The sequence below is a fragment of the Marmota monax genome, unplaced genomic scaffold (assembly GCF_021218885.2).
Source record: "Marmota monax isolate L192 unplaced genomic scaffold, Marmota_monax_Labrador192_F-V1.1 WCK01_AAM20220418_F8-fsc00013, whole genome shotgun sequence".
NCBI classification, from domain to species: Eukaryota; Metazoa; Chordata; class Mammalia; order Rodentia; family Sciuridae; genus Marmota; species Marmota monax.
Window position 1 is genome coordinate 18250140 of NW_026692202.1, and position 134547 is coordinate 18384686.

The 134547-nt window shown below is 36.4% G+C and overlaps 1 protein-coding gene across 2 annotated transcripts; it reads left to right on the forward strand.

Annotated features, from left to right (window-relative positions):
- The first annotated feature begins 9188 nt into the window (after positions 1 to 9188).
- Map3k7 (mitogen-activated protein kinase kinase kinase 7) lies at positions 9189 to 72052 on the forward strand. Of its 2 annotated transcripts, XM_046431255.2 has the most exons (17): positions 9189 to 9652; positions 24358 to 24468; positions 27524 to 27589; positions 28063 to 28108; positions 28864 to 29002; positions 32097 to 32221; positions 35970 to 36098; positions 37817 to 37947; positions 39761 to 39842; positions 42339 to 42469; positions 43337 to 43466; positions 46035 to 46115; positions 52421 to 52485; positions 63273 to 63378; positions 67461 to 67522; positions 68348 to 68463; positions 70110 to 72052. In XM_046431255.2, the coding sequence occupies exons 1-17, from the start codon at positions 9533 to 9535 to the stop codon at positions 70288 to 70290; spliced, it is 1821 nt and encodes a 606-aa protein (XP_046287211.1). In that variant the 5' UTR covers positions 9189 to 9532; the 3' UTR covers positions 70291 to 72052. The 2 variants fall into 2 exon arrangements, with proteins under 2 accessions (XP_046287211.1, XP_046287218.1); XM_046431262.2 differs by lacking the exon at positions 46035 to 46115 and having other exon boundaries at positions 9190 to 9652.
- The last annotated feature ends 62495 nt before the right edge of the window (positions 72053 to 134547 follow it).

Genomic DNA, 134547 nt, shown 5'->3' on the forward strand with positions numbered 1-134547 from the left:
CTCAGTAAATCACCATAGTTTGATGAAGAAATGAATAAACTGTTCACATACAGATACTCTACATCCCACTTGCTCTGAGCTCTGAGTTTTAATTTATTTTTTAAAGTATACTCAGACAACCCAGCCAAGAAGGGATAGTTTTGATGCAGGGCTTTTTCCTTTGTAAGAGATAGATACATTTTTACTGTAAAGAATCAGAAATAAAAATAATAGATTAAACCCTACAATTTTCTTTAATGCAACTATATAGATAATTGAAAGTATAAAGGAAAAAAGCATCATGAATTGAAGAAACACAGGCGTCTTACTTCTTCCTCTCTACACATACTAAATCTCTCACATTCTTTCTCAAGATTTCTCAATGGCATCTCAGCGTTAAAATTTTAATGTAGATTTCACATCTTATTATGGTCCTATTGTTAAATTTGGTTACTTTCAAAAATAGTTTTAATGCCTGTTTGATATGCTTCAATTGGAAGTGAATTATCAATTCTTATAATATCTATTTCTTTATAAATTAAGCTGAAGACCTAGGATATAATGTATTCTTTGTTTTCCAAAGGGGATCAATCCCAGGCTTATTAAAGTTGATAATGAGTTCTTTAGAAAAAGTTAGAAATCAATTTTAAGCAGGAAAGTTATGGTAAGCAACATTATATGAAATTAAGACCAAAGATAACTCCATTTTTGCTAGTTTAATAAATACTATATATCAATTAAAATATGCTATTGTTTTTCTTTTAATGAAGATGGCTTATATTGATTAAGAAACTTGTGTGAACTGTCTGAATGTATGAAGAGGTATAGAACTTACTCTCATTTAGATTGATCTAGAATCGCTTAATTTGGCCTCAAAATGAAATTTCCCTTTAGGCTGTAAATTTCATCCCATTTGATCAAGATAATGACATACTAACCTTAAGCAACTGTCATTTATCAAGAAAACAGAAGTATTTATTACTTCTGTAAGTGCAAGAAATTTAAAGATTTAAAACCCTAACAAAAGCTGAATTATAATATTTGCTATTTTTCATTCTCTCCCAATTACCTATTTCTACCTCACACCATGCAGTGTAACAACATTGATTTGATGCACTCAACTACATTCCTAAATATCTCTAAGCATTCATTCCTAGGGATTAATTAAACTCACATTCTTTTTTAAATTTATTTATTTTGCATTACAATTCTTAATATACCATTATACAATAATTTATCATATCTCTGATTATATATAAGGTATGTTGACACCAAATTCACATCTTCATACATGTATTTTGTATAATGATGAGGGTCTAAACTCACATTCTCTAAAATGTTTTACTCTACTTAAATTTCAAATTTAAACAAAGATTTCAACCAAAGAATCTTTTCACCTTACTCCCAAAGTTTTAAATATAGTTGACCTTAAGTCAGTAGTAAATAATCAGATAAGAAAAGAAAGGGATGTATTATTAGGAAATCCACAGTGATGCAACCCTTAATTACTCAAATAAATGAACAGAAAAGTCTCATTTTTTTCTCAAAGGGATGGATATTCAAAAACATTCTGCCAACAAGTAAGTTTACAATTAGTCATTTGTTTAAGAAACCTGAATATGCCCTAATATGTAAGTTGATCATCTGATAACTTAATAGAAATCTACATCTAGAAATTTAGCTCTAAGCTTTCAGGCAAATAGGTTTTGGTGAGAATCCTCTAGAGATTATTCAAGTGAAATGTCTTCCTCTGAATATAAATCCAGCTGTTGTCCTATCAAACAATGAGAAGATCAAGTTGATAAAACAATTTTACAGGATACTAATGTGTTCTCCTATACCTGTATCAATATCTAAACATACCACAGTGTTGTTGTTGTTGTTGGAGGTTTTTTTTGTTGTTGTTGTTGTTGGAGGTTTTTTTTGTTGTTGTTGTTGTTTTGTTTTGTTTTGTTTGTAGCAGAAATTGAACTCATAGGCACTGAGCCACATCCCCTGCCCCTTTTATTTTTTGAGGCAGGGTTTAGTAATTTGCTTAGGTCTTGCTAAATTGCTGAGGCTGGTTCTAAACTTTTGATCCTCCTGCCTCAGCCTCCCCAGCAGCTTACAGTATGTGCCACTGTGCCAGGCCCTATACATACCATTTCCTTCAAGCATCCTTTTGTTTATCTACCTTATTATTATTCTCCTCAATTTAAATGGTCTCCCTTCTTCCAGTCCCTCACTTAGGACTAGTAAACAATAGGCTCAAAAAAAAAAAAATGAATAACCAACAATAAAAATTAAAAAAAAAACAACAATAGGCTCTTTAGTTCATATAGTCACTAGTGGTTTTGGTAAGCGGGAATTAAAAACCTAATCATCCTTTGAAAGAACCAATAAAACCAAATTACTGAACTTACAAAACCTAAGATTATAGCCAAGATCCAAGTGTTCTCACTAAGATCCCTTGGCCCCATGAACACAACTGGAAATAGTCTTCAAGCTTAATCAATAAAAATGTATTTCCAACCAAAACAGAATCACTAAATGCAACTTTCTTCTTTTAAACAATAAGAAAATGGGCCCCAAATTTAAATGTAATCAAAATTTTTGGTTCTTCAAAATTATTCAAATAAAGACTTATTAAAATAAAAATTGCCACCAATACACCCCCAAGCATTCTTAACTCTGACTGGATTATTAAATAGAAACCAGTTCTGCATTGGTCACATTTGAGACTTACTGGATCAGAATCTGCAAGAGTAATTTTCACTAACTTACCTAAAGGTTATGGCTAACTTTGTTGAATCATTTAATCTATTTCTATTTCTCTATATAGTATTTCATTCTTATTAATACTTTTGAAGGCTACATATTTTCTACATAATTTAATATTTCATTTCATATACACTAAAAAGATTTATAAATGTATTGAAATTTTAACAAAACTGATGATTCAAATTCCTACTAATGATGCAAACAAAACATTTCAATACTGATAGCAATTTAACATAGCTCATTTAGCACAATACTTAGTATAAGCATTGTTAATTAGGTTTTAAATACTAAAATTTTATCAGATTATTTTTTAATTTAACAATTCAAGCTAAAGCTATCAGCATGGGTTTAACAATCTGTGCAGAGCCAGACTTCTGTACTTCAGGTAGGCAATTCCATTAAGTAATAGTTGTCATAATTCCACTTCCTGAATGTCTTCTACTACTTCTAATACTTCTTCAAACATCTGAGCACTAAGTATCAATTTCCCAAACTTATCAAGTGTGAAGAAACAAGTCAATATTGAGGGTCAAACTAAAACACTATTTAGGGATGATTTTCTCATTAGACTATTTCTTTTAACTTTTAAATGCCTTGGGGCATAATTAAAAGACCCTGTTACTTTTCCTGTACTCTGTGTTAAAGTTTAAGTGTGTTATATAATTGAATTGATTAACAATTTTTAGAAGATTAATTAGCATCCCAACAGAAATTTAACAGAACTTTTCATTAATACCTTAATCTTTTTTTTTAATACCTTAATCTTGATAGTTCCAATTTCCCTCTCAGAGCATTTTGAATTCCCAGAGATGGCTTCTAAATATGGACCTCTATTTACTTAATGGAGCTTTTCACCACTGAGAGTAGCTCTGTGGGGTGCTGAGGAACTCAGAAAAAGATGTGAAATGGGCTGCTCATGAACAAGAATGCAAAATAGGCCCTCTTAGCATTGCAGGTTTTAAGCACAATATCCTTTACCCTGATTGCAACTTCAGCAGAGTGGAGTGGTTGGTTTGTTGAAATAATGAATAGTAGATGGCATCCATTTTAGTGGAAAGTTTTAATTTGTGATTCCCTGAGGCTGTGTGAAATGAAACACCCCTATTTATTCCTGAAAATGAAGCCAAATTGCTTCTGGAATTTCTTCTGAGGAAGATCATCTAAAAACACCAATTTGATATATTAGTCTGTGAAATAAAACATTTAATGAATGCACTTTTGTAGTAAAGAACACTATTTCCACTAAGGTTATTTTTATTTTGAAAGCATATTCTTATCTGATTAAGTTTCTACATTTAAAAACTAATGCTGGGGTATACCATGATGTCTAAGCTTGCCTCAGAAGTTCAGTAAATAAAAATCTGTCTAATTTTCCACATTTTTAGTTAAAATACCAATTATTTCTGAAAGCAATCATTAGTGCTACAGTAAAACTTTCCTATTATATTTCAGCAAGCAAACTATCAAGTGGACTATATAGCAGTAGGTATTTGGGAGAAGAAAAACTAAAGTTTCCCCTTGGAAAATCTAGGAAGAAAAAGTATCCTAAATATTAGTTATATTAAGATTGGAAAGAGATTCAAATTGGCGATGAAAACAAAGCAATTTTAAAACACTCAAATACTTTAAAAATCTCCATTACACATAATAAGTATGCTAATTGTATATCAATTTAGCTACTTATTAAAATTTCTCCAAACAATATTACAGAAAATATTTGGTTAACCAAATCATTATAGCTGAAATGAATTAAATAGCACTTACTTAAAACAGTAGATGCTTATTTACTGCCTAAAAAGTTAAATGTCTAGTACATTACAGGTGCTTTTCTAAATCCTGAGGGAACTATAAAAAACACTTACTATTCTTACCCCAGCAGAACTAACAGCCAATTGGCAGGGTTGAGGAGGGAGTAGAAGGACAGAAAATAAACAAGGGACAAAATAATTAAATAATATGGTATCAAGTAAAGATACAGAAATAAAATAAAAACTGAGTTGTGAAGAGAAAGTAAATAGGAAAAAAAGCCAAAGGGAGTATAATATAACTATCCCAGACAGTGACTGAGCTGAGACCTATTTAGGAAATGGCAAACCCAAGTTGGGAATACCTTACCTGTAACTCAATAACACATAGAAATGAAATCAAATACAAAACAGACCTCCTAACTTTTATGGGGCCCAGGGCAAGAGTACAAATAAAGGTCTATATACTAAAAGTCTAAATATTTATAAGTTCCAAATGAGATAACAAACTGGTTAAGGAAATGCAGTCCCTTCACCAGAAGCAGTGAGATGAGCAAAGATGGCCTCCAACTCCGGATTGATCCCCCACCCTCCTACACTGGGCTCAGTCTGTACTACAAAGGGCCTTACACACCCACATGTGGGCACCCCAACTTACACCTTCAAACTCATTTACACACAAACACACACAAAGAGAAACAAAGGTTAGCCTTCCAGAAGACAGACTCAGAGAAGAAGCTTGCACTTAAAATCTTGAGGCTGTTTTATTAGGTACTTCAGGGTTCTACAAACCCTGGAGCATGATTTCCTTATGCTCTCATCCCATGAGGAATATCATATAGGAGAATCAGAGATGGCTATTTTAAAGTGTAAGGCTAAGAGCAAAAACCCCTCTTGTTAAAATTAGTGGGCAATATAATACATGCAAAGTCCCCAGCAAGTTTCTTCCCCCTTCATTAATTTACTTAAGCCAATCCCCTCCCCCCAGACTACAGACTCCTAGTATCTGTTATAGAGAACTGTTTTCCCCATTATCACCTCTCAAAGAAGGAAAAATGGATAAGTAGCAATTATTTCACATTTAATTAATTTCTACGAGCCAGTCACTTTTAATTTGTACCAAAACCTTTGATGTAGGTATTAGGTAGATAAATTAAAGTTGAAAGTTTAAGTAATTTATTCAAGATACATAAAATAATAACTATCATTAGAGTTAAAAACTGTGCTTTAAAGATAAAGCACAGAAATTCTAACTGCAACTAGTTTACCACCCCTCTTCAAAGAAGCAAATTAGAAATGTTTCATAGAAAGGAAAATAAGATAATCAGAGAAACAGAATAGCTTTTTCATAAAGACACCATAAAAACATTAGATTTAAATACAAGGTGTTCATGTCATAATATAGAAAATTTAGAGACAAATTTCATGTCCAACAGAAGACAATTAGATGAATGACCCATTGATATCCTGACGTGTTTCCACTCTTCTCACTTCCAAAGACTTACCCCTCCTTTTTTTCCCAATCATCTTAGATCTTTCCCTTGCCCCAAACAGTATCACCTCTAACATAACAAATTCAAACATCTCTCCCTCTAATTGCAACCCCAGGTTCACTCAGTTTGCTCAGAAAACTTTCAAACTTTCTTATGGAGGGAGTGCTGGTGCATGCATGGCAAGAACTCTTTAACACTGAGCTACATCCCCAGCCCGCTCATCACACCTGTTCTTCAACCACATCCACCCCGCTGACTTGTCTAACTTTTTTCCAGTCCATTACACTTTCCCATTATCTCTTCAGGTTTGCTTCTATAATCTATCATTTCAACTACACTCTTGCCAAAACCCTAAATTCTCTTACTTCAATGGGGTTTAGTTCATATATCTTTTACCTCCCCTTAATTATCAAATTTCTCCAAAATTTGTCCATATTACTATCCTCATTTTCCTCACCTTTCATTCACTTCTCAATCCAACTCACCTAGTTTCTGTTCCCATAAGCCCCAGTCAAGGTTATGAATGACTTCTGAGTGTCTAAATCCAATAAATATTATTCAAATTTTCTCATACTTAAATTCTTGCAAGTACTGTATTTAACACCAAATCACCCTTTTTATCTTGGCCTCCACATCATAGTTTGGGTTTTTCACAAATTTTATAAACAGTGCCTTCACCTTAACCCACTCTTAACCATTTTATTCCTTAAGGCTGTGTCTTAAGTCCAATTTTTTCCTCATTTATAGACATTTTTCTTCAGTGATCTCATGCATTTTCATAGCTTTAATTATCATCAGGATGTCAGTATCTGCTTTTCTACCTTCATCTTTTTCCCTAGGATGAAGTGGCAATTTAATAACAACAGTTTGGAATAGAAGTATAGTTCAGTGGTCTAATGCTTACCCAGAGTACAGGAGGTCCTGGGTTCTAAGCTCTATCACTTCCCAACAACAACCAACACTTAGAAGTTTCTCTGGTACCTGTAGCTCAACATGTCTAAAACTGATTTCTTCATTCATTCCTCTCCCATACTGGCTTGTTTTACTTCCTTCTGTAAAAGGCAACCTTCCTACCCTGAGTCGCACAAGTAAGAAATCTGCAAATTATACTTTCCTTTACCTCCTTCCCCATATCTGCATGTCAGATCTAGCTTTCATCCTTAATTCATGAAAGTTACAGAAATTAAAGGGAATGCAAAGTCAAAATTGAGGTGAACCAAAGGGTTCTAGCTCCGCTCCATTGTTTTTCTGTTTGAACATTATTATTTTGGATGATATTCAAAATCATGTAAACAATTCATTTTGAAATGCATTTAACAATCAAAAAATAGGTTTAAGTATGTATAGATGGATACATGGTAAAGCAAGTATAGTAAAATATTAAAGGAAGAATCTTGGTAGATATATGAGTGTTTACTATGAAATTCTTTCAACTTTTCTGTACATTTGACATTTTTAGTAACAAAAAGTTTGGAAAACTCAAGCAGAAATGCATCTTGGCTGTAGTGATTAACCCTTTTGTTGGAATTCTAGTCCTAGCCTGAAGGTATAGTAAATTCATTTTATATTCCCAAGGAAAAGGAGGATTGATAAAATTTGCCCAAAATATATTACAAAATTTTTATATCCTTATCTCCCACTTGGCAGCATCCACTGTACTAAGACTGAGGTGTTAAAGAGAAATCTGAATGGGCCTGCAAAGTGATAGTTTAAGGTAAGAAGTGACTATCCTAGTTTGGAAACCGAAAAGGAATGATAGGTAAAAATGATTATCCAATTGATTTAACCTAATTATATTTGGTTATTAGTACACATCATTTCATATGCCCTGTTTCTCACTTGGACAACTGACTAGGTGACAGCATCCTTTAGTGAAATAGGAAACTCAGAAAGAGGAACACATTTGTGGAGTGACTTTTTAGGTGTTTATGTTATATCTGAATAGAGATATCCAACAGGTCCAGAATTGGGGACAAATCTGAGTACTGAGAAAAGACTGGGGGTCATCATCATCATAAAAATGGTGTAAGAAGCCAAGATCCTGGGCGAGATCATCCAGACAGGCTGTGTATAGTGAGAAGAAATTATTCCTTCTTTTATTCTTTTACCCATCTATCAAATTGTCATTGTTACAGGACCTACAAATAAAAAGCTACACTATTTTCTAATACATCATAATTTTCGGATTGCCAAATACAATGACCTATTTGCAAGCCCAAATGTGTTTAACTTACTTTCTCAGAGCACTTACTTGTTTGTTTGGCTACCTTTTCATTGGCAAGCTCTCTTATGGTGACATCTTGATCACTATTCCTCTCCCTCCCCCATTTTCATTCACCTCCATTTTAAGTCGCTCATTGAGACTTAGAATTTGACATTTGCAGAAATCCACCCTTGGTCCATTGATCCTTAAATCCTCATTTCTAACTCAATTTTTCTCACTGGTTTCAGGTCAAACTGACTAAAGTATAATACCTAGCTCAAAACTAAAAAATGTGCTGGTTGTACAATATGGGCAATACTATCCACCTTGGATAATAGTATTGTTCTAGCTTGTGAGGATCAAATGGTTTAAACTCTCTAAATCTACCTATCATGTCCTGAAGACAAAATATTGATTTGCAAGCCTATTGATAGCGCTAGTATGGTGCTACACACACGTAATCCATAACTTTAAATGAACACGACAAATTACGATAAGTGGTACTTTACCCACATGCTCTTGTGTAAAATTTCTAATATCAAAATACTAACTTCTATCCGTGAGCATTCAGCTTCCATAGTGTTACTCAGGTTGCGTGCGCTGACTCGCTTTTAAAGAGTCTCTCAAAGGATCGGGGACTAGCTCAAAGTGACAGACAAAACTGCCTCCTTCCACGTATACCAAATTTGGGGAAATATTTGAGGTTTCTCAAAAAAAAAAAAAGATTCGGCTGCATTTAGGACCGAAACTGAAAAATACGCCACAAAAACATCTGCAAGCGAATCAGAGAAAAGGAAGTTGAAAGATAACATAGTTCACTAAGCACAGACAAAAATCGGAGGTTTCATCTTTCCCGCTGGTTCCTAAAAGACCAACCACAAAGACTTTCCGTCCTGCTCCTCTCCACTTCCGCTCGCGCACTTTAATTGCGTCACTATCTCAGATCTCGCGGGATCACCCTGTTGCGGAGGCCCTTTTTAACAAGGGTCTCGCGAAACTTGTTCTACAGGTCCAAGAGCTAGCCTCTCACCCTTGTCCACCCTATCTCTCAACCAGTTCTTCTTTTCTCTTTCCAAGCCACAAATTACTCCCCTCCCCTCATAGTCCTCCTCCTGTTTCCGATTTCGTATCGGAACCGGAAGTGTGGTGGGCGGGGCCCGGCAGCAGAAAACGCTGCGGAGCCGGAGCCGGGACACGGCAGTGGCCGCTGCCCAGTCCACCGCCACGGATCGCGGGGTGGCAGGGCTTTGCGGCCCCAGGCTGAAGGTCGGCCCGGAGGCGGCTGGGTACGGGTCTCACCCGGATTGTCCGGGCGGCACCGTCCCCGGCCCTCCCGGGCGCCGCGAGGGATCATGTCTACAGCCTCCGCCGCCTCCTCCTCTTCCTCGTCTTCAGCCAGTGAGATGATCGAAACCCCTTCCCAGGTTCTTAACTTTGAAGAGATCGACTACAAGGAAATCGAGGTGGAAGAGGTGAGCGAGGCCGGTCACCGAAGTGCAGGTCGTGGCCTGCCCCCGCTTCTGCAGGGTCCAGGCTCTGAAGGCGCCTCCCTGATCCCTTTAATTCGAGGGGTTCATCCAGTAGCCCCCACAGCCTCTCGGAGATGAGGACTGAGATTAACTGCTCGTTGGTAGTTTTCCCCCTTTCTTTGACACTCTTACTAAGTTTGAGTTTGATACTCTGGTGCCTGGATTTGGTTCCCCTTAAATAGAATGAACTGGTGAGAGTGTGGTCCACCACTTCTCACATCTGTAAGTATTGTAAATTCAGCGAAGACCGTGGCCATTGTGGAGTTTCATTTCGCTAGACCTGGTGTTCTTAAGGGCCAAAGATTGTGTTGTGTTGGACTTCTAGTCCAGTGCCTGCTATTTAGGGATGCTCAATAAATATTTCTTAAATTTGTGGATAATCAAGTCTAATAAAATGTTCCCCGCAGTACCAAAATGGTTCTCAGTTTATCCGATACCATAGGGCAATACTAATAATATTAATTAAGTGTTCTTTCTCCAATTAGGCCAATTTTGATGAACTTTACCGTTAGTAACATAAACTAGTCTATGATGAAAAAGTGTTTCAGGTAGCATATTCTAAAAGAGATAACTAATGATTATAGTGACAACCAGAATTTTGCATCAGACCAAAAAAAATTGAATCCATTCTTTATTCTGCACTAATTTATTTTAGAAAAGGTAGTTCATTGTATCTGTAATGTGTTGCCACTTTTCAAATTCACAGAGGGGTATATGGTTCTGAGGATCATAAAGTTTAGAAAAGTTTTTTTAAAATGTAACTTTTTTTAGGGCTGGGATTGTGGCTCAGCAGTAGAGCGCTTTGCCTAGCACGGGCGGGACGGGTTAAATAATCCTCAGCACTACATAAAATAAAGGCATTGTGTTGTGTCCATCTACACCTAAAAAATAAATATTAAAAAAAAACTGTAAAAGATGTAACTATATTTAAATACACTTTAGAATTTGTTAAAACTTTGTAAATAATTTCATGCAGTTACCATTTATTATTTTTAAGTTAATTCATATTGCAAGTGTCATAGGGCTGGTCCTAGTAAAATAGTATGAACTCTGAGTTATCTTTATTTTAAAAATCTAAAGTTACTTTGCAGTAGCAGCAGATTAAAATTAGTAGGCTAATTAGCATTAACAAATACATTATTCCCCGAGCATGTTTTGGAAGAATAATGGATTACTGAATTACATATTTTTATCACATAGAATACCTGTAGAGAACATTGTATTCCTTGAGAATATTCTCATCTTACAAGGTAGTGTGGTGAAAAGAGCAAGATTTGGGGCATTAAAGGTAGGTTCAATATATCATACATGGTGTGCGATTTGGGAGCACGTTTCTTAACTTATTTGAGCCTCTTAATTCCTTAACTGTAGCTTCCTTAACTACAAAATAAGGGTAAAATTTATATTTTGTCTGTATAGCGGATCTGATTAAACAGTATATGTATCATCCTACACAGTGCTTGACACATATTAGAAAACAGTTCCAGTGAGGAACAGTGACGTGCTGTAAGGTTGTGTGACTAAAAGACAACTTGTATTTTGAAGAAAAGAAAATATTTTTTGGTATCTTTTTTTCCTCTCATTGAGGCTATGTTAAATTCCTTTTTCATAAATGGATTGCTGATCCAGCTTTCATGGCTAACATTCTTTTTTAAGAATAAAAATTCAGTGAGTCAGAATACAAGAATTGCAGTTTTTAAATAAGCATTTACGTCTACTCTCTGGTGAACTACTATGCTTGGAGACTACTAATAACTTGTGCTTTACCAAGTCATTTTACAAACTTACTTCATGGCTTATTGAAACCTTAGTTTTTGCACACTACTTTCTAAAGCTTTTTATATTCTTGCTTAATGAAAGTATGTGCTGAAGAGACATTTATCAATTTGATGCTTTTCCTCAAAAGCCACTTCACTTCTGGTTAGGTTTTTGTTTCCAAGACTCTTTTTTTGGTTCTGTGTTTCAACCATCACCACTGCCTCATGTATTTAAGACATTTTGGGAAGAAGAATTTTGTTTTTAGATGACATTTTTTTCTATTTTTAGGTAGTTATTTAGAGTTTTTTGGTTTTGTTCTCTTTTACTTTTTAGTACCCAGTTTATTTTCACATTGCAGATTTATTTCAGATCTTTCTGATGTTGAGACTATGACATCATTTCTATCCTATTTTTCATTTGCACACATTAAAAGTGTTATATAATCCATGGTGCACCAGGGATACTCTATTTTTCAACTTTAGATTCTGCTTCTAGGTTAAATTATGAATAGGAAAACAGATGACTAAAAACAAACAAATAAAAAAAACAAGCAAAAAGTTTTGCATTACTTTCAGTATTATATATGTTCAAATGTATCACCTTTTAAATTAAAATCATATACTGTATTTCTCAATACTATAATTGAATCAGCATTATATCAACATAATTAGAAACTAAAAAATTCCAACCACAGGTCAATTATAATCATTTAGTAGATAAAAATATTCCTAAATCAGCTGCTTTTAATCACTGCATTCCTAATATTGTGGCTCAGTAATATATTGGGCACTTTTAAAATTCAGTTCTATCAAATTTATGTAAGTTCTCAACCTCAGGAATTTACCTACTTTTTTTTAAAGTCGTTCCATTTTTATCTTCTTAGATTTGAGTGTAGAGAGTGTTAGAATTAATTGTGAACTGTGTACATTGAGGATAAGGTTGCAAGAAGTGATAAAAACAATGTAGTATGGTGAAAGGTTGCTGGACTGGGCATTTAGAAAATTTTGATGCTATAGATTCTGCCATAATATATTTCTGTAACTTTGGGCAAGTTCCCTCATTTTGGGGGCCTGTGATTTCTCTTATAAAGTAAAGGATTGGACAAGATCATTTGATATCTCTTCCAGTTCTCAAATGAAAACACGTTCATTGTTTCCAGTGTTTATACTTTGTTTCCACAGTAAGCTTAGAAATTCTTTGAAAACAGTGATTATGATAGCCCATGAAACATAGTTGGTGACCAACTAATTTTGGATAGACAGGTCAAATGAAATCCCCATTTTATAGGTATTAACAAGTGGTCATGAAATTTTATTTGCCAAAGGCCATGTCTGTAAGTAAATGGTAGGACTGAGGATTGAATTTGAGATTTCTTGCTCATGAGTCATATGCTCTTTCCACTGGATTTACAATGTCACTTTAGTTCTTTCTGATGTACTTGATAATGAAACCTTACTCTGGGAATAGAAATACATAATACTCATTTCCTTTATAGTAGTTAGTCCCAAGCATTTAACAAGCATTCTCTGTGAACAATACTACTGAGGTTCTGTGGAGCATGAATAGAAGAATCCTAGGATTCTCTTAGAAATATCTGACTCAGTATGAGACTAGAATAAACAGAACTGTTAGTTAAATTTTCAGAACCATGAACTTAAAACTATGAATATGGTGTAAATTGAGCAGATAAACCATAATTTAAAAGTTAATTGCAGAAACCTCCATGGAGTGGAGACAAGTTTTAAACTAGGGTTTTGAATAAAGTGACCATCATCATGGGTTGAGAAATTCACAAAGAAGTGTCTTTGCATTTTTTCCTGTGCCCAGAGTGAATGTCTTTGTCTCCTCACTATTCAAGGACTACCTCAAATGTCCCTTCCTTAGAGAAACACTCCTCCTGCAACTAGATCTTTTCATATCTGTTATTTTTCATGGCACTTACAGAAACAGAAATTGTGTATCCCTCTTAGCAAAATTCACATTTGTAACCTCAATGCCTAAAATCTAGAAAGTTCTCTGTAAAATATTTGTTGAATTAGTAAATAAAATTATCACACCATAATTATGACAATTAAATGCCTATAGGGATCTCTTATATCACATATAATAAAACAAGGGTTAAGATGTGTTATGTGATTTGACTAAGGTAGCATTTTCACTGGAAATGAGATCTGGTTCTTATTCCAATGTTGATTCTATTATATTCCATTATACTTGTGTTTAACAGAGGTAAAAGATGCAGTCAAGAGCCAGGTGCTATGCATAAGCCAAGTATTGGTGGACCTTTACTGAAATACTAAAACCCTATATACAATGGTTGCTTTGTAAAAAAGACCCAGAATGTGGATCACAAGTATAGTGTATGAGCAAGCATATTGGACACTTACAATCACTAAACATGTTCTTAAGTCTTATGAGAAACACACACGAAAGTTTTGTTTCAAAAGCTAAAACTTACTGGGAAGAGGAAATGTAGAAAGAGCTTGTACAATGATGTAAATTTTATTGGTTTAAATTATAAATGTATGAGCAACTAGAAAAAGCCCTCAATTATGTGTGTGTTTATATATATATATATATATATATATATATATATATATATATGTGACAGTGATCTGAATAAGCTGAGTCTGTAGATTTGTTAGTCACTATTTAATGCTGGATATATAAAATAATCAATAAATTCTACCATGTGAAACTTAGTGAACACTGATTTCAGTAGAAGTCTGGAATGGTTATTATGGTAAAGAGGTAGCTTACAGAGATAATTTTTGTGTTATACATGTGTAGCTTAAAAGGTAACCTGAGCATATTATTTGAAGGAAAGGCCTATTCAACAGGTCAGAAGTTTTATGGCAGGCTTTAAAAGAGTACATGGAAAATTCAAAAGAAAGAATAATCACCCCTTTTATGTTATCAAATCTGTCTTGTCAGCAGATGGCAGTTCTTCTGTCAGTTTATTAATAGATATTGAAGTTCTGAAATAGTTGGAGGCCCCAAGTCCTAACTAATAAATGTATGATCTATGCTTGTTCTGTCATGTTCCAGATTTCTAGCCAAAGTCATGACAACATAGCCAGGGGTCCATTCACATAGTCCATATAACAGAGCCAAACCAAACTGACAGCTATAGTCACTGAACTAAAAATTTAACACAAACTGGGGCAATTAAGATGAATTATTTAATAGCAAATTAAAAGCACAAAGGTATACATCCTTTTCCATTTAGTTTAGTTGATGTCTTTTTAAAAAATCTAATTTCATGAAGGAATGGAGTAATCTTTTATCCTGAAGAAGTCAGTTTTTTAAAAATTGCTTTCTTAAAGTAATTCTGATTTTAGTTTTTGTTCCTTACAGTAGTAATTACATTAAAACATTCTTACACCATCTCTTATATTGCTATTATATTTTTATTAAGAAATTTAAATCTGATTTTTTTTTAATTTTTGATGAGACTAAAGTTATGAATCCAAAACCAAGAAGACTAAACCATGGCAGGGAGGGGGAATGCATATCATAAAAGAATTAATCTAAAATATTTTAACTTAGAAGGAAATATTTCTTAAATTGACTTTTATAGTCAACGTCCTCTTTGCACTCCTCTATTCTATTTTTTACAAGAATATCTGAAATATTTATTTGTAGGTGTACCACTTTGAATGAATAGTGATCTGAATAAACTCAGTCTGTAGATTTATTCAAGATACTTAAAACTTAGATATTTTTCATTTTTACACTCTTTTTTTTTCTTTTAAGAGAGAGAGAGAGAGAGAATTTTTTTTTAATATTTAGTTTCTTAGTTCTCGGCGGACACAACATCTTTGTTGGTATGTGGTGCTGAGGATCGAACCTGGGCCGCACGCATGCCAGGCGAGCACGCTACCACTTGAGCCACATCCCCAGCCCCATTTTTACACTCTTGATAAAATTAGTTTTGGGGAAAACAAGTCATTCAAAATAATTGTTACTGGTAATGTTTCAGAAATACATTATATTATTCAGATAATGAATACAATCCAGAGGTATATTTGATTTGTGAATTTGAATTAGAAATTTAGTTTTAAGTAAAATGTACTTTTTTCAGTATTTTATAATTTGAATATTATGTTTTTCATTGTTTGTCTCAGTTGGCCAATGCTTACTTAGTAGTGACCCTGCTACTCTCTTCTCTTGATCTCTCATGTCAGTAAAAACATTGGATTGCTGTCTGCAGTTTGTAACTTTGACCTATTTCTTCTCTAACAATGTATATAATTTCCTTACATGTTTCTTGGTATGACATGTCATAATACAGGCAAGACAATTTCTCTGAATCTGATATTCTCTACCATTTTATATTCTCAATGTAATAAGTAACTATGCTACCAAGCTATTGGTATTTAATTTTTTTTCTTAAAAGTATAGATTTTTAAAAAACAAAATCAACACACTTGTAATGTTTCCAATATCTACAGAGTGCTCTTAGCCCAAGAGGGCTAGAATACAGACAATGGTGGACTTTCTTCTTCAGTAAATCCTATTACAGCAGTCATTTCCATGGTTTTGGTTATTTCCCAGTAGTAAAGCAAGACACTTACTGTTTTGGGTATGTGTATGAAATATGTATAAGACATGCAAAAATAGATCCAGTATTTTTAAATAATGGTAGATGTAATAACAGTTAGCAAAACTTATAGTTCCATAATATTGTCTAATTATGTCTCAAGTTACAATAAATATTTTCCAAATACAATCATGCCAGAATATGAGGATTGGCTTGATTAAAATAAGCTAATATGCTGGATGCAGTGACACAGGTTTATAGTTCCAGGCTGAGGCAGTAGGATCACAAGTTCAAGAGCTGACTGGGCCACTGTAAATAAAAAGGCCAGTAATATTGCTTAGTGGTAAAGTGTGCCTGAGTTCAATTCCCTGCAAAAAGGGTTTTTTTGTTTGTTTGTTTATTTTATAATTTGTAAATCTACTTTATCAAAGTCAAGTGAACTTCTATATGCTAAAAGAAAGGGACAGAAAATGAAGTCAGTATTTGACATGTTAGACTTGAAATACCTGTAGAACCTTGGCCTTTCACTTTTAAATATATCTCCATCTTGGGTAAAACTTTTGGATGGAAAGAAGATTTAAGAGTATGAAGTCATGAGATTAAAGAGCACATTGAGAAAAAAAGGACCAAAGACTGAGCCCTAGAAAGTATCAGCATGTAAGATTTGGACAGAAGAAGAGGAGTTAGTGAATAATGCTATGATGGAAATATTTCATAATTAATCTTCTGTTGATTATATTGTGGTTGATTCTGATTTTTTTTTTTTTTTGATACTGCAAACTAACATGAACAGTCCTTTCATACCTGTCTGATTATTGCTTAGAATTAATCACAGAAGCACGATTTCTGGATCAAAATGAATACACTTTTGGTTGTATCTTAACACATATTACTGTAATCTAGGGATTTACTAGGCTAGAGCCTCCAAGATGGTTCACTCTTTTCTGGCTCAGTGGTGCCAATATCTGCTGGAGATCACTTGATTCTCAACCATACACTCAGTTGCTCTCCATGTGACCTATCCTTATCAATTGGGCTTCTTAGATCACGTGGCTGGGTTCCAAGAGGAAGGAAATGGAAGCTGCTAGGCCTCCTCAGCCCTGGTTTTGAAAGTAAAACATCACTTCAATCACACTACTGATTAAAGTAGTCCTTGGCTAGACTTGATTCAAGGGAAGAAGATACAAACTCCTCAACTGGGAAATTGCAGAGAGAGAAGAAATTGACGGTAGCCATCTTTGGAGATTACCATAAGCCCGTTATTTACGCCTTCTCTTAACCCCAAATTGCTTGTTTCTTTAAAAATATGAGGTTTTTAAAAAACCCTTTTCTAAACTATTAAAAGTCTAATTTGAATATAATCTTTTGAAAAGTTGCTTGTTTTTGGTAGTAATATACTTGTGAGTAGCTTTTTCTAATGCTTCCTTTGTATAGGGCACTGGACTGAAGTTTGTGGAGCCTCCATTATTTTGGCTTCATGAGACATATCTGAAAACTGATTGTGGTTTACTGATTCTGTGATATTGAATAGATAACTTCAATTCTTGGAGCCTTGGTTTTCTCCTAAGATGGAAGTAAAAAATCTAATATATTCATAGGGTTCTGATGAGACTTAAATTCTGTCACATTTGTGAGTGCTATATGGTGCAATCAAGGTTTGTTTAGTTACTTAAGAGTTCGTTCTTCAGTCATAAATATTTTCCTTTTTTTTTTTTTTTTTTTTTTTGTATCAGGGATTGAACCCCAGGGATGCTTGAACCCACTGAGCCACATCCCCAGCCCTTTTTTATATTTTATTAGAGACAGGATCTTGCTTTGTTGCTTAGGGCCTCTCTAAGTTGCCATGACTGGGTTCTAGCTTGGGACCCTCCTGCCTCATCCTCCCAAGCTGCTGGGATTATAGGCGTGTGGGGCCCTTCTTTTCCCTTTTTACTGCCCAGCATGATGTCTCGGCACTTAAGAAAACTTATGTAAATAATACAGCAAGAGAAGGAGGACTCTTTGGTCTATGTGAGGGCTTCCACTGGAATATTGTATTATGCTGTTGATGTTGTAGCCTAATGCGTGGTTTACCAAACATCATAATTACCTGGAGGGCTTGGGAAAACACACTGTTGAGCCCTACCTTTAGACTAACTAATTCTGAGTAGGAGCCTGATAATTTACATTTCTTACAAATTTCCAGGTGATGCTAATGCTTTTGAACCAAAAACTGCCCTTTGAGGGCCACTGGCTTAATGCTTTCATTATTCTTATAGCTGCTTTATTCCGAAAACATTTTTTTTTCCTCTTGGTTTCTGTGACAGTCTTATGCTTTGCCATCTGACTGACTGTTCCTTCTTAGTATTTGCTAGTTCCCAGTGTTGTATTCTCAAAGTTGAAATGCTGGCAGGTGCGGTGGCACAAGCTTGTAATCAGCAGTTGGGGAGTCTGAGGCAGGAGAACAGCGAGGTGCTAAGCAACTCAGAGAGACCCCTTCTCTAAGTAAAATGCAAAATAGGGCTGGCTTGTGACAGTGGTTGAATGCCCCTGAGTTTAATCCCTGGTACCTACCCCCATCCCCCAAGAAGTCGAAATGCTTCAAAGTAACATAGTTCTCAGATTACAATATCTAAATGTTGGTTTGTTTTTTGCTTTGGGATTTTTTTTTTTTAATCTCATCTAATTGGCTTCATGAGAAATTGACAAGAAATACCCTCCATATGCTGATGACTCCCACATTTGTATTTTTCCCGTACTTCTTCACAGACGCCTGACTCATGTTTTTAACCTTCTTACTTTAAACTTCTATTTGGATCTCTAGTTGGTATCTTAAATTTTATGATTAAGACTAAATTGAGTTATTTTTTAAAAACTTGCTTTTCATTCTTCTTAAAGAAATCTGGACATTATTCTTGATTCATCTCTTTTCCTATCTACCTATCCTGCCTGCATGCAGACCATCAGCAAGCCCTGTTAACTTGGTATCCTCAGGTTTCTGCACTGCCATCACTCTTTTTATTATTATTATTATTTAGTTATAGGTGGACATAATATCTTTATTATTTTTTTTTTTAATTTTTATGTGGTGCTGAGGATCGAACCCAGTGCCTCAAGAATGCGAGGCAAACACTGTCCCTCTGAGCCAGAATCCCAGCCCCCCATCACTCTTTTCCTTCAAGGCTGCTATCTCTTATTTAGGCTGCTGTAATAGGTTCCTAACACATCTCTTATATATTCTCTCCTCCCTGTAATGTATTCTTCACATAAGAGCTAAAATTATTTTTTTTTTAATGGAAATCCTATCACCTCTCCTCCCTTAAATTTCTCCACTGCGTCCCACTTACACGTAGACTGAAATCCAAACTGCTTTTTGTAGTATATAGGCCACTTAGGATCTAGCCTCTGCCTATCCCTCCAGCCTTGTCTTAAATCACTTTTCTCTTTCCCTGCTAGGCACCAACCACACTAAACACTCTAAGTATTTTTCTAGGTCATTAATAAAATGTCACCTTTCTTCAGTGAGGCCTATCTAAAATTAGGTTGATGGGGAAGTGCATACATACATGTAAACACATATAAAATTATGTTACTCTTTTTCCTAGCACACTTACTTTCTGAAATTTTGTATACTTTTCTTCCTATATTTCAATTTCGTTTGTTTGCTGCTTTGTATCTATAATCCAGAATAGTGCCTAGACCATAGATAGAATTCAAATATTATGAATAAGGAGGCTATTTTCTCTTAGGGACTTTATATTAATTGTTTCTTCTCCCTCATGTTGGTTGATTCCCTTTGTCATTCAAATATCAGGTTAATAACCTCCTCAGATGGGCTCCTATTCTTCCCAATCAGAAGCTGTCACCAGTTTTTGTCATAATGTCCTTGCGGTTTTTTTTTTTTTTTATTGTCTGTGTGTCTTTTTAAAAACAGTCTGGCTTTCTGTTTTTATTCATCCTTTTATGTTTTAATTGTTCTTTCTCCTCCACTGGCCCCATATATTAGGAATTATATTTCACAGTAGATCAAGGCCTTTGTCTTTACTTCTGTATTTCTGGTATACCAAACAGTAGCTGAATATAGTAGGCCCTCAAGAGTTGTTGGTATAAGGAGTAAAGAAATGAAGTTCATTTATTCTCTTTTCATAAAGCCTCATTTTCAGGTAGCTGTCGCCCATTTCTCCCTGCTTGCTAACTAGGCCTTTTACTTGACTTTCATTGATCCTCAGGAACTCAGCCTGTTCTCTGCATTAAGCCCCCCTTTTTTTGAGCAGTCTTTCATTCAACAGCCTCTAATGTAAGTCCTAACACTCTGCCCTATAATAGCTTCCTTCCCATTGTCAGAAGACTCTTTGTCAGTTACCTTTTTTGTCAGTTACCTCTTTTGTCAGTTTTTCCTGATCACTTTCATGTTCTGGGGCCAGGGGAGCTTGGGATATAGCCTCCCTCTGTCTTATCTCTTTTGCCACTATTCTTACTCATTTGTGTCTTCTCTTGTTTGCAAGACATTCTGTGAGGCTGCCTCCTATTGGGGGTCTAAGTGAGGAGTAGGTGAGGCCAATATAAGTTTTTTCTGCCTTTGAATTCCTAAGCCTTTTCTGGAACAGGTCAGATTGGGGGTGAAGTCTTTAACCTCCATCATGGACTCTGAGTTTTGGTTCTCTTCAGCTGTTAAGTATTTTAAAAAGAAATACTACTGTTGTTTAGTCTTGAATTTTTCTGTACCTTCCTTTTATCCCATGAAGATAGTGGTCTGTTGTTTACAAATTCTTTTTCTTTTTACCCCAAATATATCTATATTTATACTGTTGGGGGGAAAGAAGTCATTTTTGATACATAGAAATTTAATTCTCAAGCATTGACTTTGTGCTTATAGCCTTACTCCTTTTAATTCATTGCAGTTATTTCTGTCATATCTATGTATGTGTACAGCCTTGGACATCTTGCCTTTAGATCCTATTATTTCATTCTGCTTATAAAATATCTTAAAACTATAATGAGAACGGAGTTTTCTTGAAGCCATAGGCTCTCATCATGAATGTGCCTGTTTTATATTTCAGGGTGTTCTGGAAAATTGCTTTCTTGAGCAAAAGGGAAAAATTTATTATGTCCTCATTTGCCCACTGTTTGTTCCCATAATTTTAAGTTGAAAGCTCGGAGTTAGATATCATCTCATCACTAGGTGGCACTTGTGGATCACAACTGGTCATATATACCCTACACAATTTTTTTGAGAAGGGGATGCATGATCCACAGATAGAGGTGATGTTTGAAATCCCTGTGTGAACATTCCTCAGAATAGAAAAATGAAAGGGAGTCCTACTAAGTACCAGTTGCTTTGATATATTGTAATATATGGTTGAAGAATACATTAAATTACTTTATAATCATTAGTTTATAGTTAGACTGGTTTCTGTGCATAGCTTCTTAGTCTGATGTGGCCATAAAGTTGAAAAACTTTTAGGCCCTGTTTACTATCCATATTAATTTACTGTGAGAGAAAATTTGAGTACTACAGCTCTGTTCACTGATTCACACCCAACCCTAAGCACTTACTGTTCTTTTGTAGTAATTATACAAATGCCTAATTTTCATTTGTGGACCCTATCGTTATTTACTGAGAAAATTGTAAGCATCTCTGTTTTACTGTTAAGAAAAACAGAAGCTCGAGGACATTAACTTGCCCAGTATTAAGACCTAATAAATAGAGACTACGTGCAAATTCAAGGCTATTAGGTTCCAGAGCCTGGGCATTCTCTTTTTTTTTTTTTTTTTTTTTTTTTTAATATTTTTAGTTGTAGATGGACACAATACCTTTATTTTATTTATTTTTATGTGGTGCTGAGGATCAAACCCTGTGCCTCACACATGTTAGGCAAGCCCTCTACATTTGAGCCGCAACCCCAACCCCAAATATTTTATTTATTTCTTTTTATGTGGTTCTGAGGATCAAACCCAGTGCCTCATATGTGCTAGGCAGGCACACTACAACCCCAGCCCCTGGGCATGCTCTTTTCATTATTTTAATGGTGCCTGGTAACCACTACCCATTCATAGTAAAGTAACTAGATGATATGCAAATGATTCATGTTAGTTTCTTTCTCTTACTAGAGGTTTGGAAGAGACCAAGTGCCTAAGCAGCTGGAGGACCCTGAGGTCCAGAGTTACAAAGCATAAAAGAGAAAGTTACCAAAGGAAGGACTGGCCACCAGAAGTATTGGCCTAATTTGTAATTTTGCCTAGAGGCATCCTTGTTTCCTTAAGGCAAAGTTGCATATAGAGCATGTTGAAAAATATATGCTCTATGCTTCAGATCCTGACTTCTCTGAATACTGTGTGACTATCTGATCTTGTAATCATGTGACCTGATTTTCTTACCTTTAAAATGAAGCAGAATGAAACATGTTAGTGCATGAAGCACGTAGAAGAATATCTGGCACGAGGTAAACATTCAGCAGAGGTTGACCATTTGGGTGGCTTTATACATAAATGATTTATGAAGTATAATTTGAGCCATGGCTAGAGTGTCCATACATTCCCGATTACAATTACTGTCCTGGAATAGTTGTTGTTGTTGTTATATTCTGTACAGGAATTAAACCCAGGGGTACTCGACCTCTAAGCTACATCCCCTGTCCTTTTTTATTTTTTATTTTGTGATAGGGTCTCACTAAAGCTGAAGCGGGCTTCATACTTGATATCCTTCTGCCTCAGCAAATCAAGGAGTGACTGGTATTACAGGCATGTTCAACTCTTCCTTGTCTGGTATAGTCATTATTAATGCCCCCTACAAAGTGTCCCTATGTAGATAATAAATCATCTGATCATCCTAGCTATAGTCAGCTTTGTTATAGAAGAGTTTTATGTAAGTTTCCCTAAAGTGAAAATTCCTCCAAGAGAAGACATAACTGCTGTCTGGCATATGGAGGACATTATGTGTGTTACAAATTAGGATTGCTACCATTCTAGTATTAGACTGCCTGGCATTAAACTGCACTGTACCATTTGTTTGCTGCATATCCTTGGGAAGTCAATTTACTTCTTTAAATCTATAAATCTAACTTATTATAAAATCTATAAATTTAATTTAAATCTAATTTCTGTAAAATGAGGATAGCATTAGTACTTGCCTTCTATGGATGTGTAAATAAGGTGATGTATGTAAAGCATGGAGCTCACTGTCTACATAGAAAATATATGCTATATAGAGAGTTGTTCTAACAGGTATAAAAGCTAATTTTTATTTTGTTTTATTCCATTGTTATTTTTATAGTATGGAAAATTTCAAATAAAAATAAAACAATTTGACAAAGTGATGGACCCATGTGATATCTGTTAGTTTCAGACAGTGATACGATACACAGCTGATCATTTTTAATTTTTAAAAATGAGATATATTTTACATATTATAAAATTCACCCTCTTGAAATGTTACAGTTCAGTGACTTGCAAATTTACCCAGTTGGTCACCATTACAGTAAATCAGTTATAATATTTCATCATCTTTGCAGGATACTTGCTACATTAATTCCAGTTTTCACCTTCAGAACTAAGCAACTACTGATCTACTTTATAACACTATAAATTTTTCTTTCCTGGGCATTGCATACAAATGGAATCTGATATGTGGACTGGCTTTTTTCACTTAGTATAATTTTTTTAATACTTATTTTTTAGTTGTAGTTGGACACTTCGAACCCAGGGCCTTGCATATGCTAGGCGAGTGCTCTACCACTGAGCCACAACCCCAGCCCTTAGTATTTTTTTTTTTAGTAGTATGGTATTTTTGAGGTTCATGTGTGGTGTTGTATGTATCAGTAGTTTGTTTCTTTCCTGATGAATAATATTCTATTGTATAGGTAATACTGCATTTTGTCCATCTTTCAATATTGCATCTTTAATTATATTTTTTATCCTTTCTTTTATTCATTATCCTTACTTAATTACTCAAAGCTATTTTTTGCTTTTAAATACAATAGCTTAAAACATTTATTATAATTATTATGTTTCTGCTTTTTATTTTTCTGAACCATCTTCTGTTCATTCATCTTGCCTATTTCAATTTTTTTCTATAATTAATAGATGCTTTACATTGTTTATGCCTTCAAATAATGTTTTGGTTTGTTGCTTTTGATTTTATTTGAAAATGAAGGGGTGTCTAGACCATTGAAACAGTACAATCTATTTTACAGATTGAAACAGTACATTTTATTATCTCTTTACTTTAATCAAAATCACTTCTTACCCAGTGGCAAATCCAGATATGGATGATTTCTAAAATTTTCTTAATCAGATTTGATTGTCTCCAGTGTTTATTTGAACTGAATCTATTTGCTTCTGATTCTTTTGGGTTTTTCTTTTCATTTAGGTTGTTGGAAGAGGAGCATTTGGAGTAGTTTGCAAAGCTAAGTGGAGAGCAAAAGATGTTGCTATTAAACAAATAGAAAGTGAATCTGAGAGGAAAGCTTTTATTGTAGAGGTAAGTTGAGATTTTATTTCTGTTGTGTAATCCTTCACCTGAGATACTCTGTGAATTTAATATTATCAAAGGCATCATTTTTCAATTGTCATTTCTCTGTATACATGAACATCAATTTGGTTGAACCAAAGGTAGTACCATAGAAATATTTTTTCATTCACACTTTTAATTCTGATTTTAAATTAGGGATAAACTTAAAATTTAAATGAATTCATCCCTGAATTAAAATAGTATCTCATCTATTTTAAGGCATGTTATTTTAATTTTGAAATAGAAAAAAAATATTTTCTCATTATTGAAAATTAAAAGAAATTTATGCATTCATTCTTAATATTTTTAGAAATTCAAATGAGATTATTTTAAGGAAAAATAACTTCAAATTTAGTTTTTCCTGATTTAGCATGAAAATTTACAGTTCTGTTCTTTCACAGATTGGATGATGAAGGCAAGTTTGGTAATCATGAGGTCATTATATTATTAGATTTATTCCTTATTATATTAACTTTGTATTATTTTGTATATAGATCACAGTATTTGATTAAATCAGTGCTTTACACTTTTAATCTCATTTGCCAATGGATTAGTGACCTTTACCTTATAAAGCTTCTGAATTTATATCTGTTCTCATTTAATCAGAATTTCGAAATATACTTACTTTTCTTTCTTTTAATGTATAACATGGAAAAATAAGCTTTGTTTCATTTTGTTGTCAGTATTTGGGGATTGAACCCAAGCGTGCTTTTCAACATCCTCAGCCCTTTTTAATTTTTATTTTGAGACAGGGTCTCAGTTGCTTAGGCTGGCCTCATATTTAGCAATTCCCCTGACTCAGGCTCCCTAGTCGCTGGGATTATAGGCATGTACCACCACATGCCTTTAATTTTAAAGAAATTAGAATTTAATTGTGATATGATGAAGTGATTTATAATTGACTGGGTGAAATGAGAAACACTGATGATTGGTTTAATTATTAAAGGAAGATGATCTTTAATAGTGTGCTCTAGGAATCTAGACTCAGCCTTACCTTAGTCCCAATTTTTTGTTTATAGTTAGATACAGTCATCATATACTGTTGCAATGACAGTGTCACAAAGATGGATGGGATGCATGTGTGTTAAATGCTAGGAATCAAAAGTCCAAAAGATCATAATAGCATGGGAAAATTTTTAAATAAACTTGTACACACATGTAATTTAAAGAGTCCAGTTGTTCTCTAAGACTGTATAATAAGAAACTATAATCCCCTATAGCTTCTCCCATCTAAATTTTCTGCTTCCAAGAGACACCCACTTTGGTGTTTAGTGTCCCCTAATCCAGAAGCTATTTGTTGTACTGTCCCTAAAGAATTAGCCTCTAGTCTTCTGTTTGGATGCCCTGAGATAGTCATTGAGCTATTGGAGGTTAGGGGAGGAAATTGGGGATCTAATTTTCCACGACTTCTTCCCTATCCCCGTTTACTGGCTCATTTGCATAGGTATCTGGTACTACCACTCAATCTCTTGGAGGTTTTATGAAAACAGTCTGGTTGATTCTTTCTTAATGTTTTTCTAATTGCAGTTTTCAGCTCTTTTAGATCTATTATGTCTGTTATTGCTAGTCATTAGCTTTCTAGCTTCCAAAAATGTGTGCTTCTGTTTTCTCATTTCACATTCTTTCCATCCTTTTGAGTTTATACCTTAAAAAAGGCCTTTACCATCTTAGGGGGGAAATGGGATAAGTGCTTAAATAATCTGCTGTCTGAATCTTACTAGAATAAAATATAAGTACATATTTATGATAAATATAGTAAAGAGTCATGTTAGTTTTTCAATTAGGACCCCAAATCTGTAAATGTTGACTGTAGAGAGACAAAGCTTTCTAGTAGCATATAGTAAAAAGATTTAGAGACTTCAGTGGACTTAATATAAGCCGGAGCATAATGTAGGTAATAGTGCAAAAGGTTAAAGGCAGAATAGAAAGGCAAATGGAGAAGAGACCAAGAAGCAGTTTTGTGGAAAGGATACATTAACCCATTTTGTCACATCTTCCTAGATGTGAAACACTTATAGAAACTTAAATATAGTAATAATATATATTATAATGATATTAAATATGGTAACTATAATATTAAGAGTATATATATATGTATGTATATATACACACATGTATGCTCTAGGTTATGATTTTCAACCTACCTTAATGCACATGTGACAACTTCCCTAAAATATTCACAGAATTGAAAACTTGGGACTTGATGGATTTATAGAAGTTTAGATGTGGAACAAAAGAAATGAGTACAGCCAAACCCTCATAAACATCAGTGTGAATTATTGGATCGTTGAAGATTAAAACTGGAAGTAGGGAAACTGGCTAGGAGGTAGCTAGAGTAATTACTGCAGCAATTCAGGTTGGAATTACTAAGAGAGTGAGAATGGATAGGAGGGGATTATTTTAAGAGATAAATGGTGGAACTAGAGACAAATGTACAGAAAGAGTACACATTATAAGTCAGATAGACCAAAGTTCAATCTGTAGGATTTCTAGGCCTTCACTTTAAGGTCTTGTCTTTAAAACAGAAAGGATATTACCTTCCTTGCAGTGTTGTGATGATTATATAATATCAAATAAAACTGGGCCACATGGGAGTAGGTAGACTCTAAGATCAGCAGTGGCTGCAAAGACAGGGATGACAAAAGTAGAGTGGCCTCTGGCTTGGATAACTCGGCTCACTGCCGTCTCTGAGATGATGTCCTAACATTTCTTGGCAGGATTTGTTTCTTCTGTGTGCTCATGCATTCTTCATAACTCTTGTTATAGCACTCTGCACATTGTTTACAAGTATTTGTTTATCTGCCTGTCTTCCCAGCTAAACTACTGGAGTGCCAAACTATTCTGTGCCATTCTAGGTCGGCACTTGGTATTTTCAGTGCCTGAGACCACAGAGCTTGCTACATGGTAAATAGTAATTGTTGAATGGTTTAAACAAATAGTTTGTATGACCATCACATTTAATAATGTTGTGAAATTAACACCTCAAAAACTATCACTTTTTAAAAATATTCTTAATTTGTTATAGCTTCGGCAGTTATCCCGTGTGAACCATCCTAATATTGTAAAGTTGTATGGAGCTTGCTTGAATCCAGTAAGTTTGTCACTTTTTCATTGTCATCTTGTCTAGAAGAAATGACATGACAGATGTATGCAAATATGTAGTACATGAAATTATTTTGATCTACTCTCTTAGGTATATTTCTGAAAAAAACAGTTGTACTTTGTGTATTTGATATGTTTCTAGTCTTTTAGTGAAACAGTATATTAGAGGAGTTGTTTTAGGTGGCCTTATCTATTAACCTCATCTACTTATTAGTACTAGAGAAAGTCACCAAAATATTTTGTGATTATATTTTCATATTCATCTCCACTCTTAGAGGACACATAGAAGACAAAGTGTTTAAGTCATAGATATCACCCCTTCATTTCTTAGTTTAGCACACATGATAAAGACCAAAATAATAATTTTTAATGTACCTATAAAATCAAGAGGTTGAATTTAGTTTTCCAGGGCTCTAAGATGCTATATAAATCCAGTTAATTCTTTTGGCGTGTTTCCTTTAGGTGTGTCTTGTGATGGAATATGCTGAAGGAGGCTCTTTATATAATGGTGAGTGTCATTAGACCTGTCTTTATCTGGTAGATTAAAATAATTTGAAAACTTGTAATACAAACTGTAAGTTATTTAATGTTCTTCACAGTTTACCATCACAGTTCCAAAAGTAAGTCATTTAAAAAAACTCTTAAAGATTAAAAATGAAAAGATAAGATGCTACATTAGTGTGTGAGATTTAGAATTCTAAGTCTACCAATTTTCAAATTGATTATACTTATAAAATAGTTACATTGATTTTTAAATTAACATTTTATATAAATTTGTACTTTATATTTACTGTCTATGTTTCCTTCATTGTTAATGGGTTATCTAGAACTTCATTGTTTTATTTGGTTGAAGTACTGGTTTTTAGTTATTATAGACAGTATAATTATAAATATCTTGATATGCCCATCTTAGTTTTGTACTATTTCTGTGCATCTATTTTATTGTAGTGTGACTAACACTGCTTGTTATTTACATTTCTGTGTGACTATTAATTTGAAAAAGTATGTAATGTATATTAATTTGGATGTACAAATAACATTAAATTGAAATCCTATTAAATGTTAGGTATTTATGGCTGTTATCCACTCAAAATTATTACATATTTCCATCTTTTTTATTTAGAAGAAAATTGAGAGCAGGACTAATAATAGGAACAGGTGTAGAAAAATACCTGATCATGTGTTCTGAAAGAGCTTGCATTCACATTGTGTCTTTGGTTATATGCAATAAAGTTCTTTTTAGTTTGTGCCTTTGTTTTGCAGTGCTTCATGGTGCTGAACCATTGCCATATTACACTGCCGCCCATGCAATGAGTTGGTGTTTACAGTGTTCCCAAGGAGTGGCTTATCTACACAGCATGCAACCCAAAGCTCTAATTCACAGGGACCTGAAACCTCCAAAGTAAGTTCTAATAATGTAACACTTCCCTCCCTGTCTCTCTCCACTCTTTGCCTATTCCCTAATTCAAGGTAGTTGTTGACCATGAGTTTCTTTTTTCTCTTCCCTTTTAGCAGAGTCAAGAATATTTACTCATTTCTTCATCATTTAGTCATTTATCTAAGGTTATATTTTAGAATGTTGTCTTTGGGGAGATTTTTATCTTTAATAACTCCTGCCTTAGATTATCAGACTTCTAGAGTCTGTTAGCCTATTGATCTCATTTTGTGTATGCAGTATATAATATTACTCCTAGACATATTTCAAGAGCAAAGACAAATTTGACATATTGTTCCTCTGTATTCCTAACAATGAGCACAGTGTTCACACACAGTAGACATTTCACAAAAATTTACAGTGGTATTACTTGTCCTTTCAGAGGAATGCAAAAGGAATTTCTGGCATCTGGGTAGAAATTAAAATTATTCCATATTTTTCCATATCAAGAATCCTGGGATTTTGAAAGAATTTGAATAAAATTCCTTAAATAACTTTAAAAGGCTAAAACTTTTGGATTTTTTCATTTGTCTAGATATTCAATTAAAGAAAATATACATGAAATGTATTATTTTTTTTTGTCTTAAGTTTTTTTCCTTCTGTACTCACCTATGAAAGACTAAGAGCATCTCCACATATCTTCTTCCCTCCACATGAAATTTCTCTTAGGAAATCAGTCACATTGTAACAGTATAGTCTTCATTTATTTCATTTTCTTGATACTGGCTTAAAACATTAAAGCATCCCTTCTGTTATAATTCATCACTCTCATGTTTAATCTGATGTACTCTACATAGTTCTAAATCTTGAAATTGTTGTTGGTGCAAGTGTGCCTTCTACTTCCACACTTAAAATGAATTCTGTTTTCCCATATCCCTGGTAAAATAATGTTTACGCTCTAAATTCATGACATTTTTATTTTTTCATGTGTCTCCCATGTCTTAGTTATCTGTCTTGATCGGTGAAAAAGAAATCACTTAGCCCCTTTTTTCCTTACTGATATTTAGTCCTCCCCCCACCCCCGCTCTATTAACACAGAGTTGAATGCTTAAAACAGGCTTTTGAGAATCATAGCTCTCACAGTAATACATGACTAATGATTCAAAGGGTTTAGGTAAGCATAAGGCACAAAATATTTTTTTTCCTGAAGGAGCCAAAACCATCAGATGCAACACCCAACAGTGTCCTTTTTCATCTCTATTAGGATGTGTTTTGGTTTTGGAACAAATGACTGGTTACTGAATAATATATATAAAGAAATATCTTACACAAGGAAGTTATTTACATTTTCTAACATCTTTTATATTGCATTAATCAAATAGTTTAACCAGTGACCCTAATATCCTTCAACAATATATCCCATAAATTTTAGATTTTACTTCATAAGCCTGGCATGACTGCCCAGAAATATCCTAATAAAATCCAAAGGATTCTTCTTTTGCTAGTAAATGCCACTAATATTTACAAGAAGTTAGGTCTGGGTCCTTCATTTCCCTTCAGCATCTCTTTAGTTGATTCATCCTATAGTATTACAAATCATCTTTGGGGCACCCAGTATACTAGTCAGACTTTAGAATTAGAATTGATTTCCTATAATGTACTAGGGAAAGGGAATTTTGTGGAATGGCTACGCTTTCATATACAATTGAATGTACACACACCTGCTAAGTCTTATTGTCAGTGGAAAACCAACAGCTTCTCTGATTAAGAACAGTTCCCAGAGTAGCACATAAAGAAGGGACCCTTGATGATTTGGTGAGGAGTTTTACATAGTGTCACGTTGAACTGTGTCCCTCTTTTATTTTATTTATCCTTTGCAAGTTCGTTCACATGTACCTCAGAAACTACAATGTGCTTTCAGTCTTAACTTTGTGACAGTAAGCCCACAAGATTTAAATTCAGATTTCATTGAGCCTTGAATGTCATGTTCAGGGTTGGTAGATTATTGAAGACTTATGAGAAAAGGAGTACAAATTATAAATGTCATTTGTAAAAATTACTTGGATATATAGATTTTTACCAGGATAAAATAAGGAAACCAGTTACAGAGTATTTGTATTGCCTTGAGTAAAGGGTAATAAGAATTCTAACAAGAACAATAAGTTGGGGAGGTTTTTTTGTTGTTGAATTGAGTATAGAGGTAAATTGCATTAAGCATTTTTTTTTCCATTTGAATTATCATGGGAGTATTTTTGGTGTTATAGAGATGGCTATCTTAGTCACAATGAAATGAAAAAAAATGATTCTAAATCTCTCCAATTAGAACTTAAGTATAAAATTATATATACAAAGTTTATGAAATTTATAATTAAAATTAGTTCCCATATTCTAATGACTGTTGAATATAAATATAGTATGATTTTTATAAATTATATTACCCATCTCTATTTATTTGTCATCCAAAGCAATACCTAAGTGCCTCTTCATAATTATAATTGGGTAATAATATCACCTAGAGAATCTTAAGTCCTGAAAATTTTCTGGAAACCTTTCAATAGGTTATTTTAACCATAGTAGATTTGTATCTACATGTTTTCCCACACATACATATTCTAGACAAAAAAAAAAAAAGTAGTTTGAACATTTTTAGAAATATCTTCAAAATGAAAACATTTAAAAGACTATTTTTTCTTGTATTGGTATATTTTACTTTAATTATATGATGTCATTATTTTTCAAATAATAATACATATTATGATTGGACTTCTACTTCCAGATACCATAATGTTGAGCTGCTGGAAGTTTTATAAACCCCTTGCTTTATTTTGGCCAGGGAATATTGTGGTCAGGACAGATTATGGAGCTAGAAATGAGGACATCAAAATGTGAGTGTGTTAGTCTCCCTAAGATAGCATTAGATTATGGTCAGTTAATTTTTACTGATATTCCTCTGAACTCTTTGGCTCTTAAAGTGACCAGATAACATTTCACAGAAGTTTAATGATAACATTTATTTTGTTTAACTCCTTTTACCCTCACAAATGTCACTTCTTTTATTGTAGAATCAAATATTGGTCTTATAACTTTTTGTGTTTTTTTGTTTTGTTTTGTTTTTAAACAGCTTGCTGCTGGTTGCAGGGGGGACAGTTCTAAAAATCTGTGATTTTGGTACAGCCTGTGACATTCAGACACACATGACCAATAACAAGGGAAGTGCTGCTTGGATGGCACCTGAAGTTTTTGAAGGTACAATGACAGAAACAAGATATGACTGATAATTTATCTTACTCCATGTGAATTGAATATGTGTATATAAATTTTCCCTGTATCTATGGTTTTATTTCTTCATAGTATATAATTTAGGAACAAACAGAAGTCTGAAAAGGCTTTTAAAAATATAGCCTTAGATCCCAATTTTATGGCAAAATTTAAATTGTCTGGCATCTTTCATGCATATTCAAGCACATGTGTAGCTAATCCTCATTGTTCATAGATTCCATAATTACAAAATTGCCTAGTTACTACACTTCACTTGTAACCCCCAGATGAGCACTTGTGGTGGGTGCTGTTTCTGTTATTCACATACCATGTGTATAGCAGTGCACATTTTAAGTCACCCAACATACTTCCTAGTGTAAGTTGAAACTAGATGAAGTTCCACCTTCTTTTTTTTTTTTTTTTTTTTTTTTGGTTTTCTATGCTTGCTTTATTCTCTTGTCTTAGTATATACAGGTTTGCATTTTTTAAAAGAATTTTTTATATATGACACCAGGTTGCATTACTATTCATATTACACAAATAGAGCACAATTTTTCATATCTCTAGTTGTGTACAAAGTATATTCACACCAATTCGTGTCTTCATACATATACTTTGGATAATGATGTCCATCACATTTCACCATCATTTCTAACCCCCTGCCCTCACCCTTCCCCTTCCACCCCTCTGCCCTATCTAGACTTTGTCTATTCCTCCCATGCTCCCCCTCCCTACACCACTATGAATCAGCCTCCTTATATCAAAGAAAACATTCGGCATTTGTTTTTGGGGGGATTGACTAACTTCACTTAGCATTCTCTTCTCCAACTCCATCAACAATTTACCTACAAATGCTATGATTTTATTCTCTTTTATTGCTGAGTAAAATTCCATTGTGTACACATGCCACATTTTCTTTATCCATTAATCTACTGAAGGGATTCTAGGTTGGTTCCATAGTTTAGCTATTGTGAATTGTGCTGCTATAAACATTGATGTGGCTATGTCACTGTAGGATGCTATTTTTAAGTCCTTTGGGTATAGACTGAGGAGAGGGATAGCTGGGTCAAATGGTGGTTCCATTTCCAATATTCCAAGGAATCTATACTGCTTTTCTATTGGCTGCACCAATTTACAGTCCCACCAGCAATGTATGAGTGTACCTTTTTCCCCACATCCTCGCCAACACTTATATTGTTGTTTGTTTTCATAATAGCTGCCATTCTGACAGGAGTGAGATGAAATCTTAAGAGTTGTTTTGATTTACATTTCCCTAATTGCTAGAGATGGTGAACTTTTTTCATATATTTGTTGATTCATTGTATTATCCTTTTCTGAGAAGTGTCTGTTCAAGTCCTTGTCCCATTTGTCGATTAGGTTATTTGGTTTTTTGGTGTTTAGCTTTTTGAGTTCTTTGTATACCCTAGAGATTCGTGCTCTATCTGATGTGTGAGGGGTAAAATTTGCTCCCAAGATGTAGGCTCTCTGTTCACCTCACAGATTGTTTCTTTTGTTGAGAAGAAACTTTTTAGTTTGAATCCATCCCATTTATTGATTCTTGATTTTCTACCTTCTCGTTTGACAAATGATATAAATGGGTCTCCATTTTGTTATCTATTAAGAGCCACATTTTCCCCACTTAGATGATTTTATTGGTGATTTTTGCTATTAAAAATGGTTTCCAATTTTAATGATGCCCAGGGACAAGAAGGCTGTGAATTTGTAAGACAATACCTGAAAATGCATGTGTTAGATAGCATTCATTTGGACATGATTCACAGTTAAGAGTTCAATTTTAGTAAATCAGTGTTACGTGTTAATAAGTTTCTTTAAATAAGCAAACTTAGCACAGAAAGTTGTTTAAGTTGTTTATCGATTAGTTTATAAATTTTGTGATAAGACACATCAGGGAACCTTAACCCTATATTTTCTGTAAAAGTAGTGATTCAGTGTTAAGTCAGTGTTCACAGATACTTTATAGAAGTGCTGGGAAAAATGATAATCAACTGTGCTTTTGTCTAGCGATTAAAAATTAACAGCTAAAAGTTTCAAAGAGCATGTCTTTAAAAAATGCAAATAACTGGGTAGAGAAATCTGATACTAAGAACTAAAAATAAAGGGTGCTTATGTTTACTTTCAGGTTCTAAAAGAGTAGTTCAGACCTTACATACTAATTTTCTTTTTCTTTTTTTTTTCTTTTTGGTACCAGGGATTGAACCCAGGGTTGCTTAAGCACTGAGCCACATTCTCAGCCCGTTTTTGTATTTTATTTAGAGACAAGTTCTTCCTGAGTTGCTTAGGGCCTCAGCCTCCTGAGTTGCTGGGTTTACAGGCATGCGCCACTGCGCCTGGCTATTACTAATTTTCTATATAAAAACATTTAAATTATCTTTTAAATGAGAGAAGTTGAACTCAAGCTATCTGGTTTATATGTTAGAAAGTATGAATGCCCATAAAATTTGCATTAAGTAATCTGATTCTGGCTATAGTTTATTTCTTTTATTTTTGCTAAGATTTTGTTTCTTTGTTTTTTAGCCACCCCAGAGAAAGAAAAAATGCTATGTAGCTTTTACTTGAGTGGAGCTGTTTGTGGACAAACAAGTATCGAATTACACAAAATTAAATAATATCTTCTGGTTCATACACAGAATGGATATTATTTGGCATTTTTTTAAAAAAATGCGTATTTAATAACTTTCTATAATGTTAAAAAGGAACAGTGTTACTGTAATAAGGAGAGCCAAAATATTTGTTCATATAGAAGAGTAATAGTTACCATTAATTGTTTAGGAAAACAAAACTTAGTCTATTAGACTGTAAAATTTCTATATGTCTGAAAGATGTATCATCTGGCAGCACCTGTACCCCAAATAAGATTGTGACATCATTGCAGTACTACATTGTAGCCTACTACTTAGCATGAAAATCTATCAGTATAATAATGTTTCATCCGTATAACAAGTTGTTTTGTGGGTATTTGTTTTGGTTTGGTTTTAGGTATGTTTTTTGGCTATTTATTGTGCAGATTCATATTCCATAGTGGTTCTGTAAATTTTGGTTTATAATCTGTTCCTGTAAATAGGTTAGCCATAATTTCCATTACTTACAACTTATTTTTAAGTTTACAAATTAAGAGTTTTATCTCACCATATATTGAGAAAAGAACACTAAATTTAAAATGTCTTTTGCTCTGATAACATGCAGTGTAGTGTATGTAGCCCATTAGAGAATAGGGGGAAATTTTAAGATTAAAAAATTACAGGGATCGGGGTATAGTTGATTGGTAGAACACATGCTTTATACTTACAAGGCCCTGGAGATTCAATCCCCAGTACCACAAAAAAAAAAAAAAAAAAAAGAAAAGAAAGAAAGAAAGAAAAGAAAAATTACAGAAAGGAATTTACAAATATTTCATACTCTTCCCCAGAGAAATTATCAGTCTGTATATATAAAAATGACTTGGCCTCTTGATTAAAAGGATAGAAAATAACTTTCCAAAGTAGATTGTTTAGTGTATGGTTGATCCTTAATTTATTAAAAAATGTAGTTGTTGAACAAATTTAAGGTACTTCAGAAAGAATAATTTTTTCACTGTACATGTGGCAGCCTCTTGTCTTGGTTTTATATTGAGGTACCCAGAAAATTCTGAAAGTAGTTGTTTCTATATTTCATGTGGAAAAAGTTTCAAGATTTTTTATATATATATATATATATTTTTTTTTTTTTTTTTTTCTAGGTAGCAATTACAGTGAAAAATGTGACGTCTTCAGCTGGGGTATTATTCTTTGGGAAGTGATAACACGTCGGAAACCTTTTGATGAGATTGGTGGCCCAGCTTTCCGAATTATGTGGGCTGTTCATAACGGTTCGTGAAAATAAAATTTTCTTTAATTTACTTTTTCTATTTTCTACTTAGAAGATTATTCTTGTTAAAAAGGAATAGTGTTACTGTAATAAGGAGAGCTGAATAAAAAATGTCTTTCCCTAACATTAAAATGTGCAATTTTTTGTTACTAGACTACTTTCTTATTACCAGTCTCTATTCTCAACTCCAGATTCTAGTGGGGCAATGCAGAAATCAGTCTTGTCCTCCTCATGGAGCTGAGGATGTTTGCTAGTGTACTGATTTGGGAAGGACCATCACTACACAGCTAGAGCCTGTTGTCTCTCTCCAGGGGACAGAAAATCATCAGACTAGACTCTGAAAAGAAAAAAAATTACATAAATAAATGTTAATTTATTAAATTACAAAGATCTCATCTCACATGGTTATGATAAATGAAAAAGTATATCCTTTTTCTCCTGGGGAGGCAAGGGTTTCACCAAGAAGAAAAAGCAAGAACATATAATAAGAGATTTTACTTAGGCACAAACAAGCAAAACACAAAGCACTTCACATACCCTTTTTTTTTATGTTCTCACCCATTCTTATATTATAAATTAGCAAATGGAGGCCTAGAGAGGTTAAATAACTTGCCTAACATCACAAGATTAGTAAGTGGTAGAGCAGGAATTCAAATCCAGATCTTTGTGACTCCAGTGCTTATATTTTTGAGTCATGTTAACTTATGTACTCAGCGTTCTTGTAATCCTTTGATTCTTTTATATTTCTAATGATGTTTCTCTCCCCATATGATGTTATAATGCATCTTATTCATTAATGAAGTTACTTTGCATTTGCCTTGAGAAATAAACTACGAAGGAAAATTATTTAACCTTCCTAACTTTAGCATCACTGTTGTTTCAGTCATTATATTGATTATAACCATCCTAATTAATTCATTTTTATTCATTGCTTCACAAGTGATAAAACCAAATGTCTGCCCGTTTAGGTCATTTATAGACTGTCACATTGTACCACCATTGCACTACTTTTAGCTGTTTAATCAGTTTCCTGGAGCATCTTTAATGTTGCTACTTTTATTGTCATTGTAGAGAATGTTAGAACATTGACCAAGAGAGTTTACTTTCTCTTCCTCACCATTAATTGTCAGTAAATGATTGAACATTAGTGAAATAAACTAACTTACTAATTGGTTAAGTTACAATGATTGCATATTTGAGGCCTTCTTTAAGTGTAAACCTTAGTAATAAAGTTACAGGCTTGATAATTTTAAAAATTTGGCAGTTTTCAACTTGTGAAATAATTGATTCATAGTAGTCAAAAGGTCTGCCTCCCACAAAAGGCTTATTAGGAAGCAGTGAGTATAACACCATAGGTGACCACTTTTTGAATATGGAAGATGATTTTCTAAACACATTTGAAATTTTTAAGCCTTAGTTATTTGTTAAAAGAATGTTTATTACAAATCAAATATTGTTAATTCTCAGTCTTAGAATTGCCATAATTTGTTGTAAACAATCTATTTTACCTTTTTAAAGGCATAGTTTCCTATTATGAAAATATACATAGATAGACTAAATGCTAACCTGAGGGCCCAACAAATACTTTTCATTAATTCAAAATACAACCCTTAAATTACAAGATCTGTAAAATAAATATTGTTTTAGAATGTGTATAAAAAGCTGGCTCCATTCTGTTGATAAATATGTTCTTCCCCCACTTCTTATTTTCAATTATAGGTACTCGACCACCACTGATCAAAAATTTACCTAAGCCCATTGAAAGCCTGATGACTCGTTGTTGGTCTAAAGATCCTTCTCAGCGCCCTTCCATGGAGGAAATTGTGAAAATAATGACTCACTTGATGCGGGTATAATCCTTCTTTTGAGGGGCTTTGGGTTGGGAGAATTTAATATATACTCAGTTTTAATAGATTTTTAAAGTAAAGAGCACAATTATTTTATGTATTTTCCATGTTAGGGTAGATATTACTCATGTAATCAGAAAAGGAAACATTAATTTAGAAAAAAAGTTTAGTTCTTTATAACGGAAAAATGGCTAGGTGAGGTTTCTGGACTTGCTTCATAGTGCTTACATTAGTGGACAGTATGTTTGTTTCTAGGCCTGTTGCCTCATCTGTAATGTGAGAGAAGCTGAATTAAATGATATTTAAAGCCTTCACAAGATTTAGGTATATTATGACTCTTAATTACATGCCTACCTACATTTTAAATTTTCGATACAGAGTTTCACAAAAAAATTAATCATTTATGCAGGGCACTAGAGAGGTTGTACTCTCCAGGCATATTTATTTGAGTGGTTTTTACTGTTTGTTTTTGGTTGCATATTTTCAGGTTTTCTCATGCCAGTAAAAAATTAAGCTTTTTTCTAGAATTTATGGAATGTTTTAGTTTAGAAGAACCCTTGTAAAATGATGATCAAATTTTCCTGGTCTGCAAACTGAATACTTTAGAATTATTTGTTACATCTTAGGCTTTTAGATTTTGGAACACTAACAGAAACCATCAAGTAGTACTTTAATTTTTATAAGCTCATGTACTACTGGGCATAGTGGCACACACCTGTAATCCCAGCTTCTTACAAGGCTGAAACAGGAGGATCCAAGTCTGAGGCCAGCCTGGGAAAATTAGGTTTTGTCTCAAGATTAAAAGGGCTGGAGTTATATCTCAGTGGTAGCGCACTCCTGGGTTCAATCCCAAATACTAAATAAATACATGAAATAAATTTTCATATGCTTTATGAAAGTGTATGGATTTCAGAGCACTTTCTTTGTTCAGCAGGATGATTGTGCAGTTTCCTTAAATACAAATTAAGTGATTTTTTTCTAAGTGGTGAAAGATTGAATTAATGTCTTCTTTTGAAAATAACTTAGGCAAGGAAGCTTGAATTAATTGGCTAAAGTTTACCATCGTGTTCATCATATGAACTAACTGGTTAAAATTTGCCTGTAGAAACCTCGGCCCTCAAGATATGTGTATAAGAAAGCAACTTAGTCTTTGTGGTTACTTGAGTAACCACAACTTGAGTCATATAAGTTTTTTAAATTGTGGTTGTGCTCATATGTGATTTGTCTAATTTGAGAATACTTTTCTCTTTTTTCCCCTAAATTCTATTTTTTTTTGGTCCAGTGAATAATTTCAGTATCATATCTCAAATTCATAAAAAGATATCCAAGCCTATCTTATTGATATTTAAAATATTCTGATAATTATTCTATGTCATGGCAGTCTCACTTGTCAAACTAATAGTCATTGCAACAATTTGGAAGTTTACATCATTGGTAAATATGTAAGGAACATAAATGTGTTTCATGTAATTATGAGAAATAATACTATTCTATTCCATATGTTCCTCTAGAGAAATATTTATTGTTATTTCCTTCAAGACTGTCTAGACTTCATATAAACTAGAGGCTTAGGTAGGTGCATGGCATTGTCCACAGTTGACATTTTGAAGGGAGAAGATTGTATTATCATCATCTTTGTCAAATCAGAAACTTAGGCCTCTCCAAATTCAGTATGCCTTAGGGAAAGTAAAGCATCATCTATGCTACAGTCAGATCTCACAAGATAATTCAGATGTACTCTTTAACAGAATTTAATTTGTGTTACAGAAATTTTAAATTGTGATTTTTTTTTTTTTTTTTTTTTTTGTATATATAGTACTTTCCAGGAGCAGATGAGCCATTACAGTATCCTTGTCAGTATTCAGATGAAGGACAGAGCAACTCTGCCACTAGTACAGGTAAATGGATAGATTGGAAGAATAATATCCTAATTTTTTTTCTATCTTTTCCCCTTGAATTATAATCAAGAAAGAATGAATGATGCATTTGCATTTTAATTCCTTCATTTCTTATGATCAGCTGCAATTTGAGATTCCAGGTGCATCATTCTTCATGAAGGTATCTAGATTAAACCTGCTTCCAAGTCTTGGAATTCTTACATAATTTAAAGATTGACTATTATATTGCTGTGAATATCATTCTTAATTTGAAAAAATAGTTTCTACATAGATATTGATAGATCAAATAATATTAGAAATTATTGTAAATGTATACAACATGTTTCTTCTTTATGAATGCCCTACTTTTGGGTATTTTTCTAAGAGACTCTTATTTAAGAAGCTGTGCTTTAGTTGAAAGTTCCTCATTTTCTAAAATATGAAGTAGTAATAAGAAATGGTAGTTTGTGGTAATCAAAAAATAGTAGAGGGCTGGGGTTGTGGCTCAGTGTAGAGCACTTGCCTAGCATGTGTGAGGCACTGGGTTCGATTCTCAGCACCATATATAAATAAATGAGTGAAATAAGGTCCATCTATAGCATATATATATATATATATATATATATATATATATACAGAAATAGCATTCTAACTTAGAAATATTATACTTCTCAAAATATTTTGCATTTTTGTTACCATATTACATCTACAAGGTAAGTATATACATGTACACATGTTTACCCTACTCTTAAATTTCATTTTTACTGAAATATTTTTAATGTTCTTTTCCCGTGCTCAAGAATAGTTTTATTTATTTTAATTTTCTTTACTGATTGGCTAATTATTCTCAAAGTCTAATTTTATTGCTCTGAATTTTAAAGTGAACTTCTCTAGAATTCTATCATTACCTTCTCCCTTTACTCCCAAACCCTCTCCTCCTTTCCATATTGTGACCTTGAGTCCTTTGATCCTCCCACCTTTTCACTGACCTTCAGACCTCTTAGGTTCTTTTTTTCCTTCATACCTCCACTTAATTCTAGTAAACTCGGATACTCCCTTGGAAATTTACTCTTGGGTGGTGAAATCAACCTGATTAAATATGACACTTAGCTACTCCTTGCCTATGTCAGTGCAGCTGAAGGTGACTGGAGATAGCACATATTTATAGTCCTCAAGTGCATATGTAGCACTGCTGGACAATTATACTATTATTAGTCCATACTTTGACCTCTTTTCTCAAACTTCAAACACTTCCTCTCCACATCTCACTCTCAGCTAACCTTGTTTGCTATTTCTTTGAGGAAACTGGAATAATCAGAAGAAAGCTTATACAGGCTCCCCCAGGATTCACCTACTTACCTGCATCTGTACCTATATGTATTCTGTGTTTTCTCCCATTACTGTGGCTGAACTATCCAAGTTTCTAGCCAAAGGCAAACCTTTCTGCTCAAGCCCTATATCCTATCTGCCCTTCCCCCAAATTCTCTCTGTTGTATTATCAATTTTAGCCTTTCTACTAGGATCATTTCCAGAGTAAATATGGTCTATATTTGAAATTCCTAGCTTTTTTCATCCCATTTTATCTAACAGCAATGCCAATCAGATTTCAATTATACCACTATTTCAGAACTGTTCTTGTTAAGGTGACCAGTTATTTCTATTACTAAATTTAATGATTTAATGAGTGATTTTTCATTTGATATACTTTATTATTATCTCCTTTTTCCTCTTTTTCTTTTTTTTTTTTTGGTACTAGGGTTTGAACCCAGGTATGCTTAACCACTGAGCCACATCCCCAGCCCTTTTTATATTTTATTTAGACACAGGGTCTTGCTGAGTTGCTTAGGGCCTTGCTAAATTGCTGAGGCTGGCTTTGAACTCTTGATCCTCCTGCCTCATCCTTCTGAGTTGATAGGATTACAGGCATGCACCATCTTCTTCTTACCATCACTTTCTTCATTTATTTTCTCCAAGACATTACATTAGCCTGAGTTTCATTTTAGGTCTCTGGCCATTTTGTTCTGTTTTCTTTGCTTTTTATTCCTATCTCCTCAACCTACAAATGTCATCATATCAAGGCCTCTAATCAATTTAGTTATGTCCATTTCCTTGATAACCTGTTCTAATACCAGGGCTTTATATATCATCAACTTACTGATGTTTTTCTTTATTCCATACTTGAAATTTATATTGATATATCCAGCTACTTGCTTGATATCTAATAAGAATTCAAACTTAACATTTTCGAAACTGAGTTCCTGTTACTTCATTTAAACTTACTCATCTTCTTGTTTTTTCCATCTCGGTTAATGGCCCTTAGTTATACTAACTTAGAGTGTAAACCTTAACTTATTGACTACTAGATTATTAGGCATTTTGACTCACTTTTCTGTACTATCCTTAAGTGTTATTTTTATTCATGTCTTGCCACTCGAGAAAAGTACTTTGGTTGCATGCTATTGAATGAAGCATTTGTGGTATTCTCAACCTGTGGTCATAATGTTTCTGTTTTCCTAGGCTCATTCATGGACATTGCTTCTACAAATACTAGTAATAAAAGTGACACTAATATGGAGCAAGTTCCTGCTACAAATGATACTATTAAACGCTTAGAATCAAAATTATTGAAAAATCAAGCAAAGCAACAGGTTTGTTACATTATTAAAAGTAAACTTATAGTAACCTTGCCAGTTGTCATAACATTAAACTAACTGAAATTAATTATTTGTCATCTTCTATTATATAAATACAGATTCTTCTTTTATTGGAGGGGGTTTGGGTAGCAGGGATTGAATTCAGGACACTCAGCCACTGAGCCACATCCCCAGCCCTGTTTTGTATTTTATTTAGAGACAGGGTCTCACTGAGTTGCTTAGCACCTTACTTTTGCTGAGACTGGCTTTGAACTCACAATCTTCCTGCCTCAGCCTCCCCAACTGCTGGGATTACAGATGTGTGCCACCATGCCTAGCATGACTCTTCTTCTTGAAGCAGACAAATGAGCTTAAGAAGAGAGATATAATGAGTTTCTCCTGCCATTTACTACCAAACAAGTTGTTTTCCTTTGATGACTGCTGTCTCTGCCAAGTCAACAACTCCATCCCTGTGATGACCCCCTCACTTTATTGATTGGTGCTTAAAAATGTATAGTGGACAGATTTAGGCTGCACCATCCACTTAAAGGAGTTGTCCTAAATGTGTCTTCATGCTGTTCATGTTTATTACATTGTTGACTTAAAACTATTTTAAGGAGCAATTTTTGTTCTTGTTTGCAGCATTTAATTTAACTAATAATGGGCATTTAACTCCTAACTCTAGTGACTGCCCTTTCATAAAGATAGTATCTCAGCTTGCTTTTCCTTCTTCTGTTGCTCCCTGTTTCTTCAAATTTCCCTCCTTCAGAAAAGTAGAGGATCCTTAAGAATCCCACTTGGCAATCTTCCTCCTTCAATGCTGCCCAAGATTTCTAAATCTAAACAACTTAAGTAATTCAAAATGACCTATAATTTTAACAGAGTGAATCTGGACGTTTAAGCCTGGGAGCCTCCCGTGGGAGCAGTGTGGAGAGTTTGCCCCCAACCTCCGAGGGCAAGAGGATGAGTGCTGACATGTCTGAAATAGAAGCCAGGATCGCTGCCACCACAGGTAAAAAGGAACCACAAGTCCAAAGAGGAATGAAATGTATATAATCTTTTTTGGCATAGTAATTGCAGTTGTTTTAGTGGGGTTGTCAGAGTTTGTTTGGTTTTTTTTCCCTAAGCTTTTAGCAATAACTTATATATTTATATCAAATTCCAAATGAGGAAAGTATGGCTTATAAATTTTTTGGATTATAAAATCTGTCTTCCCAATTACAAATTTTATTAAAGATAATTCTTTCTGTTCAAACATGAGCTAAAAGTCTTAAGTGATAAATTGAAATATAGCCAACTCCAGAATGTTTATAGGGATTTTGAGTGATTTTACTAGATATTTGTGTTGAACTTAGATAATAGCAAATATTTGTTTTGAAGTTAGTTAAAAAGTATATTCCGGATCTGGCTATGATTCAACTTTACTATGTGCTTCTCCTTCCTTCTAGTGGGAAAAATAGCTAAGTTGGTTGTGGTTAATTCATTTAATCATAAAATAAAAAGAGAGTAATAATTGTATTAGATCTTGAAAAACTAGCATTTAAATTCCATTTTGTCAGTTATTAAAATTATTAACCACAGAAGAACTAGTCAGCCCAAACCAATTATGTATTTTATTACCCAAGTAAACTGACAACTTTCTTTTCTAACCAGGTTTCATTTTACTAATACTTATTTAATTTGGGATTTTTTGGTTTTGTTTTTTTTTTCTCCTGATTTTTCCCATGGTAGAGGGGAGCTGATTACAAAAAGTAAACACATTTTTTTGTGGAGAATGTGAAAATGTAAACAAAAACCTATGTAATTATCCTATTAAGAAATAAACACTATATTTTTGTGTAGTTACCTCTAGTCTTTTAACTTAGAATACATATAACTGTGTGTTTTCCATGTATTTTTACATATATATTTTTTAACTTAGCTAACTAGGTTTTATTTTTTTAGGTCTTTCCATTTTTTTTTTTTTCTGAATAGAATATTCTTATTGTATGTAAAGCTCTTTTCAGAAAGAAGTAGTCCAGATGAACCATCTTACTATATACTTGTCTTCAATTCATCATGATAACTGATTCAGTTAGTACTAGACTCCATTAGGTACACAACAGAGTATCCAAAATAATAGTGTCCATAATACATAAGCCTTGTTTTTCATACATAAACAAGTTTAGAGGTAGTCTCCGTGATTATCAGGAAGCTGGTCTTCCTTTCTCTCTCCTTTATTAGCCTGTTATATAGCTTCTGTTCTCAAGGTTACCTTATGGTCCAAAATGGTTATTATAATTTCAGTCATCACTTCTACATTCCAGACAGCAGGAAGGAAGAATCAGGGAAGGATGAAAGGGCAGCCAACCTTTTTAAAGGAGCTTTCTACAACAATTTTCACAAAGATGTCATTGGCCAGAGTAACATAGTGGTCCGATGCTCACACATAGCTTCTAGTGAAGAAGGGATCTGGGGTCATTTATCTGGGAATATTGCTATCTTAATTAAAGTCAGAGCTCTGTTGCCAAGAAAGAAGGAAAAAGAGAGATTGGCAGGGAACTAATAGTCTTTGTAGAAACAATCAAGCTGCGTTTAGGTCACCAACCACTGACAAGCCATAAGTCAAAAGTATTATTGTGGAATGGGCTTGATGAACTCTGCCCACAGAGACATACCCCCACATTTTGGGTGGGGGGACCTTTTTCAGTTCAGGGATTGTCAAGATATTTTACCCAGGATTGATTATACCCTAAAACAGAAAGTAGTGTTGTCATAATAGTTTCATGCTGGTGTTATTTTTCTGGTCAAGAATTAGAATATAATTATTCTTCATAGAAATGATATTTCGCTAGGTTAAGGATAACCATGTACTTTAAAATTACCCTATCCTACCCTGCCTAAATGTAGGACAAATACTATTGTACATCCTTTGAATTTTACATAATTTTAAATTTTTAGTGAATTGTCTTAGTTTGAAGGTTTATACTACAACTTCTTACAACCTTCATGTTTAGCAGGAATATATCCTAAACTTTGGAAATCGTAGTTTCAGTTTATTAGATATATGTGTAAGTATTTATAATTAGGAAAGCATATACATTGCATACTTTGATTCTATATTTATTAATTACTGAATTTTACTTTATAGTGCACATCAGGAAAATACCTAATTTGAAACTATATTTCTGTGTTTGTGTAATTAAAAGAAATATGGTAGCTTATTTCTTATTAACTCCTTTTTCCTTCCTACCTTCCCTCCCCTGCCCTCATCGCATATCATTGGTTTCACATAGATAGATTATTTCTGTGAACACATTTGAAATTTAGTTTCTTCATTACCCTGCAGCTTTGTCTGTGTCTCTTTTTTTTCCCTTGCTAATTAAAACCAGTGTGTGAAACTTCTTGTATTGTTAGTTGTTTGCTCTGTAATCATGCCTTTTCTAAGCATGGATGAATAGTTAGATAGTTCTGCATGCCCACATGCATGAAATGTTATTAACATAATTATATGAGAATTATTCTGTTTTTGTAGTTAATCATTTTCTGTGTTACTATTTGTGGTTGTTTGCATGTATACTGTGTATATGTGTTTTTGCAGCCTATTCCAAGCCCAAACGGGGCCACCGTAAAACCGCTTCATTTGGCAACATTCTGGATGTCCCTGAGATCGTCATATCAGGTATCATAGACCACCTGAGTTGGTCTAATAGCTATGGAACCGGAATAATGATCCCTGGTACTTTTTAAATGCTTCTTGCTCCAATTTTTAGGACATAAAAATTGATACCTTGCATGCAGTAATTAGGAAGAGAGATTCAAAACTCTACACAATTGTACTGAAATGGGCAACGCCCCCACCTCTCATAGCCAGGATAAAATAAAAGGGAAAGTAAATCTTTTCACAGAATGGAGAATACCAACCAAGAATTCTGCCAACTTCCTCTTATTTGGGAAATGAATATATGAACTCAACTCAGACCTTTTTTGCACCCAGCAGAAAAGGAAACAACTTGAATTTTTTGTTGTCCTGGGTTCCTTTCCTCCTCAAGTTACTACTTTTGAGGCTACCTCTAGTCTTTCTGTTCCAGCCTCTTTTTGTTGGCAACAAATTAATATGAAGTTGAGAGAAGAGAGTTGCCAAATACATTTTGTCTTAACACAGAAAACAGAAACAAAGTAAAACAAAGGAAGATTTGCTGTTCTGCAGAGTATCTTGCCCCCCCCCCCCAAAAAAAGTAAAACAAAGGCTAGTTCTGGTTCTTTAATCAGGAAGACCTTACAAATTACCTGTTTTTGTACCTAATTGATGTCAGATTGGTAAAATACTTTAATATCTTGTAGTCATTTCATAGAGAAATATGAATTACCATTTCTAATTCAAGCTTAAATGGCATATTGACCTTCAGTATTGACTAATATATATGTTAATTTTTATCAAAATTATCCTTTACCCCTCTACTATAGGCTTTTCTTTCACCTCTGTCCCTGAATTTTGATAAAGAGTTGCACAGTATTCCTTACAGTATTATGTATGTGATTTGCATGAAAGCAGTCTGTACTTTGCCTGTGATTGTGCTTTCAGCAAAAGTGCTTATATTGTAGTTGTAGTGATTGATTTTACCTCTGAACTGAAAACTCTGTAAGGATAGAGACTGAGTCTCTGTTAGTTGTTATCAATTATATCAGTAATAGTTGGCTCACTTCTTCACATATTGAACATAGTGTTTAAATAGATAGGTGTTTATTAGATAAAGAAAGAAACCATATTGATCATGTCCAGAAACTAGGAACTAGGATACAAAAATATAAATTATACAATTTGGGGCCATTTTGTCTATATAAAATTATTTTATATTTTCACTAGTTACTAAAGCAGTTTCTTATTTTACAACATCACTATTTGTTGTTCAAAGAAAAGCATTAATTCATGTCTTACATAGTAATTTTTCATTGAATCAGGAATGCTTTATAATTAAAGTATTTGTGATCATTTTACTTCCATGCTGAAAGATATATTTATGAAGGAATAATACTCTGGTGAAAGAAGGGGTAGCATTTAAACATACGTACTACTGAGTTGTGATTACCTTAAATGTGTAAGAAAATAAAACATTTAGACAAACAGCAATACAATCAATTAGGTTTTATGGATAAACATTAAGAACTGTGTGTGTGTATGTTTAGTAATGCAGCTATTACTATACAAGATTAGGGAAGATGAAAGGAAGCGAAAAGAATAATAGCTTATGTTTTAGTCAGCTTTTTTGCTACTGTGACCAAATGGCCCTACCAGCACAACTGTAGAGGAGGAAGAGTTTATTTGAGGGCTCATGGTTTCAGAGGTCTCAATTCATAGACAGCTGACTCAGTTCCTCAGGGCTCCAGGTGAGACAGGAACAACATGGAAGAAGAGTATGGCAGAGGAAAGCGGTACATGGTGATCAGGAAGCACAGAGAATCCACTCGCCAGATACAAACATATACCCAAAGCCACACCCACCCCAATTCCCATCTCCTCCAGTCACACCCTACCATTTCAGTTACCACTCTGTTAATCCCTGTCAGGGGATTAAGTCACTGATTGGGTTAAGACTCTTACGACTCAATTGTTTCTCCTCTGAACCTTCTTGCATTGTCTCATAGGTGAACTTTTGGAGAATACCTCACATTCAAACCATAACAGTTGACAACTGGCAAGAGTTACTGGCTTTTAAGTAATAGAGGCCAGGGATGCTTACTAAACATCCTATAACATACCACTCAGGTCCCACAACAAAGAATTAGCCAGTTTGAAAAGTTAACAGTGCTGAAACTGAGAAACCCTGGTTAGATGCTCTTTGTAATGTACAAAGTAGATTAAAGTGCATCATCTTAATTGACCTTCATTTAGCCTTATTAGCGGTGAAGTTAGCAGGTGAATTTATAGCCATTTTTCAAAGAACTTAGATCTAATGTTGGTTTTCCCAGAGTTACACAGCAGCTAGGACCCCAGCCCTCATGTTCCCACCACATGCATCTTCACTCCCACTCTAATATTAAATTTGTTACACATAATTTATACAAGCTTGATTGCTATTATAAAATTAAATTCTAAAATATGATTCATAAAAGTAAAACTTTCCAAATACTGAAATTATAATTATAAGAATGAATATGTGAAAATTTTTGAGTCTGTGTTGGAGAATACCTCACATCCAAACCATAACAGTTGAAATATATAAAATATTTTGCCTAGTTCCCTGAAAAGCCTGAATTTAATTGTTATTTATTGTTTACAGTACCATTCTTAGAAATGAAAAGAAATTTTAGATTATGATTTCAGTTGGATTTAGATCTCTTAACCTAAACAGATTTAATGAGTATTTACTTTTCAATTTCAGGTAAGGACATTAGGCTATACTCTTGGTTTGTTTGTTTTTAATAGAGAGTGAGATAAAGTAGTAAAGTGAAATAAGTAGAATATGAAAAGACTGAAACATATTTAACAGAAGAGTGGATGGGTAGTTAGGTTTCTGATGCTTTTATACTTTTGCTTTTCTCTGGGAGTTTCAAATATTTTAGGTATTCGCAAACCGATTGACTTACTTTGTAGAGTCCCGGTTAGAGGTAGGCAGATACTCTTCAGAGGCACACCTAGACATTATTTTGCTTGCTTTACCAAGATGAGAATATAACCTTTCTAAAACTAAATTTGGTTGAAGAAATAATGGATATTAATGTTTGTAAACATTCTTTTTAACTGGATAAATTATTAAATATATCCTTCTAAATAATGCAGCACTAATATGAAGAGACAGTTGAATACAAAGAATTGAGTTTTTCTAAATCTGGCATATTCATACAAGGTATCTGCAAGCACAGATAAGTGTCATTAATTATTGTAAAGGTAGTGTCATTAGCAGATGTAAACTTTTGATTAGGGATGCTGGGGCCCAAGAGGAACTAAGATATCTATGCCTATTTCTGTCACTTATTCCCACCATACTTTTAAAGTATTTTTGTGTATTATGACTAATAAAGAAGTTAATTTTACATTGAATATTTAGGAGTCCATCCACTATATTGTAGTCTACCAAGATTATTTTTTATAATATTAAAAAAATTTAGCATAATCTGGTTTATTAGAAGGCACAATTCAGCAGGAAGTAATAATTGCTCTCATTTGATAGGAGAATTTAAAAATTTAAAATTTAAAAACAAAACTGAAAAACCTACCTGAAAGGTCTAAGGGAAGAGGCAGAACTTGCTAAAAGTAGTTTAAGAATATGAAATTTGTGGTAGCTTAAATAAGAATACATTTTAAATCACATATTCAGTTTACCATGAAACAGGAATTTAATACTGCAATATATGATGCTATATAAAATTTTTAATCATTTTACACATCAGAATAACATCCTATAATTTATAATATTCTAATTTAAGAACCTTAAATTTCCCCAAATTTTGGTTAAGAGAAGTCTTCACGCAAATATTGTTTTTTAAGTGAAGAGGGTCATCAGGAACTTTGAAAAAAAATGAGTATAGTTAAAGGGATGGAAATCTGTGAACATATTTAAACCAGTAAGAAAAACTACAGAAGTGGTCTGCCTAGGACTTAAGCTGGCAGTCTCCAGAAGAATTCTAGGATGACTTGCTTAGGAATGCAATTATATTTAAAAGAGAAACTTCTTCGAAGAGGTGGATTTTGACTTAAAAACATAACTATGAAAACAACTGACCTATAAACTGCTTATTGTTTATAGCTGCCTCCCTTTTGATTTGAGGATGGGGAGTAGGCAAAGGTATGTAGCATGAGTTGGCCTCATGATGTATTCCTTCTGTTGCTCTTACTTAGGAAAAGTCATTCTAAAATATGTATATAGTTTTTCTCTATCATAAGTAAAGAAAGTTTCAGAATTGATCACAGAATGAAATACTCCATCATATGTGGGTTTTAGATTCCTTAATCGAGTGTCTGTTTATATCATGTTGCTCATTTCTTCTACTTTTTTTTTTGTTTGCACTATTTGTAATACAGGTATGCACATATCAAAAAACTATAGAAAAATGTACAACGAGTGCATTTCTGAATCATTCAGTTGCAAAATATTCAGAATCCAAATGTTCTGCAAACACATGCAGTGATTTTCATTTGCAGTACTATGAGATTGATTTTTGTATTCATATTTCTAAATTATGACTTAAACTTAATATTGGAGCAACAAGTATTTGTTGATTGCAGTCCTTTTTTGCTTTGTCTGAACTATTTGCCAGGTGGTTTCTGCCATGCTTATGCTAATTAAAATGCATCATCTGATATTGCTTGCTTTAACTCATGCTGTAGCTTGGAGGATTTCTCATTTAATGGTATTTGTTACTGTCTGCTCTTCTTTACCCTGTTTCCTTAAGTTTTTACTCCTTTTCCTCCTACCCCCCACATAGACTCCAGTTCATTTTTGTTGTTATTGCAGTGATGGTGATGTAATAGTTTATAGACACATGTGCAGGATGGTTCCTCAGATTCACAAATGTTGCTGATCTGAAAAGAGAATTCCAGATACTTTTACAAGCTTGTCTCATCTATTGCTAATTTTAGAATGAGTGTGTTGAATGAAATGTGCCTAAAATTGCTTATTAGTCATCATGATGGGACTCCTTCTTGTCCTTGGAAACAGGGATAGTTAAAAGTATTCATAAAAATATCTTGGTATGCCTGGTTCAATAAATACACAGTTCGTTTTAATTTGTACTGGAAAGTTGGGACTTCTGTGAATAAATTGAAATTTGAAGTAAATTTGAATTCATATTATGCAAAGAAGTCTAAGATGTAAGAAAGAAATGATTTAGACTTTCAGAAGTTGCTATAAATTTGAATTTTTATGTTCACTACACATATTATTGCATTAAACATTCTTATTCCATCGTAAGGTCCGTTTGATTTATATGCAAAACAATAATGAGGTCACATGGCTTAAGCTGTCAAATTATGTTGATTAGTTTAAGAGGATTTTTTAAACTCAGAATCATAAAAATATGAAATTTAAAAAATGAATTTTTTGCTAATTGGGCCACAGCTATTAGAGTGCATGTTATGAGTACTGCCCACTAGTTAAAAAATTACATAATATAGCTGTCAGAGTCAAAAGAATTTTGAGTATTGTGTCAGCTGTTATGCATGGTATTTTGGTGTTTCCTTTTAGACAGCTGATCTCTCATCTTAGAAGATACTGTATAAACAACCCTGTTCCCTGAGTGACACTATTGCTCAATTCATTCCATTTTGCTAAAGACTTAAATTTGTAGCATTCTTTTTTATTTTTTATTAAATAAAGCAGGAGATATATATATATATACACATATATTGCAGCACATTTCAACAATATATATTTGAGAGTGAAATAAGAAGTAAATTTATCTCCAGGAGGAAATTGAGTTGATATTCACAAATAACAAATTACTGGATTCTGACAAACATTAATAGGATTAAGTGTGACTCGGTATAATAAATTTAAGCCTAAGCATCCATTTAGGCCCTGTAACAAGGTACTGGTGCCCATTAAAGTCAGTTGTGTTGTGTCTTACAACATGCTAGCTGTCTTGCTGTAAAAAACTGTAACGTAAGGACCTTGAAATAGATGCCGTCATCAGCTCCAGCCCCCCGGCATTCATCTATTTAAACACTTGACAAAAGATGGTGGAAGAGAGTTCATCAGCTATTCATGTGGTCGGAATGGTTATTGTATTAGGACATATTCTGTTGTAAGCCAGCAACTTTTGAGTTAAAACATTGCAGCTGTTTCTCTTCCTTTCCTTACATATCCATCTATCTCCCTCTCTCCCTCTTTTCTCTCTCACACACAATAAACTCACTTTTCTTTTTTCCCATAAACATTTTGTTTAGATCCAAGGAGCAACAGATGGAAACATCCTGCTATAGCAGTTATACCCTTATTAACCTATTTGAATAGCTTCCATTATTTTACTTTTTTTATTTTTTAAAAGGTAACGGGCAACCAAGACGTAGATCCATCCAAGACTTGACTGTTACTGGAACAGAGCCTGGTCAGGTAAGACTTAACATTCAAATTCTTTGTCTTTGAAAAATGATAGGCAGAAATCAAGCATTAACTATAATATACTCTTCAAAAGTGGTTTTGTGAATTGACCCAAAATTGTGGTTCAGAAGTTCATTGACATGAACTTAAATATTCAAAAAGCATAGATTCTGTTGTTAATTTAACTGGAAGGATAACTTTCTAAAGTAAGTTTAAACTGAATGAGAAAGTAAATTGTTCAGTATTTCTCTATGTATATGATTTTTATATACATTTTAATAAAGAAATATTCAGTTGTATAATTAATAATTTGTCATTATCATAATACTCTAAAGTGAATCACCAGTGTTACCTCCTTTTTATCAATGAGAGGAGTAAGTAGTTCCCCAATAAGATGCCTTTCTTCTGGGGCCACACAGGACATTGGCATGTGTTTTAATGTAGCATATCCACTGCACTTGTATTTTTGTGAAATATCCTTAAGACAAATATTTAGCAAGCAGTTGGATACACTCCAGAAAGGCATTTATTCCAGTTGTCAAGGTTTTTATTTATATTTCTAGATGTTCTTCTAACCACCCATAATGTTGTTATCACTTCTTTTTTGTAGATAGTCCAGAAAGTGCTATTATTAAACCATTACTGACTAATATAGTGTCTTAACCAACCAGGTATATATAAAAGTAGATCAATCATTAGTTTTTTTGTTATTCAGGTTAATGTACCTAACATATATAATTTATATAACATTCTCTAAAATGATTGAGAACTGATTATGAGATGTGTTGTTGTTGTTTTGTTTTCATTTATACTGAAATAAATTTTGTAAGTACAGCATGCATGTGAAGTAATAAAACTATCACATGATCCGTATTCATGTAAAATTTTAGCATTCTATATTATAAAGAATGTGATTTAATTTGTGATAATTTGTATTAGTATTTTACATCCTGAAAAGTTATTTTATTTCATTTTTATAAAAGACTATAAATGTTAGAGATTCTTTGTATTCATTAATAAAATTTGAAAGCCCTGTATTACCATCATCTTAACTAACTTAACAAAAAATAATTTGAGATATTTAATAAGTATCTTTGATTCTCATTTATCTAGAAATATTTTTATTATACAACTCATTGATTACATGCACATGTACACATATGTTCTTAAAATATACAGACACATTTACTGTATGTTTTATGATATTAGTAACTCTAGATCTTTATTCCTCTTATTCAACAGTAAATTTTTTGGTAAATTTTTTTTTGTGAGGCCCTGGAACTTTTGACTAAAATTTTCCCTTTTTCTTTCCCTCAAATACTTAAAAGCTTTAGTAACAGATAGTTTGACATCTGGTACTTGCTTTGATTCTGGAGAAGCTTGATGAGCTCAGCCTTTTAAGCTCTGTTTACTATTGCTATTGATATTCCAGTTATGAGAACCTCTAGCCAAGTGCTCTCCCTTTGACTAGGAATGAGAAGCCTGCTCTAAGAGACACAAGCAGTGGCTGCTAGTGTGCATGCTTTTCTGTGGACTCTGGAGAAAGGGCATTGCTTTAATTCAGGACTGTTCTCTTTACACCAAGTCTTACTCATTTTCTCATAAGTTCTATATAACTTGTAATCGTGGTTATTAACTCTTTAATTTATAATGATGCTTTCAGGAACTAAGGCAGACTGATTGTGGGACAGTCATTTGCTTGATTTGTCATAGACTATTCTAAAAGATTTGGGTAAGGGAAAGTTTTATATGACTGTAACTTCTGTTCTAAAACAGTTGGTGTGCAACCATTATACAGCCAGTTTCTAAAACTGATCCACTCTTTCAAAATTACTTAAACATTATAACCTTAAAATGCCTAATGTCCCTTTTGGAATAAACTGACAAACAGTAACCCTAATATATGATGAAAACATTTTCCCCTGAAAAATACGTGATAAATGACCACTAAATTGAACTTTTAAAAATTACTGGTAAATACTCATTATTTGAAGGACAAAAGTATTCATAATGTGGATTCCTAATACTTTGAAGGTATAGTTCTTTCCTGGTAAAGCAGTGATAAGCTGGTTTTTCTGTTTTAGTTTTTGCTTTGTTTTTTTTCTGGCCATGGAAATTGATAAACAGCATGAAGAAAAGAATTTTGTCTACCTAGTACATCATCAGAGAGAAAGAATTTACTGATAAAAGTTAACATTACATGTCATTAAAAAAAGTGAACCAACCAAAGTTTATTACTTTGGCTCTTGACTTAAGATACAATCTCAATAAAATGACTTACACTTTTCACCTGTAAACTAGAATTGGTTGTGAGAGAAATAGTGAGCAAAAAAACTTTTTAACTAAAGGCAGCAAGGTAAGCATATGTATTAAAGGTTGTCTCTTTGCAATGTACAACTTACTTTTAACCATGGTTTGCAGTTAATTCAGGACATTTATTAAACACTTACAATGGGTATGGCCCTCCTAGAGGCTTTGAGAAAGACAAAAGAAACCCTAGATATCCAAGAACTGATCTGACACTGAGGTGTCAGTATTGTTAGAAGTTGTTCCGACTCTCACAGTTGTCTATATTATTACGTATGAGACATCATCTTCTAGACCCCAACATCAAACAAGGCTATGCTGAGACCATGGTAAAATGAGACAAAACAAGCCCAGTTTATAATGTTGTCTAAACACAGACAAAAAATAATTCGATGCCACCCACAAAATACCAAACATTGCCCTCTTCCACCTAATATGAGTGCTACTTTACTATTTTACTTCATTCTGGTCTGCCTTCCTTATAGAATTGGCACTCCTGTTGATAGCAGCCACTCTACAGTGAACCTCAACTTCCTTAGAGCCTCCCCAAAATCACTCACCTAAAGGCTAAATTCTATAAAAGTTTCTTTGTAAAACCCTCTTACTGACTGACACACACCATGGTACCATATGATAAGTCGTCTTCACAGCAACAAATATTAAACCCAACTCTTAACACAGCAGATTGGTTCTGGTCGTCTTTGGCTGGGGTACACTGACAATACCAATAAAGCCCAGTCCTCAGGGAGCTTTTAGGGCACATCAAACTTATCTGATCAATTGTCTTATGAAAAAAAACTATAGTAATAATAGCTTCCCTTTGTTATACACTAACTTTGTACCAGGCAAGCCCTTATAAAAGGCTTAAGATCAATCTCAATAAAATGACTTTTTACCTGTAAACTGGAGTTATATATTATAATAAGTATATATTGTCTAAATCTTAACCCTATATAGAGTAGATATTTTTTTATTGCTTGATTTGCAGGTAGCTAAACTAAGGATTGGAGAAACTTAGAACCTAAGTCTCAATCTTGCTGCTGTTAACTTGTTATAACCAGGTGTTAATGCAAATTTGATTCATGGCCCAAAAACTCTGCTCTTGATCATTCTATCTTTCATATAAAACTGGATGTAATTTGTGTTAGAGTAATCTTAGTAAATGTTAAAAGTTTTGGTTTCTGATAGTCTGCATCATCATTATTTAAATAGTTTTCAGTGATGAGTTCTAACATACATTGAGCAAGGCTAAACTGTAATATTTGTTATGATAATAAGTTTGAACAGAAGACTGCGCAAATTTATTTTTTATACATTTGTGTGAGCCTTTCTGTGTTTCGCTAAAATTATCTGTTCTTGAGAATGCCTACATGCCCCATTTGGAATTCTATCCATTGTAGATCTATATTAGAGATTTCTCTTGGAGAGGCTTCAGTCAGTGAAAATTACAACTTCAAACTGATGCAATTATGATAAACTAGTGAACTGGACAGTCTAAATAGTAGCATTTGGCATAAGTTCTTGCCTTAATGAAAATATTTTTCCAGACTTTCAGGTAAGAAATAAAAAGCCAAGCTTTTTTTTTTTTCTTTTTTCAGTATTATAACTTTTAATTCCTTTTTATAAACATAAAATTCTGATCAAAGGCCAATTCTGGTTCATGTCTACTGATGGTAATTTTCCCCTTCAGTTTAAATTTGGTTTAGTGTTTTTTGGCTGCCTTAAATTGCTCTGTAGCATTTCTGTATACTCATGAACACTTTCCTATCCAATCCTGTAATAAATTATGTTTATATATATATCTGAAACTTTTCAGGTTATATGAGAATAAAATAAAGTAATTGTATATGTCTTGAAGGGAGGAACAAAATGTGTTTTAATAGTTTGATAGTATATGTAGCCATCAGAATTTTTCTAGTGATTAAAAAAAAAAAAAAAGCTACTACATAACCTTCACAGTAGGTTGCAAGCAATAACATAAATTTAACCAGAAATTCATTAAAATATACATTCCTTGACATATAAAGACTTTAGATTATTTATACATATAAATTTAACTCCATATGGCTTTTCTTATAGCTTTAAAGAAAGTTTTGAAACTTAAACTAAGAATATTAGCTTTATTTCTTAGTTTTGTAGGTATAGAAATCTATACAAGTATAACAAGTGTGTCAAATACCTGAAATGCCAAGAGCTTGGGAAAAGGTGAAAAGAAACAAGTAAAAAAAGAATTCTCTTGAGAAAGATTTAAATTTCAGGAGTCTATTCATATTAGGTCCAGATAGCCTTATTTGTTTTAATATTACAAGTGTTCTATGGCCCTTTTGTCCATGTACTAAATCTATTCTTATATTTTGAAGACCTGATTCTTACTTGTACTGTGTCTTGTTTACTCATAACCAATATTGATTATCCTATGTTGCAGTCACATTTACTTTTCCTTTTAAAAATGTTAAAATTTTAGCATAAAATTATACTGACTGGAACCCAGTCTGCCAACACTTTAAAGAAACACTACACTCAATTTACAGTAGAGGGCTGAGAGTATAGATGAGACCATGGTAGTCCCCAACACTGCAAGAGATTAAAAAAGAATAAATGATTTACAATATAAATTATAATTATGAGCAAAGCAGTCTATGCTTCTGAAGTCAAGGCTTGCTTTCAGTCAAAGAAAATTAAAAGGACTCAGTGATAATTTCATAATATAAGATACTTGATTTATCAAGGGTAACAGTATCTAAAAAGTACTATTTATATGCATATCATTACTTTGGTGTATGTTTATTCTTCTTGTATACCAAAGGTAAATAAGTTTAAGCATCCATTTTATATGTGAATTCCAAAAGCTCATGTTGACATTTTATTCATTGAGTACTTATGTGGATGTTACATAGTTAACTACTTTCTAAAGCCCAGGTAGTATAATATAAAAATATATATGTTCTCTAAAGAAATTAAAGTACTTTTGAAGAATCAAAAACTTTTGAGAGTAGCCTGGAGTGGTGACACACACCTATAATCCCAACAGCTTGGGAAGCTGAGGGAGGAAGAGTACTAGTTCAAGGCCAATCAGAAAATGAAACCCTGTCCATAAATGAAAACAGCTGGTGATGTAGCTTACTGCTAGAGTGCCTTTGAGTTCCCCAATACTCACTCCCACTTATCCCCCCTCAAAAAATTAGAGTAATATAAAGCATCTCAGGCCCAAATTTATGTAGGAAGTTTTTATAAACATAACCAAAATTCAAAGAAGGAAATATGTCCTTGTAATAGGGTTTAGTCATTTATATGCTTTATAAAAGAACTGATGTTTAAACTAGGAAAGGAATTGTTAAGTGCTACAAGTTTACTCTTATGCCCATCTTGTTTTTACAGCCAGCTTATCCAACATTTAATGAGCATTGTTTTTGTGTCAAGATCTTTAGTGTACATTATTTTATTTGATTTTTACAACTTGATGATATGTTATACTGATTTCATTTACTTTTAACTTATTTGATTCCATTGAGTTTAGACATTACAGAATTTATCTAAAGTTGAACTACTTATAATTGGCAGAGCAGAAATTCAAACTCTAGGTTTTCTTGTCTCCAAAGCCAATTTCTTATCTATAACTTCTTCTCATCCACACTTTATAAATGAGGAAGGCTCAAAGAGGTTGAGTTACATATACAAGTTTCTTCAGCCAAAAATACCCAAACAGATTTAAACCCAGGTATGCAAAGTATTAGACTGAACCATTTGAAATTCTGGTACAAAAATAGCAGTTTTATGTAGTTCAGTTTCATACATGTGCTGGCCACTTACCCTTGAATGAATTTGGAGTCAGGATGAAAAGCTGGGAGGAAAACAATGGCAGAAAAAATTGTGAGAGGGGAGAGAATCTAGGTGGATAATATATACCTGCTGATCAAGAGTCACAAATGCTTGAGAATATCAGAATTGATCCAATGGCAACCAGTAAGTGAATGGTTTGCATTTGATACAGTGCTAGGCATTTCATCCTTAAACATAGGGTCTGATTTGGTTCACAGAGAAGCAGAACAGTAACAAAAATGACCGCATAATGTTGAAAGAGGTCTGAGCTGGACCTTACAGGATCAGGAGGAACAGAACAATGATTGTGATATACAGAACACCTATGTAGAGTGGCATGAATGAAACTGAGGTTTTGGAATGACCACTCTGATTATGGAGTTAAAAATTGCTTATGGTATAGAAAAGCTTTGGGGAATTTCTAAAGAAATTTCAACAGTACCCAATTTTATCAGTTTTTCTTCAAAATTGTTTTATGATTTTTATCCTTGAAATGATTTTAAAAGTTTCTTTTACTATCTAGTATCTAATTCGCTGTGCTTTTTCAAGACTTAAAATCATAGAATTTTGACACTGTGTGGAACATTATAAGTCATCACATTCTTAGCCCAGCCCTATCTCTACAGATAAAGAAAGCAAGTTATTGAAGTGCTAAAGTACCATTTCTTAAGCTGGTTGTGGGTTCATGAGTTTCACTTGTCAGGCTTCATAACTAACAAATTATATTCTTGTCCGTGTGTGTGTGTGTGTGCATGCGCGCACTTACATGTGTATGTATTGAAATTATCAAATTATCAAAGATAAAAAAATCTAAAATGGATTTCCTAAGGATTTTTTTAAGCACCTTTTTCTAGTATTACTAGAAGGTTTGCTAGTAATTTTTCTTTTTATACTGTCCTTATTTAGTGATCAGGTTTTACTGCCTTCACAGGATGAATCAGAAAATATTTCTTCTTTTTCTATTTCTTATAGTAAGTTTTTTAAGACTGGGAAAGTCTGTTTCTTGAGTATTTGATAGAACTTAACTATAAAACTTTTCAAGCCAATCATGGTGGCACATGCCTGTCATCCCAGCTCCCAGGAGAGCTAAGGCAGGAGGATCACAAGATGGAGGCCAACCTGGGCAATTTAGCAAGATACTGTCTCAAAATAAAATAAGGACTGGAGATGTAGCTCAGTGATAGACACCTACTATAACAACTCTATGGGTTTTAGTATTTTCTGTGATGAATCGTCATTTTGGTAACTTGTTTATTTTTTAGAGATTTGTGTATTTCACTGCAAATTTGTAAAAATTGACTAGGCACAGTATTTGTTCTATTTTAAAAATATTTTATACTTTTTTTTTTCAGTCCTGAGTATTGAACCCAGAGGCACTTTACTGCTGAACCACATCCCCAGTCCTTTATTTATTCTTTATTTTGAGACAGGATTTCACTGAGTTCCTTAGGGCCTTGCTATGTTGCTGAGACTAGCCCTGAACTTGCAGTCCACCTCTCAAGTCACTAGATCACAGGCATGCACCACCACACCCAGCTTACTATTTTTCTTTTAGGGAGGCTTACAGTTCAGTACTCTATCTCACCTTGTAAGTTAGATCCCTGCCTTGCAAATTGTCAGTGCTTCTAGGATTTTTTCATATAAATATATGGAATTAAAAATTTTGCTGTATGTTTTTTAGCTGCATTAAGTTTTAAGTTATGTTTAAATTTAGTTTGAATATTTTCTAGTACTCATTTTGTTTTCTTTAACCAGTGAGTTAGTAAAAAATGTTTTTAAATTAATAAATATAGGATTTTTAAAGTTAGTTTTGAAGTCAGTACAAAAGATAATTGCATTTTGTTTAATATAATCACTTTTTTCTAACTTGGGAGCTTATAATATAAACAGTTTTACAAATGTTCCAATTCCAAAGGTGTTGAAAAGAATGCCTGCATTTGACTGGCATAGGGTCATGTATGTTTAGATCAGGTTTGTTTTTTTTATGTAGTTCAGGTTTTCTTCTGTATGTATTTGGGGTTTTGGTCTCTTTATGTATCATATATAGAAGAATATTAAAATTTCTCACTATGATGATAGATGGGTCCCTTTCTCCTTGAAGTTTGGTTATATATTTTTACTTTATTTATCTGAACGATATATAGGTACAACATATAAATTTTGAATTGTCATACGCCAAATTGAACCACTGACTACTTTGTCTCTTGTTCTAATAATTTTTTCCCTAAAATGTATTCTAATATTATTTTCAGGTACTTTATTTTGGGTAGTTTTTTTTTCTGGTTATCTTTCTTCATTCTTTAACTTTCTGTTGTCCTTTCTCTCTTTCTGAATTAGGTATGTCTCTGTTAAACAGCATTTAATCTGATTTGGTTTTTGTTTCCCTTTTTCTTTTCAATGTCTTAACTGTAAAATTTAGCCCATTTACACTTGTTAACTTTTACTGGTAAGTTTTGTGCTTCCTCTTATTTCTTTTTTTCTCATTTCTTACCTTCTTTTGGATTGAATAAATATATTTTTCATCTCATACTTTTTCTTTCTGGTTTGAGAGTTGAATTTTACTACTTCTTTTTAAAAAATTGCACATCTCAGTTTACAGAGCAGTGGGTTTCATTGTGGCATATTTATACTTACATAAAAACACATTTTGACTAATTTCTGTCCCCAGTGTCTCCCCAACCCTCCTCCTTCCTCCCATTTCCTGCCTCTTTTACTCATCCTGAATGAGGATTTTTAAATCCGTTCTCTTCTTGCTTATGCTGTTGTTGTACATAAATTTATTACTATATTGTTTATTTGTTTGGTATTTCTATTAATTAGTCACTGTTCTGGTCACTTAATATTTTCAGTATGTGGACTGATACCCTTGTTTATCAGTATCCCTACTTGCATTGTGGCCCTTTCATCCAAGAAAAATTTTTCTTGCTAAGTACGTGCTTAGGAATTCCTGTGGTATGAGTCTGGATGGTTACATCAGTTTTTGTTCATCTGAAAATGTTATTTGACCTCATTCTTCACATATTTTTTTGTTGTTGTTGTTGACTAAACAGTTCTAGACTGGTAGTTTTCAATTCTCACTTTATGGATATTCCACCTTTTTTCTGGCATCTCTTATTGCTGTTGAGATTTTGTAGATAAAGTATTCCTTAAAATGTGTGGGATCAATGGTGTTTCAGATTTAAGACATTTTTAAGATTTTGGAATATTTTTATATATATAATGAAATATCTTGTGGATGAAACCCAAATCAAACAAAATTCTTTTATGTTTCATATATGCCTTATACATATAGTCTGAAAATAGTTTTTTTAAGCCAAAAAGTGCCTTTTTGTTTTTACATTTTAGTTTTAGATGGACACGTGCCTTTTTTTTATTTATTCATTTTAAGTAGTGCTGAGGATTGAACCCAGTGCCTCACACATGCTAGGCAAGTGTTCCTCCACTGAGCCACAACCCCAGCCCCTAAAATTAGTTTTATACAATATTTTTAGTACTCATGTTATGACTGTAACCTGTCACATGAGGTCAGATGTGGAGTTTTCTACTTCTTGGCATTATGACAGCACTCAAAAAGTTTTGGGTTTCAGAGCACTTCTAATTTCAAGTCTTTGGATTAGGAACGTTCAACCTATGAATCGGTCTTTTTTCTCTGGCTGTTTTGTCTATCTTCTATTTGTCTGTTTTCTAGAAGTTGCCTGTATATGACCCATGTTGATTAAATCCAGGATATGGCTTTTCTCTTGTTTTTTATACTTGAGATTTGTTGTGGTTGGGATTTGTTATATTTTCCACTGATTCTGGAAAATTTTTTGTGGAAACATTTTTCTCCCCTCTCCCCAACATCATCCCATACAGAGACAGGTTGATTTCCTATCACCATTTTGTCAGTAGATTTTTCTTTTCCTAGTTTACTCTTTCTCTGAGAAGGACACCTGCCCTAAGTTTTAGGTTTAAACACAGGTTCCTCCAGGCTCACCCATCCTACAAAAGGCTAAGGTTTAATTTTCTGGTGCAACAGGCAGTCAACACAAAACCTCTAGGCCATTGGTGTTGTACGATACCCAAGTTTCAGGCCCATTTACCTTTCCTGCTCTCTTGGTCTTGCTTGCTTCAGTCTTGAGTGTTTCTCTTACATTCTTGAAGCTCATTGGTTTCAAAGGGGTAATATGTATGCATGAGTACATATAAATTTATACACACACACACACATACACACATATGTATATATAATGTCTTTAGGGGTTTTTGTTTGATTTGGTGAGGGCAGTGATTAGGATCGAACTCTACTAGGCAAGCCCTCTACCACTAAGTTACATCCTCAGCCCCTAGTTTATTTTCTCAAGAGTGTTTTAGGACCTCTACCCATGGAGGTCTGTTTTTTGCCTTTTAAAGGAAATAGTCTCTTGCTGCTCTTTTTTTGATTGTTTATTTTATTTTTTTGTTTTTCAGTACTGGGGATGGAACCAGGGGTGCTCTTACCACTAAAGTACATCTCCAGTCCTTTGTTAATTTTATTTATTTATTGAGACAAGATCCTACCAAGTTGCCCAGGTGGGCCTGAAACTTGCAATACTCCTGCTTGGGATTATAGCCATGTGCCAGTGCACCTAGCTTTGACATTGTTTTTTTAATGAAAAATCACATTTTGTTTTTTCTGTCACTATTTCCTACAGGTGAGCAGTAGGTCATCCAGTCCTAGTGTCAGAATGATCACTACCTCAGGACCAACCTCAGAAAAGCCAACTCGAAGTCATCCATGGACCCCTGATGATTCCACAGGTGACCAGTCTAGTTCCACATTATAATAAGAAATTGAATTCATCTTACTTACATTCATTTAGTACTGTTATTAATTTTTACAAACACAAGCATTATTTGGCAGTTTAGATGTTCATATTAATAAAATGACTATTTACCAATAAATTTTAAAATATCTTTAAATTCTGTGACAAAGACTGCCTTGACCTCTGCATTGTTTTCTCCTAGATACTAAACACATATTTTGAAGATAGTTGTTTTAGTTTTTTCTAGTTAGGAAGCATATTGTATGCTTGATAATTCAGTCTATGGTTTTCCTAATGTGATCCATCCAACTAGATGATAGTAGTAAAGTCATTAATTTTGACATAACTAAAATTCGTAGAATGGTTAAAATATCCATCCATTATCTTCATCTCAGTCTTTTGTTTTAAGGATATAACACTTAGTGAAAAAAAATTCCTGGTTATTAGCCTGATGGGGAGACTTCATTCAGTTACTTAGACCTTTAAAATTTAATTTAAAGGTGCTGGGGATATAGCTCTGTTGGTAGAGTGCTTGTCTCAAGTGCACAAGGCCCTGAATTCAATCCCCAGTAACACATACACACACACACACAAAAAAAAAAAAAAACAATAAGAGTTAAGCTAGGCACATGGTGGCACATGCCTGTAATCCCAGAGACTCAGAAGGCTGAGGCAGGAAGACCACAAGTTCAAAGACAGCCTCAGCAACTTTAGTGAGATCCTAAGCAATTTGGAAAGAGACCCTGTCTCAAACTAAAATATAAAAAGGTCTGGGAATGTGGCTCAGTGGTTATGCACTCCGGGTTTTATCCCTGATTAAAAAAAGAGAGTGAGTTATTAAAACTCACCAACATGGATAACTAACTTGCCACAATATCAGTATTTTAGTATTCTGAAGGTATAGAGATGGAATAGTTTCATTTGGGACAAGCAAGAAATTATGTGCTATAGTAGAATTAACTTTTGCCCTAACATTAAGAGAATACCTAACTAAAGACTCAGCAAATATACTTAAATGAAAATTTTTATTTATAAGTCAGAGAGGGAAAGATGATCTCTTAGACCTTAGAAAATTAAACCATTTGGGATTTTACATAAGATCAACTATGTTGTTATTAATAGTGGCAATTATAATTAAAATTTAACAGTCAGCTTTCTGTCTTCACAAACTAAAATATGACAGGTATTTATAGCTATTTGGCATGGTTTAGTCAAGTTTATAATTTAAAAAGTAACCGAGTGGCTTTTCTCTGTGTCATGTAAGATAAGACTATGTTTAGCAAGGGATGTATCCTCTAGTTTTAGTAAGTTTAAATATAGTGTAAATAGAACTCCTAAATTTCATTCCTAGCACAGCTCACCACTACTCAGTTAGAATTTATCATAGTCCTGTTTTTGCCCCCAAGTGGTAGACAGGGAAATGCTCCTGTCAGATTTTATCATTAACATTCAGGTAATATTAGCAGTTTTTGGTTCCTGAACCACAGGAGTACTTTCTCTGACATTCTGGCTGTGCCCAGGTCTGTCTCTCAGCTGGGCAGAGCTTCCAAATTTCAGCCTACACTGATCTGAATAGACATAAATCAACAATGTGGCATGTTCTTTTCAGTAGCTCTCATAACTGTATTTCCCTGTCTCTCTCTTTTTCTTTTCCAGTACCTAAAAGTGCCACAAGTACCAGAAGTTTCTGTGTGTTTTCAAAGAACATAATAATTTAATAATCAGCAGATAATGAGTGCTTTTCAGTTCCTATTTATAATATAATGGGTCTAAAGAAATACATACCAAGGACGGAGTAGAGGGAGCTGCCGAAAGAGAAACTCACTAAAGAATTTCTTCTGTGCTTAGTACTTTGCAAAGAGACATTTAAGATGTGGCCTTTCCTTGTAATCATGACTAAAGTCATGATACACATTAACAGTAAATTCATCATGCTGTATAATAAACTACTAAATGTAATAGTACAAGCTAAGCATTTTAACAGTGGAGTGAAATCAATTAAATGTGAGTCCTGGCAGAGTCCATAATTTTTTTTGTACTCTTCAATCCTAAAGCAAAAAGGAGAAGGCAGCATTCCAGGCAGAGACTGCATACTTAAATAATATGAGTAGTAATAAGTATTGCGCAGGAGGAACCAGGAAAGAGATTTTGCCCAATTTGATCAAACCAGTGTGAATCTTGACACTGAGAAAAGGAGGTAAATTTGATTAACTGTTGAAACATTAAAATAATAAACTGGAATAACCTTGCCATTTGCTTTCATAGAGTAATCTCGTTACCAATTATTGGTATTAGAAACTGGAAGCTCAATTTCAATTTAGATATAAATGAGAAAGTGAAATCCTTCTTGGTTTTAGAAAAAAGGTGAAATTCAATTAAGAACCTTACATGGAACAGCTTTAGTCATGTGAAAAACATAATGCTTGAACTTTTTCCCACACCCACTGTACTGAGAAATGTTAATTCTAAAATTATATCAGACACAGAAATCTGATAAAATAGGATATATATAAGGTATCTATGTTTTAAATAAGAATAACAGGAGTGGAAATACTAAATATTCACAATATTCAAATATTAAATATTCAGGAAGCTTTTTCAAGACAATTTTTCCTATTAAGTCAGGGATATATCATTTTTAGTCAGTTTTTGTTTTATACAATGCAGCATTTGAGTGGGAGCATAATTGAAACTACTGTTGAGAGTGTGGAGAAAGTTGGTGAGAGAAATAACAAAGTGTTTTCTTGTTTAGTACTTTTTGAAAACATTTATATTATGATTTTAGGATAAGAGCCTTAAGGCTCTACTGGGCTATATTCTCTGTGGCATCCCAATATTTAACAGACATTACTTTAAAAAAAAAAATTACTTTTTCAATGAAATATAAGCTTGACTATTTAAAATTGCACTTCATTTCTAATTCTCCATTTACTATCAATAGTAATAATAATTACCACCACCTTGTGTTGAGTGCTTAGTTTGTACAAGCATTGTGGGAGGGTTCCTTTCAGACATACCTCATTTGGTCTGATTTAGCTTATTAGCTTTAGTAGTAACTTGTGAGCACATTCTTAATGGCTTAAAAAGAAGAAGAAACCTAAAGGTTAGAGGCATAGCTAGTGGTGAGGCCCTGAGTTCAATCCCTAGCACTAAAGGAAAAAAAATAAAAGGTAATCTTATAAATTAAGAGGCTACTGAACCATCAAACTTCCTTAGTTTTTTATTGGTTTGAATACAGCACCTCCTTGTCATCCTGACCTTGCCTTTACCCATACCACTCCCGTCAAGTTGTATGGCAGTTTTACCTGCTTTGAAACAGAAACAAAAGTTTATGTAGCTCAGTGGTAGAGTGCTTGCCTAGCATGCTAGAGGCCCTGGGTTTTATCCCCAGCATTGGGTGTCAGGTCAGGGGGCAGGGAATAGGGAGCTGCCTGTTCAAATAGTTTGATAGAATTGGTTGTTTGAATTAACCAATTGAACTGTTTGGGGGCCTGACATTGAGGCACACTTCTAAATTTTTTGTTTGTTTGTTTGTTTGTTTCCATATCGTTTGTATGGATAATGTACTCACATCAGTAATATCTCTTCTTTCTTCTCATTCTCATTGGGAGGGACAAGTTGAGAGGTTCACATTAGAATCTGTGTAAGTTGAAAATGATCTACTGGAAAAGAATGCTTGCTTCTCCCTTTACCTATTTACCCTGGGACAGAGTTGACCCAGCCATAATTGTAAACATAGTATAATAAAGAGATTTGGGGTTTGATTAGGTAGGGTCAGGGCTGAATATAAAGGTCTCATATCATTATTTTTGTTTTAATTAAGAAAAGGCTCATAAGCTTTAACATTGTGTTCTGTTTTGTTTATAACAAACTTAAATCACAGAATGTGATTGTACTTTAATATATATAATCAGATGTGCTCTCTTTACCTTTAGAAATCAAAATCACCCTTTTCATTACCAATAGCAGTAACTTTTGTTTGGTATACTACTTACTTTATGTAGATAAACAATATTTTGTGCATACCTTCTTATTGTTTATAACAGAAAATAAATAAAATATATGCTTGAATTCCAGATACCAATGGATCAGATAACTCCATCCCAATGGCTTATCTTACACTGGATCACCAACTACAGGTAAAGGAGCACTTTTTCAATGGAAGTTTACTTTTTTCTTCTTAGGGAGATTGTCTTTGAAGCTGACTATTATGTTTTTATTCATCCTGTATATTCATTTATATGCTTATAGCATAAATAAACTTTAAAATCAAATTAAAATAAAGGATTTTTAGTTAATTTATTCAGATTTAAGACTGGCAGAATCATATGTTCTTATCGTAACAGTTGTGTTAAAATAGTTCCATATCTTTGTGCAAGACTGCCAAGCATAGCATTTTCGCTCTCTAATTTTAGTGCATTAAAATATAAAACTCATAAACTCATCCCTATTTAATACATTTTGTGATGCATTCTTGTGTTCATAGTGACCAAGAATGTAAGTAATATACTTTGGTGCTTCCTCACAAGTATGAGAGCTAAGTATCTCTTAGGAGCTGGACTCTGTGGCACATACCTTATACCCACCTATTTAGGAGATTGAGACAGAAGGATTGAAAGCTTAAGGCCAGCCTGGGCAAGACCCTGTCTGGGAAAAAAAAAAAAAAAAAACTTTTAGTGTAATACAGTTTGGCAGCCTGAAATGTCATACCAGAAGCTGCAAGTATTCTAGTCATATTTCTCTAGAACATGAAAGTGTTAAAACAGCAAGTATCAATTTAAGTTCTGAGTTAACTCTGACAAAAAGACATGAACATTTTCTAGGGCATGATTTAACACTTATTTTTAAAAGATTGTTGCTTTAGTGCTATAAAAATATATCACAGTCTCTGTCTTAATTCTCGTCTTAGCTAAAAACTGAGATTTGATTTTAATTATGTTTTAACATTCCTGATTTATTTTCAGCCTCTAGCACCATGCCCAAACTCCAAAGAATCCATGGCAGTGTTTGAACAGCATTGTAAAATGGCACAAGAATATATGAAAGTTCAAACAGAAATTGCATTGTTATTACAGAGAAAGTAAGTCTTAAGTTTTAAGTGCCCTTTGACTATTTTTTATGCAAAACTCACCCTTTTGACTATCATATTTGTACTAAGGAGAATAAACTAGTGCTATATATACAAGTGTTATATGTTCTCAGAGTTTCAAAGTTGGTCATAATTTGGGTTACCAACATTCAGGTGTGCTTCATCTTACAAACAATTTTGTACACATATTCTTTCAGATCTTTGTTTATGAGAATGGGAGTACTTGTTACAGGGCTTTATTTCATATCATTGAGTATTTTTCTGAGGAATTTTACACCTATATGTGTTTTTCTGAGAGTTACAGAAACTGCCTTCCTCCCATTTTTAAGAAATCAAAGAGCTAGGAATTTAACTTAGCAGTAGAGCACTTGCTTAGCATGTTCAGGGTCCTGGATTCAATTCCTAGTACTAGAAGAAAGAAAAGAAATCCAAACCAGTTTCCACACTATTCTATGCTCAGTTCTTTAATTAAAAAAAAAAAAAAAAACCCTAAGCATAACCCCCCCATATAATTTTATGAAGCTGATTTATAAGTGGAAACAAAAATCAAAGGAAAAAAAATGGTAATAAGATTCCTTCTATTAATTTTTCTCTACATAAAATTCTTGTTTTCCAAAATAATGCATGAGACGTTTGTGATTTTACTTCAAAATAAGAATTTTATCACAATTTTTCATACAGTAATTTAACTGAAATCAATGTGGTATTGTAAAGGTAAGCCTGAGAAAGAAATTAAATATTATAGTCTAGAAATTGTAGATGTTATTGTAGAACTGCTGGCACTTGATGTTGGTTTAAAAAAAAAAAATCCACATTTCTTTTTTTCACATATTTAATCAGTGCTCTTTGAAAGAAGAGTTTTGTTCAGAAAAAATAATAGTGGATATAGGGGAATGTGAAAACTATGGCAGTTTTAATCAATTTTAAGTATTTAAATGAGAAATATTGGGAAGTTATTTTGTTTGAAGATTTTTTTTTATTAGTTATTCATTTATATCCAGTAACCTCACTTTAGGAGCTAATACTCTATCCTTAAGTAAAAGGGGCTGAAAGAAGTTTGACTAAAAACTCTGAGAGTCTTTCCTAAAAGTGTCTGCAAATGTAAGTGGTTTAAGTGTGGTTTATATTGTTCTGTTTTAAAATAGGAAAGAGCTTTAAGTTGGATAACATCTCTTTTAACTAGCTTACAAATGTTCTATTAGCTACCACTCAGCACTGTAAATAGGATTGTGACATCAGCATATGAATATGAGTACATGAGTATAAAAGTAGAATATGAATTTTTAAAACTTCGGTGTTATTTTCCTGTGATGGGCTAGAGCCCTTTTTTTCCTTCCTTCACAAAAAGAAGATAGCAAATGAAAAATTCTCTGAAGTTTTTATTTGACCACATAATCTAATTCATTGATTGTCCAAAGACAGTTCCCTATGAAAGGATTATGTTATTTGTATGGTGATACCGTAAGAGTGGGCGATAGTTTCCATTGTGGCCCATACTTTTATTTGACTCATGTACTTAAGATACAAAAGATAGACTCAAAATAAAAGTTCTCATTAATTGAGCTTCTAGCATCAGCTAGTTAAGGAATCAATTTTTGTATCCTTGGTGATATTTATTATGTGGTATTTCCTTTTAGGCAAGAACTAGTTGCAGAATTGGACCAGGATGAAAAGGACCAGCAAAATACGTCTCGCCTGGTACAGGAACATAAAAAGCTTTTAGATGAAAACAAAAGCCTTTCTACTTACTACCAGCAATGCAAAAAACAACTAGAGGTCATCAGAAGTCAACAGCAAAAACGACAAGGCACTTCATGATTCTCTGAGACTGTTTAAATTTTAAAATATGCAAAGAAAAACTTTTTTTAAAAAAAAAAGAAAAACCCTATGACAATTCATGAGTATTAGCTTTTTGGCGTGTTCTGAATGCCACCTGCCTATATTTGCTGCATTTGTTACGTCATTTATTTTCTTCTCATGGTGGATATGGATATGCAGTTCCACTGTCTCGTTGAATTTCATGATGGCCTCTATGACTTGGATAAGCAGCAGTTCTCAGCTTCAGAACAGATGCAGTGAACTGTGGGTATATATGCATGCTCATTGTGTAAAGGGTAGCCGAACAGAACGTGGGTTTTCAAACTAGCTGCTATGTGCAAACATCGACCTTTTTTCTATTTCAGAAGTAGAACCTCGAGAATGAGTTTGTTCTTATGTCTCATCTCAAAAAACTAATAATTTTTTCCCAAAAGATGATATACACCAAGTTAAAACAGGTTATTATAAATTTAGAATAATTGGTGGTACATTACAGAAATATAGAACCTTTAGGGTTAGTTTATGGTAATGGCTTTGATGCCACCTTGGATCAGTACTGAACACAGTTCCATCTGTAAAATATTTAAAGGTAAGTGATGACTGCTGTATTAATGGAAGCAATTTTGTTAGTTTTCATCAAACTAAAAATTGTTCATGATACAGTGAACAAAATGAAGCTCTTTTTTTAAGGCATAAAAACTTTGAATTCTGTGTGTATGTGTGTTGAAACTATAAAGCTTTTATGACTCAAACATTAATTTCTCGTAAATGAAATTAAAGGCAAAACAATATGGTCTAGCTTAAATGATCATTCCTTCCTGCAATGATTAATTGGATTGTTTTACCACATATTTTTAAAAGCTAAAGAGAAAATAGTGGAAAATGGAAATAATTTTGTAAGCTAAAAGGCCTTTACTTAGATCTCTTTTGATAACACCAAATAAGGAATAAACCAGGAAAATCAGAAGTTAGTACAGAAGTTAAAATAGTCAGAATAAACTCATCAGGTATCCTACTTACCTTCAAAATTGAAATAATTGATTTTCCTTCCAAGCCCATCTTGGAATGTCTGCTGCCTTTTCAACACTTCCAAGACAATTTCAACACTTATAAAGAGAATATTTATATTGTTAACAGTAACTTTGCTACCAGCCTTCGAAATAAGAGTAATAAAATGTCATTGAAGTAATAATCTACACAAGGTCTATTTTTTTCAGTTGGTATTAAAACAAATCACATTTTGATACCAATACAAGAGCATCTTTTAAATATGAATGTCATCAGTTTCGTTTTTATAGCTCGGTGTTTAGAAGATAAAATAAAAAAATGAAAGCATAATTGCTCTGTTCATTAGAATTCTGTCATGATTGTATTGCTGTGTTTGGTCTGTTTCAGATAAACAAGCGGATCTAAGAAGTTACCAAAACTGCTGGGCATGGTGGCGCATGCCTGTAATCCCAGCGACTCGGGAAGCTGAGACAGGAGGATTGCAAGTTTGAGGCCAGCCTTAGCAACTTAGTGAGGCTCTAAGCAACTTAGCAAGACCCTGTCTCAAAATAAAAAGGGCTGGGATGTAGCTCATTGGTAAAGCACTCCTGGTTCCACTCCAAGTACTCCCCCCAAAATTATAATAAGTTATAAAAGCTGTTCTTAAAAATGTAAAACAGGTAACTTTTTCTTCCATTATTTTTTCTTCCTCCCACTGAGTTTTATAATCTCATGTGTATACAAGCAATAAATGTAAAGGACAGTTCATACTAAACCGTGTCATTTTTAGTTTCATAAGAATCTGTTATTAGAAAGCTTTTAGGAACTTAATATCTTCTATCACTTGATTTAAATAAAAGGAGGGTTATCAATCCCATATAATGTAACTATTAATCTGATATTAATATTGGGCTCAACGTAATAGTAAAATAAAATTGGCACAGAAAATAACTATAGACTAAAGGAAAGCATAACTCAATCATAGCAATTGTACTTGTGTGTACATCTGAAGAGTCACTGTTAAGCAGCCTTTCTAATTATCTCAGAGCATGAGATATCCAAGTGTAAATGCTAGGGCTTGACTTTCCATAAGGATTTAGCATTAGAGAGTTCAGATTTCATTTCTAGACACTGATGTCTTTTGTTATGTTTTAAAAGACTTAAAGGGAAAATTTATTATTATTTTTGTTATTATTCATGAAGATACTTCAAAAAAATATCAACATGGTAAATGGAAAAAAAATAGTAGGTTTAGTCATGGTTTCAAATGCAAAAGGCTGTTGAGAAATTGCTGTTTGTTTACAATGAATTCCTTGGGATTTTCAGTTTTGTAGTTGTCCTGGACATTGAGAGCAATTCAGCCTTATTCTGTTTGCTGATCTGTTATCCCTAAAAATGGGGGAAAGCGGGTACTGTGGAGAATTAAAATCCATGGCCAGTTTCATCAATGTCTTTGCCCATTAAAACTTCAAATAGAGATGTTATCAAGGTAACCAAACTTTTTAGTAATTCTGGTTTTAAATTTATTCTGACCATCATTTTTGGGGTGGAAATAGCAAACAGGGAAATAAGATTCAAAATTATTCTAGTCTAAGAAATTCAAAAACAATCACTGAACAAATAAATACTAATTTTATTTTATTCTTCCCTCCAGGGAAAGAAAGCAAAGCTTTTATCTTATCTAGAGGGATATATTCCTCAGCAATAGAAAAATGTTTGAATAAAAATCAGTTATAGCAACAGCATATTGAAAAGATTTGTTTAGAAATTATTTACAGATGTTTGACTTTTCTTTACTGAAGTATTTTTAAGCATTGAATTTTTTTTTTCTTCAAATTACTCCCATGTGCCTAATTTCAGTTCCTGCTATAGCCCAAAATCACAGCTCTTCCCTGTGAGACTAGTGTTACTCTGTAAATGTGTGTGGTTTTCACTGTTTCTCTCTTCAAATGGTAGTAAGTTCTACTTTGACTTCTGTCATTCAGAACATGTGTAAAATGATGTAATACAGAAATTCTTGTGCATACTGTGTAATTGAAGGAAGCTTTTTAGATTTATTTTTTGTTTTTAATAAAATTCAGATTATTATTCTAAACTGGTATATAAAATGGTAAATGGCTTATGTCAGCAAATGAGCTGTTGCGTTCACTCTAGCAGTATATTTGCCTAACACAGAATCTAATAAAAACTGAAACATCAGTATTTTTATAATATTCAACACTGTTAATACCATAATCTTTAAGAAGTCTGAGTGATTGGCCAGTTAACGCATTATCTTCTGCATTTCAGAATTTTGAGTTAAATGGCTGCTTTTCATAATTTCTTGAGTCTTAATTTGTATGAAGCATGACATTACATATACGTGACTCTTTTTTTTAATATTTCTTTTTTAGTTGTAGTTGTCAATACCTTTATTTTTATTTATTTACATCACCCCAACCTTCATTTTTGTAAATTCATACATTAATTTTCTCATGTCTTCAGTATTTATTGATCACCTGTTAACAATCTGAGCTGCTGTTATTGATGCCAAATTGTGGTCCATTTCAGTCACACAGCAGTTAGGTAGTATTCTCATCTTTCAGATAGGAAACTGGGCTACTAAAGGTTAAAATGTTTATGTGGGTGTGGTTTTCCATCATTGTCACTTGTTTTAGGCAGTATCTCATTCTTGAGGATTCTGGCCATTGTCTGCCCATGATGTGAAGAAGAACATAGGAAATATTTTAAATTGAATGGCAAAGGAAGAGGAACTTAAGTAATTCCCAACTAGCAGGCACAGAGGCTTTGTGACCACTCTGTTGGAGCCACAAAGCCAATATTGAGGTCTACATGTGTCTTTTAAACCCAAATCTTTGCTCTAAACAACTTTGTGACCAAGTTCTGAAGTATTTCAAGCTTTCACATTTAAATATTTGGCAGGTGGAGTGTCTTCATGTTTCTACTTATTTCACCTGAAAGAAATGTGCCCTCAAAATGAAAATAAAATAACCATATTATGAGTCTGCTCTAGATAAAAGACTTTTCTTTCCAGTCCACTGGAAAGTAAAGTATAGCCTGGATTTTTTCACTAAGAGACCTCAGATAACCACTGACCTGCTTCCCAGTAATGTAGATGAGTTTGCATTTTCTACAATTTTACATGAATGAAATCATACAGAGTTGACCCTTTACTTCTTAAGTGTTTAATCTCCCACTTGGATAGTTTTGTGATTCCTTTGAGAGGAATTTTTAATTAAACCTTTTCTAGTAATACTTGAAAATGAGTTCTCAGTCTTTGAGGGAAAACTAAGAAGACTGTAGATATATTGTTCAGTTTGATCTTCTTGACTGCAATGTCATCATCTTCAGAAACTCTCAAGATTATAGACTAACCCAGGGCCCTTTACATGCTAGGTAAGCACTCTACCACTGAGCTGTATCCCCCAAGAGGCAATATCACAACAGACACTTCAGAAATACAGAAGATAATCAAAAATTATTTTGAATCCTTATACTCCAATAAATTAGAAGATAGTGAAGGCATAGATAAATTTCTTAAGTCATATGATCTGCCCAGATTGAGTCAGGAGGATATAGACAACCTAAACAGACCAATATCAATTGAGGAAATAGAAGAAACCATCAAAAGACTACCAACTAAGAAAAGCCCAGGACCGGATGGGTATACAGCAGAGTTTTACAAAACCTTTAAAGAGGAACTAATACCAATACTTTTCAAGCTACTTCGGGAAATAGAAAAAGAGGGAGAACTTCCAAATTCATTCTATGAGGCCAACATCACCCTGATACCTAAACCAGACAAAGACACTTCAAAGAAAGAAAACTACAGACCAATATCTCTAATGAACCTAGATGCAAAAATCCTCAATAAAATTCTGGCCACTCGGATACAAAAACTTATCAAAAAAATTGTGCACTATGATCAAGTAGGATTCATCCCTGGGATGCAAGGCTGGTTCAATATACGGAAATCAATAAATGTTATTCACCACATCAATAGACTTAAAAATAAGAACCATATGATCATCTCGATAGATGCGGAAAAAGCATTTGACAAAGTACAGCATCCCTTTATGTTCAAAACTCTAGAAAAACTAGGGATAACAGGAACATACCTCAATATTGTAAAAGCAATCTATGCTAAGCCTCAGGCTAGCATCATTCTGAATGGAGAAAAATTGAAGGCATTCCCTCTAAAATCTGGAACAAGACAGGGATGCCCTCTCTCACCACTTCTGTTCAACATAGTTCTCGAAACACTGGCCAGAGCAATTAGACGAAAGAAATTAAAGGCATCAAAATAGGAAAAGAAGAACTTAAATTATCACTATTTGCAGATGACATGATTCTATACCTAGCAGACCCAAAAGGGTCTACAAAGAAACTATTAGAGCTAATAAATGAATTCAGCAAAGTGGCAGGATATAAAATCAACACGCATAAATCAAAGGCATTCCTGTATATCAGCGACAAATCCTCTGAAATGGAAATGAGGACAACCACTCCATTCACAATATCTTCAAAAAAAATAAAATACTTGGGAATCAACCTAACAAAAGAGGTGAAAGACTTATACAATGAAAACTACAGAACCCTAAAGAGAGAAATAGAAGAAGATCTTAGAAGATGGAAAAATATACCCTGTTCATGGATAGGCAGAACTAACATCATCAAAATGGCGATATTACCAAAAGTTCTCTATAGGTTTAATGCAATGCCAATCAAAATCCCAACAGCATTTCTTGTAGAAATAGAGAAAGCAATCATGAAATTCATATGGAAAAACAAAAGACCCAGAATAGCAAAAACAATTTTAAGCAGGAAGTGTGAATCAGGCGGTATAGCGATACCAGACTTCAAACTATACTACAGAGCAATAGTAACAAAAACAGCATGGTACTGGTACCAAAACAGGCGGGTGAACCAATGGTACAGAATAGAGGACACAGAAACCAATCCACAAAATTACAACTACCTTATATTTGATAAAGGGGCTAAAAGCATGCAATGGAGGAAGGATAGCATCTTCAACAAATGGTGCTGGGAAAACTGGAAATCCATATGCAACAAAATGAAACTGAATCCCTTTCTCTCGCCATGCACAAAAGTGAATTCAAAATGGATCAAGGAGCTTGATATCAAATCAGAGACACGCCGTCTGATAGAAGAAAAAGTTGGCTACGATCTACATACTGTGGGTTCGGGCTCCAAATTCCTCAATAGGACACCCATAGCACAAAAGTTAATAACTAGAATCAACAAATGGGACTTACTCAAACTAAAAAGTTTTTTCTCAGCAAAAGATACAATAAGAGAGGTAAATAGAGAGCCTACATCCTGGGAACAAATCTTTACTCCTCACACTTCAGATAGAGCCCTAATATCCAGAGTATACAAAGAACTCAAAAAATTAGACAATAAGAGAACAAACAACCCAATCAACAAATGGGCCAAGGACCTGAACAGACACTTCTCAGAGGAGGACATACAATCAATCAACAAGTACATGAAAAAATGCTCACCATCTCTAGCAGTCAGAGAAATGCAAATCAAAACCACCCTAAGATACCATCTCACTCCAGTTAGGTTGGCAGCCATTATGAAGTCAAACAACAACAAGTGCTGGCGAGGATGTGGGGAAAAGGGTACACTTGTACATTGCTGGTGGGACTGCAAATTGGTGCAGCCAATATGGAAAGCAGTATGGAGATTTCTTGGAAAGCTGGGAATGGAGCCACCATTTGACCCAGCTATTCCCCTTCTCGGTCTATTCCCTAAAGACCTAAAAAGAGCATGCTACAGGGACACTGCTACATCGATGTTCATAGCAGCACAATTCACAATAGCAAGACTGTGGAACCAACCTAGATGCCCTTCAATGGATGAATGGATAAAAAAAATGTGGCATTTATACACAATGGAGTATTACTCTGCATTAAAAAATGACAAAATCATAGAATTTACAGGGAAATGGATGGCATTAGAGCAGATTATGCTAAGTGAAGCTAGCCAATCCCTAAAAAACAAATGCCAAATGTCTTCTTTGATATAAGGAGAGTAACTAAGAACAGAGTAGGGTCGAAGAGCATGAGAAGATGATTAACATTAAACAGGGATGAGAGGTGGGAGGGAAAGGGAGAGAGAAGGGAAAATGCATGGAAATGGAAGGAGACCCTCAGAGTTATACAAAAGTACATACAAGAGGAAGTGAGGGGAAGGGGAAAAATAATATAAGGGGGACAAACGAATGTCAGTAGAGGGAGCAGAGAGAGAAGAGGGGAGGGGAGGGGAGGGGGGATAGTAGAGGATAGGAAAGGCAGCAGAATACAACAGACACTAGTATGGCAATATGTAAATCAATGGATGTGTAACTGATGTGATTCTGCAATCTGTATATGGGGTAAAAATGGGAGCTCATAACCCACTTGAATCAAATTGTGAAATATGATATATCAAGAACTATGTAATGTTTTGAACAGCCAACAATAAAAAATTTTAAAAAAAAAAAAAGAACTTTTCTTTTGAAAAAGGGTCCCCTTCAACTGTAGGCTGGCCTTAAACTTGGAAGTCTCCAGCCTCAGCCTACCAGGTAGCTGGGATTACAGGTGTACACCACAACACCAGCTCCATGAGAATCTTAACAGATGCTATTTCTTTTGAGGATTGGAAACATCTTCATTATCTAAGTTGCATAGGAAGTGAATGACATGCTTCTAAGACATCTACTTCTGTACATTGTGGACATGATACTGTTAATACATGCTTAGTCAAACTCATGTCTGATTAAGTAATTCTATCTCCCCATTCATGGTTCCTAGTTTTACATGTGGGAAGACTGAAGAAGTGGCACAGATTTCCTTGGCTTAAGATGCAAATTTTTCCCCTTTTACTTTCTTTTTTCATCCATATAAGAAAACCCCTTATTTTTATAAATACTTATAAAAAGAAAAACTTATATATCTCCCTATAGTCATTAGAACATAAGTTTGGCTGCTGCCCAAAATAATAACTTAAACAAGACAGCAAGTTCTGGGCATGTTCAGGTCCTCCACAGGTAGAGGCAGCGGAATCACTTGATCCCAGGAGTTTTGAAGCCCACCTGGGCAACATAGTAAAATCCCATCTTTGAAAAAATAAAAAGATAGCAGTTAGTTCTTTCTCTCATAGAAAGGCTAAAGTAATAGTTAATGGCCAAGACAAAGAGAAGAGGAAGAAGGCAAGAGCATCACCTCCTTTGGCCATAACTTAAGCACATGGCCACCTCTAACTGCAGAGAGACTGGGAAACATCTTTATATAAGGGAGCCCTGGGCTTAACTTTTTGAAATTCAAAAATGGAAAGGATACAGAGGATAGTGAGTAGGAAGGTAGGCACTACTTGTTACCACTTCCTTTATTCTGCCCACAAAAGGGAGCAGGAAAAGCTAGCCTCTCACCAGAATGTCCAAGTAACTTGCATTTCTATTGATGTAAAAATGACCAATGTGTACACATTCTTTGGGCAATTTTCCTGTATTTATAATTGAAGCAGCTTGGAAATATAAAGTGAAACTTCAAAATGTGTTTTAAATTGCAACACCCTAGTTGGAAACCAAACTTGAAATAACTTAAGGTCAATATCATACAGTGCCCATTTAGGGAAGAAACTGGTTTTTTAAAAAAGTTACAGATGTGGTGGTGCACACCTGTAATCCCAGCATCTTAGGCGGCTAAGGCAGGAGGATTGCATGTTCAAAGCCACCCTCAGCAACTTAGTGACACTCTATCTCTACATAAAATACAAAAAAGGGCTGGGGATGTGGCTCACTGGTTGAATGCTCCTGAGTTCAATCCTCACTACCAAAAAACAAAACAAAATTGTGATAAGAATTTATTTTTAAAATTAACTTTAAAGAAAAGTAACAAACTTGTCATTGATGAATAGAATTGAAAGAATAGGAACTAACATTTGTGAAGTGTATATTATGTTTCAGACATTTCTTATGTTAGCCCTACTTTAGAAAGGTAAACAATAGCTCAAAGGAGTTTGAAAATTCACCAATCCTTTAAATGATGAGTTCTAGGTCAAACCTAAGTCTTCAGACTGTTGGAGCCTCTGGAAATCTGTTTTAGTAGATTTAGAACTGGGAGTGTGTTTTCTTGTTTACTTAATAAAGTGAAAGAGACCTAACTCCATTCACAAGAGTCCTTAATGGAAATAAAACAGTGCAATGTATGGGAATATTTCAACAAAGACTGTGAGAAAAGTGAAGCAGTTAATGTCTTCAGATGTTACTGTGATGATTTTTCCCTTTTAAAAATTCTTTCCTTTGGGGGCTGGGGCTGTAGATCAGTGGTGGAGCGCCTGCCTCACACGTGTGAGGCACTTGTTTCAATCCTCAGCACCACATAAAAATAAATAAAGATATTTTTAAAAATTCTTTCCTTTCCAATTGTGTCTTGTGCACTAAAAATAAAAGCCAGGAAAAGAGAAAACTTCAGACAACACATTGGCCATATTTCATTGGCAAGGGGCATTCCACAGGACAACCCAACAGCTAGCTGTTGAACTGGAGTTCCTTTGTGAGAGACAGAATTGGCATGGCATGCATCCTACAAGGCTGGGAACTTCCCTTCCCACTACTGGCCCCAACCTGGTAGGGGAGGATTTAATAGAAGGGCAAAGATCCCATGGATCCTATGGGGTGCATGCAACACAGTTCCCACAAGAGAAGTGAGATGAGTGAGAATTTCAGTGGCTGTAAAAGTAAAAAAAATAAATACATATTCTGGAGAAATGTTGCTTCAGAATGGGAGGGTAGGACCCAAGCATATAACTTTTTTCCATATCCCTAAGTGATTCTGTTGCACTAAAGATAGGTAAAAGGGTACTATGTAAAATTTCAAGATCTTAACCCATCTAGTCCTGTGAAAACTGAGAGGATGTCAAAGAGAGATGAAATCTTAAAAAAAAGAAAAAAAAAAGTGCTGAAGTTTGCCATATACCTGAGATTCACAGAAGATGTGGAGGTGAGGCTAAAATCATCAAAGAGGCAGAGACAGCTTTCAAACACTAAGGGAAGGCCACTGAGAATGTTTTTAGATAAGTGGAGCCCTGAGGAGCAGGGGAAGTACTTGCCTTTCTATAAGGAAGAAAATGTAAAAGTACAAAAATCAAAGTTTTGAATATTTGAACATTGTCTTTTCCGCTTTTTCCATGCCTATGGAGGAAGCATACAAGGTAAAGGTGAAAATAAAAGTTTTAAATACATACTACATTACAGTTATATGAAAAAAAGAAAAACAAGGAGTGGGGAGGTCAAGCAAATGCCTAGCATCAGTTAGACCCTGGGTTTAACTCCATGAAAAAAAAAGGAAAAAGTACTATTATATTTATCACAGCACTGAATAAAGAAAGAAAACTACAATCTGAATAGTCATTAATCACAGTTAAAGTATAGTAGAGCTATACCATATAATACTATATAGTCATTAGAAAGTATAATAGTTCTATAATTTGCATATAAATCTGTCCTCAAAATATTAAATTGACACCAGAAAATAGGGTTTATAACAAGAATGCAATATCCTTTAAAAATATATTGGTTGTTCATTATGTAAATAATTCATAGGAGAGGAATTGTATAGTTCTATCAAAAATGCCCAAAGGACATTTGACAATATTCACAAAGGATTAAATGTACTTTCCCAAACTTTATCAAGTTTTTAATCAAGACTACCTAGAAAAAACCAAACAGCATATTAAAGGGTAGATCCTATGAATGTCATTTTAATTAAGTCTGAATTAAAGATCTGAAGCAAAGGTAAGGCACACTTTGCATCATCATCCAACATTGAAATATTTGCTAAGTGAAAAAAGAGCCCCCAAACTGAATAATTTATGTAAATGTTGGAAATTAAAATAGTATAGAAAGTTCATGAGACCCTACTTAAATAACTATTTAATAAGAATTTGATCATGCGGCTGTATCTGATGAATATAAAAATCAGTAACTTTTCTCTGTATAATCAGAAGTACAAACATTCTTATAAATCATATATACATATATATATATATATATATATATATATTTTTTTTTTTTTTTTTTTTTTTTTTTTTGGTGGAGGGGTATCAGGGATTGAACTCAGGGGCATTAGACCACTGAGCCACATGTCCAGCCCTATTTTGTATTATTTAGCGACAGGGTCTCACTGAGTTGCTTAGTGCATCACCATTGCTGAAGCTAGCTTTGAACTCGAGATCCTCCTGTCTCAGCCTCTGGTGTCCCTGGGATTACAGGAATGCGCCACCACACCCGGCCATTCTTATAAATTTTAACTGACAATAATAATGAAGTTGTAAAAGACCAAGAAAAATATTTAACAGGAAACAACAAAGGCAAAAAAAAAAATCACAGTCTTTTTTTAATGGTACAAAGAATTGAATCAGGGCCCTTGTGAATACTACACATGTGTTCCATTGGCCATACTCCCAATCCAGAAAATTAATCTTCATAAATAATATGTGTTAAACTTAACATTTTCTTAAATTAGTAAATAATGTTAAAAAATGTTGTGTATGTATAAATTCATATATTTTCTTTAATTTCAATTGAAAGTCTAATAGAGTTGGAAATGGGTTTCTTTCAGACGAAAAGATTTTGAAATTGTAGTATAATTACATACAAATTGTACATATTTAAAGTATAACATTTGTTAAGTTTTAATAAGATGTAAATACAATCAAGATCTTTAACCCCACAAATTTCCTGGTACCAGTTAAGTAAAACATCAGTTTTCTACCCTTATTCTTAGACAATAACTGGTCTGGTTTTTATAACTATTTTGTATTTTCTAGAATTTAATCCTATCAGATGTAGTCATTTTTGGCTTAATTTTTCACTCAGTGTGATTTTGAGATTCATCCAGGTTGTTGCATATTTTAATAATTTCTTTGTTATTTTATAACAGAATTCCATTGTATAGCTAGAATAAATTTCCTTTATCTACTCATTTACAGGTGAATATTTTGGGTTTTGTTTTATTTTTTGGCTCTTATAGATAAAGCTGCTATGAACGTTTGTGTAGAAGTTTTTACTTAAGACGTGTGTTTTCATTTCTTTTGACTAAATAACAAACTTTTCCAAAGTAGTTGTACAATTATATATTCCCACCACCAAGGTATGAGAGTTCCAGTTGCTCTAACATCCTGTCAATCTTATGTTATGGTCAGTCGTGTTAATTTTAGCCATTCTAATCCTTCTATAATACTATCTTACTGCGATTTTAATCTGCTTTTCCCTAATGGCTAATCATTTTGAATATTTTGTTATGTGCTTACTGGCCTTTCATATAATTTGTGAAATTTTGTTCTTTGCCCATTTTAAAAATTTTTTCCCCATTATTATTGAGTTGTAAATTTTGTGGTTTACCACCCCTCCACCCATTTTTTTTTTCTTTTTTCTTTTTTCATTCTGGGGATTGAACTCAGGGCATTTTCTCACTGAAATACCTTCCCAGCCCTTTTTATTTTTTTATTTTGAGACAAGATATTGTTAACTTGCTGAAGCTAGCCTTTAACTTGTGAGCCTCTCAAGTTGCTGGGATTATAGGCATGAGCCACTGTACCTGGCTCCTTTTTATTTTCTTAATGATATTTTTCGAAAAGAAAAACTTTTAGGGGCTGGGATGTGGCTCAAGCGGTAGCGCGCTCGCCTGGCATGCGTGCGGCCCAGGTTCGATCCTCAGCACCACATACAAACAAAGATGTTGTGTCCGCCAAATACTAAAAAATAAATATTAAAAAATTCTCTCTCTCTCTCACTCTCTCTTAAAAAAAAAAAAAAAAAAAAAAAAAAAAAAAAAACTTTTAGTGTTAACAAAATCCAAAATATCAGTTCTCAAGTTTGTTTCATGTTCTGTGCCTTCTGTGTTAAAAAAAAAAAAAAAAAAATCCTAACTCAGTACACCAAAGATTTTTCCCTCTGATTCTTATAGAATCTAATTTACTTTTCACATTCAGATCTGTGATCCATTTCAAGAGTAATTTTTATGTCTGGTATAAAGTAAGAATCAATGTTCACTTTTTTCTCACAATTATGCAGTTGCGTTCCAGCAATTTTATTGAAAGACATTTATTTCCTCCCATTGAATTCACCTTTGTTGAAATCAGTGGACCAAATATGTGAGTCTATTGTAGATTCAGTCAATTCCATTGATACATGCCAAATTGTAGCTTTATAGCAAATCTTGAAATCAATAATCTAAATCCTCCAATGGTGGTCTTTTATGAAATTGGTTTAGCAATTTTCATATAAATTTTCATATCAATTTGTTAATTTCTTTTTCTTTTCTTTTTTGTTTTTTGGTACCAGAGATTGAACTCAGGGGCACTCGACCGCTGAGCCACCTCCCCAGCCCTATTTAGTATTTTACTTAGAGACAGGGTCTCACTGAGTTGCCTAGTGTCTCACTTTTGCTGAGGCTGTCTTGAACTCGTGATCTTCCTGCCTCAGCATCTCAGCCTCTGGGATTACAGGCATGTGCCACTATGCCAGCCTAAATTTGTTAATTTCCATATTAAAAAAAAATCTGTTGGGAGTTTGAGACTGCCTTAAATTTGTAGAACAAATTGAGGAGAGTTAATGTCTTGACAATATTGAATGTGCCAGTTATGAGTTTGGGATTTTCTCTATTTAGTCATTTCTGATTTTTTTTTGGGGGGGGAATGATATGGGGTATTGAACTCAGGGGCACTCAACCACTGAGCCACATGCCCAACCCTATTTTGTATTTTATTTGGACACAGGGTTTCACTGAATTGCTTAGCACCTCACATTTTGCTAAGGCTGGCTTTGAACTTGCAATCCTACTGCCTCAGCCTCCTGAGCCACTAGGATTACAGGCGTGTGCCACCACGCTTGACTCATTTCTGATTTAAATCAACAATACTTTGTAGTTTTTAGTGTAGATATTTTGGTCTTTGTTGTTGTTATATTTATGACAAATTTCTATTAAAAGTTCCACTTTGAGGAATTTGTAGGATTAAGAGCACCTGTATATAAAGACATAGATACCAAAAAGTAACTTGAAACAAGCCCCTCTTCCCATTTTTTAATTTAAAAAATGTGTTAACTTTTTGTTGCCATAACCAAAATACCTGAACAACTTAGAGAAGGAAAAGTTTATTTTGTCTCATAGTTTCAGAGGTTCAGTTCATCGTGGGCTGACTCCATTGCCCTGGACTCAAGGTGAGGCAGACTATCATGATGGAAAGCCCAGGTAGAGGAGTGCTGCTCTGTTCATAGTTGCTAGGAAGCAAGGGAGAGGGGGGTGGGAGGGAGGCCATCACAGGGAAAATGAACCCTTCCAGAGTAGGCTCCTTCAAGTGACCCACCTTCTCCAGCCATGCCCCACCTACCTACAGTTACCACCACTGACCATTCAAACTAGGATGGACAGATCAGGTTACAGCTCTTATAATCTAATCATTTTACCTCTGAATATTCTTTTTGGAGGAACCTTATATCCAAACCATAACAATAACAAATTCCTAAGTCACAAAATTGCCTATTAATTGAGAAAAGATTAAATTCATTTTAGTAAATTACATAGATTTTTAAAGAAATGAGTTCTGTATCTGTTGATCTGTGATCTATTAACTACATGAAAATAGGACATTGAGGAACAAGTATAATACCATTTGGGCCCAAAAATGTAATATGAGAAAAGTGGAGAAGGGATAGTAATACAGAAATAGTGGAGAAGGGATTCTCATAAGTGGTTATCCCAGGGCAGGTGATTGGTAGTGGAGAGATTACTCATTTTCCTATGTTTCGTATGTTTCTGACTTGTTATGAAATGCATTTTGTTGACAATATAACATATACACACATGCACACACCCAACCCTGAAATAGGCTTTCAAAGATAATTTTTTTAAATAATTAAAAATATTCTTTTTAGTTGACCTCATGATTACCTGTCTGTGAATAGTGTTTCAAAGGTCTAATACTTGAGAAGGGAAGAAGACAAAAAACCAGCCCAATGAATCCGTCTTTAGCCATCTTGAGAAGACAAGTCATGGTCAGCAGTTTTTCAGAATTCTTCTACAATAATGACCAGCCACACATATAAATTGATCTCTGTGCATGATAGAATTTGTGATCTGAAGCATATGAGGAAAAGCTTCAAAAAGTTGTAATGTCTTTTGGGGAGAAAAGAAATGGAGGCAAATTCATTAATAATCTCTTAAGGAATCTATCCCAATTTTTACCTTCCCTTGAGACACTAAGCTTATAGAGGTGTGAACAGACTTATTAACCAAACACACATGTGGACAGAAGATCTGTGCAGACAAATGCACTGCTGTGCCTGAGTGAACCCACAGTGAGACAGTGAAACTAGAGACCCAAGGAGTGAGTCATGCTCACATTCTTTACAAGCAATGCAATGGCCTTTAACTGTGCTTACTCATTCATTTAAGTAGATAAAGGGGAAGTGTCCTGCTGTGCTTCAGTTCAGGCTCTACCAACAGATGGCAACCACTGGGGGACATGTCAAAAGACTGTAAAGGTACTGTGGAGAGATACCTTAGTCATATAAACCAGCTTATTCTCACACTTAGGAGGCATCAGATGAATCCACGTTTTCTAATATTAACCATGCCAGCTATCGCCAGCTGCATGCAGCTAGCTTAAATGACTTTGCCTTAAAGTCAACAAAAATCGCATACTCTTTGGGTGGTCTAGAAATCAAAATATACAGGGACTGTGCATTTCCATTTCTTGCCTAAAGACACTCCTACCTGAGCCAGCTGCCTGAAATGTTTAAGCATCCTTGCTATCATTGTTCCTTAGAGCTTTCACTAAGGATCTCAGCAACCTGCCATTCTCTGTAAATAACAACCTGTCACAATGACAAGTGCAGAGTGGTTGGTCCCAGATGCAAAGTATGCAGATAAGCTGTATTTCAGCAGACTGTTCCCTGGATAAGCAAGAATTCCTCAAAATGAAACAAATTTACCCCCAGTCAGAGACAATGCTTTGGTTATTTGGAGAAGGGGGCATGTCTAAGGACTAAAGGAACTTAAAAGTATTAAATATTTCTTACTCAAAAAATTTCTTGTACTATCTTTGTTCCAAATTATCTTACACTGTTAGTAACAGGGAGTTTTATTATCCATTAAAATGTGACATTTCATCTCACAAGACTGTCTTTAAACTGATTTTGAGAGCACATGGCTATTCTCTTTTTGAATTTTCTCTTGGTGAATATTTATTTATTTATTTTTGTTAGTGATGTGTATATGTGTATAAAGAAAGAGAGAAAGTGAAAAGGGAAAGAACCATAGTACTGGGGACAAGATGAGACTATGCACTGACACAACAATCTCCAGTTTTTAAGACTTGTAATTCCAAGACAGGCATGCCAACTAACAAGTGTGTTTCTGCTTTCTCTTACATCAGCATTCATAAAATTGCTCCAGGATGCAGGGAAAGAACAGCAGTCATCAAATGAGTTTTGCTTATAAGTCTGAAAGCAAAAGGATTGTAGCTGACCTTGAACAACAAAGACCTGGCAACCAGATCAGTTCTGGCCCTCGCTGGTCACCACCTCCCAGTTTGATTCTGTCATGAATCCAGCCCCAGTTTCCACATCAGGTAAACTCAAATGGCCTAGATCCAGTTGTAAATGCCTATAATCTAATTGTTAATGTTACCTTCATTCTCCACTAAGGCAAATTCATTTTCTCTGTCAGGTATGCCTCAGTTTTGGTGGTAAGAATGTAGCAAAATGTTAGGGGAGGGGTAGAATTAATGTGGATGTTGATTTCTCTTTCAGAAAAGATTCTAAATCCTCTCACAAATACAAAAATGTCAACATAAATTCCCCACGGTTCTTTTGAAAGTATTATCTTTATTTAGAATCAGTGAGAGTCTTTGAAGTAAGTTACTGCTGCTGTTAGGGATGTGTTTGCAAGACCAGCACAATAAAGTCTCCTGGATAATGTCATGAAGGCAATCCCAGGTACAGCATAGGACCCATTCTGTTTTACAGTATTAAACCTGAGGGATGCTGAGAGAAACAGCTGCCTGAAAACATAAGTGGAAATTGAACTTAATACTAATCACCATAAATTGTAGTGATTAGTTGTATAAAACCATAAATGTACACTATGACTAAATGGGTCATTTACAGAAAATCCTCTCAGTTAACTTGGCATAAATTCTAATCCTTGAAGATTAAATTGAACACTAATCACTTTGAACGAGCAAGGACCTTTTGTAATACTGATTTCGAATTTACATATGGTAATTTCCCCCATGGTAGCCAAGCAAGGCTGATCACTGCTATGTAAGCAATAATATAGGACAAGGCATGTTATAACAAGGATGGGGTTTTCATCTCTTCTCCCAACCCTCCCCCTCCTTCATTCTCAATTTGAGCTTAATTAAAACTGTTTAGAACTTGGCTGTTTAACAAGAGGAAAAAAACAAGCCCTGTAATACTCCTCCACTCCTGCCTGCTGGGTCAGCTCATTAAGGGTTATGATTTTATAGTGTATCCATAGTGGGCTGACCACAGGTTGGGGGCAGGCTCTAACCAAGAAGCAGAATGCATCTCAGCAAGTAAATCAATTTGCCTTTTAAAGTGTTCTAAAGAGGAATTTTAATTTCTTAAGTAATTCATAGACTTAGTTTTTGGTTTTTGTGGGTTTTTTTGTGGGGGGCATGTTTGGTAATATCCATTGAACCCACGGACACTTAACCACTGAGCCACAGCCCCATCCCCTTTTTATACTGTATTTAGAGACAGAGTCTCTCTAAGTTGCTTTGGGCCTTGCTAAATTGCTGAGGATGGTTTTGAACTCACGATCCTCCTGCCTCCAGAAACTCTGGGAATACAGGCATGAGCCACCACGCCCATCTTGTCAACTCAGTTTTTAAATCAGATTTGCTTTGTACAAAATGAGCTGCTGCCATTTTGCTCTCTATACATTTCTTCTCTTTATCTCACATTTGTAAATATTGGGTTTATACTGACATTTATGAATTTTGCAATTGGAGATACCAAATTTCTACTATCATAGCACTGGAAGGTTTACCTAATTTACACACACTTCTCCCATTTCCTTTATCATTTATCCAAATATAGCTAGGTCACAATTTTGAATTAAATTAAACAATGATTCATTATTATGGTTATATAACATTCACTGTTAATCAAGTAATATATCACTATAATTGCTATGGTCTGAAGGTTTGTTTTTTCCCAAAATTCATCAATTAATGATCAATTACCTGCAAGTTGATGGTATTAGGAGGTGAGACCTTAGGAAGGTGATTTAGGTCATGAGAGTGTACCTCTCATAAATGGCTTTAGTGTCCTTATAAAAAGAGATCCTGCTATAATACTCTAATTAAAAAGACAGAAAACAAGACCTGGAGATCTCCAGTTCCCCTTCTGCTGCATTAAGACACAGGGACAAGACAGCATCTCCAAATCAGGAAGCAAGCCCTCACTTGGTTGTACCGCCAGAACTCCAAGAAACAAATTTCTATTCTTTTGTAGCCATGTAGTCTATGGTATTTTGTACAGCAGCGGAAATAGACTCAGTAATTGTATCACTTTTCTCTTTAAATTATATTTTGTTCTACTATTTACCTTTTTTCATTTGTTTATAGGTTTATTGTCTTTTAAAATAAGAGAGCCAACAGATTTATCATCCTCATATATTGATAATTTTTCATGTTCTCAAACAGTTTGAGACTCCCTCTCAGATCCATTTCTCCCCTAGAGATGTCATTCTGTGGCTGCCCAGTGCATCCCTCCAGCTCTCACGTAGCAACTCAGGTTTTTAGCTGAAATCATGCCTAATTGATGTCAGGAGTCAGGCAGAGCCTTTAGTACTACCACCATGCCTCTGCCATGATTGTCCGTGTGTCTTGGCTCATTCTTATCCACAGATGTGGGATGTAGGCCACTCAGGGACTCAACATCATGTTTCCTTTCCTGCTCATCAGTCCCCGAATTTTTGCCCTTATATGGTATAGCCCTTTAGGGTTGAAGTCCTGCCTTGATCTTGCCCTTTGCTGGTCCTAATCCCACCAAGGCCTATCATGGAATCTGGAATCTTGTACACTTCATCCATCTGTTAGGGACCCTGTTAGCAGCTGTCCCACACTTTAAGCTGACTGATTCCCTGCTTATCTGGACATCTAAATATGGTCTGTCCCCAGATGAACCATCCAGCTTATGAGACCCCACCACCTTCTACTGGGCACCTTGTTCCCAGACACCAGGCTCCACATGCCTGGCTGGCCTTCAGTTGAGTGTGTTGGCCTTTCCCCCCACTGCCTTTATCCACCCCCAGAGAAATGTCTGACTCTGGCTTGTCCCCAAATAATGTTACATATACCACACAGATGGCATCTGGGCCAACTACATCCCTTATGTGGTTTCTAGTTTGCATTAAATCCTTCATTCTATTACCTATTGTAAGGTCAGGCACCTGTGACCAAAAGGAGGCAGATTAAAAGCTGCTGAACAAGGCTTTATTGAGAATTGCTCCCTGGTGAGTGAGACCTCCAGTCTAACAGAGCCGGGGCGGGGGAGGGGAGTTGTCCAGGGGAGTGGCACTTAGGCTCAGCCAGATTGGAATTTTATTGGGCTTAGGACAGGAAGGGAGGGCTTGGGACAGGAAATGGAGGTTTTTAAGGTCCCTTGTCCTCCTGTGGTTGATCAAGGGATCTTGCTTCGCTCCATGTCCTTCCAGGATCAGTCAGGAGACTCCGCTGATTGACAGGTGATTATCACTGCTTGTCTGTCGGTGCCTGATTGGGTTGTCTTTCCCGCACTTAGGTTGCCTGGTGCTTTGTTCCCTTAGCCACCTTAAACCAACCTAACACCTATTATATTGAATTGCTTCTACTTTTTGAAATAAGCAGGGAATAAATGCTCAGTAAACTATAGGTTAATAGAAAGTTAATAAAATTTTTTAAAAATGACTCTACCCTGTAATTTTTGCTTAAAGAACAAAATTATCTCCAAAGAAATATTATCTATTTCTAGGTATTCCTAAACTATCCCAGACTTTAGCTTTTTCATGTGAATTAAATACTTAATTGACATGAAAACCAGTTAAAACTATAATTTCAGGGAAGGTTCTTTCTCTTTCCCTTTCTTCCAGTAGACAGTGATTTTTTTTCAAACAGACTAGGGAATTAAAAGAATATCTTTTATCAGTCCCATAAATGGTGTGGCCATAACAACCATACCAAGGTTCTTAAGGACATTTTGACTTCAGAAGGATGTTTTGCTTCCAGGCATGCTCCTGGAGTATGCTTCTCAGGTGGCAGCATAGATTCCCTGGGTCAGACATAGGCCCTACCTGTCCTTTCTCTGCAGATTAAGGAGCAGGAGGGCACCTGCAAGCAGGAGATCCCAGCAGCCTTAGCTTTTACCCCTTCTCAGATGCAAATACCAGCCACTCTTCTGTGTGCATTACAATTATTAGCTTAGTCAGTGATCACAAAAACTTTTTGAGGTAAGTATTGTTATAAATAAGTACATTTATAAGTGAGAGCACTTAACAAGACTCAGAACATGCTACCCCAAATATGGCATCTTAGCATACTACATATCTTAAACTGAAGAAAACTGAGAAAAACCAGGTCCTCTCTGACTTTCCCTTACCCCTTCACCTCTGCAGTAGTCTTAGGACCTTGTGGAACTTCCCCTGAATATAGCTCATAAGACCCTTTCCATAAGGGCCCTCCCTCTACCTGGAAGAAAGAATTAAGACAGAAACAGGGAAGAATCTGAGCCAGCAGGCCTTGCTAAGTTCCCCCACTTTATTACCATTAGATCCTAGCCTTTTGTCCTCTAGTCCTATGTACTTCCACATGACTGCCCACAAAAATACACAGGTTTCCCAGTTTCTTATGGTCTTCATTTCTGAAGGCTTCCATGGCATGTAAAACTGATATTAAATAAAGGAGTATGGTTTTCTCTTGTGACTGTTTCTTGCTATAAGGGTCTCAGTCATGGACCTCATGATGGTTGAGGAAAAAATACTACTTATTCTCCCCCACGACACACAGGCAGAAAGAGGAGGAAAAATTTTCCTAAGGATCCTCGGAAAGTCAGTTGCAGAGGCAGGATCAATGCCAGCAGCTCAGCTGTGGGCTCCTTAACATCATGCTCAAGTCTGAACACCTTTCCAGGGTAGGTAAGAGGTGAGGGTTTTGAGAAAATGGATAAAGCCCTTAGATACTTTGCCTACTTTTTATGTCAAACCCTTTTCCCCCAAAAGGAAAAAAGTTGACTAGCAACTTGTAATTTGAGCATTAGCTGTCCATTAGAATTATAATATCTTTACTTAGCCAGGCACAGTAGCACATGCCTGTAATTCAGCTACTTGAAAACTGAGGCATCACCAGTTCTAGGCCAGCCTTGCCAACTTAACAAGGCCCTGTCTCAAACAACAACAACAACAAAACAGTGGAATGGTAACCCCAAGGGTCAGTGCTAGCACTGGAAGGAGCAAGAGAGAGAGCACACCTGAAACCTTCTATTTATTGGAGGGAAAGATATTCCAGAAAGTTCCACCCAAATAAGGTAAGGGATTGGGTTTCAGGGGGTTGTTTGGTGATGCCTTGTGGTCAGCAGATTGACTAACATCTTGGAAAGACCCACCTATCTCAGGTGCTGTGTGGAAACACAGGCAGAGAGAGAGGAAAGGGCACACATGTGTCACACAGCCCCAAAGAGTATGCAAGGACAGAACAGTCCTCCTATACACTCAAATGTGCATAGCTCACACACAGCCCATGGATGGCTTGTGACAGGCTACTCACCCCTGGAAGTGATTCTGTAAAGATTCAAAGTCCATTGGTTCAAGATGTTAGAAAGGACCCAGGTGGGTCTGTGGACAAAGTTTGCCACAAAGATTCCCTACACTTCTAGATGGTTAATGCTCTTCGAGCCCTCTTGTGAGACACAAAACTCCTCTAGGGCAAGAATTAGGAACAAAAAAAATACAAAAATGTCTCTAGAGATAGGGGCTACTGAACATAGTATGTTTATAATCTCGCATGAGAAAAGGAAAGAATGCATTTGGATTTCTTCAAAACTGAAGAAGGAAATAAATTTGGGATTTTCTTCGGTGTGTTAAGTTTAAGAAGAAAGGAAATTTTCATAAAAAGCTAAGAGCTTACTTTCATTTTCTGTAGCAATTTTTCCAATTGGAAAATTCTGGACATCATTTTATTGTGGTAAAACATAAAAAAATTACCAGTTTACCATTTTTAAATGTATAGTTAGTAGCATATTCACAGTGTTGTACAGTCATCACTATCACCATCCAACTCCAGGACATTTTTGCCATTCAATCTAAATATTATTTTTATTTTATTTTTTAAAATATTTTTTTTAAATATTAACATATTATCTAGGAACTCTGTTCAAAAGTTAAAGGTAAGTTACTGATAAGCAATTAGCTTTTAAAAAGAAAAAGGAAAACCAATGGAAATTTATATTTGAAATATAATCAGAGGAAACTGCTGTTTGATTAAAAGTAGCTAAATTTCCTGACTAGAAAAGGGTTTTGGCATATTTTTCATGTTTATAAGCTGGGATTTAAATATCCCTTGTTTGAGGATATTGAGATTAAAAATGATACAGATTTCATGTATCTCAATCACCTTGGTCAATAAAAACTCCCCAAACTTTCTATTACACACCCAGTAAATCCAACTTTACAAGTATAGATGCCACTTGATGAATGAAAATTATCAGCCTCAGGTAATTTTGTTACTTGCTTTATTTGTACCCATTTGAACTATAGTTATTTTCACGGCAGGAATATAATCAATTCCACATATCCAAATCCAGATCTCATAGATAAGATTTGAAATCCTCTAACAAGGAGTCATTTTTGACAACTGAGCTGCTTTCTATGTCTTCTATATCTGACCTCATGACACATCTCCGAGACTCCCAACTTTGTGTGCTAGGCTCCATGGTACCAGTACAGTGGTGAACCTGTGCAATGCAGATCACATGGTCACTGGCAGTCTGCACCATGGCAGCCCCATATGGGACCTAGCAAGAGTGCACCATGGGCCCAATAGGGCAATCAGCGACATATTGTTTTATTTAATTCCTACATCGAACAGAAACAAAATCACCAAATTCAAAAGATTACTAGGCAGCAAAGGTGAAAGAAGCACAGCTGATATCAGACAGAGTTTCAAAAGCAACTATCTGGATAAGCCTTTAATAGAATTTTCTAGTTTACAACTCTGAAGATGAAGACCAGTTTCCATGGTAACAGATCATCTCTTTAAAGAGCCAGAGGTCCCTCTCTAAGTCTCATTTCTTTTACAGTAGTACGAAGAGGAAAGTAGGAAAAGGCAGGCCAAGGATCTGGTACCAGAAAAATGAAGTTTTCTATCCAGCATTAAAATTTCACCCATGAAATCTGCCAGAGCTTCAGCTCAAAACAATTTCACTTTTGACAGTACTATTACAAAAGTTCAAGTTAACTATTCTGAGCTATTTAAACAAAATGACATTTTATTGATAATTTCCTTAAATTTTTTTTGCTTTATTCAATTAGTGACACATGAGACCCTCCAGTATGATGGTGTAAAAGGCAAAGAGGAGTTGCTTTTCCTGGTCTTCCACCCCAACACATACCCTCTGGGGTCACAGTCTGTTTTCTCTGTACCTCTAATTTCTTTAGACATACATTAAAATAATACATACTTTTTTTTTTCATCCATTCATCTACTGAAGGACATCTAGGTTGGCTCCATAATTTAACTATTGTGAATTGTGCTGCTATAAACATTAATGTGGCTGTGTCCCTGTAGTAGGCTGTTTTTAAGTCCTTTGGGTATAGTCTGAGAAGAGGAATAGCTGGGTCAAATGGTGGTTCCATTCCCAGCTTTCCAAGGAATCTCCATACTGCTTTCCATATTGGCTGCACTAATTTGCAGTCCCACCAGCAGTGTATGAGTGTACCTTCCCCCCCCCCCCAATACTCGCTAGCACTTGTTGTTTGTTTTCATAATGGCTGCCATTCTTACTGGAATGAGATAGTATTTTAGAGTAGTTTTATTTTGCATTTCTCTGATGATGAGCATTTTTTCGTATATTTGTTGACTGATTGTATATCCTCTTCGGAGAAGTGTCTGTTCAGGTCCTTGACCCATTTATTGATTGGATTATTTGGTTTTTTGGTGCTTATCTTGTTGAGCTCTTTATCTACCCTAGAGATTAGAGCTCTATCTTATATGTGAGGGGTAAAAATTTGTTCCCAGGATGTAGGCTCTCTGTTCACCTCAGATTATTTCTTTTGCTAAGAAAAAACTTTTTAGTTTCAATCCATCCCATTTGTTGATTCTTGGTTTTAAATCTTGTGCTATATGCATCTTATTAAGGAAGTTGGGGCCTAGCCCCACATGATGGAGATTAGGGCCTGCTTTTTCTTCTATTAGACTCAGAGTCTCTGGTTTAATTCCTAGATCCTTAATCCATTTGAGTTAACTTTTGTTATACACAATGGAATATTACTCAGCAATAAAAAAGAATAGGATCATGGCATTTGCAGGGAAATGGATGACATTAGAGAAGATTATGCTAAGACAAGTTAGCCAATCCCCCCCCCAAAAAAAAAAAAAACAAATGCCGAATGTCTTCTCTGATATAAGGAGGGTGACACAAAATGGGATTGGGAGGGAGAGCAAGGGAGGAAGATTATCTCTAGATAGGGAATAGGGGTGGGAGGGAAAAGGAGGGAGAAGGGGAATAGCATGAATGGTGGAAGGAGACCCTCATCATTATACAAAATACATGTATGAAGATGTGAATTTGGTGTCAACATACCTTATATACAAACAGAGTTATGATAAATTGTGGTATAAAGGTGTATTAAGAATTGTAATGCAAAAAAAAAATAAGAGAGCTCATGGCATATTTGGCGTGAACATACTTTATATAGAGAGTTACAAAAATTGTGCTGTGAATGGATAATTATGATTGTAATGCATTCCACTATTATCATGTATGTAAGAAATAAAAATAAATAAAAAATAATACATACAAACGAAAAACAACAACGTCATTTTATGGGCAAAGAAAGTCAGGCACAATGGTGCACACCTGTAGTCCCAGCAACTTGAAAGGCTTCCAAGAGGATTACTTGAATTCAAAACCAGCCTGGGTAACAGTGAAGCTCCTATCTCAAAAGAAAAAAATAAACATGCAAATGAATTGAATAGACATTTCTCCAAAGAAGATATACAAATGGCTAATAAGCACAAGAAAAGATATTCTACATCACTAATCATTATGAAAGTACATCAAAATGAAATATTACAATGAGATACTACTTCACACCCACATAATGGGTGAGTGATATATATATAAACAAGTGTTGGAGAGGATGAGAAGAAATTGGCCCCTTTGTGCCCAGCTGAAAGAATGTAAAATGGCACAGACACTATGGGAAGCAGTTCCTTAAAAAATTTAAAAAAGAATTACCATGTGCATGTGATCTAGAGATTCTACCTCTGGATATGTACCCCGAAAGAATTGAAAACAGACTCACACACCCACTTGCATCTATGCTCATAGCAGTCAAGAGGTAGAAACCAAATAACCATTGATGGATGAATGGATAAATAACATGAGGTATATGTATATATTGGGATATTATTCAACCTTTAAGATGGAGGAAATTCTGAAACCTGCTATAATAAGGATAAACCTCTAAAACATTGAACTGTGTTAAATAAGTCAGTCACAAAAGGACAAATGTTATATGATTTTTCTTAGATGAGGTTCCTAGAATAGTCAAATTCATAGACAAAGAAAGTAAAAAGGTGGGCACCACAGGTTGGAGGAAGACACATTGAAGAATTCTTATTTAGTGAGTATAGAGTTGCAGTTTGGAAAGATGGGGACAATTCTGGAGATGAATGGTAGTGATGGTTGGTAAACAATGTGAATATTCTTACTGTACAGATCCATGCAGTTACAAATAGAGTTAATATTATGTATGTTTTAACACAATAAAACTTTTAATTAAAATATACATAAAATAAAATACACATAGACACAGATATTCAGGGGTTTTGCTTTTGTTTGTTTGGTTTAACTACAAGAGAATTAGAATATACACATATTCCTGTGTATCAAACCCCAAACCTTAGTGATATAAAGCAGCCATTTAATTGTACATAGAATGAGAAACTGTGGGTCAGGAATTTGAACAAGGTGCAGAAGGGACAACTATTTCTTCTTTCTTTCTTTCTTTTTCCTTTTTTTATAGCAGAAGAAAAGTTTATTTGGTGCTCATGGTTTTAGCGGCTCAGTCCATTGATGGCCAACACTATTGTCTTATGCCTGAGGTGAAGCAGAACATCAAGGCAGAAGTGTGTGTGACAGAGGAAAGCAACTCAGGTCATGACAATCAGGAAGTAGAGACAGATCACTCTCTACCAGGAATAAAATACAAATCCCAAAGACATGATCCCAGGTACATACCTTCTCCAGCCATGCCCTACCTATCTACAGTTACCACCCAGTTAATCAACTCAAGTGTGTTAATGCATTTTTAAAAACTGATTAGTTTAAGGTTCTCATAACCCAATCATTACCCCTCTAAACTGTTTTGCATTGTCTCTCACATCAGCTTTTGGAGATATCTCATATCTAAAGCATAACATTTCTTTCCTGGCCACAAAAGCTCATGCTTATCTCAGAATGTAAAATACATTTAGTCCATTTCAAAGAATTACCATAGTCTTAAGAGTTTTAGCATTGCCCAAAAGTTCACATTCAAAGTCTTCACTGAGGCTCAAGGCAAACTCTCCATGAGAGCTCCTATAAAAATCAAAAGTTACATATATCCAACATGTAAAGGCTCAGAGTAAACATTTCCATTCCACAAAGTAGATATAGGGGCATAGAAAGAAGGGTTGGGACCAAAGCAAGATTGAAATCCAGCTGGGCAAACAAGTCCTGTAGCTCTATCTCTAGCATTTCAGGTACATGACATCATGATATTCTCTCCAAAGGGCTTGTGTAGCTCCACCCCTGTGGCCTTGATGGTTGCAATCCATGTGGCCTCTGTCTTGGCTTTTTTTTCTGCTTGATTCTTGCAGCTTTCCTCGGCATACATCTCATGCTACTGGCATGTCTTAAATCGTTAGTGTCTCCACCACAGCATGGACTTCTATCTCATATCTCAAAGCATCACCTTGTCAGGAGTAGCCCACAGGAGCTCTGACCCTGCTATACTTTTCCTGGCCTCCCAGGCCTTCCTTTGAAATCTCAATGGAAGTCTTCATGACCCTGTAACTCCAGCATTCTCCGTTCTTGCAGAACCAGCACCACATGGTTGATGCCAAGGTCTGCCAGCATCTTGAGCAGTAGCCAAGCCTCTAGGGTCCCTGGCTGCAACAGCCTTTGATGCCTAGGTGGCTGCACTTGATGAAATAAATTCCTAGGTCCCCCTGTGCAAGCAGGGTGCCCCACTGGTCTCTTCTCAAAGGAAATATTACTTTTATACCCTTGAATCTGAGATGGGTATGTTCTTGCCAATTCCTGAGATGCTCTCAAGCCATCTCTCCTATTGTTTCTGGGTAAAGTTATTAGCATTTTTTAGTGGCTGTAATGTCTTTAACAACCACAACTTCCTCAGTCCCAGTTTTACTTGAAGTTTTCTGAATAAACTTCAAGTTTTTCAACTCTTTCTGCTATGCTTTCTGCTCCTGATTATCACAGAAAATTTTGTGAAAATTATCACAAAAATTTGGAATCACCAGCAATTCCCATGCCACCTACTCAATGTTATGCTGTGTAGAAATTTCTTCCACCAGGGGGTGGAGTGGTGGCTCAGTGGTAGAGTGCGCGCCTAGCATGCACGAGGCACTGGGTTAAAACCTCGGCACCACATAAAAACAAACTAATGTATCCACCTAAAAAAACTAAAGATACATAAATAAATAAGTATTTTTTAAAAAATTTCTTCCACCAGATTAAGAAGTCCATCACCTTTAAATTCAGCCTCACAGAAAGTTTCAGGACATGGGCAAAATGTAGACAACTTTTTAGCAACATAGCTTGAATGACCACTAATCCAATTTCTAATAGAATCATCCTTCTCCTCTGAAATCTCTTGAGCCCAATTTTTACTGTCCACGGTTATATCAGCATTCTGGTCTTTTGAGCACCCACCAGAATTGCTTTTTAAGCTCTTCTTATGATAATATAAAGCTTTAGATTGCATTTCTAAACTTTTCAAAATTTATCCCCACACAAACCAGCTGTAAGTGCTTCTGAACCACATGGCCAGGTGAGTCACAGCAATGACCCCACTTCTTGGTTCCAATTTTCATTTTAGTCACCTTTTTTACTGCTGTGATCAAAAGACCTGACAATACCAATTTTAGAGGAAGAGAAGTCTATTTGGCACTCACTTCTTCAGAGGTCTTAGTCTACAGGCAGTCGATTCCATTGCTTTGGGCCCTAGGTGAGGCAGAACATCAGGATGGAAGGATATGGTAGAGGAAAGTTGTTTGGGACATGGCACTAGGAAGCAAAGAGAGTGAGACAGCTATTTCTGCTCATGGTGTCTGAGACCTCTTCTGGGAAAACTCAAAGATCGGAGATGACTAATTGGCTGGAAGCCGGTATCATCTGGAGACTTCTGTACATATATGTCTGGGTCCTCACCTAGACTCTCAACCACAACACCTGCATGTGGTCTTTTCTCATGGGCTGCTTCTTTACACTTCTTTATACTATAGCAACCACATCAAAGGGCCATGCGCTGAGAGAGCAAAGTAGAAGGATACAGCATTTTTGCAATCTAGTGAAAACAGAAACCTTAGACAAAATAAGCTTAACAGAGTTCATTTGAGCAAAGAATCACTAGAAAGAACTGGGCAACCTTCAGAACCTTTTCATAGACAGAAAAAGGCTAAACAAAGAAGAAATAAGGACCAAACAGTGAACTGATCATTTTAAAGTTACTTTCTTTGTAAAAATTAAAGCAGAGGTGACTTCCTTATTGGACCAGTTAAAATTGACCCTTTTGGGGATTTGACTATTTTCTTTCCCTCCTGACTTATCAGGTCAGATTAAACTAGATTCTGCTTGATAGAACTTTAGCATAAGTGACTCCATTTTGATTGGGTTTGGTAGGGATTAGTGCAGGAGCTCAGACTGGATCAAAGGTTTATGTTACTCAGCTTTGTGTTCCCGTGATCAAAATGCCTGACAATAACAACTTAGAGGAGGAAAGGTTTATTTTGGCTCATAGTGTCAGAGGTTTAGTCCATGGTCAGCTGAGTCTAGTGCTCTGGGCCCAATGTGAGACAGAACATCATTGGGGAAGGGTAAGGCAGTGGGAAGCAGAGAGAGAGAAGGCAAGAAGTGACCATAGAGATGGTGCACCTCCCTAGGTTATGCCCCCAGTGACCCACCCCTTCCTGACATGATCCCATTGCCTACAGTTATTACTCAGTCTATTCCAACTAAGATGGATGGATTAGGGTACAGCTCTCATAACTCAATCATTACACCTCCAAATGTTCCTGCATTACTACAGGAGCTTTTCTGGGACACCTCATATCCAAACCATAAGAGGACTTCTAGAATTTTTATTTAACACTAGCCTTAAAAGTCACATCATGTGAATTTGTTGAGGCAGTTACAAAGGTTTGCCCAGGCTCAGCAGAAGGAGCTCATGGAGAGCATGCTGAGGTCACATGATACAAGGAGTCTGTGGAAGGGGCAATATTATTGCAATCTCCTTTGGAAAAATACAATCTGCCATAATTCCTTAGTTGTGGATTTGTTTTGACAATATATCAATACATCTCTAGAAGCCAGTAAAGGTATATTTCCTCAATTTTTCTCATTTGTGAAAATTACTTAAAATTCTAACAGTAATATAAATACATAAAAAATATTTGGAAAACAAAAGAAAATCCACACCCTCCTTAATCCAATCACAGCAATTGTCACTATTTCTAGTCTTAACCCTGTGATTTCCTCATAATTTCCGTAGTTTTGTATTTGTTTTTATTTCTCAACACATAAGCCTCCAATTTCATATCTCAATATAAATGACCTTTTAAATGTCTTCTTGCGTGGACAAAGCAAAAATAAAAGTAGCGTACGACTCCCAAGATAAAGTTCTCAGCTTAAAACTTTTGCTCTTTCTAACCCTAGCAAAAACCCACTAGGAAAAACTATATCCAGGCTTTCTTTGTGCACCATCTCCTCCCTCTGGTGAACATACTTCAGAGCCATGGCATGCTGACCCTAGAAAAGTCAAGTCATGAGTGAGCAGTGTATTTCAGAGCTGTGCAGCAGGATCAGGTGACTGCCCTGCCTGTGAAATGCCAGCAGATGAGCTTTAAGTCACCTTTCTTTTCTTTTTTCTTTTTTTGGTAGTATGGGGGGTTGAACCCAGGGCCATGCCACCCAGTGACACCCCCAACCCTTTTTATCTTATTTGAGATATGGCCTCACTAAGTTGCTGAAGCTGGCCTTGAGCTTGTGATCTTTCCTGTCTCAGCCTCCCAAGTCCCTGGGATCGCAGGTGTGTGCCACCACATCTGGCTCTTAACACACTTTTTTGTGACAAAAACCTCTGGGGGTTTCAACAAAAATACATGGACCTAGCATATGAAAGATCATCAGAGTCAGAGGTTCCAGAACTTTTGGGACTTAAACTATTGCTGGTTTTCGTTGATCTGCAATGAAAGAAAAAAATACTATAATGCAGTGAGCTTTTCATAAAGCTTAATATATTCAATTTTAAACAAACTGACATTTATCTTCATTTTTGGTGTAGAATATTTTGTTATGACATGATTCTGATCATAGATTTTTTTTGCATTCCTAATCAGCAGATAAAAAGACGGCCATTCTATCTTCATCTCTTCACTTAGTATATTTAGTTTTACATTCATCTCTGCATTTTGAAAATTTTAATCATCTGGGATGTTCCAAAGTCAAGGAATTGCTTTCAAATGACCTTCTTATGAAGAGTCTTTGGGTTCAATGTAAAATGTGTGAAAAAAGGGATTAAACTCTTAAATAGGAACAAATTGCTTGTTAGGAGAGGAGGATCCCAAACTCTGAATTCTGCATGTGATAGTTCAATTGCATGGAATTGAGCAAGTCATTTATTCTCAGGGTCTCTTACCTATGCCAGCGAATAGGTCAGTAATGTGGAATTTCACCCCTGCAAGGCGAGGAGAGGAAGAATGCTTAATTGTTACAAGAGTAGAGCACCATGTAAGTGCTGTGTGTCTTTACTATGCTGCGTCCTAGGAGCTTTCCTATAAAAAGACTTCTCAGCATGTCCCATAATAGCTGGAGGAAAAATGTGAGGAGGGATACTCCATCGTCTCTAGTATTTCCCTGGGAGTTCCTCATTTCGATGAGAAGACTATTCTCTAATTAAAATGCCACTACATTTTTTTTTTAAACAAATTGCCATCTAATTTCCCTTTGATCTGTTTTTTCCACTTGGGTTGCAAGGTTTTACAGAAATTTCCCAAATGCTTTGAGTCTGCAGTAATTTTATTTCATTCTAATTAAGCTTCAAAGGATGAAACGAAAAGCCATCGTAACACACTAAGCCTTTTTCTACTTAAACAATAAACATTTTCAGGGCATCCACCATGTGCCTGACACTGTGCTGGGTGTTGGAGTTAAAGAGATGAAGAAACACAACACAATCCTTCCCTCTACTGGGTTTACTGTTTCCAGGAGGTGAACAAAATCACACACAGAACACTGATACGGTGCTAACAAATGCCATCCACAGTCATTTAACAGGGGGCTTTATGGAAGCAATATGGAGGCTGTGGCTGAGCTGACGCTTCCAATGAAGCTTAAAGGATAACTAATATTTAGCCAAAGACATCAAGACAGCAAGAAGGATATCCCAGGCAGAAAAGAGAATATAAGCTGAGATTCTAGGGTTTGGGGGAATGGCACAGCCTCTGTGTAGGTGTGTACACACTTGGCACATGTGTGTACAATAGTGTTTCCTAATAAGAGAGGGTCAGCATGGGTGTGGCTTGGGGGGACTTTACTAAATGACATGGGTACAGGCCAGCTAACCTGAAGCAAGAATGTTAGGTCTTGGGGTTCAGGGACTACTTTAACCATCTAGAAAGAAAAAAAATTCTTCCTGTACAAATAACTTTGACTTTAATGTGTGTTTTGAACACATGCCCCCCACTCCCACTCAACCAGAGTATCTTCAGACACCTATACTGAGCCCTTGAGAAAGAATAGGGTCATCTGCTGTTCTCCAGTGCTGATACTTAGTACCCTCTTGCCCTCTGGTGGCCTGGTTAAAGGTTCTTAAGATTTGATGTCTGTAGGAACCACTGGTGATCTTGTTAAGATGCAGACTCTATTCAATGGCTCAAGATTCTTAATTTCTCATAAGCTGTAAGATGAAGCCTCTGACCACACTTTGAGGACTGAGATCTAATCTACTTGCTTACATTCTAGTCTTGAGAGACACCATAGTAGACTCACCACTCAAATCAGTAGACAACAGTGTGCCAAGGCTGCCAGAGAAGGATCATGCCCAGATCCTCCCTGCACCTGAAGCACAGGGTACCATCCAGCAGGTGTCTAGGCCCTCAGGGGCTGGCAGAGAGCTGACTAACATGACCTGGGCCAAAGACCCAGAATTGAAGGGTGGAAATGTGAAGGAAGGAGGTAGAGACTGTGGGATAGGGCTGGCACTCGTTCAGAAAAATGGGCCCAGATATCTGAGTGATAGGAGTTTAAGTGCAATATTACGGTGCATGAGAAGCAGCACACATGAGCCTGAGCAAGGGCAGAGCCTCTGAGTCATGGCACTGAGTAGTGACTGTGTGCCAGGGACTATATTCATGTTTTGCTTAGATGCCACATTTCATCCTCACCTAAAGTTCTTGCAAAACAGACTTTAAAGTCCCTGCCAACAGATGAGGAGACTGATATGCAGTTCAGTATATGGCCCAATATCCCAGCTGGCTCATAGTGAAATCATAGTTCATACCCAGATCTCCAAGATCTGAAAGCCCAGGCCTTCCAGGTACCAGCCCCCCACCACCCTCTATCCTTTCTAAAGATAAATGTGATAGGGCTCTGCATCTATGCTCAGGTGCCCTAGGGTAGGTACCTTTTGATATCTGGATCCAAAAGCAAGTGATACCAGCTGTGAACAAAAAAGCATGAGACCAAGAGGAAGTATGTCATGAGAAGTTGGCATCTGAAGGAAACTTGTGCATCTGGAATTGGACCACCCTGTACAAAGTGACCAGGGGAGATCTGCCTCCATGCAGGCCAGCCAGCAGTCCATGGCATCCTCATGGTCTTGGCATGTACAGAGGTAGACAAATTGGTTCATGGACATTTTGGGGCCATCTTTAATGGATACTTTGTCAGAAATGGAATATTTGTCTAAGGAAAAAGGAAGGGAAATAACTAAATGGAAAGGACCAACATAGGACAAAGTGTTTAGAACATAGTAAGCAATGAGTAATTGGTCAGTGCTATTTACAATTGTTGTTGATGAAGGTAACGATGATGCTGATGCATGTTATCCCAAAATATAGCATCCCAGCATTTGACAACCAGAAGCCGTAGGTTCTCTTTGACCTTCTCATACTGTTCTTACCATATTTTTTTTTTCTTCTGGCCATTCTCTAAAGTGTGTTCTAAGGACCTCATTCCAGAGGAATGTATTAATGTCTATGCCCACTGGAAGGGAGCTGAAGACTGAGAGACACAGAGGAGAAGAATCTGAACTATGACATATGCCATGCCAGGACCCCCCAGCTCACTCCCATTAGCTCTCACCCCCTTCATCCAGTCATGCTTCTTAATCAGACCTAAGCATAAAAACATACTGATTTCCCTATTTGAGGGGGTGAAGGCTCCCCTGTCACATAAAATTTATACTTAATTTGTATGCTTTTTTCTTGTTAATCTGTCTTTTGTTATAGGAGTCCCAGCCATGAACCTTGCAAGGGTTTCACCGTTGTTGAGCAGTGTTGCTATGCATTACCAGAGAATCAGTCAGCAATATGCTAGAAACGTGCTCAGGCATAACTAGATATGAAATATTCAAAGGAACCTAGGAACCTAGGTCTAAGTGAGTCCAGCCAGATGGGCAAACAAACCAGCCTCGCCTGCATCGTGTTTGGTAGAGAGAACCTCCGACTGGAGTTGAAAGACACACTCTGCTCTTCCATAACACTCTCAGAATCTCCTGTCTATAAAATAGAGACAGTTATGCCTGGGCTGCCCACCTCAGCACCACTGTTGTTAATACCATACAGGACGACGTGTGTGCAAGAAGGTAGAAAAACTGCAAGCCCAACACACAGAAACACCAAACATGACTGCAGATCTCTTGCCATTCTGCTCTAATTCAGAAACTAGTTTTTATTAAAATTTTATTACTATACTCTCTGTGTTTCCTCTAAACTGCCTCAGATACTTGTGGAACCAGCTAGCATTTACTTACATACATCCACAACCCAAAGATCTACATGAAACCTAAAAGCAAAATGAATACATATATTACATAACATGTATGTGTGTATGTGTGTGTGTGTATATATATATATATATATATATATATATATATATATATATATGTAAATATACATATATATGTACATTTTTTCTGTACTAAACTCAAAGGGCTACTTGTTAAAACAGGTAAGACATCTAGATCATCAGTTTAAAAGATTATTATTTAAAAACAGAAATTGCCTGGAGCAGATGACTGGAAATCATTCCCCACTGCAGCAGATTCAAATGGAGAATGCCATCTAATTCTTGGAAATTTAGACACTCTTCTAGTAATTTAGCACAAAAACGGGCCTGGCTCAATCTGCTCTTCACATTTTGGTAATTTAAAAGGACATAACGGAATTTTATTTTAATGGTAATTGCAAACTCATGCAGAAAATGTAAATGCACATTTCATGATTAGCTTGCAGCATAAACTATGGCTTCTATTAATGTATTCCAATTTGTAATTCTTTTCACAGTATGAGATTTGAAAGCTGTGATTAAAATTAATTAGGTTAAGTAAAGTTTATCCCCCCTGAGCACTGCTATTGGGAACAAGCAGAGGAAAATGCGAACTACATCTGGCTCTGCAGGAAGCTGTGTCTTCACTAGAAGCCGGCTGACTTCTTTTCTCCCCACAGAGGTCGCATGCTGCTTATTTGGCATATCTCAAGCACCGCGTGTCTCCTCAAGGAGCTAATTGAACCATTAAACCATTCTTCGCTGGCTCACAAAACCTCATAGGCTGTGACTACATCATCTTCAAACAGGGATATTAGGAGGATCCATCAATTCCTAAAACACAATAAGTTCTGGGTGGGGGGGAGGTGAGGGGGGCACACACATCTGGTAACCCCCAGGTAATGGCGACCACCCAGCATTCGGTACCATAGTTGCTATGGAAGAGGTACCAAGTGAGGAAATAATATCAAAGATGATAACTGACACCTGTCCAGAGCTCCCATCTTTGCACATGACTGTCTTGAATATTATTTCACTTGATCCCCATCAACAATTCTGAATAGGAGGTCTTAGCATAGTCCCATTTAACAGATGAGGGTACTGATGTGATGTTAAGTAAAGCACTCACCAGGATCAAGAGTGCTGGAGATTAGACCTGGGTTTTCTGATTTTATCCTACTGTCATTCTACAGCTCTACAGCTACTGGTACAGAACCAAACATTTTCTTTTCTTTCTTTCTTTTTTAAGTTATAGTTTGACACAATAACTTTATTCCATTCATTCATTTTTTTTTCAATGTGGTGCTGAGGATTGAACCCAGGGTCCCACATGTGCTAGGTGAGTACTCTACCACTGAGCCACAACCTCAACCCCAAACCCAAACTTTTAACCCATGCCTGGTCTGTTTTCACAATGGGTTGAAAGTCATTTTCAAGTCTCATATGATGGAAACTAAGATAGAATTTAATCTCCAGAATGGCATCATGTACCCCAGTAAATGGAGCATAAATTTGGAGTACCAGGACCAGACAGACTGAAGAGGGACATCCTACTTCTCATCAAAGGTCTTGGTCAGAGTTCTCTAGTAGTTATCCCTAAGAGTCCCTTTCCTTGTTATCTGCTGCTTGTGCTGCTGCTGGCTCCTCTTATTTACTCTGACACAATGAAGTCTTAACTCTGGTCTGGGTTCCGGAAATACAGATGTGGATGAAACCTGCACCCCTTTGGGCTTGCCTGACCCATGCTCTTAATTATGGCAGACCTGGTCTTCTTTGATTTATCTTTCTTGGCTCTCCACACTGCCTGATCTGGCATCTCCCAGAGAGGACTGGATGGTCCTATCTAATAACCTGTAAGGATGTACAGATACATGTTATTGAGAAACCTTTGCCTAGACATTTTAAATGGTGCCTCTTTCAGTGTAGTGGAGAGTAGATTTCAAGTATGAAAAGTTGCATTTCATTCATAGTTCTGCCATGGGTCCCGTGTTATTGTGGAGTAGCCAGCAGGTAAGCTTTCAGCAGGGGGAGTCTTGCTCCTCAGTGTGGCAGGGGTCTTGCAGCAAACAGGTTGATTGGCATTTTGGCAAGCCACACCCACTCCAAGAGCCTGGTGGCTCCAGTGGGTCACCCCATCTGCAATGCTGTGCTGAAATTAGACAGAACTGGGTAGGAAGCCACAATGAACCAAGCATTCCCAAACCAGCAGGATTGCCACTGGGAGAGCCAGATCCCAGGCTTTTCTGCCCAATGGCTTCCACTTTATTTTAGTTCTTACACAGTTCATGGATGGTTCCCAGCACCATGTGAGGCATTTAAGTTCTTGCTTGTTTTTAAAATGAGTTCTTTTGTCTGCCAGCACTGTCTGATAGAAATTCCTGTGATGGTGTGTACATTCTACTTCTGCACTGTTAAATAGGGTATCTACTAGCCACATGTGACTTGAAATATGGCTAGTGTGATAGAGGAACAAAATTTTAAAATTTTTATTAGATTTTAATTTGCTTAAATTTGAATAGCCATGTGAAACAAGTAGTTACTATATTGGACAAAACAGGCAAAATATTTCTTAAGCCTCTTTCATTACAGTTCAATTTGGAATAAAAGCTAGTGTGGGAACCTCTAGTTCACATGATAAGTTTGTGGGCAGATGGGGTAGTAGATGGGACTGAGTGATGCCACTCATATCCAGTCTCCTTGAAGACCCCAGGTCTGGGAAACTAAATTCAGGATAAATTCCTGTTTTTACAGCAGATGAAAGTATAAAAAGAGTTCTCTATTTGCGATAGTAGTTGGGCAAGAAAGCCTAGTTATGTGCCAGTATGGCCAGTTCCCAATGCCCTGCTATTGTAATGTGGGCGTTTCCCTAAAGCACCCCAAAATTAGCAGCAACTCATCTCCAGAAACCTTTGCTTGCACAGACTCCCAGACGTGAATACCTCTGGGCTTGCCTGATCCATGCTCTAGCAGCAGACCAATATTCTTGCATTTTCCTCCTCCTTGCCTGTCAGTGAAGATTTGATGGGATCCTGTAACTTCTGCCCATCTACAAAGTACAGATTACATGGAACTATATCTTAGCTTTTCTGGGAAATAACCTTCTCTTGGAGCCGTCCAGCAATGTATACATGCAATAAACTTGTGAATTCTTCCTTAATTAAAAATTCTTCAATTCAACAAACATGCATAGCACTGAACCAGCACTGTGAAGAAAGGAGATGTATAGATGTGGCCCTTGACCCTCAGGAGGGAGTTATCTAGAGGGCGTGTAAGAATTCATTATTGATTAGAGGAGAGTTTATAAACAGGCTTAGATTTTTATTTGATAAATATTACCCTTGTGAGCATATATAACTCTTGAAAAGTTTAATAATTCACTAAAAGTCGTGTTTATAAGACTATTAACTCTTAGGAAGGATTTTGAAGTTATCACTTCAATACAACTACCAAATGGGACTCAGGAGTTTGGCCCATTCTGAGAGCAAAACTCTGGTTTAATTGTTGTCATATCCAGGAGAAAACCACCCACAGAGAACAAGGCCACATAAGAATTGTTTGATATTCTTAAGGCAGATGAATCAAGGGAACAAGCCCATACTCTGAAATCAAAGAGTCTCCAGAGATAAAGAATATTTCCCTGAAATTCAGGAATAAATGTAGCAATTTAAAAAATTCATTCGTTTATTTATTTATTTTTGGCAGTGCTGGGGATTGAACCCAGGGCCTTGTGTATTTATGCAAGACAAACACTTTACCAACTGAACTATATGCCCAGCCCCAAAATGTAGGATTTTAAAATATGATAGTTAAAGAGAAAAACAGCATGTGCTTAGAAGTAAGTAAACATTGGGCCAAGGAAGCAGGATGTTAGAAAGGGAAGAAAAAGTGATGTCACCTTCAGACCGATCACCACTAATTAGTAGAAAGAATGGATTCTTTAGTTTGTTTTGTTTTGCAATGCTGAGAGTCAAACCCAAGGACGGTGCATACTAGGCAAGCATTATACTGAGTCACACCCCTGGCCCTAAGTTTTGTTAATTTCCATTTGTTCTTTGAGAAAACAGAAGCTTTAACCCCATTTCCAAAGTTAGTGACTCAAATGAGCCTTCAGACTCCTAGACTGGTACTCTTAACCGGCTCTTGACTCAGAGACTTCTTAATGCTTCCAGGGATGATGATACTAAATTAGGAAATTAGCGTGAAAAATGGTTAAAATGTTCATTTTATAATTTCCTGAGGAAGATATTGGTTCTTGGTCAAAACTACAAGTCAGGTCTGACCAGGACTTTTCAAGATCGAACATTGCTCCTTATACCACTAGGTGGCAGTACAACCACAGCCTTCCACAAGGCCTCTTATCAACAACTGCCCAAGGCAGTTTTAAGTGAGGTTTGCCAACCAGGCCAGGGTTAGTCATCTCACAACTCTAGTGTCGTGGTGTCGGTTTCAGTGTGTTTAGTTATCTGGAGTTTTCCCTGTGCTCATCAGACTTACCAGAGTCTGCATAGTCTTGCTGGGGAGATACCAGCTATGGGTACCTCTATTGAACTAGGTGCAGTGAATGAGGAAAAAGCTTAATGGGACTCCCCACCCTTTAAATGCCAATTCAGCATCATATCTAAGAATAAGCATGGCCAAGAGGATCCAGAAGGAGACACTGCAGGTTTCCCCTGCTGCAGAACCCAGTCCTCTGTCACAAATATCTGGTCACTTTCTTGTTGTGACCAGCTACATATTACATCCTATTAAAAAGAAATCAGAGACTCAGAGGTAAGGATTTGCTGGCAGCAAATTTCTCCCAAAACAGATGTGTACATTCTCATCCCAAAGCAGGGCATCTTTTGGGGTGACCCAGCCTGCCAGCCTCTAGGAAGAAGTATCCTGAACCAAAGTTATATTATTAATAATAGATAACATCTACAACATACACAGTAAGTGCTATTATGTAATTTATACGAAGACCTCAACTTAATCTCACAATAACTATCGAAAGTAGGTGTTTTGGTTATCCCAAGTTTCAAATGAGGAGACTGAGGAATACAGAGGTGAAGTGAATCTGTCTAAGTCCTAGAATTTGAATTGAGTTCTGATTGAAAGCAAAAATCTGTCTCTAGAAATTAGTGTTAAGCACATTTTTAACAGTGCATGGTGTCTCACCTCACCCACCTCTGCCACAAAAGGACCCATGCCCTGTGTTCTACTTCAGAATTCTTTGGTGAGGTTGAGCAAGGTGCCAAGATGAAGGCCTTGTGCTGGCCCTCACCCCCAGGCATATAGTTCCCATATCCTGGCTCAGCCTTGTACAACCACATGGGCCCATTCCTAAACCAAGAAGCTTAGCAATTGTCAGTTTGATCCTGACTAATGAACGGGGAGGCTGTGGTGGTCCAGATGAAGAGGGGGTGCTCAACAACAGGGCCCGCACAGGTGCAGATATTCCCGTGTGCTCACCTGAATCGCCTCAGTCAGTTTTATCAAATCCAGATTCTACCAAACGGCAATCCCTGCTTCTCCTTTGTGCCTCGTGACTGAACCCTACTTAGTATAAGTCTTTAGAGTCATTTTGTAGTTTAGATAGTATAAGCCCAAAGATGTTAATTTCACCATGGAAACACAATCCAGAATTGCAAATCTCTCTCTAGGTTTAGTTCCCAAATGCTTGCTCGTGATGTTTCTTCACTGGTCTGCATCATAATGAGAACAAAAGGACCATATGATGAGCTTTTCATAAAGCTACATGTATGAGATTTAGAAAATAATCTTTTACTTTGTGAGTCTTTCCTTTATGGTTAAAATAGTTCTCCTATGGAGCTATTGAAATTAATTTATACCTTAATGATATTCCATGAAGAAAAACAAAAGTGGAAAGCACATGCTACCCTTTTTCTTCTTTTTTTTTTTTTATTAATTTTACAGATCAAAATCTGAGAACCTCAGGTCTACAGGGTTCTCAAATTTTCTTCTCAGGAGCACATAGGAGTGTTTTATATACTGCCATCTAGTGGTGATCATAGTTCACTCTTGCTGACTTTTCCTTATGAGAACACAAATTGTCAGACACTGTGTTTGTGTTTGTGTTTGTGTGTGTACATTCTAGTTAGGTGCTGACAGCAGAAATGTGTAACCATGAAAAGATGAAGGGTTTAAAAAATTGTCTAGAAGTATTTGAAGTGAATAAACCCACTCCAAACCCATGTGAGCAGAATTGAAAGCAGGTGTGTGGGATTAGCACTCTATTTTTTTCCTGCATCCACCATTCAAAGGGCAAGGCACTGACACATTCATGCTCAGGAGTTCTATCAGTTTAATTGAACATGAGAAGTTGTAAAGAAAAAGCCTTCAGTACTGCACTTGAGCCAAATGTGTTTGCAATTCAACAACAGAGAACATTCCTTCAACCTGGGAGGACCTGTCAACATTTAAAACGTGGGTAAGTATATATTTCTGAAAGACCCTGGTGTCCTTGTTTGGGGGGCAGGTTGCACATATCAGATGGACCCTGCCTTTTGATTGACCTTCATGTAGACATGACCTGCCCACCAGCAGGTAGAACCCCCGCTGTCCTATACATAGTGGCTGCTGAAGACTCTGGAGCTCTCTCCTCTCATTCTCCCATCCACTTCCTCCTACAAGCTGACTTCTTACCACCAAAAGGGACTATTTCTGAATGCTTAAAAACAGAGAGAGAAAGAGAAAGAGAAAGGAGAAAGGGGGAAAAATGCAAAAAGCCCCAAGGCCCAGGTAGATGGGAGCCTAGTGGCTGACTCCTTAGGGGCCTGCATTGGTAGAGCCCTTCTGAAATCCAGAAGATCCTGTGTAGAAGGAACTTAAACCATACAGGGTTTGGTAACTCACCTGAGTCATCCTGAATTGAGTCATGGAAATTCAGTTTCTGGACGTTGGTGCACAAGCAAGAAGTCTGTAACTTACTAACAGTTGTGTTCTGAAAGGCCAAGTTATATCGGTGCTATTTGAAATCTGAAACACATTTATGCATAAAATCAATGAGCTACTTGAGTTCTTGGGCTGCTAGGCTAGCTTGGGAAATCTACTTAACCTATTCTGAATTTTTGGACTGAAGTTCTGACCTTCTTCAAAGTATCTGAACTTACTCTGAGTTAGGCAGAGGGTAAGGATGGGGAGGTTTCACAGAAACTTAATAACTGGTTCATCTAGTGATGTTCATTAGAAACCTTTTGTATATAAGAAAAGTACCTTGGGGAGGGGGGAACTAGAAACAAATCAGTCTAAATATAATTAATCACATTTTCCAAGGGGATATGTTCCAAAAATTCTCAGAGAAGGCATCAGCCAGCAATTAAAGTCCAAAGGTACAAACACAATTACTCTCCTGGGATCCTGGATGCCCAAGGCTCACTTTTGCTCATCTCAGTTTTCTCCATGACGATCTGCTCATCAGCCTGTGTCCTCCAGAGCATCTCTGCACCTTTGGGTCTGGCTCACAGTTGGTTTCAATAAGCATTTGAAACTGAACTGCCAAGATCAGGCATAATCTATTTTTTCCACTCATTCTATATGTTTTAATCACATACCTATTACTTTGTATGTGTGCCCTAAGTACTGGAATCAGCAGTGAGAAAGGTGGATTGGGTCCCTGCTTTTATAGCTTGTCATAGGCTGAACAATAGGCTTTCTAAAGATGTTTACATCCTAATCCCTGGAACCTGAAAATATGTTAGCTTACATGGCAAAAGGGTTTTGCAAATGTGATTAAGTTAAGGATATTGAGATGGAGAGATTATCCTGGATTATCTAGGTGGGCCCTGAGAAATTACAAAGGTTCCCATGAGAGAGAGGCAGGAGTATGGTTTAGTGATGCAGGTCACAAGCCAAGGATCACAGGCAGCCTTTAGAAGCTAGAAAAGGAAAGGAAACGGATTCTCCCCTGTAGCTTCCTAAAGGAATACCACTTGCTGACACCTTGATGATAGCCTAGTGAAGCTGATTTGGGAATTCCAACTTCCACAACTGTAGGATAATGAATTGTGTTGTTCTTAAAGCCACTAAATTTATGGTAATTTGTTACAGTGGCAATAGGAAATGAATACAAGCTGAATATAGCTGTAGTTTATTAAACATTTTGCATAATGTTTAACAGACATTTGAAAAGCAATCCCAAGGAGATGTGATAAAAGAGGAAGTATAGAGTTATGATTAGCTCATTCACCTTATTATCTCTTTACAGATTGGTTTAATAATTCATTCTTCTCTTTGCTAATCACAGCACCTACCTGCCTGAGGTTGTAACTCCTTAGGAGAGCAGGAATTCAATTTGTAATGCCCGGTGTCATGTCCTGAGGGTTCAAATGCTGATAGATGGCATTTGGATCATGAATCCCTCCATATAAAGACAACTTATACTTAGGAGGAATACTGTTTCTTCATTGACAATTAAGTTAAGTTGGTTTTCTGATCACAAAACATTTTCAAAATAGGAGACCTTATTTGCATCTTCTTGCTCCCATGGGGAAACTGAGATACAGATCTGATCAAGTTTGCTTTGCCATCCAAGAGTAAGAATATGAGCTCAGCTCTTTTGACACTTAGATCAAGAGTGTTCCCTTGGCCTTTGCATACTGTTTCCTGAGGAAGAGAGAAAGGTACTAAGCGTAGGAGGGAAATTCTAATCAGATTATCTAAGGGAGAAGAGAGGAATTCTGGAGGAAGACAAAGAGTCAAAACTTTGTGGAACAAGATAGTCTCCCATTTTTTAAAATTAAACCTTAGGGGAAATTTTGACAATTGGATGAGTTTCATCTTGAAACTCTTTTAACCCTAAAAGTCAAAACGAAACTCCTACGGTTCAAACCCACAACAATCAAAATAAAAACAAGTTTTCACAAGCCTTCTGCAGAGCTAAATATAGACCTACTCAATTCCAAATTCATGACTTTTTTGAACTATGTTAAACACTAGTTTTAAAAAGAATTTCAAACAAAAGAAAAAGAGTTTTGCATGGGAGATGGAATGAAGGCTGGGCGTGTGTATATTTGTGTGGGTGTTTTGTTTTTGACCCCCTCAAACCATCAGGATATTTTAAAATGCCACTGTGGTCACCTGCACTAGTAATATTTTCTATTGTGGTCAAAAGAAGCTGACTAAAGGTTCATGTGTTTGCTCCAGAAGGAAACAGCTGTCACATGCCCAGGCCCTAGTGTGCCTGTGCCTTTTGTCATCATAGTTATGACCTGCTTTGCTAGTGCATGTTTGTGAACCTCTCTGTTCTAATATGATGAAAAGCATAAAGAAATTTGGAAACCTAAGGCCTCTGGCTGCAGCAAGAAACGCTGTGCTCCCTGCCTGCTATTTATCTCGCTTCATGGCTACACTTAGGAGAAGGAAGATGGAGGGTCTTTAAAAGACCCTGTGCCCTAGTGAAGCCTGTTTGTGACCTGAGGGTTCCCCAATCGATGGCCTCCCAGGTTCCTGTGGTGGGGGGGAGGGCTTTGAAGCCAGTCGTTTGAACTGCTGAGCAATTTCTTACTTATTAAGGCATGAACAGAGTCAGCTGGGGTTTTAGGCTTTTATTTGTGGTGGGCTGTTTTCCTGCCACGGTTGTTGTGGTTTACCGTCTACCCAAGTATTCAAAACTGCTTTGCAAAATCCAGTGTCTTTGTTTCAGATCAGAAACCTCTCCCTTGCCTGCCCCGCCTGACCCCTATGACTCAATGCTGCACTGTCTTCTGCCAGCCTTGCTGTGCTTCCATCGGGTAAGTTAGCATCAGGTAAGGAGAATCATGAAGGGAACAGGCATTCACACCAGCTCTTTAGCAGAGTGTGCATTTCCAGAAATGGTAAGTTGGAGAAAACAAAGCTGGGTCTGGTGTTAACATGTTTTTCATCACAATAATGAAATCGTAGAGGCAGGTTACTGGTGGAGAAAAGAGGCTGTTGGAGGCTGAAATCCAAACACAATGGCACAGGCTCAGGTGAGTCCCCAGCCCTCAGCTGCCATCACCTCATGGCAGATAGCAATGGTGGGAGGAAGAGATCACATCTCACACCAGGAAGCCAGAGAGCTGGGTGGGGTCTGGGCTCAGATTTTCATAACAATCCTCTCTCTCTCTCTTTTTATTTAATTTTATTTTTTAGTTGTAGATGGACACAATACCTTTATTTTATTTATTATTTTTCATATGTGGTACAGAGGATTGAACCCAATGCCTTACACGTGCTAGGTGAGAACTCTACCACTGAGCCATAAAACCCAGTCCTGATAATCCTCTCTTGAGCACTATCAAGGAGTCCCAGGTGAACTCCTTTAAACCCTTCCAAGGGTTTAAAGGCATGCCCCTGTACCTCAGGACCTCCCACTAGGCCCCACCTCTTAGAGGTTTTGAGAGCTCCCACCATCACACTGGGACCAAGTTCCAACACATGACCTTTAGAGGGACACACAATCTCCAAACCATAGCAGGTCCCTAGAATGCTGAGCAAAAATGATCTCACAAAACAGGTAACAAAAATCAATCCTAAAATCCTGCTGTCCAAAGAAGAAATTGTGAAATCAAAAGCCCTAGAATTTTGCAAACTGCTTTCAGAGGTTTATGCTGAGGAAATAATCATGACTATGTTAAAAAAAAACATTCAATAACAGTCACAGGGTGTTAATTAGAAGCCTATCCCTAATAACAAAAGAAAGAAAGAAAAACAAAACCCTGAATAGACAATAGGCTCAATAAATTGTTATAACCATTTTATTGTCATAATAGCTAGCATTTAATTTAGGTATTGTATTAATTATTTTATGCGTATTATTATCACATAAATAATTAATTATGTGTATTATTATCACATTTAACCCTCAAAACACTCTATGTGAGTTACACTCCGAGTATAAAATACTCAAAGAGATAAAGATGTTTGCCCATGAACATTGTGTCAGCGCAGTAGGATAAATAGTAGACCCCCACCCCGCAAATTCATGTCCACTCAGAACTTTAGAATGTGACCTTATTTGGAAATAGAGTCTTTGCAGACAATTAAAGATCTTGAGATGACATCATCCTAAATTTAGGGTGGGTCCTCCATCCAATGACTGGTGTCATATGAGAAAGGAAAGAGTAACGTGAGACACACAGAGACGGAGGCTAGAACAACTAGAAGACGGAGGCAGACATTGCAGTCATTTGTTTGCAAGTCAAGCGATGCCAAAGGTTGCTGGCAGCCACCAGAAGCCATGAGAGAGAGGCATGGCACTCATTCGCCCTCAGAGCCTCCAGAAGCAACCAACCCTGCCAACACTTGGATTTCAGACTTCTGGCCCCCCAGAACTATGATAGAATAAATTCCTGTTGTTTCAAGCTTCATCTTTTGCAGTAATTAATTATGGCAATTCCAGGAAAAGAATACAAGTAGTGAGTAGTATACCCCAGATCTGAACCCAGGCTGACTCCAGCACCAAGCTCTCCCACCAGTGTCTGCTGCCTCCAGCAGGAGGGCTCAAAACAGTATGTAATAATATCACATTTGTGTAAAGCATTTGAATATATGCATGGGAAAGAACTGGAAGAATATACAGCGAGATGTTTATTTCTGGGTGGTGAGATTCCAGATGGATTTTAATTACCTTCTTTTTTCTTATCTGCTTTTTCTTTTTTCAGCATTGCAGTGCAAAACTTTTCATAGTAAGATACACCCTGAAATATGTAGAGGTAAAGGGGAATCACGCTGCAACTTACTCTAAAATAGTTAAGGAAAAAAAATCCAAAAAACCCACTAATAATATGTGTATACTCAGAGAGAAAATGTAGAACAAACGTGGGGGATCTTAACTATAGGAGAATCTACATAAAGGCTATGCGGGATTTCTTTTTATTATTGCAGCTTTTCAGTAATTTGAATCATGGGTTACTCTTTCCCCGAGGATAGTGGTCAATGAGAATTAAATAGATTACATTTAAAAAATAATATAGAGACAAGCCAAAAGAGGGTTTTATGGCCTTTAGAAAATGCAAATCTATTATCAGACCACTTGATATTTTTATTTTAGTAGGGCAGAGATTCTAATTATATGCCAATTTTAAAGCTTGCTTCCAACCTACATGTCTAGTTTACCATCTGGGAAAATATAAGAAACAGTATGTCCATAATTTAGATTTATCCAAAGGGGAAAGAAGACCCATTACTAAACAGTGTTATTTCAGGTGGCCCATTTCTCAATCACTGATTTCTATTAAAATCTGTGGCCATTACAAAAAAACTAACTCAAGGTTATTGGCATCATTTGACTTGTGTACAGATCTTGTGCAACTGAGCTTCCATTTGAAGGAACTGCTTGTACCTTTAAGTCCAAGGTTGATGAGGCCAGGGATGGTGCTAAATGAGCTTGCTCAGAAATAGTCCAACCCTCACATGGTTTGGGGGGGGGGGAAATGAATGTTTTATGTGCACTTAATTGAATCAAAGACTAATAGGACCATTTTTATTCCCTTCTCAAGTTGTTTCACATTCAGCATTCCTTCGTCACAAAGGTTGGCTAATTGTTCCAATTTGTAGTGCCAAGTAATTTGTGCCTAGTAATTCCATGGATGTTTGCATTTCTGGATTCCGACAAGCAATTCTCCTTCACAATGCCTCTAAGTAGCCATTTGCAAGGGAACAATCCCACAAAGATCATGGGTAGAGCCACTATTTGGTCCTGTCCTCGTGTGTGTGTGTGTGTGTGTGTGTGTGTATTCTGTATGTCCCTGGAGAGACAGCGAGTAGCACAATGGTGTACCATACCGGCTGCACAGGATACCACCCACGGACCATTCAAATAGCACTGCCAGCCAGAGGGAGTGTGTCTGGGTGGGTGGTTTGTTGTGTGTATATTTCTTTTTTTTTTTTCGTGTACTTAAAACTAGTTAGAAATACAAATAGGAAGATCCTTTTTAGCCTGACTTTATATGGAAAGAAGAGCAGCTTCTTGGTACGATTCCAGGCCACCAGCCGCACCTCCACTTTAAGCTCTTTCAAACCCCTTTCTACCAGTTTTATTAACACTCCCTCATGGAAGACAAAGGGTGTTTCCCTTGAAGTCCTAAATCTTTCCAGAGTGAAAACTCTTCCCAAAGCCTATGGTCCCATGGCATTTGGGAGTTTTGTTCTTTTTGAGGGGCTGGGGCAGGGATAACAGTAATCGTGCTTACAGACTCACGCATGAAGCATGACCTACTAATTATAATGAATCCTCAGTCAAAAATGTTTAATGTTTTCATGAGCTTGGCTGAGACTATTTTCACAGTTAAACTTTGCACCTAAACCTCCATATATTCTCTGGTGTGTGTTCTACCTTATCAAGGAAGAAGGAATCAAGTTCTTATATTTATTTGTATAGTACCAGCACACAAGGTTAGGCATACTGTGTATGACAAATTCTTTTTTTTCTAAAATTTTACTTATTTATTCACTTTAGTTGTTGATGGGCCTTTATTTTTTATTTATATGTGGTGCTGAGAATCGAATCCAGTGCCTCAAACTTTGAGGCAAGCACTCTACCACTGAGCCACAACCCCAGCCCGTGTATGACAAATTCTAATTTGCCAATTTCCAGAGGAAGACCTCTAGAATCAGTTTTACACATTGAGTTCATGATGTTTGGGGCAAAGGTGTCTCTTATAGGATTACGTGTTACTTCAGCCCTTGGGTAGTGGCGCTTCGACCTTAGTCAATGCAGTGCTCACCTGACAAGTAAAAATGATTTGGGTTGAGGGTATTGGCTCTCAAACTCCAATGTGCATGAGAATCACCCGGTAGGATGCAGCCCCTATTTCAGGTATTGAATTGGCAAGCTACAAGATATTTGCATTTTTAACAAATACTCTGGGTAATTCTGATGCAAGCAGTCTTCAGTAAGGAACACTTCTATAAATTCTGATGGAGAATATTTTGACATGTGCTTTTGGTTTCCAGATATTTTCCACTAAAATCCTACTATTTCAAATATTTTCCCAAATTAAGAAAATATTCAGGACATGAAAAGATACACAACACCGTTCATCATTAGGGTAATACAATTCAAAATCACAATGAGATACCACTACATACTTAGTACGGCTATCATAAAAAAGACTGGCAGTACCAAACACAGATGGAGAATGTAGTCAAACCAGAATCCACTTTTAATTGTTGATGAGAATGTAAAATGGCAAAATATTTTGGTGATTTATTAAAAAGTAAAACATAGTTAAGTGCAAGTATGAATATCTAACATTGAACCCACTATTATGTATAATTATTATGCACCAATAAAAATTTAAACAGAACTACAATATGATCCAGAAATTCTAATGCATGTGCCCAAAAGGAATGAAAATGTTTGCTCAAAGCCTTGTACATGTGTGCTTGTACATGATTATGGGCATTTTTCGTAATCACCCTAAAATGGAAACAACCCAATGTCCACCTATTGGTAATGGACAAAGTGTAAAATATCAGTACAATGGAACAACACTCAGTTTTATAAAAACAATGAACTACAGATAAGTTGCAGAACAGGGTTGAGGCTCAAAAACATCATGAAATAAGCCAGACACATAAAAACTGCAGGTTATATGATTCTAGTCAGATAAAATATCTAGAAAAGGCAAAACTATACAGAGAGAAAGCAGATTAATCCTCAGCTAGGACTGGGAACAACTGTGAACAGGCAAAAGGGAAATATTTTGGTGAGATGGAAAGGTTCTCAAACTGAACTGGAGGAATAATGGGAGAACTCTATAAAGTGACCCCCCAAATCACTAAACTATATTGTTACAATGGATGAGTGTTAAGGTATGTAAATTATACCTTAATAAAAGGTGTTTAAAAAAACAAAACAGTGGATGACTCCAAATGGCAAGTGAATGATACATGGTTGAATGAATTAGTTAAAACACATTTCAAAGTATTTAAGAGATGATGTTCAAGGAAACATGTTTGCATACAATCATGTAGTGCCTTCTGTATTTTGGCATGAACTGTGGCCTAAAGATGCTTCCGTTTGTAGGAGGCTCTTCTCTTCAGAGCCCACTGAGTCATCGCTTCAGCCACAGCTTTCACTAACTTATCCTCAACTTTGCAGCTGCTCTCAGCTTTTCTCAATTTTAACTACAGTTAGACTCATCCTCTTTTGGCCTCTTTCTTATTTTGACCTCTTAGCTTTCTTAGCAGCCAGAAAGGACGGTCCACCATGCCTTCTGACTCATCTGCTTTCTTTTCCACGTGGCAGGAGAAGAAAAAAGAGTTTTCAGTCACATTCCATGTGTCTGTGTCAGCAATTCAATTGTTCCCTTAGCAACCGTGGCTTTTCCTGCTGGCTTTCAGAGACGCGGAGACATGGAGACACAGGGAGAGAGGCTGCCTTCTCAAAGAACTTAGAGTCACAAAATAGCTTGGTTCATGCCAGGAGCTGTTTTCCAAAAAGGCCAGTCTGTCTTCAAGAGCAAAGTGTTTTAAAATAATATTCGAACAGAGCACTCCATTTTTAGGCAAAGGTGGTAATAGAGACCGTGCTGAAGAGATGGTGCCTCCCAGGGTCTGGCTCCCACTGAGATAAAGGCCTTTGCAGCCAAAGACCCACTGCTCTTCTCCTTCCCAGTGGAGGTCATGGGTCACAGGGAAATCAGGAATGGAGGGGCAGGAGAGTGGCCCAGTGCGGGGACCAGCTGTTCAAGGATCCAGGCACTATTTTTGCACACCAAGTATACAGATTTACCATTTTCTCATCTCACTCCTTAGGGGAGGGTATAGCCCGTAGGGTGTTTAAGGTCCTTTTATTTCAACTTTTCCTCTAAATCAATGAAAATGTCTTGCCTGTTTCTGTGAGGAATTGTTCCCCCACTTCTTTAGAACACCAAAATCCATATATTTCAAGTCCCTTATATAAAATAATACAGTATTTGCATATAACCTAGGTATTTGAAAACCAAGAGCAAGGGATGGCTTCAAAGGATAGTTTCTTTTATTATTCCATCCATCATTTATTTTCCAAGAGGATGTGTAATTTTTTCTTTATTTAAAAAACGCCTTTTCCATGTTTACTGCTATTTGAGAAACAAGGACATCACAAAATACGGAGATCAAGTAGAAGCTCTCAACAAAATATTTCCCAAACACCTTGAGCGGGATTTGGAGTTTCTATTAATTCTAATTATTTCACAGGACCATCTCTAGGAATAAAACCTCTTAGTAACAACCAGATAGGGTTTTTTTTTTGTTTGTTTGTTTGTTTCTGTTTTGTTCTTTAAGTAAGAATGAAGAGGTGTTTTATCACTACTGGAGAACACAGTGGCTTTTCAGCATTTTTAACACTTTTACATTAAGCCATTGATATCACACTCCTTTAATGAATCCCTGATAAATATTATATAACTTGTACATGACGGGTCGTGGGTATTAACTACAAGATTTTGATGCCTGCCTCATTTAAATATAAATACATGTTGGGTTTTTTATTTGTTGTTTTTAGATATACATGACATAGGGTGTATTTTGATATATATACATGGAGTACAACCCATTACAATTTTGATCCCATTCTTGTGGCTGAACATGATGTAGAGTTACACTGGTCGTGCATTCACATATGAACATAGGAAAGTTATGTCTGATTCATTCTACTGTCTTTCCTATTCCCACTCCCCCTCCTTTCCCTTCATTCCCCTTTGTCTAATTCAAGGAACTTCTATACCTTCCCTTATTATGGGTTAGCATCCACATATCAGAGAGAACACTTGACTTTTGGGTTTTTGGGACTGGCTTATTTCATTTAGCATGATACTCTCCAGTTCCATCCATTTACTGGCAAATGCCATAATTTCATTATTCTTTAAGGCTGAGTGATATTTCACTGTGTATATGCACCACATTTTCTTTATTTATTCATCTGTTGAAGGGCACCTAGATTGCTCTGTAACTTGGCTATTGTGCATTGAGCTGCTATAAACGTTGAAGTGCTTGTATCACTGTAGTATGCTGATTTTCAAGTCCTTTGGGTATAAGCTGAGAAATGGGATAACTGGGTCAAATGGGTGGGGGTTAAACTCCTTTTATTTCAACTGTTCCTTTAAATCAATTCTATATCTACTTCAGGCAGATCTTCCTCAAGATTAGCCCAGATTAAGAAGATTTCCCTCTTAAATTATTTACTTATTTAAAAACTGTTAACATAGGACCTATTGACCCAGTGGGCTTGTTAAAAAGAAGGAACTCCTCTGCTGTATTTCACAGCCTGCGAGGAGGCACCTGGGTGTATAAGCCTGTGCTCCCACTGCTGGGGCTGCTGAGAACCCCGCTTAGGGACTTGCCAGTCCCAAACCAGTCCTTCCAGGTGTTTTGGAAGATTGTATTTAAGGCAATGCACTCGTTAGCTTTCTCAAAATAATACTGTTACCACGAACGAAAAATTCACTCACTCCACTGGGAAGATCTGCAGGTGACTTGATTGCTTGGAGCCCAAGGGTAAACCCTGCCTGACCTTGACTACAGGAATGGATGAAGATCCATTTACACATTTCAGTTCAGGAAGAGTAAAGGAGTCAGCAATTTTAGTTTGTTTGTTTGTTTGTTTGTTATCAGGGATTGAACCCTTGGGGTTTAACCATTGAGCCACATTCCCAACCCTTTTTATTTTTTGACTTTTGAGGCAGAGTCTCTCTAAGTTGCTTAGGGCCTCGCTAAGTTGCTAAGGCTGGTTTTGAACTTGTGATCCTCCTGCCTCAGGCTCCTGAGCCATTGGGATTATAGGCATGTGCCACCATGCAACTCTCCTCTATTTTTAATAAGATGCATCATTTGTAGATGAATGCAGACCCAAAAGAACTTGGGTCTAATTGGTGGTCACTGAGCTGCTAAAGAATGGGGGTTTGGGGGTTGGGGTTGTAGCTCAGTGGTAATACGTGTGACGCACTAGGTTCCATCCTCAGCACCACATAAAAATAAATAAAGGATGGGGGTTTTCTCCTTTGCATCTTTGGGCACATTCCCTCACCTGCAAAGGCCCTGTCATGACTATGATCTTCCCTTATATCTACTTCCTTCCAGGAAGCTGGGTAATTCCGTGGTTTTCAGTGTGTCTGCCCCAGCTGCCTCGACCCTCTCCTGGGCCCTGTCTGTCTTTCTCTGGGAACCTAGCAACTCACACATGCAGTGTTCAGACACACCAGCTCACATCTTCCTTTCTTTTCACCATCATCAAAGTCCTAGTCAGAGGTGTTAAAAGGAAAAAGGAAAACATACCCTGACACTACATAAATGTCAAAATATGCAAACATAAAAATACGTGTTCTAAGAAAGGTTCAGTGGCCTGAGGTGGCCCAGAGTTTGGTGCTCTGAGTCTCAGCAGGGAGATTCTACCTGGCAGGAAGTGCCCAGTGAACACCCTGCCCTGTCAGATGGGGTCATCCCCCATCCTGTTCCCAAATGGGGAAGCATTATCTGCCACCAGCCTCGCTTTCCAGGTTATTGGATACCCAATCGGGTATCCTTTGACTGTTTAGCAATTTCTAGATAAATTTACAGGACAGTTTAGCTCAGGAATTAGCATACTGCCAACCTCTCAGGCCCCATCTCACGCATAACGCCCTTGTTCCTTCACAAGAAATGCCTGTCAAAAACCTGCATATTCAGTGACCACATGCCCTGAATTCATGTCTGATGGGGAGTGTAGGCTACTCACTGTTGAAGCTGGCGTATTGTTTTACAGACAGGAATCACCCTATTGGTCCTAGGGGTTTTTGACTCTCATTCAGGAAACAAGAAACAGAAATCTCCCCATGTGCCCTTCTCTAGTTTTGTCATTCACTCCTTTCCTCCGCCCAACCAGAACAGGTGAGAAACAAGCTGCTTCCCATGTTTAGCAGCAGCGTCAAGGCTGCCACATGGTGTCACTTTTTTTAAGTGAACAAATGAATGATTGATTACTATGTGACAACCAAAGTGATACAGATGTCCATTGTAGACAGTGGGTCTCTGGACGATGAGGGCCAGGACAACAAGGGCAGGGAATGTGGAGGAGGAGGTGGGTAATAGAAGGAGGAAAAGAAACATAAAGACCACATTCGTAAATGCATATGATTTATATATACATGCATATAAAATCATATTAAGATGTTTGAAAAGTGTAGAAAGCTCAAGGAAAAAAGATCTACAACTTCATTTGCCAAAGAGAACCCTTGCTAACGCTAGGGTATGTTTCATTTATCTTATTTCATTTATTTCTGTAAATGGAATCTGAGCTTGAAGCTCTGTGACCTGTTTCCTTCCCAGTTAATAACATCACTGGCCATTCTCATGAAGCTGGCTGTGGGTCCCAGGCAGAGCTGAGCTCCTCACCTCACTCCAGGAGCCACACAGTGATTTGGGACTTCCTTTATGAACAGGATGCAGCCTTTGGCTTCGCCCTGAGTGCAGTGAGGGACCAGGTCCTCAGAACTTCAGAAGTGCAGGCTGTAGGAGATTGAAGGGACCATAAGTGACCTTGGAGGTCAGGCCCCTTGTTTCACAGATGAGGAAACGTTTCCTAGATGAGGAAACTGGGGCCTGAGTCAGAGGCAAACACAGGACTAGATCCAAATTCACTGCTCAGGGTCTGTCTCCTCCACCCATGTCCACTTGCAAGAGGTAGAAAAAGAGGCAGAGCTCTGCACTGGATTTATTTAATGGAAGCTGCTCAGCCTCACCCAGTAAAAGGAAAGGCTGCAAATGGTGGCAGGTAGGAGTTTGGCAGAAAACAGGGGATCAATAGCCCGGCTGTTCCAACACAGTGAAATGCTCTCAGAAGACACATTTTACTCTTTCAGAGAATAGGGCCTCAGTACTGGAGGCATCAGCTCTGCCTTCAGCAAGCAGCTCTGGCCACATCTCACCCCCGTCTTAGCTGTCCTCTGTTCAGAGCCACCTTCTCTCTCCTGATCATTGCAGGATCACCTTACTAGGATTCCTCCTTCTCCCTGCCCACTACCAGCCATGGCTGATCTACAACAGCCAATAGATCCTTTTAAAATGTAAAACTGCTCAAAACCTGCAGAGGCTTTCTATCTCAGAGTAGAAGGCAAAGCTCTTTAAATGTCCATACAGCCCTCCCCACTCATTTGCTTCTCTGTCCTACTTTTCCCCTCTTGTTGACTCAGCTCCTGCCATAGAGGCCTCCTGGGTCTTTCTCTAACTTGTCTCCACTAGAATGTATGCTCTTGGAAGCCTGGGGTTTTGTCTGTCTGTTTAATTAGCCAAGGTCCTTTAGTTGAAAGTCATAGACATCAACTACAGCTAGCTTAAGGTGGAAAGGGAGGGAATTTACTAAAAACTCATAACATCCAGGGCAGAGGGAAGCCTGGACTCCAGAAGGGATGGAACTCAAGGACAGAGCTCTTGCCTCCTGTCTGCCTCTTCATCTAAGTCTGCTGCCATTTCTGTATATTCTGGCTTTTCCTGCTTCTCTGGGCCGATATGACCACACTACAACTCCAATTCATTTTTTTCAACTACTATTTTTGTATATAGAATGTGCCAGGCACTGGTCTATTTGGACTGCACCAATAAACAGAGCAAAGAGTTGTGTCTTCCTGGAGCTGACATCAAGTGGAGAGAGAGGTTGAGAACATCATCAGTGAGCACATCATGTAGCATGTTCTATGATAAGAGCTGGGGAGAGAGAACAGTGGAGAAGAGTAAGGGGAGAGCTGGAGCATAAGGTGGGGTCAGCAGGATGCAGTTTTAAACGTGGGCCAGAGTGGACCCCAGAGAGAACATAAGATTAGAGAAAAGACTTCAATCACCATGGAGACCAGCTGAGAATCCTACCCCTAACTCCACAGAGAACTCTGATTGGTCCAACTTGTTCCAGGTGCCCACAGGCAGCGTCATAAATAACAAACACGGTTTCTGGAAGCCCAACCCATGGGTGGGGAAGGAGGGGAAGGTCAATCCCGGAGAAGAGGGAATTATCCTGAGCTAGAAAATGTATCTGCTCCTAGAGGGATTTAGGGACCCTCTGTTCTTGCCACTGGAGGGTCTGCCTGTGAAGAATTTATAATTTAGATTTATTTTTATTTATGTTATATTCCAAATGAGCTCTTCAGATGATCTCACCTGTTGGAGGTCTGTGGTAAACCAGGAGCTCCACCTGCCCTCATCTTGCTACTTTGTGGGCAGGTGGTAGGTATGCTACTGATTTCCTGCTGAATTGCTGAGGACAAAAGGACAGAGATGGTGGTAGATCTCTCAAGAAACTTGCTGAATGTGAATTGACTCACAATGACTGAAAATGCTGTGCCACATCCTCAACTGACAGACTTGTCTCTGCCTCCTGGGAGAGGGGTGCCCATTTGTAGAACAAGCAGATTTACTTCTCTCCACCAGAAAGATTTTCTTTCTTTCTTTGCTTTTTTTTTGGGGGGGGGGGTGGGGCGGGGGCACTGGGGATTCAACCCATGGATGCTCTACCACTGAGTTATGTCCCCAGTCCTTTCTAATTTTTATTTTGAAACAGAGTCTTATTAAATTGCCCAGGCTGGCTTCGAACTTGTGATCCTCCTGACTCAGGCTCTTGATAGCTGGGATTGTAGGCTTGCGCCTCTGCACCTGTCTTGAAGGATTTTCTTGAAAGAGCAAAAAGTCACAGAGAATTAAGGGATCAAGAGAGAATAATGCATGAGACATATTGAAAGATAAAATGGCAGAAGCCATGAGATTCAGTTTATTTCCTTCCGAGGGAAACAAAAAGAGAAATGAGACATTTTCTAAATCCTAAGTCCTCTGCTGCTTAGTAAAGAAAGCCTAAGAGAATTTAGAGCCTGAAAGACTAGCTCAGAGGACCCTCAGGTATCTACAGCCTCATCATAATTGTTGCCCTTTGAAAAAGAGACAAGTACTAGTTTTACATTAATGAATTTAGAAATATCGAGGCCCTGTGATTAGAACCAAGTAATGTAAGATTCCTCCACAGTTTCATGTAATTCATCTACATTTGTGACCTTTGGGCACAGATATTTATTTGCCTATTCCACCAGGTTTGTGGGCAATAAAGAATAAAGCCCTGGCAGGGTCAACTCTGTGCTGGTGGAGTAAGAGAGGTGGCATAGGTGAGGTAGAGATGGTAGAACTAAAGAATTTTCTTTGTTTGCCATGGCCAAAAGAGGATACTTGTGTGTTTGTGGCTCTCAGTCCCTGGGGGCTGTTAGATGGGGGCTGACTCTCAAAGCCATTCAAGCTTGATGAATAAGTAAATTGACTCTGAAAGAAAGTCCTGATTCTGGCTCACACCAATCTCAAGGAGCCAGAGGCTAGGGGGAGCTCCTTGGTACACAGAAGAGGCCTTGTCCCTGGGGTCACCTTTCATCATCTGCCTCCTTATTGGAAGCAATTAATGCATAATCACAAGCAAAACTGAGTATTTGCAAGAGTCAAAATCAGGAAAATGTTTTCTGATTTGCGTTTGAGTCTCAAGAGATTTCTAGCACTGACTAGCCTGCAAATCTTGCTATAATTACCTGGGCTTCCCTTTCATGGTTTGAAGTGGATCCCTCAGAGACTGTCTCCACCCACACGTTGCCTTTGCCTCTGACTGTTAGAGACCACACAGCAGGGACCTCAAAAGCATTTCGGAGAACCCTCACACCATGAAGGGCTGGTCTATAAACCTAGGGGGTCTTGGCTTTATAAACCCAGTAGAAAAATGTCTCAGGGTTTGGGGAGCAGAGGAAAAGCATCACAGATGCAGCTGGTCCCTCTCTTAATAGAAAATTCCATTTAAGGAGCTGCCAGAGGTTTCCTCTGCTGCACCTTGGCTCATCTCCCAAGGATCAGACTTCAACAAGGAAGGCCCACTCTGCCTGAAGCAGGCCCATTTCAGCAGCCCTGGGCTCAGACTCCAACCTGTTCTCTGCTCACTCTCCTAGAGCACTATTGCTGGGTGTGGGTCTTGCACAGGAATCCGGGCTTGACTTTGCCACTGCAAAATCCACCTCTACCGAAGAAGTAATGCCACCATGGCACTTTCTCTTTTCAAATTGTGTGCCTCTTGTATTTCCCGCAGACCTTTCTGAGTCCTCAGAAGAATGGCAACAGGAACCTGCTAAGCAGTGTGTCTATCCTGTGGGGAGCACAGGGAGACTGTTCTGTGCAGGGGTTGTGTGTGTGTGGGAGGATTGTGGGGAGGAGTGGCTGCCCTACTTCATTTCCTGATACCACTCTGAAGATGTCTTTAACATCAAGATGACATTTTTCTCTTGAATGACTTGAAGGAATTGTGAGGGAGTAGCCAGTGAGTAATATTTGGAGTTTGCTATAAGAAGAATGTGTAGGGATAAAATTTGTGCTCCTTTGCGTATCGATTTGGGAAGGCTATTTTTATCCAGGTATAAAGGCATTAGCTGTGTTAGGAAGAAAACATGCTTTAGAGTCACGTAGAATTGAGTTCAAATCCCAACTCTGTCACTTGCTAGTACATAGCCCGAGGCAAACCATTTACCCTCTTCCAGCCTCAGTTTCCTTATTTGGAAGTAGGGACAGTGGTTTTCAGCCTGAGTTATTATAACACTACTGAAGGCAAAATAGAAAGATCATCTATCATAATTCTTGGTATATAGTGAGTGGTCTATAAATGGCACATGTAGCTTGTTTTGACATTTTTAATAAAAACAATGGCAGCATAAGTAATAAAAAAACCTGAGTGTTCGGAGAGATGCATTAAGATACTTTCTCCAGTGCTAGAGAAGCAAGTGAATGAATTAGACATATAGAAATGCAAAATATGGTGGCCAATGTTAGCTGACCATTCCTAACCCTCTTTACTTCTTGGTCCTTTTCCACTGTGGTGATAAGAAAAGCCAGTTACTTTTCCATTCTCACTGGAAGTGAAAGATTGCAATAAGAAGATTACATAGTTCTGGCCAGAGATCTCCTTCTTTGACAAAGACATGTGATGCAATTTTTCCTTTCCCTCTTTCCCTCCTCCTGCTTTGAATGGGGGCATGATGTATGGAGCAAAAGCAGTCATGTTGTACCATGAAGTAATGAGTCAACACCGTAAGGATGTCAGAAGAGAGTTACAACAAGAAGATCTTAGAACTGGATTGTTATCATTGAGCTACTCTACTAGCCTTGAGCAGCCTATTTTCAGACTTCTTGGTTTTATAAGGAAAATACTTTTCTATGTGTTTGTGACTCAGATGGGTTTTCATTTGTGTACTGCTGAAAACACTCTTTATCTGATAATGAGCTTTGTGACAAGTTTCTGAAATACCTTGCTGACCTAGCAGAAAAATCCAGTCACTGCAACTTCCTATCAACTCTCAGGAGCACAAGCTTTGCAGGCATTAAATCAATCCTAAATATTTTAATGAAAGCAAATATATATCTATGAATGTATGTATACACACATGGATATTTATATGGTAGCTTATGAAACCTGAGAGGCTTGTTTGAGATGCAATTCTTGACCTTTGATATGTACACACACACTTCCGGCACAGGAGAGTCCTTTAAGCACACCCGCAGCTGGGATCCAAGGTGGAGGTTCTGGCTCCCGATCCCTCCAATGAGGCTGGGCATCACAAATGGTTAAAGCACCGTGGGTACCTGTGTGCCAGTGAGAACTACCCCAGAGCCTTCCTTAATAGGGACCTAAGCTCAACAAATCCCGTCTCCTAGGTAACCAACGCCTCCAAGAGTCAGGTTGGAAAGGTACAAAAGCCTTATGGGCAGTGTGTAAGAGCTCTACTATTTTAATTCAACAGAATCATTGTATATAATTACAAAAAGTTATCAGGCTCCATGAAACAGGGAATTTATATATGACCTTCTGCCGTAAGTTATACAATATAGGCTTTTAAAATTTTGCACAGCACAGGATCTGGATTAACCTCATTTAACCTATATAGTGGCCAGAAATATCAGAATTGTTGCATTATTTTTTTATTTCACTAACTCAGATAACCATGATAGGAACCTGATATGATAGCACGGGGACCGTCAGCTAAGCCCAACATGCTGGCATATGGGGGGTACAGCTCTGATGACAGGCAGCTAGCCAGCTCCCTGCCTTTTGAAATGTTTCTGTAATGTGTTGTGCTCCTCACCATGTACAGTGTTCACATGGTAACATAAGAATTACTCATATTGCTGACCCAACATGTTTGCCTCTACATTTTTCATGTTTTCACATTGTCTGTAGCTGCTGTCAGTTATATACTTGCTTATATTTCCTGTGCAGATGTTAGATGAGATATTTGTGTTCATAAAATAAGCATGTACAGGTACCCAAAAGCTTTTGTGTTGCTTTGCTGTTTATTTTGCATGTTTTAGCCAGGAGCATAATATTTTACGAGTCAAACCTGTTCTAGTGTGATAGATGGAAGTCATTGCTAAATAATCTCAGGTTCACACCTTGTGTACTGTGTGAATTTCCCTTTTCAACCCACATTTGAGAAACAATTGCTAGGGTTGCCATTATAATACCTGTTATATAATTTATGGCAACCCATCCTCACATTGCAGTTTCAGTTTTCACTAGTAATAATCATGGCATAACTTTTACCGAAAGCTGTGCTCCAGTTCTTGTAAGAATTATTTTATTTAATCTTCACTGAAGCCCAATTTGAAGAGTAATGTTATTGTGACCATTTTACAGATGAGTAAAGTGAGTTTGGGAAGTTAATATTTGCTTGAAGTCACACAGCCAGACTTTGAATGTACTTCTGATGCCAGAGTCCACCCTCTCAATCACCATGCTCTGTTGGCACCATCATTACATTTGTCAACCATATTTTTCTCTGAGGCATGTCATAAGAATCCTTGTAACCACTATTCTCCTGTCATGAATCACCCTCAACAAACCCTTCAGCTATATTCTGTGACAGCATAACCTATAAAATCATATAAAGACAGACACACCATGGATTATGCTTGGTTTCCAGGGTTATCCTTGACATTGACTCACCTCTGCGGGTGCTGTTGTGATGGAGCAAGCACCAGGGGTGGGGTCTGATTTGCACCTTTAACCTCTTTAAGCCACAGACTGCATGTCTGCCAAAGAGAGCTACTCACGCCGCCTTCCCACTCCCCAAGGTGCTACTGATGACGAACAAAGAAAGGGTGTAGAGAAGGGCTTTGTGAATAATGGTGGGATACACACGTTATAATTTTTTTTTTGTACCAGGGATTGAACCCAGGGGTGTTTAATCTCTGAGCCACAACCCCAGCCCTTTTCCATATTTTATTTAGAGACAGGGTCTCGCAGACAGAATTGCTTGGACCCTCACTAAGTTGCTGAGGCTGGCTTTGAATTCACAATCCTCCTGCCTCAACCTCCCATGCCACTGGGACTTGTAACAGGCATGCACTATTGCACCCGGCACATGTTATAACTTTTAAAACACAACTTTTCTGACGAGTTTAATTCTAACTCATGGCCACAAATCTCAAGTTGGCCCTTGGCACATCCTGGTAATCTAAGCCACTCTCCACATCGGTTAACTTTCCCCTTGTTCAAAGAAACACAACTTTCCTCTTCACACCATCCCCACTCCAGTCTTAGCTGATGACCCCACTTTACACTTGGTCAAAAAAACCTAAAGCAATCAGAAAGCTATCTCTCATCATCTCCATCACCACCACAACCCTATGTGCTCAGGAACTTCTTTATCCCTGAGGATCAAGGGCCCCACTTGCCAAAGACCAGCCACCCCTTGGCTCCCATCACCCCTTGTCCTTTTGGGGACTTTGTTTCTCTGATTATCCTTCTCTTCAGTAACATCATTTCCTATCAGACAGTATGATCACATAGCTCCAATATGTAAAAATGGTAAGAAAAATTCCTTTGTCCCCTGTTCCTGCCCAGCCCCAACCCCATCTCTGCTCTTTTTCACAGCAAAACTTCCTGGGGTAGTTGGTCACTGTCACCCCCACAATCTCCTCCCCTCATGTTCTTTCCTTCAGCCACATCTGCTGGGTTCCTGCCTCAGTGCTCTGCATGCAACAGAATCCAGCATGCCCCGGTACCATCCTTGTCACGCCACCTCTCAGCAGACATCGGGAGAGTTGACCCCTCCCTGCTTTCACTTCTGACTACTAAAACGCTCTCTTGGGGCTGCATCCCTTATGCTGGTTACCTCTTGTCAGCTTTTTCACCAAATTTGCTTCATTTTCTTGATCTCTAAATGTTAGAGTAGCCCAGGGTTCAAATTCTGATCTCTTCTCTTTGTACTTTTTTTCTAAGCAGTTTTATACAATGCTCTGGCCTTAATTTACATGTATGTCACTCCCTCTCCCTGGCACCCACTCTTGGACTATTTGGCACTGCCACATTAAGCAGGCAACTCAAACATAAGGCCAATCAAAATTTTAGATTTTCCCTCCCAAAGTTTCTCCACCAGTCTTCTGTATCTCAATAAATCACTGTGGGTCATGGCCCATGCACCTATAACAAAAAATAGGTGAACAAGAGAAAGTCATGATGAATGTTTTTTATCACAGTTTTATGTGACGCAGGAGACTGAAGACTGAAGACCCAAAGACCCAGGGTGATCTATCTCCTTTTTGGCTTAGGTTTAATGAAGCATGAACAACATGAAGAAATGTGATTATACCAGAAGGCTCTGATCTAATAGCAACAGACTGAAGTGGGGACCCAGGAAGACTGTCTGTCCAGATTCTTCCTGGTCTCTCTGTCCACCAGGCATAGGGCAGGACCCTTTGTGGAGTGAGGGTCTTACAATACAGTCAAACAAGGTAGGTCAGATCATTTCCTATGGCCAACTCTTACAGAAAAGGCAAGGGGGAAGATAGAGGATTTTTTTTTTTTTTTTTAGATTTTACAGCTGACTGATTAAGTCCTTTTATACCTCTTATGATGACTTTTACAATTCTCACAAGTTTTTTTTTAAATGTCTAAAATTATACCAAAATAAAAATTCTCTGAAACCCTACACTCATCTGACCATGCCCTTTACCTGCTTTATGCCCCTCCATACTTCCTAACGTGCTTACAGTAAAACACAAAGCCTTTCCGTCTTACGTCGTCCTGCATGATCGGGCTGCTGCTGCTGCTCAGATCTCATTCTTTCTCACTTGCCCTGTGTGAAGCAGGCCAGGTGTTTTTCTGTCCCTGAAACACACACTCACCCTCGGGCCTGAGAGTTGTTTCTGTACCTGTTATGTTGTCCCCTTCATCTTGTACATGTGGCTCTTCCTCAACATTCAGGAATCAGAGGCTTTCCCCAGCCACCCAGACCTGTCATCCTATCTTATAATCTCTGGTCACTCTGTGTTTCATTTACTTACTTGTTTATCATCTTTTTGTTCTTTCTGGAGTATAAGTCTGTGAGAGCAGGTATTTTGTTATAATCACAGCTATAACCTTCATGAGCCCCTCATACATGCTCAATAATTTGCTGAATAAAGTGGGTGTTTGTCATGTATTCTGACAATGCTGTATATCATTTACATATTGAAATAAGTCTCCTAGTAATAGAATTTCCTTCTCACCAGTGTGGGGACTCTTTCCTATATAACTCCGGGGTTTTCAATCCTGGGGATCATTCTAGTTATATTCAGAACAATAGATATTTTGTTTCAGCTCCTTTTTTCGAGGGAGCCAAAGCTCATTAAGGCCCTTCCCCATTAGGACCCTTGGGGACCAAGGCAATTACTAAGAGGACAATGGGCATTATGTGCTGCTACACTTCCCAGAAATGATGCCTGCATCTTATAAATGGCAGGGACTTGGTATGCAGTGATTATTTTTGTCCTCATTGTTTTGATACCACTGATGAAATGTCCTAGTATACCAATTCCTATGAGCCATACAATAGCATTAGCTGTCATAAGTTGGGGCCCAGGAAAGGGGTTTGATCCTGATGTCTTTTGCCAGCTCTGAGTGGGGTGTCAGATGTGCCATTTGAATTCTCCATAGTATCCGCTTTCCTTTGAATTTAGAAAGTGACTTTTTCAACTTTGTGAATGAAGCATGAGGCCTGCCTGCAGAATCAGAAATCTGGGCCCTCTTCCCACTGGTGCCCTAGCTGCACAATTTCCTGTATTAGTTGCTTTCATGAGCAGCAGAGAAACCCCAAGGACTAGGGGTTGTAAAGGAGACACTTGATCTGATCTATAAAATTTATACCTGTCGTCATCTTTCGTTTACTCCAGGAGGTCTGTCAATGGACTGCCCTTCAGATTCTCCCCAAATGCTTAGGAATATTGCCTCTTCCTGTTAACCCACATAAAGGGAGCCAGCTTCTCCAGAGAGAATGAGAGCAATGTGTGCTGACGTAAAATTCAAGTCTTTCCCAGAACCTACGATTCCTAAGAGGCTGGTCCTGCTTGAAGCAGCTTCGCAGGAACAGATGTGCCCTGTAAGGGGATACTGCTCCAAGGCACCACTGGGCAGATGGATTAATCACACCATCTCATGAAAAGCAATGACTCATTGTGGCCTGAGGGAAGTAAGGTTAGAGGCATAAAGAAGATACGCGTTTGGACACATGTGCATGCAGACATGTGCAGATGGGGAAAACGCTGAGATGGTCCAGGTGAAAAGATGCTCGCTCTTTTCTCAGGCATGACTGGAGAGCTTCGCCTGCATTGAAACACCGTATGGAAATAGGCTGAGGAGAATTTTCACAGGGCACAGCGTGGTAGTATCTTGTTTCTGTTGCTTACAGGCTGGGTGAACACAGGCATTTTCATTAATCTCCTAAATCTCAACTCATACTCATCTGGAC

Bases quoted from the DNA above. Each gene is read 5' to 3' on its own strand.
- Map3k7 (XM_046431255.2), top strand. From the start codon at position 9,533: ATGTCTACAGCCTCCGCCGCCTCCTCCTCTTCCTCGTCTTCAGCCAGT. The intron at 9,653-24,357 runs GTGAGCGAGGCC...CTTTTCATTTAG, and splicing joins AGGAAATCGAGGTGGAAGAG to GTTGTTGGAAGAGGAGCATT. The intron at 28,109-28,863 runs GTGAGTGTCATT...TTTGTTTTGCAG, and splicing joins AGGAGGCTCTTTATATAATG to TGCTTCATGGTGCTGAACCA.